Source organism: Cavia porcellus, unplaced genomic scaffold (genome assembly GCF_034190915.1).
Source record: "Cavia porcellus strain 051 isolate PalLab524CR breed Dunkin Hartley unplaced genomic scaffold, mCavPor4.1 scaffold_27, whole genome shotgun sequence".
In the NCBI taxonomy this organism is placed as follows: domain Eukaryota; kingdom Metazoa; phylum Chordata; class Mammalia; order Rodentia; family Caviidae; genus Cavia; species Cavia porcellus.
Window position 1 is genome coordinate 34,602,658 of NW_026947510.1, and position 144,179 is coordinate 34,746,836.

The following is a 144,179-nucleotide window of genomic DNA, read 5'->3' on the forward strand; positions in this document are numbered from 1 at the left end:
ACTGAGCCCAGATTGACCAGTTGCTAGTAGAAAGTAATTACGTTATGGATGGAATTCTGGTTCAGATGGAAAAATGTGCTATAAAAAAACAAAAGAATGGCAAGGTGGTAGAGACTGGTGTAATTACAGAGAAATGTTTATTTTAATCAGAGAGGTGTCTTCCTGTATGTGACAAAATGATACATATATGCCATCTTGACACGAGGGGTAAATTAGCTTTTGTTTTAAAATTATTGCCAGACATGGAGGTGGTTACCTGTAATCAGTCTTTGAGAGGCTGAGGAAACGAACATAGCTGTAAAAGCCAGGCTGGATTACATAGTGAGTTTAAGACAAAACTGAACTCATAGTGAGACTTTCTCAAAAAGACTATACTGATACATTTTAGATACACATAATAATAACATTCATTGTAGGGAATTTGTACCTGTACAGATAATATATCTTGCATCATTTTTTCCTGTTCCTCTCCTTGCCCTTCAACTCTTCTCCTTATTTAGAAAAGCTTTGTTTCCATTTTTCCTTATTTTTCTTTTACCTTCTTGGCCCTGTCCCTCCTCCCTGGTTCCCATTTGAACATTTCTTTATTTCACAATACTGATTGTACATTTTGGTCCTTATTTGCACTTCGGTTTCTCTTGCATGCTAGAGAAAGTGTAGCATTTACACATGTGTGTCTGTTTTATTTCATTTAAGAGAATGGCCTCAAAGTGCATCCATTTAGCTAGAAAGGTCTCAAGCTTATGCTCCTTTACGTCAGAGCAGCACTCCATTATATTGAAAAACATCGTTATGCATTCACCAGTTGGTGGGCATTTGAGCTGTTTCCAAGATTTAGTTATTACAAACTGCCTCTGAACACATGGTTCCCCACAGCCCTGCCAGCATTTGTTACTGGTTGACTTCTTGATAATATCTATTCTGGGTTGAGATGGGATCTCAGCCTTGTTTTTAATTTGCATCTTTTGACCTGTGACATTTATTCATACATTTATTTGCTGTTTGTACTTCTTGGTCTGAGGAATGTGTATTCATCTCAGGCCCATTTTTGGGTTGGGCCTTTAATTTTGGGAATCTGATTTTTTTCCAATTCTTTATTCTAAATATTAGTCCTTGTTTGCAGAACGGCTGGCATTTTTTTCCCCCCAGGTTGTTGCTTCACTTGATTTCTCTTGCTGTACAAAACCTTTTTAAGATGAAATCCCAGTTGTTGATTCTTTGCAATAGTTCTTTTGCGATCAGGATTTCATTCATAAAGCCCTTACCTACACCAGTATTGGTTTTCAAAAGTTGTGTCAAGTCTGTCTTCCAGCAGATACAGTATTTTTGTCAATATTTAGATCTTTGATCTGTTTCAACTTTAGCTTAGTGTATGGTAAAAGACAAGGGTCTAGTTTTAATCTTCTGTATCCCATCCAGCTTTTCCAGCACTGTCATTAGGTTATCTTTCTTCCAGTGAACATGTTTGGCTTCTTTGTCAAAGATGAGGTGACTGAGTATGTTTATAGTTTTTCTGAGTCTTCTAATCTGTTTCATTGATCCTCAGGTCTGTTTTTTGTTTGTTTTGCCAGTACCATGTTTTGTTTTTTGTATCACTGTAGTTTTATAGTATAATTTCAAATCATGGATTGAGATGCCTCTTGCCTTGCCTTTATTAGGAATTTTTTGCTATTTTAGATCTTTGTGGTTCCAAATGAATCTTACAAAAGTTTTCTCTAGTTTTGTGAGGTATGCTGTTGGTATTTTGATCAGGATTGCATTTAATCTATACAACAATTTTGGAATTATGTCAACATTAGGTTGTTTATTTATATTTGCTCTGTTCTTCAGTGCTACAAATTTCCCTCAGGAGTGCCTTCATTGCATCCCATAATTTCTGGTATGTTTTACTGGCTTTATCATTTAATTATAGAAATTGATTTCTTTAATTTCATCTGTGACCCATTGGTTGTTCAGGAGGATGTTACTTAATTTCCATGTGTTTATGAAATTCTTGTGGTTTCTTTTGCCATTGATTTTCAATTTCTTTGCACTATAGTCTGATAAGATGTATGGGATAACTTTAGTTCCTCTGCATTAAGCATGTTCTACGAGCTGATAATGTGGTTTATATTGGAGAATGTCCCATGTGCAGCTAAGGGGAATGTGTATTGATATGGAGGTGGAACAAGTAGATAATCTACTAAGTCCATTTGTTCGAAAGATCAGTTCAGTTCTGTTTCCTTTTTTTTTTTGTCTAGTTGATCTGTGATAGTGTTATTGAGGTTCCCCATTACTACTGTGTTAGTGCTTATTAGATTTTTCTGTATGCTGGTGTTTATATTTATGATGTATTCTCTTCCTCTTGGATTGTTCCCTTAACTAGGATGTAGTGACCCTTTTTGTCTCTTGGTCAGTCTAAGCTTGACTGAGCTTTATAAATGCAGTAGTTACTCTTTGTTCATAGATTGTCATATGGAGTATTCATTTCCGGCTTTTGACTTTTCAGTCCATGAGTTTCTTTTTGAGTTAAATGTTTCTTATATCCAGCATATTGTTGGATCTTTCTTGATCTACTCTGACATCTGTTTCTTTTGATTGATGAATCCAGACCATTTATACTGATGGTTAAAACTGACAGGGGATTCACCCATATCAGTATTGACGTATCCTTGTATTTCATTTTGTTGGTTTCCTTTCTTCCTCCATTTAATGGCTTGACTTACCTGGTAGAGTCATTCTGTTGGGATTCTTGGAGTTGTCCTTATCTCTTTCTAGTATGTCCTTCAGAATGTTTTAGAGTGCTTGGTTTGGTAATGATGAACTTCTTTAGGTGTTCTTTGTCACAGAAATACCTTTTTTTTGGGGGGGGGGCGAGGGAGTCTTTTTGAGACAGTTTCACTATAGTGGATGCTGGCCTGGAGTTCTCAACAATTCATCCTTCTGCTTCAGCCTCCTGAGTGCTTGGACTATAGACATGCATCACCATGACCAGTGTATCACAGAAGTGGTTATTTTTGTATCAGTTTTGAAACATTGTTTTGTGAGGTACATCAATTTGTGTTGTTTGTTTTCTTTTAGAGTTTGAAATATTTCAAAGTTCTTAACTTGAGGGCATGTGTTGAAAGTGTTGTGATTCTGATGGGCTTTCTTTTATAGCTGCTTTTTTTTTTTTTTTCTCTGCAGCTCTTGTATGGGGTTTTGTTTTGTTTCATTTTGATTTTTGAAACAGGATCTCACTATATCCAGACTGTCCCTTGAATTCACTAGTTTCAGCTGGCCCTTGAACTTGGAGTTGTCCTCCCATCTCAGCCTCATCGGTGCTGGGATTATAGGCATGCACCACCATGCCTGGTTCTAGCAGCTTTTAATATTCTTGTGTTGAGTTTGTTTTTGTTTGAGACAAGGTCTCACTATGTGAGTCAGACTACTCACTATGTAACTCTCCTGCTTTAGGCTCCCAAATACTGGGATTATAGGTGTGCACTACCATACCTGGCCTTCTATTGAATTTCTGGAAACTTATCATATGCCTTATCATGGCTAATCTGAATTCCATATGCTCTATTTATCCGTGTGTCATTCATTTTGCATGCTTGGGAAATTTTCTGCTATTACCTCTAAATAGGATCTTTACATCATTGGCACCATTTCCTGCTTTTTCAGTGATTGCAGTCCTGTGTTATCCTTTGCATCATGTAGAAGTTGCTGGATTGATTTCTCGTCGTCCTTTAGTGTTTTGAAATTTTTCTTTTTATGATCTCTAACCACAGTCTTCTAGATCTGATGTTCTCACATTTCATTTTACCATGTATATTTCCAATGGAATTTTTAATCTCTTTGAATGTATTTCATGGATTCCATTTGTTTCCTATGTTGAGTACTTCTGGTTTCCATCGTTTTCCTAAGTTCCCCTATTGTTTGTATCAAATCTAGCTAGGTTCACTAATCATGTCTTTTCATTATGGGCATCCTCTCTATTATTTGAGAGATAATTTATTTGATTTTCTTCTGGAGCTTGTTACTTATGCTGTTAGCACTTTAGAGTACAGGTGGGTGGCTTTTGAACTGTTCCATTTCATTGTCCCCAGTCTGCATCTTGTTGCAACTTGTTTTCCTGTCTTATTTTATTATATATGTATATATTTATATATATAAACTATATTTAATTCCTGTATTGATGTTTATGAATTGCTTATCATAGGTAACTTTAGTGCTAGTATTTAGACCCTATAGGAAATGACTACTCAGAGAGGTCTTCCAAGTGTAGCTGGCTTTGGGGTTTTGAGTCTGTTGCAAGATCCTGCCACTTCCATTTATTGGAGAGAAATTGCTGCCTATTTGGTCTAGTTCCTGTTTCTTTGCACTGGCCTGTGATGTTGTTTATGACCCCAAGGTAATCTCACTCTTGGTATACAAGGAAGAAAAACTCATTAGAACAATTACATCACCTTGGCTAAGGTGGTACAATCTATAGTAACAGCAGCATCAAACACAGCCTAGAAAGTGACAGAGTGGTGGTAGTTTGCCTCCTGTAAGTGAACAAAATCGGTAGTTTATAACAAAAAATGTGAAAACTTTGCAGTAAATAATCTTGATATGGCAATTTTACTTATGGGATAAAATTTAAAACAAGGGAAAAATAGAAATAGAAGAAAAAGAGAAGCAAGGCTGAAAGACAAAGGAAAACAATGCACACTTTGCAAAACTGAGGAGAGAGAAGGAAGAAACAACAAAAAAGTAGAACCATACACTCAAATACAAGGAAAAAAAGGAATAAAAGCAAAGAAAAGAGCAAAACAAAAATGTTTTAAGTGTCTACTCCAAGGTGTGTCTCTCCTGTCGCTGGTAGTCAGAGGAGGCAGATAGCCCAGATCCATGTTGACCGAAGCCAGCAGTAGAATTAAGGTGGGATGGTGAATAATCTCAGCAAGGTGCACCTTTAGCTCCACTTAACTTCCGACTGCTTCTGATTTCTGGCTCTGAGGGTGGGACCTGTGTGCATCCTATAGCGGTCCAGATGCTTCCTGGTGACGTGAACTGGGCTGACACTGGGAGGTGCTAGATGGAGCCAGCCTGCTTTTGAGTTCAGTTGCCCTTTTTCCAAAATGGTGGCTGGTCATTGCTCTTTGGAAATGTCTGAAGCAAGATAATTTATTGTCTACTGAAGTCCACAGCATCCACTGATCATTTCTTGGTGAAGGCCTCTTTGGTCAACATGCCTTTGCAGATTTGAGCCGTCCCTCCACTGCAGGCTGGAACTCAGAAAGTGCTGGGTCCCACCTCTCTCTTCTGTGTTGAAGTCCCTCTCTTTGCTCTCCCTTCTCTTTCCTTCTTGTCTTCCTCATGTTGCTATATTCTAACATCTAAACTCCAAACCTTGGAGAGGCCATTTCTCTGGTGCTTACCAAGCCACCATCTTCCCAGGAGTCCAAATTAGCTTTTAGTATATTTTAGGGAAGAACATTGCGGGCACAGCAAGCATGCTGCAGGCATGTAAACAAGTGAGATCACATGATTTAGGAGCGTGCATTATCTCGCATGTTAAATATATTTAAGTTTTAGAGGAATACATAATATGGTAATAAACATCAAAAATAATCAGGAGTATACAGATGTACAGAGAGAAAGTATCATTCCAATTTAGATTCCCTTGTGACCAGTTAACCCATTTCTTAAAATAAGTCTAGATTGTGTATGTGTGTGTGTGTGTATGTGTTTTAATAAGCTAATACAAATTCTAGGAGATAAGTTTAAATTGTGGTTGCCTTGATAAGAACAATCATTAGACAGGGGAAAACCACATTTAAAATGATACTAGTTCATTTTCTAAATTCCCCTTTTCTGTTTTTGCTCATTTTAAAACAATTTTAGTGTGGAGATTTTAAACACTGTTTAAAAATTTTTTATATTTTTTATACTTAAGTCCACCTAACATCTTTTAGTAGGTATACAATATTCATCATTTTCACTGGCTATATTCTATTTTATAGCTAGTCATAAATGGGTTAGTTGTGTAATGAATATTTCAGTTGCAAATATTTGTATTTATTAAATACTCTTTAGCTATTTCTAGCTCAGAGTCATAGTTATTTCTACAGAAAAACAATAATGAAGTGACGATCATATTGAGTTAGGGAAAAGAACATTTTGACAGTGAATACCAGTATAACCCCGCAACTCAGATTGTAGGTACAGAAAACAGAACCCACATTAGATGTCATGTGAAAAGGAGCCTGAAGTGAAACAGTGCCATGAAGTGCCCGTATTCCTGGCTGTTTCTGGCCATTACAACAGTCTTGGCTAGTCACGTTGGCTGCCATTTCAAAGTTGAGAGATTGAACTCTAGATAAAGGAGGGAAGATGGAGCACAACCTGGGACTCCAGAGTCTTAGCTTTGAGTCCAACGCTTTCACAAACTTTCACCTCAGGTGCTCGTTGAAGAGAAGATCTTGTTTTCAACATCTATGAAAAAGTGGCGTATAACACTGATCTTGAGGGGAAAGAATAAGATTCTAATATGCCATCCTCATTTTGTGTACAACTTTTGTGGTCACACAAAAAGGTAGCACTAAGCAATCATATAGTGCTGGCTCAGGTCTGTAGTGTACACCCTGTACATGATTGTACAGGAAGATTACCAGCAGCATCGGCCAGTGCAGAGTATTCCAGGTGTGTGGCAAGTATGCTGTAACTGTAACCAACTGAAATGGCCACAGGAGATGCTAAACAATGATCAGATGCCTTGATAGCTCAGCTCATTGTGTTGCTATTTAGAAAACCACATTTAAACTGATAGTAAATCATTTTTGGCAAGTACACTTTGAGATAACCCTGAAGTTGAAAGTAAAGCTCTATACCTGCAAGGTCAGTGAAACACCAAACACCACAAACGTCAAATTGCATTTCACCTCAATAGGTATCACTGCAGCCTGCGTTTCTCCAGATCAGCTGGTTGCTTATGGGGATGAGGGTGGGGACTGGCTTTCCTTGTTTCCCAGCCCCTGTGCCAGAGGGGCTTGGATGTGGTGGTTGCCACTCTGATGGTGACCTGCAAACATGGCTATTTTCTCTGCCTTGTTGCTTGAACTGGAACATAATCGCTCTACCTGGGAATAGTACTTCACACTTGGCTTCCTTAGTTTTCAGGCCTGCAGTTTATGACTGAAACATACCCCTTGGTTTTCAGGTCTGGCTAAAAATTGTGTATTCCAGGTTGGTTGGTTTTGTGTAGGTGGGCCTCAGACTCCTTCATGCTGTTGCTTTGTCATCTTTGGACAGTGGCTTGAGCTTCTACCATCATCCAGCCAATAGCTGGGGCTGTGAGGGAGCCCAGGGGCTTCATAGTAGAAGAGGCTGAGGCTTTCAGTAAGAGGCAAGAGCTAGGTGGGCACAGGGCTCTGGGTAGTGCTGGAAGAACAGTTCAGTTCACCTAGAGAAAAAAAGTAGATTAAGCCAGGTGCAGTGGTATATGCCTGAATTATAACACTCTGGGAGCCACTCAGATCAAGCCTGGGAAACCTGGTGATTTAGTCAGACATTGTTTCTAAACAAACAAATAAATAGGGATGAGAATGTGGCTCAAGGCAAAAGAAAATAGAAAAAGGAAAGGGAAGGAAAGAGGAGAAGGGGAAAGAAGAGAAAGGAACAGAGAAGATTAGATGTACACAAACTCCCACAGTCTTTGGAGCAGTTTTAAGGTACAAAGTGTTAAGAGGTAGACCTAATTTAAACTGTAAGCTTTGTCACTGTGATCTCTGTGCCTTTCTCTTTATGTTGCCTTTTGCAGGGTAAAAGGAAATACAGAAGGACTGGATAGTAGGTGGACAGTTGGGACAAAACTTTGTGCTGAGTCTTTTCCATTCATGAATTACCCTGCTTTTTAGTTCTTCAAAGATCATTTAATGCTGATTTTACAAAAACTGATTCATAAGAAGTGGTATTACAATAACAAACTTTAAAACTTCCTTGGGTTTATTGAAATTTTCTCTTTCCTATAAATTAAATCTATATGAACTATATGTTAAGTGAAAAATTGATCAGAGAATGAAATGAAGGTTAAATAGGTCAAAGCACAATATGTTAACTATGAAATTCTAAGACCAAGAATTGTTTCTGTGATAATGCACCAGATTTACTTTTGAGAAACACAAGTGACTATAAAGTGCACAACACCTACAAGTCCTTGAACTATTTGCTTCAAAAAGGTTTACATTTAAACCAGAAGGAAATAGAGCCCTTGAATCATTGGTGCGTTCATTTATTCATTTCACAAATATTTACTAAGTGGCTATTATTTGCCAGATGTTATTTTAGGCTCCAGGGATATGTCTGTGAATAAAACAAAATCCTGCTCTTATACAGTTAGGGAAGAGAGATGTTAAACTGTCACATAATATTTCCAGGCACAATAAGTCCTAAACAAAAAAATATATGGCAGCCATGACGAACAAGATGAAGCTGGCTAGGGCAGTCAGGAAATCTCCCCTGATGAGATAACATTTGCACAGAGACCTGAAGGAAGTGAAGGGACTCAGCTGTCCCAGGAATAGTCAGTCACAAGAGCAGTGCTCTAGGAGTGTGTTTAGGGTGTTTGAAAGACCCAGAAGGCCAGCAAAGATGCAGTCAGAAGGGTCCTGGGGATTTCAGACCTTGCATGATAGGATAAGAACAATTTTATATGATGCAGTGTCCATCACATCTGATAAAAGCATATTTCCCCTAGGTACTGATCAATACACATGATGAATTTTCCTTTGGTTTTTCTTTTCCTAAGTCAGCATTGTTGGTATCACATAAATTAAACCTTTGTGGGATTTGGGTTCCCTAGTCTCAACATGTTTCTTAGGCACTTCTTAGATATTTTAGTATATAGATATATTTTTATAGCTGATTTTTGCTGGTAATGTTTGCATATTTTGTGTATACATATGTATTTAATAAAGTATTTATTTATTTATTTAGGTACCAGAAATCAAACTCAGGACCTAATGCTTGCCAGGCAGGCATTGTGCCAGGAAGCTATATCCCTGGCCATTAATAAAGCATTTAAATTGAAAACAGAAAACCTTTTTGTCAAATCTTAAGCTTGTGACTTAACTTTCTGTGTGACAATGGTCAAGCCACAACCACTGAGTTTCCGTTAACCCACAGTACAATTCAAAACTCATGCTCCTGGCAGTATCTATTCTGGGACAGGATGATGAAGCGGAAACTATTTTGAGACTTAATTTTAAGATCGTAGCTTTCCCTGGTTTCGGATTTGACAAACACTTGCCGTCAGCTTGCTAGCGCCTATATATTCCAAGGACGTGTAATGATAAATTGTGATTTTAGCCAACAAGGAGAGTATACTCTATAGAAGAATCAGACGGGGAAAACACTGTTATAAAAGAGAAACACTCAGGGTGCTATAGGAGAAATGGCCTGCATTGAAGTGAAATTCAGAGATTTGTTTCTGAGAGTTGAGTGGAAACTCTGAAAAAGCAGGAAGAATCATTAGGCAATAAATCAGGGAAGGAGGGGCATCATGAGCATAGTGTGGACAGGGTGTGTGTTGTAGTCAGGGGTTGTGCACAGAACAATTAGAATCAGAACATGGGGTTTATAATATTTTATGATGGTCACCCAGAGTTAACACAAGAAACTGCAGGAAATCTATCCACAACACGGAAGACATAGAATATTTAGTCAAAGATTCTAAATCCCACAGCAATGTCTCAAATGAGTCCAGATGAAAATCCAGAGCTCATGACAATACCTCCCATGAGTCCAACTGGAGGACCAGAGCCCACAAGAAGGACTCCTGCCAGTCTCTTTTATGGATCTGTGCTGGGAAGGCCCAAAGGTCAGTGGTGGAAGCCAGGAAGTCTATGCCAGCAGGGTGAAGGAGCTGTGTTGGTAGGTTGAGTGTTCTGTGCTAGAGCCGAGAAGTCATACTCACAACAAAGACTAGGGCTGTCCTGAAAAGCACCACAGCCATCCTCAGCGACACAGAGGCCCAAGCTCCTCCAATGACAAGCACAGTTGAGTACATGCCTGGAAGCCAGCGTGATGAGTTCATCATAGAGACCAAGTGGCACACGTCTCTTCTTCTCTGGAGCCAGGGAGCAATGCTCGATGTGAGGACCAGAGCTTCTCTAGGAGAAGCGACAGCTCAAACAGCAACACATAGAAGAACCCACAATGTCTCAACGCCTCAATGCAATAGCTTCTCCTCCACGTCTCTGTTTATGCTGGCAACTTTCCTCAGGCGGAACATCTATGCTCAGCACCATGCTGATGTAATCCAGCTCGCATTAAATTGACCAGCAGTTTTTAATCCATAACAGTGTGCAAGTCCTCTAGGGTGTACACCACCCTAGGTGGTGAGATGATTAGTATTTCCAGGGATTTTGTTGCTGTTTTAGTGAATATGAATAGTTAGCTTGACTCAGGTTATTGGGAAGTAGTGACAAAGTAAGAGTTTATGGAGATTTCACTCTGTAAAGATTTGTAGATCTTAAATGGGGAATATTATGTGATAAACCTTTCTGGTTGGAAAAATACCATCCTAGTAGGAAACTAAAAGATTGGAGGGAAGATGATAGGCAGTGGAGGCCAGGTTGGAATACTCTTGCTTAGCCAGATGTGGTAGCTCTCATTCATAATTTCAGCACTCTAGAAGATTAAGGCAGGAGGAATAAAAATTTAAGGTTACCCTGGGCAAATTAGCAATTTAGAGACCTTGTCTCAAAATAAAACATAAAACGTGCTGAGGATGCAAAGGCACTGGGTTTAGTCCACAGTACCAAAAAACAAACAAACAAAAAAATTAAGGGATGTTATGGTTTGTGTCTACATGTCTCCCCAAAGCCTCATGCATTTTCAGATGGGTCTTTTTCAGAGGTAACTGCATCTAGAGTTTGTGATTGATTCATGGTTCAATGATAGGATTAATGGTGCTGGGATTAAGAGTGTAGGATTGCTAGGATCAGCCCACTGATTGGATTGGCACCTTCCTAATCCCAGCAGTCTGGATTAGATAAAAAGGGCAAAGAGAGGCTTAGCTCCCCCTCATTCTTTTTGTTACTTTTGCTGTCTTCCACTGCCACGAACTGTCAACTTCTGCTGTGTTCCACTCTGCCTTGGACCCAGCTGATTATGGCCTGAAACCCTACAAACTGTGTGCTAAATAAAACTTCCTCTTTAACTTTGGGTGTCAGGTATTTTGTTTCAGCAATGAGAAAAATAACTAAGACAGGGAAATGAGGAAGAAAGATTTTTACTGAAATTCAGGTTAAAGAAAGAAAAAGAGGAGACTAGGTATTATGGTGGTGTACATGTATGATCACAGCACTCAGGAGGCTGATGCAGGAAGATCACTACAAATTTGAGGCCAGCCTGAGCTACATAGTGAGTCGAGGGCCAACCTGAACCATACATCAAAAAATGTGTCAAAAAAAAAAAAAAAAAAGGAGGAGTACATTAGTACATTTAGGTAATGAAACACAGGAAAATGACAAGGTAAAGAGAGACTTCAAAGGTACAAGGACTGTACTTGGCATTTGATAGGATAAAAAGCAGATTTTTATAAAGTAAGTATTTAGATAGCATTTCCTAGCTTCCTGTTTGCAGTCAAGTGGACATGGTATTGTCAATCTGAAACATACAGTAACTTAGGGCAGGAAATAGCTATGTAAAAATTTGTATTTAAAAAGTATTTATCAAATAATCAGCATCAGCCTTTATAGAATTATGTAATGACATGTATTAATACCCTCTCCTTTTTATCATTTATTAATGAGATAGGTGGAATATAAAAGCTTTTCAAAATCAACTTCAGAAAAAAATCAACTTCAAACTGAACGTATCTCAATAATAGAGCAGAAAGGTATCTATCACAGTTTTGATTCAGGATAATTTTTAATGTTTTGCCTAAAGAAAACTGAAATGGACAAAATGGTATATTTAAAAGACAAATGTGTCAGGTATGGTGGCACATGCCTTTAATTCCAGTACTCAGGGAGGCTGAGGCAGGAGGATCAAAAGTTTGAGTTCAGTCTGGGAAATTTAGGGTCTTAGGTGAGGTCCTGTCTCAGAATAAAAAGGGGCCAGAGATGTAGCTCAGTGCAAAGACCCTGGGTTCAGTCTTTAGTATGACAAAATAAATAAAAAAAGAGAAAGAACGAAGGCACAACCTACTGTACTAGGTTGCTCAAGTATAGAGTAACAGAAAATTAGGTTATTACTAACTTTAGATAATAATATGACACTTATATAGCAACTTAAGTTTTTAAATACTTTCAAAAATTTTTTAAAAAAATATGAACTTCTCGGGGCTGGGGATTTAGCTCACTGGCAAAAGTGCTTGCCTTGCAAGCAGGCAGTCGTGAGTTCGATCCCCGGTACCGAAAAAAAAGACAAAAAAAAAAAAAAAGTCTTACAAAAAATATGAACTTCTCTGAGCCGGGCTTGGTGGCTTACTCTGTAATTCCAGCACTCGGAAGGCTGAGCCAGGGGGATCTTGCGAGTTTGAGACCAGCCTCGGCTATAAAGTGAGCTCAAGGCCAGCCTGAACTGCATAGGGAGACCCTGTCTCAAAAAGGACAAAAAAAAAAAAAAAAAAAAATGAACTTCTCAAGGCATCTAAAATTGATACATATTAAAAAAAACTGGGAGGCCAGGCACGGTGGCCCAGCCTATAGTCCCATCACTCGAGAGGCCGAGATCAGCCTGGGCTACATAGTTAAGATGCTTGTCTCAAAAAATACAGCCAACCCACCAAACAAATGAAGAATGGAGTTAGAGAGCTCAAGTCCCATTTTCTATTTGGTGTGAGGAAGATTATGCAGTAGGTCCAATCCAAAAACCACATAAATCTTTGAAAGTAGAGATGCTTTCCCAGCTGTGGTCAGAGAGACACAGCAATGGAGGAAGGATGAGAGAAATGTGTGTGAAAAGACTTAGCGGTTATCGCTGGCCTTCAAGAATGAACAAGCACTTTTAATGTAGTTTTTGAGTTTTGCATAACTTGAAGTTTTAACATTTCTCTAAAATATGTAACTTAAATCAACATATATGTGTATCATTTCTTCAGATTTCTGAGAGAAAAGCTGTAACTTAGCTGTGTTGGTAGTGGACCCTGGACAAAACCGGCTTGTTTACTGAGAAGAATACAATTCTGTATGAAAACTTAATGAATTCAAACCTGTGTCATGCCTCTGTGCACACCCAGGAAGTAAAAACTGCTGCGGTGAGAAAAAAGAAAAAACACAAGTGAACTGGCGGTGAGCAGGACCTCAGCATGAGAGTTTAGATAGAGCTGGGTGTCTCCTCACCAGAGATAGCTCCATGGTGGGCAAGGCGCCAGTAGATAGAAATTTGGACCAAACCGAAGAACATTCGAGCTGTTTTAGATGCTGGAAAAGGCAAGGGGACATTCTCTTCAAGACCTCCCAGAAAGCAATGGAGCCCAATCAATACCTTGATTTTAACTCAGGGAGACCTTTATTAGACTTCTGGTTTACAGATCTGTAAAATAATAAATTTTTATCACTTGAGCCCCCACATTTGTGTGATATGTTACATCAGCAAGAGAAGACTAATGTACAATATAAAACTAGTATATAGTGTACAAGGAACAACACATACATGGATGTCTCTGGGATACACCGACCTAGTGGAACCAGCAGGCCACAACAGTTACATCCCGCATTTCTGTGTCTTTGCCTTTCATTGGTTGTAGATGGTTCTCTTTTTATTTATTTATTTATTTATTTATTTATTTATTTATTTATTTTTATTGTGGTACCGGGGATTGAGCTCAGGACCTCAGAATTGCCAGGCAGGTGCTTATGTCACTGAGCTAAATCCCCTAAATCTGTTCTCTTAACGAACTTTCCTCAACTGTCCCTGGAAATCCTAAGGAACTAGGGGCCTCACCAATCCTCAACCATCTACCCCCCTACCTTCCACATGGAGCTGGCCACTTCCCCTGTGTGGTTTCAGTTCCCTGCGGTGTCTCTCAGTGCCTGGAAGTCTCATTCGGGCTCCGAGCATTGTTGCAGTGACTGCACTGCTGTTTACAGCTTCCAGGGCCGCTGTGATCCTCACTGCTGTGGGGTCCGAGAAGCCTGAGGACTGCGTGGAGCCCTCAGCTACCCACAGCATCGCTTGCCGTTATGTGAATCCTGCTGGGCTGTGTTTTCAGATGGAGTCGGAAGAACACATCTGCCTCGCTTTGCATTAAATTTCCCTGAAAAGTTTCAGAGCAGTGCTGCTCTGTATACCACATCTTTTCCTGCTTGTGAGTGAAATATCTTCACCAGCTATGCTCGGAATCCCTTTCCAAAGGATGTTGAGACACAGACAGTGCTGACCCTGAGGTATTCTTGTGAATGGAAGGTATTGTAGTGCTTTGACTTTCTCTTTTCTTATACTAAAGGATTTCCCAGGGATTCCTCCATTCTTATGTAAATAAATTCCAGGAGTGTCCACTCCATGGAATTAGACTTGGAGTTGGTATCTTTCCTGGCCACTGCAGAAGCACAACCGAGAGAAAGAGAGAGAGAGAGAAAGAGAGAGAGAGAGAGAGAGAGAGAGAGAGAGAGACACGCTTGAATGAGTGTCTGTGGGACTTCCTTGGAAAATGAAGAGATCGCCAATGTGCACTGCAAAGTGATTCCCTCCGGTCCTTAACGTGGGCACAGCAGACAGTGGGCACTCCACAGACACCCACTGAATTAGCGAGGAGATAGAAATAGCCGTCAGGCAGGGACTCAAGAACAGAATCATTGCTGGAAAGGACTCATGGTAAATTCCATGTGGACAGGCAACATACCTATCTTGTTCGTTACCGCACTTAATGCATTTGCGAGAATATATGCTGGATGTGCGATGAGATGCCTGCTCCTGGGCGTTTTATTTCCACTTATGCCTTACAGGTATCTTCCAGCCACGGTCATAGCAGCGGTACTTTGTAACCCTCCGCAAAGGCGAGGTCTGATCATTGCAAGCGTCCTGAAGCAGCTGCCGGGGGATGGACGACAGGTGGCGCTGTCGCCTTCCTGGTGGCTCCCGTTTCACCTGGCCTGGCGTCTCCTCCCTTCACAGGCTGTCCAGCAGTCGCCCCAGGTGTAGCCTTGAGTACTCAGCTTCGCGGCCTGTCCAGATTGACGGCCTCGGCAGAGCCTCCTGCTGGTTCCTGTGTGGCGAGTCCCGGAAACCTCAGCGCCCGCAGACTCGCCCTTGTGGGGAGCCCGCCCAAGCTCCATCCTGGCTGGTGGCCACGCCCCACAGTGGGCCGGAGGACCTTTGCCGAGGCTGGCACACCTGGCTCTGCCCACACCCGTCACTGTTCACCCCGCCAGTGCCACCGGCAGCCGGAGTAGCGGGAGGAGGAGGGAGACGCGGTGGAGGATGAGGGTGAACGGGACGCGTGAGGAGAGGCGGGCAGCAGTGATGCCCTAGGGGGTGGATTTTGAAGTTAGGGAAGGAAAGTGGTGGAAGCTGGGGGCGGGTCGACGTCGACGTTTTTCATGTGAGCAAACAACAATCTAGGTGAGTTAACTACGATTTTCTTGGAATAGGCATCTATGACTTTTGGCTTCAGTGTTTTTGTGAGGTTAAACCTGTCTCAGCAGGGGTCAAACACCCAGAAAACCGGGGATGTGGGGCTGCCCGGCTCCTGGGGTGGTGGAGGTGCAGGAATTGCTGGCAGAGCACTGTGCTCTCAACTTTGGCTTCCTCATCAGTGAAGCATAGTTGGGATCGCCTGGCTGGGCCGTGGTGATATTTAAGTGAGATGGTATCTGTAGCCCTGGTTAGAAATGGTAGAGTGCATATGCTGGCCTTGTTGACCAAATCTCTTTTCTTCTTAATCTGTGGTCTTTTCTCTCCCTCTGTTTCCTCTCTGCCAGTCTCTCACTGTCATCCCCACTTTGTCCACTGCACTCTTCCTTCATTCGAGTGGTCACTACTTCCTTTGTAAGGAATCCTTTCCCTAACCCAGACATGCACTGAGGCCAAGCTCTCTGCCTACTGCTCAGCGAGATCTGCCAGGCCTGGTGGAGATAAAGGGAGGTGAGCTGGTGTAGCCTGTGCCACAGGTGAAATGCATCTGGGGTCAGGGCCGTGTACCACTGCCTGCTTCATCCATGTCCCCCAGGGATTTCCTCCTGGAGCCAATGAGGGGTCATCTGAGTCTTTCCCTGCTGCATTAGGAAATGCTTGATTCAGTGAAAACTGTGCACTTTCCCATCAGCTCCTCCAGCACTGCAAGAGTGTTAGGGCTGAATTAATAAAACACTACAGAATGAGTGGCTTGCACATCTGCATTACTGTTTCACGCTGCATTAAGATATTGACAGGACTGGGTCCTCCTGAGGCTGAGCAGGAAGGCTTTATTGCCGGTCTCTGCTGTCTGCATGTTATGTGGTGTGTTCTGCTTATAGGTCTGTCTCTGAATTTCCCCTTTTTTAAAGAAAATCAGTCACATTAGACTAAGGTCCTCTCTACTTACCTCATTTTATCTTGACTGTCATTTTAAAGATTCTGTCTCCAGAACAGACCATGGTATAGGGTGTTGGGTTTTAGCATTTCAGTGTATGAATGTTGAGGGTCCCCATTCAATGCATGATTGCTGGGTCCCTAAAGTCAATCAGGTATCGCATCTATTTCAGTTGTCCTCTTCAGAAACTTTCCCCTCTGCTTCCCAGCCCCTGGCTATAGCCCTTACAAGAGTGTACTCCAGACCTCCACTGGTGCTGTGGGATTCTGCAGCTCTGCTTTGTTTTGAGTGTAGACGTTTCCTGGGGATACTATAATGAATTACCATGATCTTAGTGGCTTAAAACAAGCCATATTTTTATCTTTCAGTTCTAATGGTTGCCAGGCAGTGTGCATAGACAAGTGTGTGTTTCTTTTGAGGCTGCATGGTAGAATCAGTTTCCTTGCCTTGTCCTGTCTGTTTCTGGATGCTGGCGACGTTCCTGGCTTGTGGGTCCCCTCCTCCATCCCAAAGGCTGGAGTGACCAGTTCAGTGTTTTGGTGTCTCTTCGCACTGATATTTGCCTTCCTTGTCTTCATTTAGGAGTCCTGTGATCACACTGGACTCAATGAGCGATCCAGCATAATCCTCCTATTTAAATTTAGTTGATCAATTCCACCTGCAATCTTAATTGTCCTTTGCTATTTTAACACCACGAAAATATATTCATAGATTTCAGAAATTAGGACTTAGATATTTGAGGAGCCAGGCATTATTCTGTATGGAACACCTGCCCTTGCTCTGATGGGATGTTCTTTCTTGGGCAAATTACCCTCTTTTTATTCTGAGGGCTCAGCATTTTGCCTGTTGGTGCCAAAGAACTTTACATCTTCTTTATGGGGAAAACCAGCATCTTGTCTAAATACAGAACTAAAACTGTGTATTCACTGAACAGAAACTGGGTATTCCAACACTTTTGTGTAACGCTGTTAAAATCACTCTGAGTCTGGGATTGTAGTTTAATCTTTTATGCTTAATTAAATTTTATAGACTATGTTTCTATGCAAATTTCTCATAGGTCCAACAGTACTTTTATAGGTGAATTTAGGTATTTATTTAGCAAGCATATGAATCCTAGTGACAGACACTGTTCTAGATTCTAGAGATAAAGCAGTAAGAAACATTGCTAATGCTCCTAAATTGTTGTTCTCATGAAAAGTTTCGCACTTTTTTTTTCCTGCTCCTAGCTTTGTCACTTCATTTTTGTCCTCCTCAGAGCTGAGGTTGAGCTGGTCTCTGGTTCCTCCAACGTGTTTCTGGTGTAGACGCAGCCATTGCTCTGTTTCTGCTGGAGGGCTGTGCTCATAAGGGGCCTTGAAGAAGCTGAGGATGCCCTGCAGGATGTCACTGTCTGGTGGGGAAAAACAATAATAAGCAAATATAGAATTAAGTATTGAATAAGTAGGTTGGGCACTAAATGCTCTATCTGAATATATCATGTGCTGGACATAGTTTTTGTTTTTTATTTGTTAAGTTTATAGGTTCATTTTAGGTATATATAATAATCACATTTATCAAAGGGAATTTGTTCCTGGACATGATATAACTTGATTCTTTTTCTTCCATTCCCTTACCCTCCCTTCAACCTCTCTTCCTCTCCTTATTTACAAAAGATTTGTTTTCATTTTTCTTTTCCCTTTCTTCCTTTTCTCTTGCCCTTTCCCAAGTTCCCCTTCCCATTTGAATGTTTTCTTCTTGTTTCCACAATATGTATTTTATACACACACACACACACACACACACACACACACACACACACACAGTTTTTAACTGGAGAAAATTAAGTAAAAGGGAATAGAATTTTTACAAAGATAAGGTTGCTAATTATACTGACCCTAGTGTTGAATGGAGAGAATCCTACTCTGAATTCAAGGGCTTGAAATCCGTTTCAAGTTTGTCACTTGATTTGTGCCCAAAGAATGAGTTTGGCAGTTTTTGGTTGTTTTGTTGTTACCTTTCCTCTTAGAGGTAGATGTAGAAATCTTTGGGTGTATTTCCAGGTTATAGAAAAAGTCATTCATTTTATAGCTTCTCCAGAATCATAGTGAGGACACGGGTAGCATGGGGACAGTTACTATCTGGAAAAGGACAGGAAAATGGCGAAGGGGTAAGAGTTGCTGTCCCCGCCTTGACAAGCGGCCTCATTTCACAAAGCTGCCTTTCCCCACCTGCTCCAAGACGTCTCCAGCTGTTTCTCTCCTTCTGGGGTAGAGTCCTCTCTGTCACAACGGACACCGTTTCCCAAGGCCTCCACGGAGCAGGAAGAGTTCCTGGTGCACCCTCTTTCTTTAGCCACCATCTATTTTAGCTGTACCCTAACTCCTACACATGATCTGCCCCAACTCAATCTATTTCTCATTTATAGCAATGTAATAGCAAGGAATATTGACAGCTCTGTGTGTGTGTGTGTGTGTGTGTGTGTGCGCGTGCACGTGCGTGTGCATGCGTGTGTGATGCTAGGAAAGACTGAACCCAGAGCTTTCACACTGAGCTACATCTCCAGTCCTTTTTATTTTTATTTTGAGACAGTATCTTGCTAAGTCACTAAGTTGCCCAGGCTGGGCTTGCCCTTGTGGTCCTTCTGCCTTTGCCCACCACAGCGCTGGGATTGTTGACCTGTGCCACTGCACCCAGCTACAGCAGACTCTTAACAGTTGCCATAGTCAAAGAAAATTGAAGACAATGATTGTGTTTTTTTTTTTTTTTTTTTACTTACAATGTTATACTTATGCTTAAAATTATAGGCTAGAATCTTAAGAAAACCTGCTTTAATTTTTCCTTATAGCTATTAACATCCTATAGCCCCAAATAAATAAATGGTCTTGTCTTAATATATTTATATATTTAAGGATGCTTCTTAACATTGTCAGGTAATAGAATACATAGAAATATGGTACTATCTGTAGAACATTGATCAAATTCATATATATATATCCCTTACACATGTACAGAAGTCACACTGAAAGTCAGGTGCCTTTTAGCGAAAGCTTCAAAATGTTTATTTTAGTAATACAATCAGATCTTGTATGATTTAACCAGAGACTTTGTGTGGCGGGATCTGTTTGGAGTGTTGTGTTGGATAACTTCAAGAAATGGCACTCTTCTATTTGTATGGTGCCACCAACAAGATGGTGAAAAACATTCACCAGGCATGACAATCTGGAATTTAGACAAGTTGACCTCAAATACTTTTTTTTCTGACAGTAAACTATTAGGACTCTTAGTATGTCAGAGTCACTCTTAGTTTGTGTCAGGCCAATAAAGGGTCAAAGAAGCACTTCCCCAAAGTCTGTCCTCAGTTGGGTTGGATTGGTGGGGACCAGACAGGGGAAGCACCTGTTAAGCCTCAACTAAGTGCTCTAAGAGATCTCTTTGGTCAGGACACAAACTTTTGTAGCCTCTTGGCCAGTGAGAGGCTAAAGCAACTGAAAAGGATTTGTCTGAGTAGCAGAATGGCATGCCTGGCTTGTGCTTCAAGGATGGGATTAATGCTATCTTTTTTGATCTCTCTATTTTCCAAAACATTTGTGTCAAGAAGTCCCATAAACCCAGCCACCTGGTTTGAAATCAAATGACTTCCCCGTCCCCTGCCTCCAGGGTCTTTCCTGCCACTTCCCACATCTAACTACTTTATCTTGGGGCTGGTGCCTGGGTATGAGTCAGAATGATTTCTGGTTAAAGAAGACCAAAGGCATATTTTTAAAGCTGCTACACTGAAAACACCTTCACTATGAAAAGTCTATGTATGAGGCAGAGACTAGCAGAGGCTGGTTCAGATGCACACTCACCCAAAGTCCTTGCAGGCAGAAGACAAACTTCTATAGACAAACTATAACTAGCTTAAGTGTTAATTAGCTGATGGGCAGGATTTAATCTCTGTGTCCCAGTTTACCCATTGATAAATTATGGATTTTAGATTTTATCTGTTGTTTTGGAAGGGCTCTTATTTTTGCACACAGAATTTTATGGCATTGATGGAGCCTGTGCTGCATTTCCTAGTGTGTTCATAAGAGGTATTGAGAGACAGATGACAAGGCGGCTGTTTTTGTCTTCAGGTCAGAGGTGTGACTGCACAGGACAGGTGGGTGGCTGTCACCTTAGTGTGATATTGAGATGATCTAACGGAATGGCTGTGTCTGAATCACTTCCAGAAGCCCAGGCAGCTCCCATGACCTGGAGTGACCTGGATTTCACTGTTTTCCGCACCTGTTGTCCATACTGTAGGATGGTCTAACTGTAGGTTCATGACTGGGAAATTTCACGTCTGATTAGATCTCTATTTTCCAACTTCAAATAAGCTATCTCTCACTAAACTACAGTGTCCACATGCACTGTGAAATTGGTAAACCAGCCATGATTTATTCTGAAATGATTTTTTAATACAAAAATGAAGATAATTTATTTCCCAATATATATCCCAAGGCTGGAGGGGCTGCTGTTAAACAGATACACCTCAGCATGAGAAAGTTTCAAATGATGTCTCCAAACTGAAGCTGTACCTTTTACTGCTGGAACCAGGAAGCAGAGATCAAAGAAAAAGTAAGAGTGTCTGGGAAGGAACTTGTATAGGAGATAGGGAAGGTCAGGTGATCTGTTAAATGACTGACCTTGGGACCAATCTAGATGACAGATCAGAGTATAGGAAGGACAAAGACCAGAGCATTTATTCCTTAAGAATAAATGTATTTGACCCTACTTGGACTTGTGGCTCTTTTAACCTCTGACCAACATTCCTGGGGTTTTGAGTATGTGCTCCAAAAGTCCCTTATCTCTGCATCTCCATTTCATGCAGACCTCTGGCAACCCTATCCTCCACCCCACACCCCTTTTTTGGTTTTATACATGGGTTTGGGAAAAAGGGACAGAGTGAAGGGAGGAGGGATATTGAGCTTGTTGGAGATAGAGTCCTCCAAGGTTGAGGACCAGCTTTTGGGATTCAGCCAATAGATGATATTGAGATGATCTAATGTTGGGAGGACCCATTGGCAGCTTATAAAGTTGAGCCTAACCCTGGCCCTGAATATGAGCAATTTCTCTGTCTAGATTTGCATGAAAAGCACTGTGGAGAAGACCTTGAATCTCTCCTCAAGATTTAGAAGAATTAAGTACAATAGGAGTGACGCACACTGAATGATAATTGGCAGCACAGCTGAGCCTACTGTGTGTCCAAAGAGCTTGTTGATGTTTGCGCAGCCATCTGACAGCAGCCTCAAGAACATAGAGTTTTTGTAAAGTTTTCTCGTCAGCGTAGGTTTGAGTTAAGAGCTTAAAAGTGGCATTTTGAAGACATCCATACATGGTTTGGGCAGTTTGGATAAAATGAGGTCAGGCAATGGTTGCTGTGACTTTAGTAGCTGGCAGAATATCACTACTCTAATGCTCCTAAAATGCTTTTTCTTGAGATGCTTAAGTGTTGAGGTAATTTGTTCAAGAGCACAGTCTCCCTCTCAGTCATGTGTAAGATTGTTGGGGAACTAGGCTTTAGCTTTTCACATTATTATAATTTGACACATGGTGTGCACCATCTGGAGTTGGCAGGCCAATGGAGTATCCATAGTGGCCATAATCTTTATCATTATCCATGAAAGGGCCAGGAGAGGGCAGCCAGGCTCTGTTAGGAAGAGGTATCCATGTAAGGAGAGGAGAGAGGCTCAGGATCTCCCTGGTGATTATATCAAATATAGGAGATATAAGTGTATGTGCTAAATATATCATGTCACAATTGGTATACAATTAAACAGAAGCAGAATAAAAAGGAATCCTTTTATCTTTGCCATCTTAGTGCTATACATGATTTGTGCTACCATTGCAGGAATAGGTTTATTGGCTTGCAAGCGTCTGCTTGGCCTGTGCAGTGAGCTGTTTAATCTCTTCCCAGGTAGATCTGAGGATGGTTGTGCAGAGGGTAACAGATCTGTTTTCCTCCTCTTGTTGCCCATCGCTGGATGGGAAGCACCATCTCTTGCAGCTTGGGGATGGAGTTGCTTCTCATCTGGTGATAAAACAGATACCTACCTGCTTCCCCAAGTGAGCGATTCCACAAGGCCCAGTCCTTGTGGGTCACATAAGGTCATTGTAGGAATAAAATGCTTTTCCCCTGCTGTAAAGCCATTTGAGTCATAATATTAAAAATTTAAGAGTGTTTTACATAATCATTCCTGTGGGTAAAGTCTCTCTTGTTATGTTTCCCCTTTTTGTTTTAATAATTGAGTTTAAATAGTAAATCTTTGTCAAAAGGGTGACTGATAGATCAAGAACAGAGGACCACATGGTGGCCCTTTGACTCTCTGGGCTGACACAGGTTAAAGGGAATTTGTTTTGAATGGGGCCCTAAAGCCTCCAAGTCTTGCATATTGTTCATTTCAATAGAGACACGAATATATTTAAATTTGCTAAAAGATTTATAGTGAGTGCCCTCCGTTTGCCAAATTTCCTTGCCTTTTAAATCAAGGAATTGACTCCTGCCTGGGAAGTAAATTTTATCAATCATGGTTGTTTTAAATGTTGAATTTCTGTAGGATGTTAGCAGATAACAATTCTAAAGTTTTAGGGAGAAAACTTGAGACCAGGGCAGCATAGTTTTTTAGCATAACAATCAGGATGACAGTATGGTATTTGAAACACATTTAAATCTTCATTTTAGTATAAAATACATTTTTTTTCCGTATTATCCTGTTTTGAAATAAAATAACTTTTTACTCAGTTACCTTTGTCTACATTAAATGACACAAGGAAACATTTACTTAATTTGTTATCTTAAGTCATTTATTACCAAAGGAACGTTTAAGTAAAATGTACTGGTTTATAAATGTACTGTATAGATTATTAACCTCTGGCATTTTAAGTTTTAGAGTGACATTGCCTGGATTGCCTGGGTATTTTTAACTTTTATAACATAATTATTATAACAATCACAAAAACATAAGCACTGAAAAGTATTTATATTATCTGGCTGGCTATATTATGTTAGCTTGGTATACACGTTTCATCACAAATAGCTGAAACAAAATAAGAGAAAGCCAGATGCTTAGCCCAGAAAGTTTAACACCATAAAGAATTTTAACCTGGAAATTACCAGTGTGATGTTTTTCAGTTTGTATCTTTGAGGGCACTTGGGAAACAAAAATGCATCATTTAGTATACCACGAGGTTATCAGTAATTGGTATCACAGCTATATAGAAATCTTTATATTTAGTCTTTACTCTTAAGATAAATTTTAGACTCTAACAAGTTTTCTAAGGTATAGTTATATTGATAAAAATTAAAGACATCTCACACCTCTGATAACTTTTGGAAATAGTATTAGTGACCACAACAGTTTTACTACCCAATATACAAGTCTGTCTTAGTCACACAGTAACAAAAATTCTTCTTTAATCAAAGTCAATAGATGTAGATCAGCTTTAAATGTCAGGATCTAATGTAAAGAAATGTTAAATTTTGATCATTTTATGTGTATAATGTCTAAACATATATTGTATAAAAGAGAACACATTATTTTGTATATATTAAACTTACATGATCTTTTTAAAAATTAAGTTTATTGGTACATTTTAAATACACATAGTGATCATATTTAGCATAAGAAACTGATAGCTGTACACAGTATATTTAGAACAACTTCAAATATGTTTAGTTATAAATTCTTTGAGGAACAACAAGGCTAAAATTTATTCCAGAGTACAATCTTGGGTATATTGTTCAAGTTGAATTACAACAATCCTTTTGTAGTTTTTAGGTTTATAATTATAAGCAGGCTAGTCAGAACTTTGCCTATAGGTCATTAATTAGCAAGGATATCTTGTAATGAGTCAGAAGGAAAAAAGCATTTTATACCTGTGAAAGCAAACACTATGATTAGGAAGGGATCTAGGCTGATGGTTTATCATATTAGAATAGACCTGCTTCTGTTTAAAAAAGGTTCATAAATTCTACAGGATCCCTAGGAATATTTTTAGTTTACCCAGTGAACAAATGGATTGCCAGTGAGCCCACTTCTCAAAGGAAGTCTTAAAGAACAAAATCATGAGATGGGAACAATGTAGGTCAAAAGTATAATCAGTCAGTAAGATTTCAGTGGTTTAGGTGATATTGATTCAATGTCAGCAGGGCTTATGGGTAACATCATTAACCTTGGTCGATAATCTATAGTCTTGTTCTGAGTTTAGTTTCAGTAGTCTTAATCTTGGTGGCTTTAGTCTTAGTGTTGGGGGAGAATGGCCCACTCCTAATGAGATACTGGGAAATCTCAAAGCAGGTGATACCAATCATCTCAAATTTATCCTTTAGGGAGATAGGCAAATCTGACTTTTGTGACTTTAATCTTCAAATGCACCTCAAGCTGCAGTCTCCATGGTTCTTATCTTCTGCTGAATCCTTCTTGAGCTTAATCCTGACTGACTGCCTACAATAGTTCCACCTAATTTAGCTTTCCATAATAAAAGGAGTTAATTTCCAGATTTGCCAAGAGTAGAAAGTTTGATAAATTTAGACTAACACATTCACACTTATTTTCTGAGGGTCTGAAGGTCAAATCCAGACCATTTTTAAAAAGATTATTGTGTAGAGATCAGTGAAGGGCAACCAGGAGGGAGAAACCCACCATCCTGTAAAACAGTCCTGGAATGCAGTAGCCACAGAGAAAAGAAATTCCCTAGCACAACAGAAACAAATCTCAGCCATTTCAAAAGCAGAAGGACAATCACAACCAAAACCCTTTTCAGGATGATTCTCTCCTTCTTAGCAAAACATGTCTCCAAAGACTAAAGCTATGGATCAACTCCAACCTGACTGCTAAGCAGAAATTCAAATCACTGATCAAAGAACTTGGACAACTAACTTTCTGAGAACTAGAGAGAGAGAGAGAGAGAGAGAGAGAGAGAGAGAGAGAGAGTAAGAAAATCAAAGGACACACTAGAGATGCTCTTTTTAAGCTTCATAGATTTGGGCCCATTATGTGTGTTTGAGCATTTGTAAAAAATACTGATGGTATTATAGATAGCTAAGTTATTTAGAATAGGGATGGATCCTGGAAAGGTCAATACAGAAGACAACTGTGGCTAGAGGTATGTTCACTGAAGGCTAGGATTTAAGAAAAGAGGATTGACTACACCTGTATACTTCCCCAGGGAAGAACAGCAGTGTCTAATAGTCTAATGGCATCAATTACCTTGGGGTGGTGGACCAAACCTCCTTAACCCACTCTTTCTAGGAAAGTACTTGTTCATCTAATCTGTGCTTGCTACATGATTTGCTTTCAAATTTGATCCCCATTTAATCATTATTACTGAAACAACTATAGTTGTAATCTTATTGGTTGACCATAGTTTTGACCCACCTTTTACCTATCTTGTGACTTCCCATTGGATCAGTATTACTCAAGAAACTTACTTGTTGACTATAGTTTTGCCCCTCTTTGAATCTGCCTCACCTCATGGCTTTTTCTCAAAACACTCTTGAGAAGGCGGGTTGGTGTGCCATCCAGTTTCCAGGCCCCCTTCTGTCTCTCTGAGAGAAGCTTTTCTTTCTTTCAATAATTTTTTTCCTAGGTTTAACCTCCATCGTTCCTAGAATTCATTCCTTGATTTTAGAGAACATGAACTTGGCATTTTGGACATCTAGCACGTTGGGAGTTTCTTTCTCCTATAACAATGAAGGTTCTTTTTTCTTGATAAATTTGTTCCAGTTTAGCATAACTTGGGACCTTGACTTTTTTGGTTTAGTTTTCTCTCTCTTTTAATTTTTTTTTGAGACAGGATTTCACTGTGCAGTTCAGCTGGCCTTGAACACATGGCAGTCCTCCAGCCTCAGCCTTCCAAGTGCTGGGATTACCACCACACCCCGCTTCCTTTTTAATTTTTATTTCCCTTTTCTTTCCCTATTTTCTGTTTTTTTTCTTTCATTTTTACTCTATTTTATTTTTCTTGGTCCTATTTGTATTATTTTTTTAAACAAGTGTAATTGACGCACGGTATTATAATTTTAGAGCTCCCCCTCTGGGCACCTCTCTTGTTCCCTAGGGGGTCAGAAGTAGAAGGAGGCTTTCAGAGGGGGTTGAGGGAGGAGGAGGAAGTCATGTTAGGGAAGCTTTTTTCACTTGAGTAGATGAAACAGCAGCCTTGCAAAGAGCAACCAAGTTCTTATCAGGAAAACCTGCCACAGCAAGCTTCTCCGGGAAAATTAACAGCATACCATCTTTTATTCTCTTTTTGTCTTCTTGGCAGCAATCCGGGCTGACTCCATTCAGCAGGGCTTTCCAAACTGACCATTAGTTAATCCACCACCATTCTCCCTGGGTCAGCTCCATAACGGACACATTCCCTTAAATCACCGAATATAACACGTGATGTTAGATCTGCAGCAAGTTTATTTAATCGCTCTGTACTTTCTTTCTTCATCTGTGAATTAGATGATTAACCTCAAGTAAAATGCTTATAGCAGTACTAACATGTAGTGACAGAAATGTTTGCCATTAGAACTGAGTGCAGTGAACTGTACTCAGCAGTAGTGGGGAGAAAAACCAGGCTCAAAGACGCTTGGGCTGAACACATATATCAGTTGAGGAGGAGCACAGCAGGGCAAAGTCCAAAGCCAATTGCCTTAATTGGTGAAATGTATGAACTCTGCTCCACGCTGATATGAGGAGAGAGTGTGGGATTGGTGCAAAAGGGAGGGAGAGATGATATGGGTCAAAGATGACACCTCAGTTTGGCTTTCTCACCGCGGTCCAAAACTATGTTGGGGGCATGTGGAGGAGATGCAAGAGCTGGTGCAGAACACAAAATGAATCTTTGCTTTTAATGTAAATAAACATTAGACAAAACTTTTGAGGGTTTTCTTCTGAAATTTAGGCAGTACTCATGATCTTTGTCCTCTCGTTCTGATATGAAGCTATCTCTCTTACTGAGATGATATGAAGCTATCTCTCTTGCTGAACTTTCATTAGAGAAAGTAGAGGTCAACCAATTTTTAGAAATTAATACCAGTGTCGGATTCCGCCTCCACCTACCCACTCAGGGCAAATCAAGCCTTCTGTTACTAGACAGCAACTAGAGATACTCCTAGAAAAGTGAGGTTATTTATGTATTTGAGGAGTTGATATAAGATATTAAATTGCTTAAAAAGATAGAGGGTGGTGCATGCCTGTAATCCCAGAATTTGGGAGGCTGAGGCTGGAAGCTCTATACAAATTCAAGGTCAGCCTGAGGTATAAAGTGAATTCAAGAGCAATTTGAACTGCATAGCAAAACCCTGTGTCAAAAAGACAAAAGTTAAAATAAATAAGTAAATAAATATTTAAAAACTAAAAAAAGGATACAGAAGAGCTCTGTTGTCCACATTTTCTCTTGATTTATATTTCTGAATTTTTTATGTAAATATATACATAGTATTATGGAGATTGAGCCTAGGGCCTTCACATTGAGGTACATCCCTGGCATGTTAAAAAAGTTTATTTTTTACCCTGGCAGGCATGGTAGTGCAAGCCTGTAATCCTAGAACTTGGGAGGCTGAAGCAGCAGAATCACTGAGAGTTCAAGGCTAGCCTGAGCTACAGACTGAATTCAGCACAAGCCTGAGCTAGTGAATTCAAGGCCAGCCTGTACTGCATAGTGAGACCTGCCTAAAAAAGCCAAAAAATTATTTTTTTTATTTAAAGAAAAAAAAAAGACAAAACAGAAAGAAGGGTAGAAATAATACAGAATTTCAAAAACAACAACAAAAAAATAATACTAAGAAATCACTGGTTGATAAACTACATATTGTCCTCTTTTTAGAAATGGTTATTCAAGTTACAAAATCAAAATATAAAAGTGGATAGACACTCAAACATTGACAGTGTAAACCATTCTGTTCAATGATCCAATGTAAACTTAGCAATATGGTCATGTGTATATCTTCGTCTGAGAAATGTGTGTTCATCTCAGATCCATTCTTGGTGAGGGTCTTTGATTTTGGGAGGCTTGATGGTTTTTAATTCTTTATATAACCTAGATATAAGTCCTTTGTCTGAGGGGTTTCTGGCTAAAATTCTTTCCCATTCTGTGGGATTTCTTTTCACTTTGTTGGTGATTTCTTTTGAAGTGCAAAAACTTTTTAATAAGATGAAATCCCAGTTGTTGATTGTTTGAAGTATTTCTTGTGCGATTTGTGTTTTGTTCATGAATCCTCTGCCTACCCCTATATCTCCAAGATTTCTACTTACTTTTGTCTTCCAGTAGATTTAGTGTTTCTGTTTTAATATTTAGATCTTGATCCGTCAGCTTCATTTAAATTGTTTGGCAGTTTTCAGTAGAATTTTTTGTTTCTTGGGTATCTCTTTCAATTTGTTTCATGGATTCTGCTTGTTTTCTATATTGTTCATTCACTTTCCCATGTTCCTATATTTTTTTAGTCTATTTCTTCTCTGGCTATGCTGAGCAATTCTGTTACTAAGGTTGTTATTTCTGTCTTTGAATGGAAAACTATTTCTAATTTGATTTCCTGTATAGCCTCATGGATTTGTTTCTTTATTTCATTTGCTGTCTTTTCAGAGATTTCTTGTATGCGACTTTTAAAATCCTCTATTTCAGTGTCACCTATACCTGCTCCTGATGTTTGAGATTGCATTTTGTTTTTTCATTTTGTCATTTTCACCTTTTGGGCTAATATTTGGTCTTTGTTCAAAGTCGGTGGCCCACATGGAGTGGGGGTTGTGTGCAGGAAGCACGCCAGTTATAGGTGGGCTGGGCCAGAGGTCAGTCCACCCACAAAAAAATTATTTCTTGATTTTAATTTGTTTTGGCTTGAGATGGGATCTCTATGTAGTTCAGGCTGGCCTTAACTATGTAGGCAATTCTTGAAGTCATGGTGATCTTCCTGCCTCAGCCTCCAAGTGCCAGGATTACAGACATGTGTCACCTTTAAAATTTTGAGGTTGTGTTGCACTAAGTTGTTAAGATTCTCAGGCTGGGTTTGAACTTGGGATCCTCTTGCCTCAGTTTCCCAGTGTCGGGATTACAGGCAAGGCATGTACCACTATACCTGATTTATAAATATATTTTATATATTCATGATTTCATTAGAGTTCCAGTTTCTTGGATACCCCCATAATGTGACACTAAATAATGATAATTTCTTGTATTTTTATTTCTCATTATGTATTTTGTTATGCTTCATATATAACTGTCTGGCAAAGAAATATTCATAGACTTACTTAAGGTCATACAGGATATGGAACCTACGGCCATACCTGAAATCTCATTTTTCTTTGCCTGTTTCAGGAAAGGAGTCTATCTTCAACAATACGTTTCTCCTAGAACTTTCTATATTAATGTAGGGCAGAAAAATATGATGAATTTAGGACAAAAGGCACTTGAAGCCAAAGTGAAGATTAGTGTCAGGGTTCCCATCATGATAGGGAACAAACTGGTACAGATACAGCAATATTCAAGGTTCAAGCTGGCCTTAAACTCACTGTGGACCCCAGAATGGCCTTGAACTCATGCTTACCCTCCTGCCTCAGCCTCCTGAGAGCTGTGATGACAAGTGTGCACCACCATACGTGACAATCAAAGGGCGTCTTATATCATCTGTCTTTAGCATTATCTTTGGTTTCCTTAAGACTTGAGTAATGATATGAAAAGAAAAACCTGGCTAGGAAATGATAAAGCTATGAGTATCATTGGCTTGAAACTTCCTAAAACACCAAAGCTTCAGCAGTTGGAATCAGATCCACTGGTCATATACTACAGAAAAGCTTCAATGTTTAGAAGCAAGTACCTTGGAAGAAATGGCTCTGAGTGTGTGTGTTTGTGTGTGTGTGTGTGTGTGTGTGTGTAGGAGTAGGTTGGGTGGATAGGATAATTCTACCTTAAATATCCAAAATACTTTTTTCAAATCCATTTTATTGAAGGATAAAAAGAAAGAAAAAAAGAATAAAAATATTTCAAGGGGTAACAATGGTACATACATTGTGCAGTGTCATCCCCAAATTATTCACCTAGAGCACAAGACATCTACATTCAATTGTCCAAACAACACCAGCACAAATCTTTCTCTTTACTGAACTCAGAGAAATCAGTAGTGTAACTATTTTACTATTTTTATATACTTCTACATACACAAATACATGTTTTTCTTTCAGCTTGTCACACTAATGGAACTATGATGTTCACACATGTGTGTCTTATTTATTTTACTAATGAATATGCTCTCAAGTTGCATCAATTTACCTGTAAGTGTCCAGTTTATCTTTCTTTATGGCTGAGTAGTACTCCACTGTATAAAAATACCTCATCTTTTTTTATCCATTCCTCAGTAGATGGGCATTTATATTGTTTCTAAGATCTAGCTATGATAAACTGTGCTGCTATAAACATGGGTGCACGTATATCACTGTGGTATGATGTTTTTAATTCTCTTGGGAAGATACCCAAAAATGACCACCAATCCTAGATTTTGAGGAATCCCCACACTGATTTCCACAGTGGTTGCACTGGTTTGCATTCCCACCAACAGTGGAGAAGGGTTCCCTTTATAAACTTACTTTTGATTTGAAACTTTAAAGTATTCTCACATATTTTGTTATTTGTCCTTTTAGATCGTCTGATTTTGTTCTTTAGGATTATGAGTTATTTTATACATTAAGAATTTTTTTTTGTCTTTTTCCTTTTTATCGGTACTGGGGATCAAACTCATGACTGCCTGCTTGCAAGACAGGCACTTAATGCCGCTGAGCTAAATCCCCAGCCCCTATACATTAAGAATTAAAACCCAGGGAAGTAATGAAGCTTTCATGGAATTATATACAAAAATAAGGGAGAGAGGAAAACAGAGAGAGAAAGAGAGAGAGAGAGAGAGAGAGAGAGAGAGAGAGAGAGAGAAAGGCAGAGAGAGGCAGAGACAGAGACAGAGACAGAGACAGAGAGACAGAGAGAGAGATGATTGCCAATACAAAATCTTATTTATTACCTACGTATTAAATTCAAGCCTGAGTAATTTAGAAATAGAGACAAGAAGGCATAAGGCAGGGCTGTTAAACTTGGCTGCTCATGAATTTCCTTGGGGATTTACATCTTAGTCCTCTTTAGGAAGAGGAGCTGTGTGTCCATTCTCACCACTCCTATTCAATATAGATCTTGGAACTTTAGCTACTGCAACCTAGCAGAGAAAGAAATAAAAGGGATATGAATAGGAAAGGAAGGAGTCAAACTGTCCTTGTTTGCAGATGATATACTATTCTTAGAACAAGCTAAAGACTCTGCCAAATGATTCCACATGTAAGCGAGAAAATGTGATATTTAGTTTTCTATGTCTCACTTTTTTTCTCAATGTGATGATCTCTAGATCCATCCATTTTTCTGTAAATGATAAAATTTCATTCTCCTTCATGGATGCCACATTTTCTTTATTCATTCACTTGTTGATGGGCCACATTTTCTTTGCTCATTTGTTGATTGGCACCAAGGCTGGCTCCATATCTTGGCCATTGTGAATTATGTCACTGTAAACACAGGTATGCAGGTCTTCCTATGGTATACGCGCTTCCATTCCTTCAGGTCTGTGTCAAGGAGGTGCATACCTGGGTAATAGAGTAGTTTTATTTTTAGGGTTTTTAAGAGCCTCTATACTGATTTCCATAGTGGTTCCATACTTTACCGTTTTACCAGCTGTATAAAAAGGTTCCTCCTTTCTACCATCTAGCAAGCATTCATTGCTTTCTGTATTCTTGAAGATAGCCATTCTCACAGGGGCAACATGGAATCTCATTACAGTTGAGATTTGCTTTCCTCGATGGGTAAAAACTGAAATTTTTTAATGTACCTTTGTACTTTTCTTGAGAAAGGCCAGTTCTTTGCTCTTTTCCTGACTGGGCTGTTGGAATTTTTCTAAGACAGGGCCTCTTTACATAGTTAAGGCCAGTCTTGAGCTCACTATATAGACCATGATGGCCCCAAACTGATGACAATCCTCCTGTCTCAGTCTCCCAAGGGCTGGGATTATAGGGATGTGCCACTCTGCCTGGCTATTTGATTTTTTTGTATATGTTGAGTTTTTGACTTCTTTATACATTCTAGACATCAATCCTCTACTTGAAGAGTAACCAGCAATGATTTAATTCCATCCTGTAGGCCACCTCTTCACTCTGTTGGTTGTTTTCCTTGCTCTATAGAAACTTTTTATTTTTACTTATTCTCATTTGTTGATTCTTATTATTTTCTGTGCTACTGAAGTCATATCAGGAAGCCATTGTTTGTGCTTACAGCTTCAAGTGTGGCCCCTATGTTTTCTTTCAGCAGTTTCAAAGTTTGAGGTCTTTATTTTTTTAAATTGTGTGTCACTAGGGATTTACCACACATCCTTCACACTGAGTTATATCTCCAGTTGCTCAGGTTAGACTTGAACTTGCTATCTTTCTGCCTCAGCCTCCACAGTGCTGGCTAGGTTTACAGGTATGTACCACCACACTTGGTTAAAGAATCAGGCTTTATACTTAGGTTTTTGGTCTATTTAGAATTGATTTTGTACAGGGTGAGAGATAAAGATCTATTTTAAATCTTCTACAAGTTGATAACCATTTTCCTAGCATCATTGTTTAAAAGACTGTCTTTTCTTTAGCATATATTTTGGCTCCTTTTTCAAGAACCAAATGATTGTCATTGCATAGATTTGTTTCTGTGGTCTGTGTTCTGTTCCGTTGGTCTCTCTGATTCTGTGCTCGTATCATGCTGTTTTTGTTACCATAGCTTTGTAGTATAATTTAAAATTGGTGATACCTTTAGCTTTCTTTTTTTGCCTAGGATTACTTTGGATACTTTGCATTTTTTTTTGTATTTTCTCATGAATTTTGAGGGCTTTTTCCCCCCTACTTCTGTTCATTCATATTTTGATGAGGATAGACTGGATCTTTTGATAACTTGATAATATGGTTATTTTAACAGCGTTAATTCTGCCAATACACGAACCTGGGAGGGTTTTCCAACTTCTAGTTTCTTATTCAAGATTTTTTTTCAGTGTTCTGAAATTTTCATTGCACAGGTCTTCCACTTCCCTGATAGGTTGATTTCTAAGTTTTAAAATTTTTTATTTTGCTTTGTTTTGAAGCAATTGTGAATTGAATTATTTTCCTTTCTTTTCCAACTAATCTATCAATGTATAAAAAAGCTACTGAGTTTTTCCAATTTTGATTTTGCATCCTGCTATTTGTTTGAATCTGTTTTTCAGCTCTAGTAAGATGACAAGATAGTAGAAGGGAGGCTATCATTACACAAAGTAGAGATAAGGGAGTGTAAATAAGAGGGAAATTGGGAGAATTCCATGATGAGACTATTTACATTGAACCCTAACCTAAAAGTGAAATTGGTGGGGATGGGGTAAGGAGAGTCGTAGGAGGTATAAAATGAGCATGGTGTGTTGTACGCTTGTACAATCCTATCAGAACGAAATCCGTGAACCTGCACAATCAATATGTACCCACAGAAAGGTGTGGAACAAATCTTAGTACTCAGTTCCCATTCCCAGAGTCTGATTCTGACATAAATGATTTGATCTGTAATGTAAGCAGTGGAATTAATAACATACTAACACAGAGGAACAACACATTTCCTCAGGTGTAACTGCTATAATATTTTGGGATTATAATCTAGAGAAGGAAATTCAAAATGTGTACCATCTACCTAAATGAGTATGTAATATTTCAAGTTCAAAAAGCATGAAGCAACTCAGAGAAAATAACAACAATTAATAAATTAAGATCTAAAAACATATACTTTGCAGAAGGAAAATGAGAAAATCATACTGGAATCATAGGTAAGATAAGTTTAAGGTTACATTAAACTTACATGTCAGAAAATAATTCTCTTAAACCTGTCATACTTATGAATATGAATGTTATAGCACTGGTTATGTTATAATACTGACATTACATAGAATAAAAGTCATGTCTAACAGAAGAGGTCATTTTAAAATGTCATAACTTCAGGAATAATATTAATAGTAATAATAATTATTATAGGGATATTTTATTCCTATAATCATTATAATAATCATTTGTTACAGCTAGTATTAACTATGTGCTAGGTATTATTCTATGAACTTTATAAGTATACTATTCTTTTGTTTTGGTTTTGAGAGAGGTTCTTACTTTGTAGTTCAGGCTGGCCTGGAATTTTTACAATGAATTTTGTTTTGTTTTGTTTTTTGATAGTATTTAGAACTCATAGGAAATGACCACTTTTCAGAGGTATTTTCCAGAGTTTTGAGTCTGTAGCAAGATCCTACCTGTTCAATTTGTTGGCAATGAGAAGTTGCTGCTTGCTTGACCCAGTTCCTGGTTCTCTGGCACTGGCCCACTGTATTTTCTACGATCCTTAGGCAATCTCAGTCTTGGAATACCAGGAGCAACAGCTGGTTAGAACCATTATATCACTTTGGTTGAAGTGGTATAATCTGTAATAACAATAGCATCAAACACAGCCTAGAAAATGACAAACTGAAGTAGACATTAATTTGCCATCTTTAATCTTAAGGACTAGATTTGTGATTACAAAACAGAATCTAAAACAAACTAGAAAATTATATGCAGCAAATAAATCTTCAATATGTCAATTTTACCTTCAGGGGAGAAAAAATAGAGAAATAGGAGAAGAGGAAGAGATTAGAAGCAAGGCTAGAAGACAAAGGGGATCATGAAAACTTTGGGAAACTGGTGCAGAAGACAGGAGGGAAAGAGAGGAGGAAGAAATGAGAGAACAGAACAGAACAGCAACTACAAAGGAGCTAGAAATCACATTCATACTCATATGAAAACAAGATTTTAAAAATGAAGGAGAAAAAAATAAAAACAAAACAACATAAAACAAGAAGAAAGAGAGACAGAGAGAGATTTTCTTCTTGCTTTTTTTTTTTTTTTCCTGCTGTCACTGGTAGACAATGTGTGGAGAAGTGGAGTCCAGATCCATGTTAATTTATCCCGGCCATCCAACAGTACCTTTATGGCAAGATAGTGGATAATCTCAGTGAGCCTGCACCTTTATTTTCCCTGAAGTTCAGGCTGATTTCTGGTTGTAAGGCTGGAACCAGCCCCATTCAGCCTGTAGCCATCAGTGTACCTTCTGCAGCTCGAGCTTAGCTTGGAGCCGATACACAGATCCATCAGTTGTTCTGAGTTCTGAGCTCAGCCAGCCCCTCTCCAAGATGGCTCCTGGTCAGTTGCTGTGTCCCACAGGACAACTGAGCCCTCAGCACTCACTCCCAACTAGCACAGTCTTTCATATGTACTGTTCCTTTCACTGCCGTGCCTCTCTGTGGAGGCCTCTAGTGATGCCAGCAGTCACTGTGTCCGCAGGTTTGAACTCATTCTCTCAGGCAGAGTCCCAACTCAGAGAGAAGGCTCCACAGGCTATCTGCTTCTTGATTGAAGTTTTTCTCTTCATACTCCCCTTGGGCTTCAATTCTCACTTTAGAACTTTCCTGAGTCCAGGTGACCCACTTTCCTCCTTGTCTGTCTCGTGTTGCTATATTCCACTGTCTGGATGGCAGCTCCCAGCTCCCAGAGGCTATTTCTCAGCCTCTAACTACTCCACCATCTTCCTGGAAGTCCTTGTTTTGTTTTGTTTTTTTTTTTTTTTTTTTTTGAGACAGAGCCTCACTATGTAGTTCAGGCTGGCCCTGGACTTACTGTGTGGCCCAGGATGGCCTTGAACATGTGGCAATCCTCTTGCCTCATTCTCCTGAGTGCTGGGATTACAGGCATGCACCATTACGTGTCTAACAAATACTCTGAGTTGAACAATATATCACATACCCAGTTTGAAAGATGAGCAAGCCGGGCAGACTGTGGTGACACATGTCTGTAATGTCAGCACTCTGTGAGGCTGAGACAGGGGTTCCACAAGCTCTAGACCAGTGTGGACAACTCAGTGAGACCTTGACTTAAAAAATAAAATGTCTGAGGATATAGCTCAGTGCAAAGGCCCTGGTTCCATTTCTAGAACCCCTCCTCCCCCAAAAAAGACAAAGACAAAGGCAGAGATTAGGCACTGCTGGGTCACTGTGTGGATATATCACGATAATAAGTCAGATATAGCAGAACAGCAAGTGCTTACTACTTAGGAAAATATACACATCCACACCTGCTCTTGGATCTGTACTTTTTGTTCATTAAATTTATTCTCCAATGCTTCTCTCTTATCATTTAATAAGTCTTTTTACATTTTAGTTTTTTATATGCTTGTGTTAGGAAGAAGAGGATTTTATCCACCTTTAGGCCACGTGTGCTCTTGAGACTGTTTTGGGGGGCCAGCAGTAAGCAAAGTGGAAGAATGAAGGGACCCTGCTGTCTGGGACCGTAAAGGAACTCTACCATGTTGTTCCTCTATAGTTGTTGCTCCTTCCCTGTTTCTTCTGGCAATCACTGGTCTAGTATTTTCTGTCGCTCTAATTTTATCATGTTTGAAAATATTGCATAAATGTAATCCTATAGAGATAGATAGGCTTTCCTCACTCAGCATAGCTCCACCTACCTGTTGCATTTAGCAATACTTTGTTCCTTCTTCTTGCTGAGTACTATTCCTAACAATAACCTTTCAAATATGAAACACTTCACATCACTCTCTGCCTGTGGCACTTCAGCGGTGCCTAGGATGAAACAAGCAATACTGAGCGTGGCCCGAAAGTCTCATCAGGACCGCCACTGGCCTGCGTGGGAGGCGCCGTTTCTTCCTGGTTTCCTTTTCCTTGCTACTGTCCAAATACGCTGACCCTCCAGTTTGAGAACTGCTTATTGTTTGTCTTACTTTACTACTCAGGGAAATTTTCATGATTTCTTTCTCCTTTTAAAATTTAACATTTATTTAATTTTACTTTTCGTTAGTACACCTTTGCACTACCTAATCATTACATTTAATGTGGGAAGTTGGTACGTGGATATTCATAACACATTTTATAGCATCCTGTATTTCTCCTTCATCGCAAAACGTTTGTTTCAAATTTTTGATTATTTAACCTCTAAATGAGTGACTTGGGCTGAGGTTAGTTTCCCGAGAGCGAATTGTTTAAGATAAACTGGTTATTCAGGTATACTCAGGCATAAGAGACTAATTCAGTTACAGAGTAAAATTTAGGCAAGAATTAGCTGAGTTTCGGGTGTGGCTGGCAGGTCAAGGGTCAGTGGGTGATTTGCAGGAGGGATGAAGGTGAGAGGGGACAAGATGATTGTCATTAAACCAGGCACTGGGCCAGCAGGGTTGGGTTTGTCTGCGAGATCTTTCCATTCCTAGCAGGGGTTCAACAACAGAAATGTAGAACAATGTTTCAGTGTTATTTAAGAGGATTGTCTAGGCAAATAGAAGACAAGGTCCCATTACCAGTATGGCATTCAGGACAAAATTCCATTTTTAAGGAGGTTTGAATCCTAAGCATGGGCAGACTTGTAAAAGTGGGTCAAGGTTACATCTTCCCAAGTGGAGAAGTATTGCCACCACCAGGACTGGCCCGGGATCTGAGTGGAAATTATCCAGTATATACACGTTATCAAGGGAACCAGCTGCAAAGTGAAGAAACTTACATGCAGAAGAAATGGAGCAGGTACTAATAGCTGTTCCCTAAGTACTTAATAGATCCCTGTCCAGCATTCTTTCCATTTTTAACCTTATTTTACAGCATTATACCCTTTGGTTTATCCTGTTGAAATCTCTCTTCCTTAACTTGGTTGTCAAATTCTGAAATTGACCAGCAGCTATAATACTTACGTTGTCAAGTAAAACCTAGGTGAAGTGTGAAGAATTAATGAAAAAAATACATTAATTTTTATGACTTTAACTTCCTCTCCCCAAGCAATAATGCAGGAATGCATATACTTAGATTTTATATTATATATAATATATATTATATATTAGATTTATATATTATATATTAAAATACTATATATATATATTTTTATTTTATGTTTGGTGAGACAAGGTCTCACTTTGTAGTCTAAGCTGGTCTTAAACTCATTATGTGGCCCAGGGTGGCCTTGAACTTGTGATGGTCCTTCTGCTTCACCCTCTTGAGTTCTGGGATTACAGGTGTGTGCCACACTTGGCTATGTATCTTTATTTGATTAATGTAGTTATGTGACTACCTCCCACCCTGTGAGCCAGATGAAGAAAGAAGGGAGGAAGAGAAGAACTAAGATTTATGGGCTGCAGTGCTAATATACTAGTAGGCAATTTACATGAATTGTGTCATATAACTCTCTACCATCCTGGAAGATAAGATTTTTTTTTTTGATATCAGGGATCAAACTCAGGACCTTGCGCTTGCCAGGCAGGCGCTTAAACCTCTGAGCTAACTCCCTGGCCCTGGAAGATAGATTTCATCATCACCACTTTCCAGATGGGAAAAATGAACATCAGAAAACGGAAATACTTTATGTAAAGTGAGAATGAGAGTTAGAAGGGAGATTTGAATAAAGCCAATCTTGAAAGCTCCCTCTCTTACCAATGCACATAGGAAATTGTGGGCAGGGGAGGGTAGGTGCTGTCCTGACACGGTTAGGGAGATGCAGGAGAAGAAAGTCTCTGGAATGGGACAGCCTGTGTCAGAACAGAGTCAGGTGAGGTAAGTGATTGTGGGGCAAGACCTTGGTCTGTCCCTTTTGTGGCTGTGAGTGACTTCCTGATGCTCTTTGTGCTTTTTTACTGCCTTTGGGATGGATGCAAGTTTCCTGATCCCTGTAGTAGGAAGAAAAGGAATGCCAAGGTCAGGTGTCATGACTGGGTGCTCTGGGAATCTCCCACCAAACCACAAGTAGAACTTCACAACCCTGACTGTTATCATAGCACCAAATCTGGGTGACCCCTCCGTCAGCAGCCCCTACACTGCACAGAATCCGCTGACCTGCTCCGGATGGAGGGAAGCGCCTCTTGACTCCTGGCTACGTAGCATGAGGTGGTGAGCTGCTCCCGCAGGGCAGCCTATCCACTGTCCCAGGCCTTTGTTATCATTTACCTGAGTGCCTTCTGTGCACAGGACCTTTTCTGGGGCACACCCTGTATGACACAGCAGTGAGGTGAGGGCAGCTGAGTAGATTTCCTTATTGTGCAATCTCCTGTCCATCTGTGTCTCTGCCTGCCTGGGCTGTGGCTCCCTTATCAGACTGAGCAAGCGTGAGTGTGTGTGCGTGTGTGTGCACGTGTGTGTGTGTTCTTACAGTCTTGTGTAGACCATCCACCTGTTTTTCTCAGCTTGGGCCCTCCTCTCTGCCAGTGTGCCAGAACAGGCTGGAAGACTGGTCAGCGAACAAAACAGATCTCCTCACTTACAGAAAAAACCACCAGGGGAACTTTAAAGTGCCGGAAGTGCCTCTAGAAGGAAAAGCTTAGAATGAATCCCCAGGAAGGAGACCAATCCATGGAAATCTTTGGAAACGCAATGTGGCTGACAGCAGCGGGAACAAAGCGCTTGAAAGAGGGGGCAGGCAGCTCCTAGAGGTCTCCTCTGCTGTGCCGATCAGGTAGGGAAAGAAGACCGAAGGGTAAGAGTGGGGGCTAGAGACACTTGTGTGTACATTGGGGGCTGGGTGTATATTTTTAACTTTTCCCCTCTTTTTTTGTGGCCCGTCTCCTGGGCTAAGGAAGCTAGAGATTATAAAGAAATTGTTTTTATTTAGTGATCCAGGAAGGCAATGTAATCTCCAGAAGAAAATCTAATGTAGGATATATTATTTCCAGGCTTCTGAGATGGGAAGGTTATAGAATTGGGAATGTAGGGCTAGGGATTTAGCTCAGTGGCATAAGTGCCTGCCTGGCAAGTTTGAGGTTGAGAGTTCAATCCCTGGTACAAAAAAAAAAAAAAAGAATAGAATTGAGAATGTAAAAAAAAGAATGACAATTGTAATACAAATAAAACATTTTGAATTTGTATAATGCCTCTGAGGAAATAAGAGATGTCTACCTGTGTCATCATATTTAAAGTCTGACGCAGTTTTGGTGTCTGTGAGCGCTGGTGTTGTCTCACCTAGAAGTTATGTAGCCTTTCTATCTTGCAATCACTTGTTGCTCTACAAAGTAAATTTTCACGAGGTGCCAGGATACAGATTAGGCTTTCTTGCCTAGACTGTGTATCGCATGGGCTTCAGGAATTCCCAGATAGGTGAAAACAAGAAGCTAGAAAAGCCGATAACACTCAGTCTTATTATCAAAAGACGTCTTAAAAATCCTGGGCAGTGCAACAGAGCCTCTTTCTTTCCCCAAGGTTTCAAAGTTCATTTCAAGCCCTGGGTCTCCCAGAAGGTGGGAGAGGGGAAAATGGGAACAAATCAGTCTGTCAGTGGCAGAGCAGAGCAGAACAGGAGGGCAGAGGACTTCCTCCGTGCCCAGTCTCATCCCTGCTGGGAGACTCCTTGAGCATAAGGCAAGTTGCTTATACAAATTTGCTGAGGTGGATTAGGAGGGCTCTTTGGCACTGTGCCCTCCTGTGCCCTCTGTGTCCCCTCACAGATTTGTTTCCACAGCAAGGCAGAGTTGGATCACTGACAGAGCTCTGTCCCATGGTATTTTAGGACCTTTCCTGGCTCTTAGGATTGCAGTGAAGGATTGCTATTCTTAGGACCTAGGATTTTTCACTCAAAAAGCAGGAGAGAGAAATAGAATTTAGGTCAGAAAAAGAAAATAAACTCAAGATTCCATATTCTGAAAAGTACTGAAAATAATTCTGGTTTTACCTTCATTTTTGAAATGTTCTTTGAAGAAGGAGATGGGAACATAATTTATGTCTGTAATAAGAACATTAGCACACAAAGAACATTTTATGTTCTTTCCAAATTGTAGTGTATTTGTTGGTAACTTTTGGTTTCAGTGACTTTTGATGCTTTTCTTGTCTGCATTTGCAAAGCTAGAGATTGAACCGAGGGCCTTGTGCATGCTCTGTAAGCCCTTTACAACTTAGGTGCATATATCTTTAGCCCATGACTCTTGGAGTCTGACATAGTTCCTTCTGTTGGTGTTGTCCATTTGAATGATAAATACGTATGTCTAATAGTTTCAGGGACATTTGGTTTGTAGGTTAAAGACCTGACCTGGGTGTGAAACCTTGCCCATTTAGGCACCCTCTCTTATTTTTTTTTTTTTCACATGGTTACTTCATAACTTAATCCCCCATTACTAATTCCTCAGTTTCTGCCTTTCCTCTTTTGTCTGAAAGGATCTAGTACAATCTCTGGCACAGTGTGGCTGTTGAAAAGAGTTTTATGGGACCTGAAAAGGACAGCTTGTTTTATAGGATATTGGAGATAAATAAATCTGGAGTCCCCTACATCTGAGTGGCTCTTCTCAATATTACTACTGATTTAATATTTTCACCCCAATAGCGAGGTTTATTTCTAGACAGACTGAGAGTAAGGAAGAAAGAGAAAGGAAGTAAGGGAGGAGAAGAGAAGGCTGAGTGTGCAGCAAGACAGACTTTCTCCTTCTGGGGGCTACTGCTTCCGTCTGTCTTACCCTCCTGACTAAGTCTTTGAGATCTGTACCCCAGAGCCCAGGACCCCTGGTGACTCCCTTGACCCAGGGTGGCATACAGCTGCCAGGCTGAGGCTCTTCTCTGTGTCTATGAGGAACACTGCTGGGAGGCCCACACGTACTGAGAAGCAGAGCGTCAGGCTGAGGGTGAGGCTGGTGAATCCTACTTACCCGGAACAAGGCCAGATGTTGTTCTCAGGTCAGTTGGGAAATTTTTAACACTACCAAAGCGGGCAAGAAGACTCCATGAAAAGGAACCAAAATTTAAAAGTCTATTTTAAAAAATTTTATGGAAAAAATAAAGCAAAATTTCATAACAAAATAATAGGAGACTAGCAATATTAATAAAACCCAACTATTTCCCTTCTGGGTATCTTCTTGGAAGAATTAAAGAATCATACCACAGTGATATATGCACCCCATGTTCATAACAGCATAATTTGTAATAGTTAAATCTTAAAAATCTTATAAGTCGATCTTTATGTTGAGATGAGTTTCTTCTGGAAACTCATGCATAAGTTGCTGATTGTGTCTGGGAAATGATATTGTGCTAACTAAACAGAAATGTCACTGATAAGAGTCGTATTCTTGCAAGTAGAACTCTCACTGTGTGAGTTAAAACAGACACAGAAATAGAGCACTATACTTGTGAGTGTGGGTGAACATTCAGAGAGTTAATATGACTCTTCAGTTTAATGATAGTTATAACCACTAACTTTTATGGTCTCCAGCTATCCAAATACCTCGGGGCATCCTTCACTTTCCAGTTCACTCTCATTCTCTTCCTATTTGTGTCTCCTTCTTCACTGTGTTATTTCCCTCTCTGAATTCTCAATTCAACAGAGGAAATAAATGTGCATGCAGGGCTTCAGATTACTTTGTGCAATATGCATTTCCTTAAAAATGCTAAGAAAAAACCTGAAGTAACTGAAAGGAGAAAAATCAAGGATGAACAGCCACAAATGAGACAGTTCTGTTGTTTCCAGTAGAGTCCTGGTTGAAGAGATTTGATGCACTGTCCATGCATGTTTGTGCGAACTTTTGGGAAGCTGTATACGAACATCTTTTGGAGATGCCAAACAAGTTATCAGAATAACAATTTCATAACTGCATTAGATCCTTTATTCCAGTGTCCTAAATTTTATTTACAAAACACTAGCCATGGCTCATGCTTTATATAGATGAGTATTTTACAGGCTAGCAAAGAGATGAAACAGTAGCTGATATACAGTTTTTAAAGTTGCTATCAAATATTACTGCAGAAATGTTGTCCAGAGCCATTTCTTCTAATAACTGAAATCAAGACAGTCCTTTTTTGCAGCTTGATACAGAGTGGGCAGGGAAAGCCATGTGGTAACTGAGTATGCATCACAGGGAGAAAAGTGGAACAGGAGCCACAAGCAAACGCGAGCGTCTTCTGATATATGAAAATGTGGTGAGGTTTCCTGTGTAGGCTCTCATGGATATGTGGTATCGCCGGTGTGTCTACCTTATGCTGGATGTACTGCTGGAGGATACATGGTTCTAGCCAAACTGTAATGACTAGAAAAATTATATTGTACAAATATCTGGAATGCCCTTTCGTTGAGTGCACCTCATGGCCTCTTATATTTACCTCCATGGTCTGGATTCATTAGGCTGCTTGATGTTAAATTACCCAAGTCTTTACCCACAACAGATAAAGAACCTGGTAAGAACCTGATTCCAGAACCTGTACAATAGAAAGTCATGTTGCAGCCAAAGGCAGGTGTTCTTTGTTAAGTGGGACATCCAGGTAGCAGAGTGTCCACTTGGGAACGTCATGTGCCTGTAACTGTGTGACTGGTGAAGAGCAGTTGAGTGTGGGTTGCTGTGCACACAGGGTTTCAGATTACTTCCCACAGTATGCATTTGTGGGTGTGTAGTTTGGTTTCTGGGCAGAGCTCACGAGTCTGAGCTGGCTGCCGACCGAGCCTTTTCCCCACTTGTTCTTGGTACAGATGTTATGCTCACGGTACCTACTCCCCAGAGAACCAAACTTGTTGAACTGGCTGGTCCCAGAATAAAAATAATTACATCTGATAGTGCCCTGAGCAGGAAGCAAGAGGAAAGAAAATAATGATAATGGCAATAAGAAGTTTTCAAGTAGCCTCCGAGTTCTCCAAAGCAGCCAAGCTAATGTTTAATTTTAAGACATCTTTCGCTCCGCCTTTCCCAGTGCTGTTTATTGTGCTCTTGCTATTATTTTTCCTTCCATACTGTCTCGTGTGTTGTGGAAATTTTCTCAGCTACTTTTGTTTTGACTTCCTTGTCTTTTGAATTACGAACTAATTGAGGTGGACTTTGCTTCCTAATTCTCCTTGATTTCATAGATCCCGTGCAGTGTAAAACTCTACAGATGAGAACTTCTTTCTCCTTTGAGAAATTTTCCCTCATTCAGCTTCCTGTTTACTTAGGCTTTTATCAAAGAATCACACATTGATCTCTCTTTTCATTTGTCGGGAAATTGTTTAGCTATGATTCCTCCATGAAGCTCCAGGAAGACCCTTCTTAAATATGAAGCGGTGGGATGGGAGCTGGGGGGTTTCTTTGCACAGATCTTGCAGGCACAGATATTACATGGTGCTAATTAGCAGCAGTAATAAAACACAAAATGTAATGGAAGGCTCCTAAAATATGGCTGTAATACGTGTACAATATACCCTCATGTATAAGTGATACTTTTGACTTTTTATCTATTTATCAAGTCATTATAAAATTAGATCATCTAGGATCATTTATGTTGGAGAACAGATAGCCTCTTTCATAAATGGTGCTGATAAAACTGGTTATATACTTGTAGGTCCTTACCTCTCACACTGTACAAAAATCAATTCAAAGTGGATTGAAGACTTTAGCCTGAGACCTGAAACTTTGAGCCTGTTGAATGAAAGCATAGAGGAAACACTTGAGGCCATCAACATAGGCAAAGGCTTCCTGAATAGGACTCCAAGAGCACAGTGAATAAGCAAGAATCAACAAATGGGACTGCATCAAAGTAAAAAGTTTCCATGTATCAAAGTAAACAACCAACAGAATGAAGAGACAGGTTACAGAATGGGAGCACATCTTTGCTAGCTACTTTTCTGACAGAGGAGTAACATCTAGAGTACATAAATAATGCAAAAAAAGAAACATCAAAGAATCAAATAGCCTAGTCAGTAGGTAGTCAAATGAACAGACCCTTCTTAAGTATGTAGGAACAATAAGTATATGAATTACACTTATTGCTTAGCATTTTTTTAGACAGGGTATTTCTGTGTAATTCAGGGTGGCCTTAAACTCACTATATAGCTCTGGATGGCCCTGAACTCAGTGACCCTCCTGTCTCAATCTTCCATGTGCTGGATTACAGGCATATGCCACCATACATAGTAGCATTTTTAGCTGTAAGGGAAATGCAAATCAAAACTACATTAAATTTCCATCTCACCCCAGTCAAAATGGCTATCATGGAGAGCAATGATGAACAAACCCCATTAAACTAGGTGGCACATGCCTATCATCCCAGCATTTGGGAGGCTGAGGCAGGAGGACCAAAAATTTGAGCTCAGTTTGGACAACTTAGCAAGACCCTCCCTCTAAATTAAAAAAAGTAACAAAAACTTAAAAATGGCTGGAGATAGAGCTCAGTGTGAAGGCCTTATATTTTACCTCTATTACTGAAAAACAGAAACAACAACCAAAACAAAAAAGTCAATGCTGTTTGTAGGGAAATTGTAGGGAAAAAAGAATCCTTCTATATGGGGACATAAATTAGTGCAGGCACTATGGAAATCAGTAAGGGAATTCCTCAAGAAACAAAACATAGAGTTATCATTTGATCTATTTATACCACTTCCTGGTATATGCATGAAGAAATTAAAGTCAGCACACAATAGGGACTCTTGGACACCCATCTTTGCTGTAGCTCACTTCATAGTAGCTAAGATATGGAACCAGCCTAAGTGCCCATCAACAGATGAGTGGAAATAAAAATGTGACACAGACACACCATGGAATATTATTCAACTGTAAAGAAGAATGGGGTTATGCCATTTTCAGGAAAATAAAACCAGAGATCATCATGTTAAATGAAATAAACTATATTCAGAAAGAAAAGTATCAGGTTTTCCCTAATATGTGGAATCTAATAATGATGACTAGAAAGTAGAAGGGAAACTTTATTAGACAAGAAGAAAGGAGGAGGAGCTGTAAGGAATGATAGTAAGTGGCTATAAGGAACAATAAGAGGATAAACATGATCAACATAGATGCATTATGAAACCCAATATTTTGTAAAATTAATAGACACTAATAAGAACATATTTAAATTTTTTTCCTTAAAAATTTAAAAAATGTACAGCTTATAATGGTTTCAAAAAAATTTTCCAATACAGTTTTAATCAAGGTTTAATTGGAATGTGTAAGGCTTTACAATTTTCATTGTCTATGGTGTTAAAATTTTTCTGAACCATTGTCTTTTTCCCCTCACATCATTATATTTCAAAGAGAAAAAAAAAAGAGAATAAAATTTCAAAGCACATCAATCAGGGGGCAACAACAGTACATATCCTGGGCATTGTTATCCCCACATCATTTACCCAGAGCACAGGACTTCTGCATTCAGTTGTTTAAACAACACCAGCACAAATCTTTCTCTCCAATGAACTCAAGAGAAATCAGTAGTATAACTATCTTAACTATTTTTTTATGTTCATATAAGATGTTGTTTCAGCTTCTCATACTAGTGAGACTATAATGTTTACACGTGTCTGATTTATTTCACTTAAGAGTGTGGTCCCAAATTGCGTCTACTTACCTATAAAAGTCTGTAGTTAATCCTTCTTTATGGCCAAGTAGTACTCCATTGTATAAAAATAACCACATCTTTTTTATCCATTCCTCAATCAATGGGTATTTAGGTTATTTTCACAATCTATTTATTATAAACTGTGCTGCTATGAACATGGATGCAGACACATCACTATGGTATGATTTTTTAATTCTTTTATCACAGTAGCTTTATAGTATAATTTCAATTCAGGGATTCTGTTGCCTCCCGTTTTGTCTTTGTGATCCAGGATCACTTTTGTTATTTTAGGTCTCTTCTGTGAGCCATTGTCTTTATTGCATTATTTGGTTATATGTTGTTTTATTAAAATGATGAGTTATCTTTTTTCAGTTTTTTCCTGTCTAAAATATTAGTAGCTGGGAATGATGGTACACACCTATAATTTCAGCACTCTGGAAGACTGAAGCAGTAGCCCAACCTGGTCAATTTAGTGACCTAGTTAGACTCTGTCTCAAAAACTAAAAACGGGATGGGGATGTAGCTGAGCACAAAGGTCCTGGTCACTAATAATAATGGTGACTACAACAATGTGATCAAACACAAGCGCCTTCCTTTTCCATGCTGTCTTCAGTGTGAATACCCCGAAGCAACCCCAATACACATGGCCTCCGCCCTGAGCCTTGGATCTATATCCTCTCAAGAGCGCTTGCCAAGGGAGTGGGAAGCCAACAAATAAGACAGTCTAACAGGCTCAAAAGACTGTAGGTGATGTAGAGCTTATCATGATTAGGAATCCATGATTAGCAATTATTCAAACAGGTCCTGTGTATCTATCTATTCTTGAACTAGCAGAACGTTGGGGCAGAAGAAAATCTAAAATAAATTCAGCAGCAGTGGAATGAGAGAACAAGACCAGGTGACAGCTATAAAGCTATAAAGCTATATTATAGAGAAAAGAGAATACCAGATGGGGCAATAAAGATTTTTTTTTCACTCTGATAAATAGGTGACTGAGAGAGATGGCTATATATTAACTAGTGATGTTTTATTTTATTTTTTATTAATTGCTTTTTTTTTGATACAGGGTCCTGCTTTGTAGTTCTGGCTGGCCTTGAACTCACTGTGTAGCCCAGGCTGGCCTCAAAGTCACAGCAATACTGTGACTTATAGGCATGTGCCACCATGCTCAGCTGTATAGTGATCCATTTTTTAAAAATTCCATTTATTCTCCATTTCCCCCCCAGCACTCCTCAGGCACTAGGAATCACTCACAGTGGTGCTCATGGTCTGTGCTGTTTGTGTGAGCTGAGGAGAGAAGCCAGAAGCCCTACGGCAATGGAAAAGAAGAGAGGCACGGCTCGGGTGCTCCTGGAATGTAGTCTCAGTGACAAGTTGTGTCGTAAGTACAGATATCACAAATGCATAGCCTGTGGTTTCATGGCTAGAGAGACTAGGTTCTGAATAAGTTCTAGAAGGCAGATGATTTGATTTCTATTGGCGACAAAGACCATGGTGGTAAGAGAATGGGACAAAGGGCAATTGTCTCTGGAGCCTACCGGGTAAGTGCCAGTCAGAGATCTCAATGCTGCATCCTTTGTCTCAGGAGAAAAAGTGATAGAAGAGGCACAGCACATGCTTGATGGGCTAAGAAGCAGGGACATTGGGATTTCTAGTAGCCAGAAAGACAGAGAAGATGACATTCTACATATGATGGGATGGAAGGTGGTGAGCAAGGGGTTTGTACAGCATCAGGTCAGACTTCTTACATTCTTCCCTTCCTGTCTGATTGCCTACTCAGTTGTTCAGGGAGAGCAGTATGCGGTGATCATTGTCCCCACTCTGCTGGTTGGTGTGTTCCTCATCCTTCTTGCTGTCATCCTGTGGCTATTTATAAGAGGACAAAGATCCCAACAGCAGCGCCCTGGACGCCGAGGTAAAGCTCAAACATTGGGTTAGGCAGGGGCTCAGAGGAGATGCAAGGAGAAAAATGTGGGCCAAATTTCAGTGGGCCCTGGTCCAGGAATTTTTGAAATGGGAAAAATGGGCTTTTTCCTGTAGAGCTGGGAAGGGTAACCCTTCTCCGGAAGTCCTGAGCTGGATCACCACACAGGCTTGTTGACTGAAAGAGGACACAAGGCAAGAGAGACCACGTATGAACACTTCTGTCCTCCTTGTCCTACTGGACCTTCAAGCCTTTGACTCTAGTAGGGTCTAAGAATCAAGAAGAAAATCTGGAAGGGAAAACCCAAAGGTTTGTTGACATCTTTGTAGGATAAGATTTTACTCCAGCATAATTCCCATCCCTGCCTTCTCCAAAATATATGATGAGAAGAAGTGACCTTCGTGCTCATTTTTGAAGTGTTAGGTAGGAGATACTAATGGGACTCTTCAGGAGTACCAATAATGGTACTTTCACAGAATGAAAGAGAAGCAGCTCATACGTGAAACTAACTGAAACTAAGAAGAAGCAGTTGTGACAGTTATGTAAAACTGTGTACTGTTTGATCCTTAGTCCTCTTCTAAATTTTATGTCAATTCCTTTGCACTTTACTTTTATGGAAAGCTTCTCAAAGAAGCTGTTTACACTCATTCTTGTTATTGCTCATCACAGTCTCTTCTAAACTCACTGAAATAAGGCTCGTATCCCTACCACTCCTCCAAAACAACACTTTCCAAGCTCAACAGCTGATGATCACTTCTTAGTTATTATCTTACTAGGCCTAGAAAAAGCATCAGAAACAATTTTGCACTTCTGCTTTTTTGGAACTTTTTTTTGTGACAGGGTCTTGCTATGTAGTTTTTAGGCTGGCCTGGACTCATTATGCAGCTCAGGTTGGTCTCAAACCCACGATGGTCATCCTGTCTCAGCCTATTGAGTTCTGGGATTACAGGTGTGTCCCACCATGCCCAGCCCTCGAAAATCTTTTTAAAAAAGATTTAAAGTCACCTTATAAATGATATGGTTTTCATCTCTTTGGATTGAAACACTATTTCTATTTTGATTTTGGTTGCTGGCACTCCAGATTCTTATATTAAATCCCCTGTTTTGTAGTTTCAGTATAATACACATCTCATATGCAGCATGTCCAAAATGAAGCTCTGTCTCAGTAAATGGTTTGCAGTTGAAACCCTTGAAGATATCCTTGACTCACTTCTTCTCTCTCACAGTCCATGTCCAGCCCATTAGCAAAACCATAAATAATAAACTGACTCACTTTCGATTCTCACAGATCATTGTAATGCACTCCTAAATTTTTTGCCTACTTGGTCCCTACCCTACCTCTTTATGCTTTGTTTTCCCCTGGGCATTCATTCACCTCCCAAGTTCCTGCTGCATCCTTTACCTCCAGTAGTTTCCTGTCTTGCTCAGAATGAAATGAAACAAAATTCTCTCCAGTGTCTTATGTGATTCAGGACTCCTGGGCCTTATCGTCTGCAATTCTCCCATGATTCACTTGGCTCCATCTGTACTGCTTCTTTATGTTTTCTCAACTGTGTCTTTTCCTAATGCTTGTGTACATCTTGTTCCCTCTCTCTAGGATATTCTCCCTGACACTAGCATGATTTTTTCCCTAATTTTTTCCAAGTCTTCTTCAAATGTCATTTTATCAGAAAGGCCTTTGTTGACCTTTTGATGCTATCAGAAAATAACTTCCCTGAAGCTGCTTCTTTTGTCATTTTTCTCTGTAAACTCATTGCCTCAAATACTATTATTCACACTATCACTAGGAAGTTACCTCCCTAGGAATCTAGACTTTGCCTATTCCAAAAACCCAGAACAGTACCTGTGATACTTGTTGAAGGCATGGATGAATTAATGTTATTATAGATTTAACAATCAGAGTTAATCGTTCTTTTCCAACTGGAGAAAAATTCATTTTGGCTAAAGAAAGTGGAAAGTATTGGGAGCCTGGTTTATTTTTTTAAAACCAAGATTTGAGGAAGTAATTTAACTCTTAGGAAAACTCAAGGAAGAAATAACTACTGCTGCCGGTTGAGGAGATATTCATACTTTTCTTTCAATTTTAGAAGCCGTGTGACTGATTTAAGTGATAGTCCCCATTGGTAGTCAGACCATCTTTAGTGGTTTGGGAGCCATTTGGGAACTTCCTTGTCTCTGTACAACACACTCATGGGGAGCCCTAACTTGTAGTCCTGAGCAAGACAGAGAGGAGATGTCATGATTACTTTCTAGGGGTGCATCTTGAGTTGACCAAGAAATAATAGGGAATATTAAAGAGGCTCTACAAGCTTGGCATTGATATTCATACATGGAGAACTATTGGAAGACATCCTTACACTGGCCAGGGGAAAATTGCTGAAGGACTTTCCTGGATGGTTCTATAGGCTCTCTTCTTTTTATAGGAGCCCCAGGTCAGGAAGAGTCTGGCTCACATCACCTCTTTGTTTCAGGCATTGCTCCCATGCCTTCATCTAGGGGGCTAACCCAGGAAGCACCAGGACATGAAGGAAAAATTGTCATGCCACTTACGGAGACAGCAGTGGGAAGTTTCCTACGGGCTACTGCACCCTCCCTCGCTAAGCTACAGGTACCCCGGGATCAACTCTCTGAAGTTCTGGAGCAGATCCATAAGGGCAGTTGTGGGAACCTTTATCGAGCTACCATGATCACTGGGGACCCGCCTAGGCCCAAGAGGGTTGTGCTCAAGGCTTTGAAAGGTAAAATGAGAAGACTTCCTGCTCCTTTTTACTTCTCCTCAGTAAATGCTAATAAGCTTTGCAAATTTGGAATAAGATTCTGAGATTGATTTTTCATTTTTCTTCACTGTTTAATAATTCTCTTTCTTAATTTCTCTCTTTTTCTTCCTCTGTAAAATAGAACAAAGATAAGATGGGCAAGAATATTAACCAAAAGGTCTAGACAGTGATAAGGTTTCAGTGTGAACAGAACATTCATCTATTTAGGGAGATGAAAGCTTATTCAGTTTAAGATCTATGATTCTATGTGACTTTTGATAAAGGCCAGTGATTTGAACACCATTTTCTTCCAACTAGTCTCCTTTACATTCCTTTTTGTTTATACTTCCTTTCCTGTGAGGCCTGGGGAATTATTGTCTAAAGCTCTTACTACTCCAGCTCTTCTGTCTTCTGCAGAACCAGCCGGGCTCCAGGAGGTGCAGTATTTCGTGGGGCGAATCCAGTTCTATCAGTACCTGGGGAAACATCAGAACCTGGTCCACTTAGAAGGCTGCTGCACAGAAAGGCTGCCACTCTATATGGTGTTGGAAGATGTGGCCCAAGGGAACCTGCTCAGCTTTCTCTGGACCTGTCGCCGGGTGAGCAGTAGAGTAGAGGTGTTAGGAGGGAAAGGCGTAACTGGCTGATTGCCTTTTCACTGTCAATTAGCATGACAAATGACAAAATCTAAGAGAGAATATAATAGTATAGCAGAATACTTTGAGTACCATTGTTTAGTAGAGTGATTGCAATGATAGGAAAGTTCTACTGGGTCTACTGGTACCGCTAGTTATATGTGGCTGTTTCACACCGTAAGTGGCGTATGTGATTGAGAAACTTAATTTTTAATTTTTTTAATTTTAAATACTGTAAGTTTAAACAGACACGAGGCAATTAACAACTCAGGCAGTGCAAACTTAAGAGTGTGGGCTCTTGCCTCTACTAGGTCTTTCACTTTTGATGTTACCTCTTCGCTTTTGAATGTTTTAAATTTGCAAAATGGGAGTCATAACACAATATTTCAAAAAAAATCAAAGACATTATATGTGTAAAAATGTAGCAGTGATTGGCATTTACGATGGCCTCAAAATGATAAGTTACAATAATTATGTAGTATAACTATGATTAATAATGCTTGCAATTCTTTTATTATTACTGTTAAGTATATCATCCATTGTGTAACATCACCCTAGTATGCCAAGCCTGATGAGGGACAAATTTAGCTTGTGAATTTTTGTACCCCAGACTCACATTTCTGATGTTTAGAAATTTCCATCTCAAGTGGAAGTCCTGTCCCTTACAACTCACTTCTGTTCCTTGCTCTGGAGAACTACTTTTGCTCAAGTTTCTTATTTGCACATGAGCAAGTTCAATATTAATCAAATTCCCACAATATGCTAATTATTGTACAACTAGATATGTAGAAGGGACCATGTTGATGTATTTCACCCAGTGATATAAATAGGACAATGTATAGAATGATAAATTAAGCATTTTAAATCTTTTAGGAGGTTATCTATGACTTGATCTATATTCTACTTTTGTTTCTTTTCATTTCAGAACTAACATGCTTCTGTATTTCGGATCATCTGCATATACTTTTCTTAATACATCAGACTTCTCCTTTCTCTTCTTCTCAGCTATGTCCACTCATCCTGAAGACATCATTGAACATTTCTTATTTCCTTCAACTGTATCTGCTCTCGTCAACCACCAGCAAATGCTCTCTTTACTTTGTATACTTCCTTCATAGCAACCATTTGCTTATTTATGATTATTTGATTCTATCTTTGATGCATAGATTCTAGATTTGATGCATATCTGCCACACAATAATCATAGCAGCAGCTATGTTAATTTTACTCACTCTTGTGAAAATGGCACAGTATGAGCCTTCAATAAAGATGTATGTGTTATTGTATTAAATTAACCATGTGTGGATACACACACACACACACACACAAACACACACAGACGCGCGCACGTGCGTGCACAAATATCTCAGAGAAACTGCCCCTATAGTCAATAGATAGTCTTGTAGATAGTCCTGTAGATATTCACTTACCTGTTATTTATCTTCATTCTTCATTATTCTAGTCCAATGACATATTCCTCCGTATTTCAAAAATCTTTTTTATTTGTTTCTTGTAGTGGACTGGTAACTGGTGGTCAGCTTAAATCCAGCTGAACTGCATCGGTGTGCTGCTGAGTGTAGATGGTCCACCTGAGGAAAGTTGCCAGCATAAGAGCATGTGGAAAGGAATACTGTTAGAGTTATGAGTTCTCCTAAGTGTTGTCATTTGGAGTTGCTGGTTCTCTTGGAGGAGCTTGTCATGGCTGGCTTCCTTGATATGAACTCAGCCATTAACACTGGAGGAACTAGGGACCTTGTTGCTGAGAATGGTTGTGGTTCACTTTGGGGGAGCTTCTTATGTTGAGCATCACTTCCTGGCTCCAGAGGGGAAGATGTGTACTGTTTAATCTCCAGGAAAAGTTTGTCACACTGGCTTCCTGACATGTACTCGATTGTTCTCATTGTCAAGGAGCTTAGAACCTCATTATTGCTGAGAATGACTATAATATTTTTCAGGGGAGCCCTGATCTTTATTCTGAGCATTACTTCTTGGCTGTAGTATAGAACCCTCAAGCTATTGGCACAGGTCCTTCATCCCACTGGCATAGACTTTCTAGCTTCTACTGCTGACCTGTGGGCCTTCCCAGCACAGATCCATGAAGCAGACTTGCATGAGTCATTGTCATGGTTTCTGGATTTCCAGTTGGACTCATGGACGGTATAGTCATAGTTGGACTCAGGCAGGATGTTGCTGTGGGATCCAGGTCCTTGGCTGGATTTCCTTGGGTCTTCAGTGTTGTGGATAGATTTCATGCACTTATTTGTGTTTAACTCTTGGGTGCCTATTACCAAATAATAATATAAATGATGTATCCTATATGTGATTGTTCTCCTTGCAACCCCTGACTGTAACATCTCTCTTTGACTCTTAAATTCTTATGTGTTTGTATATAAATATAATTTTTGGCTTTGATGTCTGTATTTCAGAGTATCTCTCATACTTTTTTTTGTTTTTATGAGACAGGATCTCACTATACAGTTCAGGCTGGCCTTGAGCTCACATTGTAGCCCAGGCTGGCCTTGAACTCACAATGAGCCTCCTGCCTCAGCCTCCCAAGTGCTTTGATTACAGGCATGTACCACCATGCCTGGCTTTCTCTCCCATACTTTTTAAAATCACTTATGTTAGTACTACTTTGATAAAATGCTTTTTTCTCTGTTTAGGATGTGATGACCACGGATGGTCTTCTGTATGATCTCACAGAAAAACAAATCTATCACATTGGAAAGCAAGTCCTTCTAGCTCTGGTAAGTTCAGGCAACAGATGGTAGGAATTTTTCTTATTTAGCATTTGATGCACGAGTTTTCATATTCATAGTACCAAACAGATTACATGTTTTTTTTTTTTTTTTTGTCTTTTTTGTTTTTATCGGTACCAGGGATCGAACTCACAACTGCCTGCTTGCAAGGCAGGCGCTTATGCCGCTGAGCTAAATCCCCAGCCCCCAGATTACATGTTTTAAATACATGTTTAATAAGTTAGGGAACAGATACTATTTTAGATTCTTCTTTATACAAATCGTTTAGATAATATAGGATTGTATTTCCAGGCAGAAGGTAGTCCCTGAAAAACAAGGCACATGAGTTTAGAACATGTTTGTTTGGAGACTTGCTTTGATAATAAGTGTGATACGGTGTATAAAAAAATAAGATATGAACGAAAGAGGAAAAATAAGTCACAACAGTGCAATCACTTTATTTTAAACCAACTTGAACAGGTAATAGAACTGTAGGACTAAGAAAAATAATTTAGCTTTATCAGAATTACTAAGGAAATTTAGATGACTATTTCTATAAGTTATAGCATGACACCTTAGAAAGATGTAACCATTTACGTATTTATGATGACTCTAAGTCATATCTGCCACACAATAACCATAGCAGCAGCCATGTTTATTTTGCTCAGTCTCGTGAAAATAGCACAGTATGAGCCAGGCTAGCTCAAACTTGGTGTGATCCTCTTGTCTCAGCCTCCTGAGTGCTGGGATTACAGGTTGTGTGCCACCATGTCTGGCTGTCTTCTCAACCATAATCATAGAGGTGCTCTGTAGGGATGACCTGATCCATGCATGCATCAGTGCTCTGCATTGCTTGTAACAAGGCAATACCATACTATTTATTCCTACTTTTAACAACTTCCAAGTCAATGTATTCTTTAAGTCTTCTAATTACAGTACAATGTAGTGATTCAAAAACCTCAAAAGGGACAGCAAATTGCTGGTCACTGTCTCCTTCATCAATGACTGGAAATGACCACCTTCACCTTTTATTTTCTTTCACCATTCCTGTTTAGTCATCAAACCCTCAATGTCTAGCTTTTCAGTGATGCATAGAACCTCAGCTTCTTTGTATATCTTGAATAAGTTCATGTTTTAGGAAATGACTCTAGCAAACCTTTGTCACAGCTGCAGTGGTTCTTCAATTATTTTTGGTTGTATTAGAATTGTTTTGATTCTGCTTTAAAATATAGGTTACCCATTCTTAGTGGTTTAGTGAACTGGAGTGAAAATCTTGCATTTTTAAAAAAGCTCTCAGGCAATTCTGATTTAGATCATGGCTTGCGAATTGTTACTAGTTTTTGTAGTACTTCCTATTAAGTGCAAGACCTGATTTTGTTCACTGTTACTTAATAATTGTGTGGCCTTGTGTACTCATTTAATCTGAAAGATACCTTAAAGTGCCTCTTTCAAAATGAGATGATGTAAAACTTTGTATATTAATTTTTTTATTTTGTTTGTTTGAGGCAGGGCCTCACTATGTAATTCAGCCTGGCCTTGAACTCATAGTAATCCACCTGCCTCAGCCTCCCAAGTGCTGGGATTAGAGGCATGTGCACTGCATCTGGCTATATAAATTGATTACTATGGCACTCAATTTTGTTATGAGATCTATTTTCTTTTTGAATATCAAACTGGGTTCCGCTTGAGGAGAAAGGGAAATCAAGTGGCCATCAGAGTTCGATACAGGGTGGGTGATTACACTATCAAAATCTAGTATCCGGGCTGGGGATGTAACTCAATGGTACAGTGCTTGCCTATTATGCAAGAGGCCTTGGCTTCAATCCTTAGCACTGCAAAAATAAATATGTAAACAAATAAGTTCACATTTAATATTAGTGTCATTTGGATTATTTGCTCAGCTTGCTAATACTAAACATATGGCAAAAATGTCTTATCCATGACCATGTTTTGAAAGTGATATCTTTATTAATGAGACTTGTTGAGAGTAGAAAATTCCCTTATGTTTTTGATGTTTCCTAGGACTATTTCTCTTATTTGCGAGCTGGGTTTGACTTTCAGGCAGCTGATTAATTGTGATCCTACGCTGACAGGAATTCCTGCAAGATAAGCATCTGTTCCATGGAGATGTGGCGGCCAGAAATATCTTGATCCAAAGTGATCTGACTGCTAAGCTCTGTGGCCTGGGCTTGGCTTATGAAGTCCATGCTCAAGGGGCCATCTCTGCTGCTCGAACTGTTCCGCTCAAGTGGCTCGCTCCTGAGCGGCTTCTCCTGAGAACGGCTGGCATCAAAGGAGACATGTATGGTTTGTCCCTGGCCTCTATGTTTTTGCCTTTCATGACCTGGGTGTCCCCTCTGAATATGATTTTGTGTGTATTGACAAACATGTCTGCAAATGAGATTTCTCTCCTTGGGAGTCATACCTACTCTCAAGCAGAAATGTTATGTGATATATGTGATTCATGTTCAACAATCCTCTTATAGTGTCTTTCCTTCTATATTAAATTAGCAGTATTCACTGAGAATAATGAAGGAAAATGAAAATATTATTCACTGCAATATGTGACAATGTAATCTAGTTGTCTTCAAGGGTGTGTGTTCATGTAAGACCAATTAAGGAATTTCTAAAGTGAATAGAAAACACATATCTCAGATAATGTATTTTAAGTTCAAATATAAATATATATTTATAAACTTAAAGAGCAAAGTTGCATTAAAATTTATTTTTATTAGTACATGTTTGCAGTACATAATGATTGCATACATCATAGGACATTGGTACATATACATTACACATATGAATTCTTGTTAGTTCCCCTTTCCTTTTTTTCCCCAAATCCATTTTATTTGGAGGAGAAAAAGAAGAAAAAACAAACTAAAACAAAATTTCAAAATACATCACTCAGGTGCAACAATGGTGTGTACATTGAGCATTGTCATCCCCAGATCGTTCACTGAGAGCTCAAGATACCTGCATTCAATTGTCCAAACAATACCTGCACAGATCTTTTTCCTCAGTGAACTCAGAAAAATCAGCAGTATAACTATTTTCACTGTTGTATATATTATATATCATATAATATATCATATATCATGTCATTATATGTTATATTATATATGTCATATATAACACACAATTATATATAATATATAATAAATCATATATCATGTATGTCATTATATATTATATAATATAAATGATATATCACATATATGATAATATATGATATATATTATATAATATATAATATATATCATATAATATGATATATAATATATCATATATCATATGTAATGTCATTTTATATTATATATGATATATAATATATCATATATAATATATAATGTCATTTTATATATATATTGTATATTGTGTGTGTATATATATATATACACACACATAATACATCTGACCTCTCTTTAGTTCCTCTTTCTTGCCCTCCCTCTTCTGTTCCTCCATCACTTGGTCCCCTTCCCATTTGTAAAAGATATCAAGCTGCAATATGTGAAGATGTATCTTCTACATGAAGTTATTATGTTGTGTTTATTTAAATAGTATCCACAATAACTAATCTTTCAGTTCCAGTTTGGGATGATTCTAGGCTTAGTGAGAAACGTGAAAACAACTGTGAAACAATTTGATTGGAGATGTTTAAATTTTTCCTGTTTTCTATAGTTGTCTCAACCACACAATTTTACAATTTTATAGCACATTTTTATGGACTATTTTCAAAGAATTCAACTTATTTTTCAGGAACATAACTTTTTTGCACTTTCTATTAAACCAACTTCTGTAATATTTGATTATATAATGGCACACAATTACAGTTAGATGTACAATTGGTGTAAACAGGATTAGTAACCGCATCACTTAACTTCTTAAAGAACCAGGTGGATGTAGAATTTTCTAGTAGCTATTTGTGACAGGGGAAATTTTAAGCGCTAACATGGCAAGTCTGTGAAGAAACTTCTAATTCTACTTCACTCATAGCTGCTTTTCAGTAGACATCTGTAGGTAATAAAGTTAATTATAAACTGGTACTTATTTAATGGTATTATAGGATAGTGTTACTTAGGCAAATACTGATCCTAAGTCTATGTAAAATCTGGTTTGTTGCTAGAAGTGGTGGTGCACGCCTACAACCCCAGCACTGGGCAGGCTAAGGCAGAAAGATCCTTATGAGTTTGATGCCAGCCTGGACTATAAAGTGAGCTCAAGGCTAGTCTGAACTACAGAGAGACCTTGTCTCAAAAAGACAGAAACAAACAAAAACTTGATGTGTTAACATTTTTCTTAGACTTGAGCAATTAGATCAACTGAGAAAATGATGGATAAATGATAAACTTCACTTGGCCTTGTGCTGAGAATAAAGGTTGACATTTCAGCATAAACATGGGAAAGAATACAAGAAGATATGGAGGGAAATTTTTCTTGTGTGTTAGCATTTACACATTAACAGATAATAATAAACATCTATTAATGTGAAATAAAGAATAACACTTAGATCCCGTCTCCAAAGAGATTATAATCTAAAGGAGTTGGAAAAAAATACTTTTAAGTACTTTATCATATCTCTCTCTCTTTTTTTTTTTTTTCTTTTTCCTTTTTATCGGTACGGGGGATCGAACTCACGACTGCCTACTTGTAAAGCAGGCGCTTATGCCGCCGAGCTAAATCCCCAGCCTCGAGTACTTTATCATATCTCTTTGATTCTCTTTCATTACCTTCTTTTTGGTGGTTCTTCTTGGTGGCTTCTGATCTCTCTTTAGGAGAAGAAAAACAGAAATTAAGTGGATGGTTTTGTTTCTTTTACAGCTGGTCATTTGGGATTCTGCTCTATGAGATGGTGACTCTAGGTAAGGGTGATCCCCAAAATAGTGTGACTGTAATATAGATATATACTTTGTGCATGCGTGAACGTGTGTGTGTGTGTCTATTAAATGATGTTTTCTGTGAAAAAGTATTTCAGTACAGCTCTAAATACTGAATTAGGCTGACATGAATTGCAAACCTCATTTCCAAGAAGTCTTATAAAGTGATGATTCCCTCTTTGTCTCTTCTCCCTGTCTTTCTTTTAACTTTGTTTTTGCTGTCTTCCTCTTCCTTTCTTTCCCCCCAAACAATTTCTAAAGGGTGTCTTCAAATATAAAGGATAATTTCCAGAGTGATTTTTATGTAACAAAAGTTTTTTAGACTTATTAATACATTCAGTTAAGAAACTGCAGCCCCTCCCTGAGATATGAAAAGTAGACTGCAAATCTTCATCTTATTTTGTTCTTTCCTAAAGATTCAAGATTCTTCTAACATCAGTTTGAAGCTTTCTCTGAGTTCACCAAGCTTTATCCTTACTTGATCAACAAGGAGTAGCTACGTTATACCTAGCATTCTTCTATGGTCCAAGTTAATGGAGAGCTATGTTATTTGCAGTCTATAGTTTAGAGGGCTGTAACGTTCTCTTGCTATTTTCTCTTTCCATACTGACAGGGGCACCACCATATCCTGAAGTCCCTCCTACCAGCATTCTACAGTATCTTCAGAGAAAGAAAATCATGAAGAGACCTAGTAGTTGCACACACATCATGTAAGTGACTTTTAAAGTTTTTTTTTGATACCAAATGTGTTTTTGTATCCTATCAATTTATACTTGTCAAAATGGCTCAGATGATCCTTAGTTGTTCTTATTTCCTAATGCACAGCCTCAGACCAAACCCATAAGGTGAAACATACTGTACATATATTATATATGCACATATTACATATGTGCAATTTACCTACATAAATAAACATATATATTGTCACACCATGTTGAGGTAACTATATATTACATATATTACAAATCTAATTTTGCTAAAGTTTAGTTCCATAGGAAACTTCCAAAATAGGTAGGAAATAGAACAGATGCAAGGCAACTATAGCATTACTTTATTTGTTTAAACGCCAGTCTTCTGCTGGCTTCAGTTCAAAGATGGATTTCCCTAAAATCCATCACACTACACCTACTTATTCAGAGTATATGGTTCCTTATTTATTACCTAACTTTTGGAATCTGCTCACTCTGTTTTCCCAGCACTCAAAATGATAGAGACCAACCAGAAGAAAGGGTTAGGAAGGAACTAGAAAGCTAGAGAAGGAAGACCTGACACTGTCAGAAGAAAAGGTTAACCAACTTATAAACAGAAAATGAAAAAAACCTACAAATTATACACAGAATCATCATTAATGAAATTAAAAAAGACATAGAACAAAAAAAATTATGAATAAGGAGGCAGAGAATATGTTAATGAACATTTCAATCAGAACTCCTGTTATTTTGTAAAATTTTCAGCACAGAATGGGCAGATTTCTAGAGCTTGTTGTTCCCTGCACTATAATGACTGTATCAAGCAGATGATAAGGTTTAGCTGTCTTAGCTATGTACATGCATATACACAGAGTATAGCAATTTCTGGCAACATAATGAAACTTGGACAAGTATTTCTTGCAGGCTTTCTATGTCTATTTGGCCTTCATACTGGAGGAGACACTTCAGTGACAAAGTATCTAATTTTAAAGAATTTAAGATTTTGATAAGGAGATAACTGAAACCACATGAAAACTGGCAATAGCAGAATTACTAAGAGTTCCATAACAGAGGGGAAAAGATACATGTTTAGTCCTAACCCTGCAACTTCAGGGTAGTCTATTTATAGTGAACAATATGCAGTGAAAAAATCTATCATTCTAGTATAAAAGAGGTCACACCAGGAAGAGGTTATTAAAACCCTATTATATAAAGAGGATGAAAAAGCATGTCAGTCTCTGGGAAGAACATGAGAGAGCGCAAAGAGATTTAAAAATCGCAGGATTTTGTTGGTGTTAAGGTTTGTTGGAAGGAGAGACATGTTTCCCACGTGTCTGCCTGTCTTCCTTGTCCCCTGCACAGGTACAACATCATGAAATCCTGTTGGCACTGGAGTGAGGACTCGCGGCCCTTACCCAAAGAGCTGCGCTCGCGCATAGAAGCTGCCGCTAGAACTGCAGACGACAAGGCTGTGTTACAGGTGCCAGAGCTAGTGGTGCCGGAGCTGTACGCGGCCGTGGCTGGCATCAGCGTAGAGAGCCTCCCCTTCTGCTACAGCATCCTTTGAAGACTGTCAGTAGAGACACATTTTGACAGGTGATCACTTATGGAATCAATTTCTCCAAGAATAGAAAATGGACTTTCTGGTGGGACACCAAGGGGAAAAAGGACACGGATCCTGGATCTTCCTAGAAATCCGCAGTGATGCTGATGAGGTACCACACACCTTGACTTCACAAGCCAGAAACACTGTCAGCCTTGGAGCATTGTCCATTCCTGAAGAACCTGGGCAGAAGTGATATGGATGTCCTTACAAAGGCGGTTTTAAAAATCTGCAATGTTGTGGCTGGGGATTTTAGCTCAGTGGCATACATGCCTTCCTGCCAAGCCTGAGGTTGGGAGCTCGATCCCCAGTACCCCCCCCCCCCAAATCTGCAATGTTTGTTGGTGTAGGCTCCTTCCTCCTACCCCACACTAGTTTATTGCTGAAAAATGTCTTTGACCATATTATTACAAGGTTCAAATGCATTACAATGAAGTAAAGAAACACAAACCCAAATAAAGGAATTGATGAAGAAGAAATTCAAGGTCCTGCTTGCTCAAGAGTATAGGTATGGAGCAAGATCTCCTTTAAGGGGAAATCTGGTTCCCTTTATGCTGAAAGAACATCAAGTCCCTTAATCATGGTCCTTTTGTTCAGAGCTGGAGAACTGTAAGACTTTGTTCAGAGCTGGAGACAGGTGAACCTTGTTTGGTACTATTTTTACAATATTTGTGGAACTTGGAATTGAACTCAGAGCTTTGGCATTGGGCACATCCTTAGCTGTTTTCGAGACACAGTCTCATAACTTGCCCAGAATGGGCTTGATTTGTGATCCTCCTGTCTCCACACACCAGTACTGTGGAACAGGCATGTTCTCTTGCCTGGCTTATACTACTTCTAATTAGATATTGAAGGAATCTTTTAATGATTAGTAACAGTCAACATGTATTTCTCATCAACTTTGCTTCCTAATCCTTGTTAAAACTTGACTCTTGTGAGTAACCAATCATTGATGAAAATACTGTTATTAAAAAAAGAAAGAAAATGCTGTGTGTTAAACAAGAAATGTGGAAACCAAGTGAAAAGTCTTAGCTAAAATGGTCATTAACAAGAGCTAGACAAGAATATAATCTGATACGGACCAACAGCTTCTAATTTCCAATCACTCCTTGATGTGAGGGGTGATTTAATTAAAGAGACACTTCATTAAATTAATATTTATTGAGTGTAAGGAGGCTTTTCTGATATTGAACTGCCAAAATCTCTATAATAGGGAGGTTAAAAATAAATAAATGGAAATTCATGTTAATAGAGATTTCAGGCATGCCTTGAGGTGTAAACTATGTTAGGGAAAAGGAATTCTTTATGCATAAAATGGGGTCGATGACCTGCACACAGGGTTGTTGTGGATTTGTTGAGGATTTGTGAGAATACATATTTGTACAGTATCTGGTGTATAATAATGCATCTGCTCAATGAATTTTTTCTTTTGATCTGCCTATCCCAGGACCATTGATATCTATTTTATTTAAAATATACTGTTGTTAAGAAGACAACTTCAGTCTGACATTGTAAATACACCTAAGGATGGTGGTATGGTACAAGTAGTATGTGGCTAAAATCATGAAGTCAGCTTTTATTTTATTTTTTTGTACTAGAGACTGGTCTCTGCATTGAGCTACACACCTTGCTTTTTTTAAAAAAATAGGGTCTTGCTAAATTGACCAGGCAGCACTCGATTTTTGATCCTCCTGCCTCAGCCCCTCCAAGTGCCAGAATTATAGAAATGTATCACCATGCCTAGCCTGAGGTGAAAACTTTTTGTATGAGCTTGTAAGAGATGAAAATAGTCTCCTACTACTTCAAAATATTTAAAATATCACAGTGAGGAGAATTTGTTGGATAGAGTAATATGTGATTTTAAAGGCCTTTGTAATTATACTAGAAGGGACACCTAAGGCTACTATAGAAGAGATGACTGGCAGCTACAACAGTTGCAGAAGCTGGAATCCTGAGGGAGTCACGATGAGTCAGTTACATGCAGAATGGTTCTTGCCCCTGTGGGAATACCACAGTGAGTAGTCACGGTTTAAATAGGTCATGAGTGACAAGCAGGGAAAAAGCGAGTAAAGTAGCCTCATACAAAATAACATGATACAGAATTTTATTGTTGCCTCTTAGCTATTCATGTAAATTAAAATTTCAAAGCATTTACTTGACTATTTTTAAGAAATTGAATGTTAAAGCTCTTTGTGCCAGCACCGGGCTAAGTGTTGGAAAGAATGAAATAGAGGACTGCTCCTTTTGTATGTTGGTATTTGATTTAGTCTGAGGGAGAAATGTAATAATTGGTTATTTTAAATGTTTACTTCCAGTTTTATTGGCTTTCTGTATATAATTTGGAAACCTGGATCAAGTAATTTTTACTCTAAGAAAATTGGATGTTTGCCTGTTTTCCAGACTTTTTCCAAAAGAATGATTATATTTCTGAGATTCTATTTCTGAAATTTTTGACTTGTCTGCAATATTATATTATTTTTATAATAATGAATAGAAAACAAAATTAAATCTTTACTATTTAAACAAGTTTAATTTGCATAGATTTTGTTTGACTGCCCCTTTATTTTTTCCAATTTATGTTGTATGGCTAAAATAATTCAAGTTAGGAAGTGAGTAAACCTCAGACTATAGTGTCTAATGGGAACTTGAAGTAGTTTAACATAGAATGATCTGAACTAGCAGTTCTCAAATCATGTTCACACAGCACACTAGTAGTTTTTGTGCCACATTTAGGTATGCTGCTTTCAAAATTGAGCAACAGTAATATTTTTTGCTATTTTAAAATAAAAAGGTAGGTTCACAAAATTTTCTTAATCTTAGTTTCGGCTTAAAAATATTTCATGAAAAAGCTTATGTACAAGACTCAAAGTAGATAGAAAGGACTCAAAGTAGAGAAAAAAGCAGCTTTCAATCACAAATGAGACAGTGGTCCTCAGACTCTACTGTCGAAGCATACTGGATACAATCTTCAATATTGTACATCCATTTTAACTGAGCAATCCAAGTTCTGGGATCCAGATATTAGATCTATATATACACAACACTTGTGGTCAGACTTTAAAATTAGTCATGCCAATTTCAAACTGCTTATGATTACAAGTATATGATGTTAACAAGGTGGCAGTACTCAAAGATCTTTTTGTCCAATTTCCATGTATTTTTCTTTTGCTGATTTTCTTTCTGTGGTTCACCCTAAAATTACAGAAGTTATTCATTGAGCATAACAACAGTTACACATTTATGCAAAGTACCTCTACCCATCCCCTTTATCTTAGCCTTTCCATAATAGCCTTTGCTATTTTCTTCCTTCTGGAAATAAGCAGCACAACAATTCCAGCAGCAATTGCTATTGTCACAATCGCAGTAACAGAAATACCAGCTGTTAGGCCCTGCAACGAAAATTCAGATGCTTCTTCATCAACGTAGTAAAGTTTAACCAGGATTCAGATCCAGTTGTTCTCCATTTACCCCAAGGTCTATTTTCTAAGAAAGGAACAAGGGTTCATCTTTAACATCTTTTTCAAATGATAATACACATCAGTTATGTATATATCATGAGTCTTCTGAGAATTTTGCATCAGATCAATAGTGATAGCACTGTTCCCACACAGAATCCTTGTGATAAATTTTGGATTTAGCCGATAACCATTTGTGATACCTCCTGAAGCATAGTCTGTAAACTTTGATGATTGTAAAGCTGCTGTTTTTGTGTTTTGGTTCAATGATAATTCATTAGCTGGTCCTCACCAGCTTGGGGCACTGTATCTGTGTCCTTGTTGGTTCTGTGGATGCTGGCAGTGTTCACACACCAGCACGTGGCAGCACCACTGTGCTGCTTGGCTTTAAAGAGCCTGTTTTCATCACAGTCAGGTCATACAGCCCATGATTGTTCTGGAGTGCTTCTTCAGTTTTTAGGCTTTTCCTAGACTTTAAGTGAATCGTTTGTTGCCTTCAGCATCAGACATTTGGAAGTCAGTGTTGTACAAATGATAGTATTCTGTATACCATAGGAGGGACATTGACACTGATAATTTCTGTTCACAAAGCAATTTATGGTCAACTTGTAGTTTTCACAGTCATGCCCTTACTGTGCTGTGCCCACTGCCATCAGCAGGAAGCCAAATGTGAGGACCTAGGAGGGTGCCGTGCTGTGCTGAGGGGCCAGGGAAGGCAGGACATGCAGGAGCCATGAGATGAGTGAGCTCAGGTGTACAATTGCTGGCTGGCTGCATGATAGAATTTTCTTAATTTTGTTGTACTAATTTAAGAAAATTTTGCTTTGCTTTATTCATTTAAGTAAGAAAAAATCAAGTAGATAAAACAGAAGACCTCAGGATAGCTTTTTTTTTGCATCAAGAATTATCATGACTTTGGGCTTGCAAGGCAGGTACTTATGCCACTGAGCTAAATCCCCAGTCCAACTTCTTTTTTAAATTTAGCTTATTATTCTTAATTATCAGGCACTGTGTTTATCTCTTTTGGGTATAAATTAAATGTAACATTATGTGTTTAAAGTACTTTTTAAAGAGAATCACCATCATACAGAAACACCAAACTTTCTTCACTAGACAGTGTTAAAAAGATAGATATGCCCAATATTAACAGGAAAGTTGTTGAAAAAAGAGAAGGTAAAGGTGGGTGAATGAATTATGGACTGAACTAGACTTCCTTATTCTGGCTTTTCTTTTTAAAACTTTATACCATTTTGGCATGGGTTTTATTTATTTATTTATTTATTTATTTTAAAATTTTATTTAAAGAGAAAAAAGCAAAACAGAAAAAGGCTAGAAATAATACAGAATCTCAAAAAAAATAAACAGTGAGACTGCAAATAGTTCTGTTCAATGATCCAACAGAAACTTAGTAATATGGTTATTAATCCTATATACTTAAATACACATGCAGTTATATCCTTTAGAGCACTTTTTGGCATGGTTTTTAGATCATATTCTACTCTTATTCTTGACTTACTACTTTGATTCATTTCTCTGAATGAGCTACCCTGATAAACTTTACTTTGTAAATAGAAAATCAAAACTAATCAAAGGTGCTGATAAAAATAAAACTATCATCTCTAGTGTTTACCACAACACAGAACATGTTTCTGAAAATCAAAAGTTGGCATGATTTGATCAATTTAAATAGAGTCAAAAGGTAAAAAGGTAAGTGGGTACAGGGGACAAAAAAGGTAGATCAAGATAAAATTTTAGAAAGAAAAAAATTAAGATTACACTAACAATTTTAATAAGAATAATCTCTGATGACAGTTCCCTAAGTTAATTCATCATGATTATGAAATAAACCAAAAACCCCAGTGGGAAACCATTTTATTCATGATTAATGTGCATTTAAGTAAATCATTAACATTCAATTTCAGTTGGAGTTGGAAATAAAATGTTTACTTCTTGCCTACATCAAAACTACACAATGTTTTTTGACATTAACTATTGTGTTAGCAGAGGCAGAGCAGTATTTTGGTTTCACATAAGCAACTCAAACATTTATTTTCATAAGTAAACTATGGTTATATAAGTAATAATGTCCTAATTTAGAGTCAATAGCATATAAAATTGAAAAACATTCACAAAATATTGTCACTATTTCCAACACGATACATGAAAAACTTAGGTAACTGCTCATTGACCCTGTAGCCACTTGTCATCTGAAGCTATTTAAATGCTAATGTATATTAATCAAAATTAAGAATTCAGTACTTCAGTTATACAAGCCACATTTTAAGTGTTCAGCAGTCATACATAACATTTTCATATTGCTTTAATATACCTGAGAAGACCACCAAAACTTATGTTTTATTACTTTGAAATACTTGTTAACACAAAAGTTATCTTTTTTGGCTTAAAATATGAAGAGTTAACAATAGTTTCATATTTCACCTTAAAGACAAACAGGGTTATAGAAGAATAAATGAAGTCAAGTCTTTTTAGAGGAACAAGATAGTAAGGGCTTCACTTAGAAAGATCTTCATTATTTTGTGCATTCTACAACCTTTAGTCTTAATGTCTGTTACCTATAGTCTATTTAAGTGGACATTAAGATGAACATGAGTGTACACACACCAAAACCCTGAGGGAAATATATTAGATAATTTGAAGAGATTATATGAAACTTTATTTTATAGAGTTCAGCCAGTGGATCATAACTGACATTTAAAAAAATTATTCTTGTGGTAAATACTGTCCAATTCATCCTAGGTTTTCTGTGAGTTTCCAAGTTTTAAAAGAAAATGTCACATTTTAAGAAATTCTAGGACCCTGGGAAAACTGGAAAGACTAGTCATCTTAGAGATAGAGATAGGGTTTTGTTTTTTACGTATTTTCCAAAACAGCAGTCTTTGTTGAGGTTGAATAATTATATTAATAATTAAATAACTACATAATATCCTGTATGTATATAACTATGTATTCATTTGGACTCAAGATGACCTGCTCCAGCTTGCCTCTCTAGTAGGTTAACGTCCATGAATTTTATATTCTAGTTATATTCGTTTTCCCCCAGATATACTTTCACTTTCAGTTATCTTCTGCTTTCCATCCCACAGAACTTATTCATCTTCAGTTAAGTAACGCCTGTCACAAGCCGCCTTTGATGGCTTCCTATTTTCCAATTTTTAAAACCCCGTCTGCTATAAAATGACTTACTTCCTTTGATGTACGGTGCCAGCATGTTACAGTTCTTACGCTTATGTTTGCCTTACATGTTTGCTTTGCATTCAAAGTCCAACTGGCTCTCTTTATTCCTAGTTTTCAATTGTCTTCCGGAACAAAGGAAATGCTTGTTAAAATTCATGTTGTATAAATTTCAAGATCATTTTATATACATTGTCTCATCTGTTCTTACCAATTCTGTGCGCTTTGCAAGCCTAATTGCTTTATTATCTATTTGGCTTAGAGATACTCACTTGTTCAAGGTTAAGTAGTGATAGTGTTGGGATTGTCTCATACGATTCTCTATTACATTCACTTAAGACTATCATTCACCAGGCAGAATTACTCTGCAGTGGTAAAAGGAAGGTAATTTATAATATTTCCAAAGCATGCTGTATAAAAGTTCTTTATTCTCCGTCACGCCGAAACATTTTTTTCTCCTCCCCAATTTAATTAAGTCTGTATGACAAGAAACGCGGGTCAAACCATTACTTGATGTTAAGTCAAACTGTTAAAAGTTCACAAGCCATTAAAAGTTATAAATTACATTAAAGGTCTTCAATACCATGACTGTTAGGATTTTTATTTTCCTTTTTTTTTTTGACCATAGTTTTGGGTGTGGAAGGATTTTTCAGTTCAGTGTCATTTTCGAAACTTCAACTCTCCCCTGTTGGATTCCTTCTACTTTCTCTTACAGGTTTTTGGCAGCGTGATAACTAGCAATCACTATCTAGTGCCCCACTAGGAATCAATCAGAGAGAAACATATATTGTAGGTCCGCCAGTGTTTCTGGCTTTTATCTTTAGTCATCTCAAGATTAGAGGAAAACAAAACCACACCCACGTCACAGCAAACCGACAATTGAAAGCGGGTGTAAAATAACTCACAAAACCTTTGTTGTAAACCCACAGAAATGCCACTACATTTGTACGCTTCTTTCCTAAAATAACGTAACCCACTTAATTTTGCTATCGTTCTTATGTTGGCACAACGAAGCCAATCGGCCAAGGCCCCTTCTGGCCACCAAGGCACTCACGCGAGACGTCGCATGCAAATATTGGCCTTGAGGTCCCGGAAGCGGAAGAGACGCGCCTGCACCGACGCACTGACTCTGCGCGACTGACGTCACTTCCAAGCGTCTGGCGGCACGTTGACGGTGCTTTCGGCGCCTTTCCCAGGAACAATGTCTATGGGTAGCGATTTCTACTTGCGCTACTATGTAGGACACAAGGGAAAGTTCGGACACGAGTTTCTGGAGTTCGAGTTTCGGCCAGATGGTGAGCAGTAGAGGGATCTCTGTCCCCGCGGCGGAGTGCGGGGCTGGGAAGAAAGAATCGGGCGGGGAGGCCGCGGGGCTACGCGGAGCGCTGAGTGCGCAGCCTCGCTAGATTGGAGTGGGATCGCGGGCCCTGCGTAGGTCGCGTAAAGAGTTTAAGAATGTTGGAGGCCAAAGCTGTTTGTGAATAATAAAAAAATTTTTGCGGTAAATTAATTCAGCAAAACTGATGCTGCCACAAAGTACAAAGTTGAACCTATACTGTAATAATGGGAACCCTACAATCAGCACACTGAGAAAGGAAGACTTAGTGTCTAAATATTTTAAGGTTCATCCTCTCCGAGCCGTGGTCCAGTGCATACTTAATCTTTTTACCACTTTCATTCATTCATTTTAGTCGATCAGGTTGTAGGTGTTGAGGCTGCTGTAATTTTTTATTATTGTAGGGGAAGAGGCCGACATATAAGTAAAATGAGTATAATGTGTTACAGTTGTTTTCCAAAGGGATGTATTGTCAACAGTACAAAGAGAGAAGGGACTCTGCAGCAGGGAGTCAAGAAAAGCTTTCTAGAGGAGGAGAAACCTGAGATTGAGTCTAGAAATGAGAGAGTGTATTTTCTTGGCTTCTCAGGGAAAAATAAAACCAGACTCTGAGCCGCAGGAGCAGAGGGTTAATAGAACCACTACCCATGTAGTGTGTGGCAGATTTTCGTTTTTTTTTCTTCTTGAGACAGGGTCTCGCTATGTAGTTCAGATTGGCCTTGAACTCATTGTGTCACCCAGACTTGCCTCGAATTTACCGTGATCCTCCTGCCTCGCCCTTTCTGTGTTGGGATTATAGACCTGTGCTACCACCCTGACTAGCTTCAGCTTTGTCTTTTGACAGCTGTGATTATTTACAAAATACATTGTATACTGAACTTCTTTCACCCGCAACAAGAAGAGTTTAAGCTAAGCAGATTTTTTAAAAGTCTATCAGGTCCTGGGCAACATGTAAATTCAAAAATTTAAGGTATGGAAATGAGTATGACTTAATTTCCCTCAAGGAGTCATATCTTGATGGAAACATAAACATGCAGCTAACTATAAAACAGTATGGATAGTAAGTGCTCTATATATTTTGGACAAGATTCTGAGAGCATGAGAGAAAAATTAAGAGAAGATCACGTATAAGGAAGCAGAAGAGTATTAAGCATTTCAGGCAGGACTCAAGGTAACTACAACCCTGCAATTATGTAGAAACCCTAATCACCTTACTGATCCTTGTCCTTCCCATGTCTTTTTAAAATTTAGTTGAGGTGCTAAACTTACCAGAATTTATCTGTTGTTTTATTTCTTTTTCTTTTTTTCCTCTTGTACTATTGTTTTCAGTTCCCTTGTCTTTAAACATACAGTTTATCTATATGACTCTTTGCCATACATATAAATGAAGTGCCCCAATGGTATCAAGGAAATTTCCTGCTGGAACAGGACATTCACCACATCATTCCACTGAATTATAATGGTATATTGGTAATACTGCATCACAAAACTGCAGTTCCTAAGGGGTAGGCCCCACTAAGGTAACCTAGGATCAGGAGCACATATGCCTGTATTTGGGCATCAGATTAGCCATGTGAGCAAGTGTGTAACAAAGTACAATTCATGATGGGTTGAAATTAAATATAAATCAACTAACAGGTCATTTTTACCCAAGAGTAGCACATAGTTTGTGTGCTTCTTAATCACAGTTATAAAAAGTTAGCATTACTATACTTATATACACATTAATTTGAAAATAATTAAAAGATAATTTTGAAGAAAGCCAGCATTGGAAAGAATTAGATCTAGATCTATGTGATGTTTACTTTGTTTTCTCAGCTCTGAATAGGTGAGAGAATAGAACCTGCTTTTTAGAATTATATTCCAAATTAGTGAAATGTTTTAACTAAATATACCAACACGTATATCAGACTTTAAGAGAAATAGTAATTTGTTTTTCAGATTTCCTTTTTAGGTCATGAAATAGTTTCAGAAAATAAGCCTAAGAAATGACCTATCATATATCGAAAGCATGGAATATTTTAAAATTTGGCTAGCTTATTATCAGTCAGGTTTCCAGACAGTATGGAGTGTAACATGTCTAGCATTGATCTTAAGAGCAGGTAGGAGGAAAGATTAATTAAAGTGGTAGTGCATCTGGGCATGGTATATCATGTCCTTAATCTTAACACCGGGAGAGGAGTGTCACAAGTTTGAGCCCAACCTGAGAACTTAGTGACTTAGACCCTGCTCCCTGCAAAAAAACACCCCAAAACAAACAAAAACTTTTTAAAAGGCCTGCAGTATAGTGCAGTGCAGAGTCCAGAGTTCAATACTCACTGTTAAAAAAAGCAAAAGTAATCTTTACCTTCAAAACTGTTTATAATGTCATTTCTTTATTTTTTAATTTTTAGCAGTTTCTGCTGTTGTAGACTGAATTTTTTTTCCACTCTTCACAGGAAAGCTTAGATATGCCAACAATAGCAATTACAAAAATGATGTCATGATCAGAAAAGAGGTAAGTTCTTTTCAAGTAGGGACTTTTCCCTACTTTTTTTTTTTAGGTTTAGTCCATTTTCTTCATGTCTGTGTTAAATTTGCAAAAATTCATCCTAAGACTATATTTTTAAAATACCAGTTTATAGATTGAAAAGTTTTCATTTCATTTACATGTGGTTGTTGCATTGATAATAACACGAGAAGCAATTTGAATGTAGTAACTTGCAGTCCGATATTTGAAAGTAATTGTTTTGTTCACTTTATAGTTATCTTTCTATTCACTTCACAATTTAAAAGTAATGGATTATCATGATACAAGCAGTATGATTTTCAAGTGAGAGATTCAGAAATTAGGGATAAGAAAGTTCAGAGTATTGTGACGTGTACTTAGATTTTTCTCTTCACCTTGCAGACCTCGTATTATCACTGTTAGCCGTTTAAGTCCCCATGTGACAATTTGAAAGGATTTTAAATACTAGAAGAGTGTATAGGAAGTGGAGATAAATGGTATCTTTACTTCTGCAATCAGGATTAAATTTATTTGTAGTACTCTATTGAATTTTAGGGATTGGTGACTCATTGTTTCCTTGTAAGTTGTGGAAAAACATAGGTGCACGTTATGAAGTTTTATCATCATTGATTTTCAGGCATATGTCCACAAAAGTGTAATGGAAGAACTGAAGAGAATTATTGATGATAGCGAAATTACAAAAGAAGATGATGCTTTGTGGCCACCTCCTGACAGGGTTGGCCGGCAGGTTTGTTTTTGTGATTATTTATCTAAAAATATTATAAATTTTTAATATAATAATATTTTCCAGTGTTAGAGTAATTCCTTATGAATTCTTCATCACTTAACCTCTTTTTTTGAATGTGGTGCCAAGAGATGAACCCAGAATTTTGCAAAGCAGAACATGTGTTCTCCCACTAAACCACACCTCCAGTTCCTACTTAACTTCATTTTCTGCCCTGAAGGAATCAGTGCATAGTGCTAAATGTAGACATTTTTCTGAAGAGTTTTCTCTGTAGCTACCCTGCCAGAGTTAGGATGTTTTCACAATGTTAATGAATAATTTCTGCTCTATGTTAGTTTATTATGAGTGTTTACAATGTAGTTGTTAAGTTGATATAGGATCCTCAGTAAGTATATATAATTTACTTCTTTGAAATGTATAACTTCCAGAATAACTATTTGTATCCATATGCCCCAATTACCTGTTCAATTTGGGTTTTTTGTTCAAACTGACCATTGCACTTGATTCTCATATTCACGGTAGAAAAGCTCTGTTTCTCAAAGGGCTTTTGAAAAACTTTGAATGCCTAATTTCACTCTGTGGAAATAGTTTGATTTCTGAATTAAGTCTTTGCAACTTTTGGAGAAATAAGATACAATCCTTGGAAGAAAGAAATATTTAATTTCACTTTGTTATATTCTTGAAAATTATACTTTATATCATATTCTTTGATTAGAGAAAAATGGAGAAATCTAACAGATGCTGACAGTAATAGTAATTTAACTCTGCTATTTAAAGAAACGTTGTTTAGGAAAACAGGCAATAGTTGTATTTATTTTATGCATTATATTGCTTATAGAAAATAGCTATAGATCCCAATTTGTTTTATGCATTTATATATGCTAATATTTTATGTTTTTTAGACTTAGAGAAAGCTCGGTGTTTTACCGCCAACTTGATGTGTCCATGGGTTTTGGTTAGTGGACAGCAGCAGGTGTGCTCTGGAAATTATCTGTTGGATCATTATGCCAGAATTTTGCAGTTGTTAGAGAATTTTACTTAACTCTCCATTTAATATATGCCATAAACTATATGATTAGGTCACCTATTAAGAATATAGCTAGGACTGTCTTTAGTGATGTTTGTTAATTTAATTTGAAAACTCATTGCACAATAACTCCTTAAATACTAATTTTAGATTTGTAGGTATAAACAGTATAGAGAAAATTTATACAATAATATGGCTGCTAGGAAAAACTATATGTTGTATTTGTTTTACAGGTTTTTAATTGTAATTGATGAATTAAAAAAGGATTAGTCCTCAAGTCTTAACAGTCTTGAAAACAAATATTGCTAGTATCACTTATTAGTGATTGTAAATATCATCAAGTATTTTCCTATGCTTTATGAGTTTGGTACATTTGTAAAGTAAACCTAAAAACGGTTATCTTGCTAGGTTATTTTAGGCATTACAGAAATGTGAAGTCTCAGAAACAGGGACTGATACATACTAGGTGCTAAGGTGGCAGCTTTTATTAATATACATTTTATTTGCAGAATCTTGTAGCAAGGAAAATGTATTTATGTTTGATGTACTAAAAATAAGTTTATACTTTTGTAATTGTAACACATGGTTTGAAGTGATGCCTTGAGTTGACACTATAAGAAACTTGTGTCATGTTTTAATGTCTGCTTAATGACAATTCTGGAAAGCAATTCTTGGTTGGCTCTGTCATTTGGGGAGTAATTATGAACAATGACGTTTTCTATTTTAAGGATTCAGTATATTCCTTAACATGTTCCATCCCCTCCCCTTTATTTCTGTTGACTGCTCGAAAATTTACAGCTGAAAATGAAACTTCTCTCTGGCAAGAATGCAGATTATCTCTGTGATAGACTTTTATGTTAACTATTTCTTTGATTTTTTTATTTTAGGAACTTGAAATTGTAATTGGAGATGAACACATTTCTTTTACCACATCAAAGATAGGTTCTCTTATTGATGTAAATCAGTCAAAGTAAGTATATTAAAACATTTTGGCTAAATTACCTAATTTATTACTGACTTATTTTAGAACTATAGACTGTTTGTGAGTCAATAATGGTGTCCATTGCAGATCTGATTCTGGGTTTTATGTCCTTAAAGATTCATTATCTTGTTTATCAGAGACGATAGCAGGGTCTTTTACCACCTAAAGATCATTTCACCCAAAATTAGGCTTATTGTAATCTGGTCCATAATTAGTATAATTCATATATTATCCATAGTGATTCCTGGTATGTGTTATCTATTTTGAGTAGAAGTCTGGGTACATTGTCTCATTAGCTCTATATTGTTTCATTCTTTTCTGTGTTTTAATACTTTAAAAAGTGGCAAAAATCCAGTTTGGTACTATTTTAATTTAGTCTCTGTCCATTCGTCTTTGCCATAGTAATTTCATGCAAGCATCTATTTGAAAGAAATATCCTCAAATATTAGTAAAGCTTTATTATGCATAAAGATGATCACTGAAGCATTATTCATAACTGGAAATAATTCATATGTTTAACAAGGAGACAATAGTTAAAATTTATCAGTGAAGTCTTTTTTTTTTAATGCTGTGAAAAAAGTAGTATAAAAATACAGAAAATGGTTTTAGTTACGGAGAAAAAAAAGAATACCCAAATGTTTATTGTCAGTTTGTAGGGTAGAAGCACTGCAGAACTATTATGAGTAGTTTATTTTTCATTATGTATTTTTGTGATGCATAGCTATTACTTTCTATAAGGAGATAAACACTTTAAATGTGAAAATAAATACTGATGAAAAAACTTTTTTTCTTTACAAAACAGATAGAGGTAAATTAACAGTTGGTTCAGTTTGTTAGCAAAATTTCTCCTAAATTCCATGAACTTAATTGTTACAGGCTTTTGATTTTCAGGAATTTGTAAAATTATGTTTCATTAGGATCAACAAACTAACTTCTACCTTTTTAAATTTTAGGGATCCTGAAGGCCTTCGAGTATTTTACTATTTGGTACAAGACTTGAAATGTTTAGTTTTTAGTCTCATTGGATTACACTTCAAGATTAAGCCAATTTAAGTTGTGTATATGTGAAGATCTTTGTATATTTGAGGGGTGGGGAAGGGAGGACTTGTCATTTATAATACTAAGATTTTTATGAATGTGAAAACAAATTTTTTGTATGTAAACTGAACATAGGAAAATATATAAACAGGCTTAATGGTTTTTCTTCCTTGGGTCTAAGTAAGTAAGACTATCCACATACACATGAAATTTTGTAAATAAAAGCCACTTTTTGTTGAAATTTTGCTTTAATAAAACATACCGAAGCCTGAATGGAAAGTTTTTGTTTTCTTTTTGGGAAGTTGTGTCTGTGGTTCACTTTAGACATAAGAAATTGTTGTAGTAGATACATCCTACGGCAGGAATTCTTGCAGGTAGACTTAGGTAGCCAAATTGCTGTTTATTAAAGACGGTTGCTGTCTTCCCTTATTTATCCCATACTGATAGGATTTACTTACTATTTACTGAAGTTGTTTACAGAAGGTTCTGGATTTTTTTTATATATTAATTACAAACCCTTCAGAGATACATGACCTTTAAGTATTTTTGGTTATAAGCAGTAACTGTCTAAAGTGTTAAAAGAGTGTAGACAATACCCCAAGTTAGGCATGTCTTTGATCATACCTTTCTTCCTTATTTGTATGTGAACTGAATGACTTCAGTTTAAAATGTAATTTATTCCCTGCCCCCCCCCCCTTTTTTTTTAAATTTTGAGACGGTCTTGCTATGTAGTTTAGGCAGGCCTTGAACTCTCACTATGTAGTCCAGGATGGCTTTGGACTTACAGTGATCTTACTGCCTCAGTCTCCCAAGTGCTGAAGTTATAGGTATATGCCATCACACCTGGCCTAAATTGTGTTGAACAGTTTTGCATGATTGAGGATTGTGTATTTTTTTTAACTTTTAATGAATATAGGTCTCACTCATTTCCTAGTTCCTTTCAAAGTCTTTCTGATAGAATTCATTTTCATTATTTCCACTAGTAATTACAATGGTATTTCTCCTGCCTCTAAACTCCTACTCTGAAGGTCTATCCTGGAAGTTATAATCTGCCTGCCCCAGGGACCAGTCAGTACTGTTGTTAGGACAGGAGGGCTTCTGAGGTTCTCTGTGACTCCTCAGCTGCTAGAAGCAGAATGACCATGTCCAGTACTATTTTTTTTTTTTGCAAAAATGGAAGTGTTCTGTATTGATGTAGCCCAAGCCACACACGTCTGTTGACTGTACCTGTTGGGAAGAGTAGCTCTAGAATGTGTGTGTTTAACATCTTGCCACATTGAATAAAGATGAATTATCTCCAGTCCTATAAAAATACATAGAATAGTTAATGTGTATAAGTAATGAAACTTTAAGGTATTTTTTATTGTAGCATTTAAAAAGACAATATAAATGAAATGAGTGGAATTTTCTTTGGTGCCAGGGATCAAACTCATACTTGCTAGGCAACAAGTGGGATTTTAACCTTTCTTTTGTGACTAATGTTTTAGCATCAGTTTTGTGGAAGCTGCAATTCTTAGTTCTTAAGGTGCTTATCAGAAATGTTAAATTTTACTTTTCACAGTAGGATGAAGTAGCAGTCACAGCATTTTATTGGGCAGGTCAAGTGAATGCAGTCCAATACATGCAGGTTCTGATTGGACTGGATGTGTTGGGCATAGGAGTTGGTACTGCACTGAGCTCTGTTCAGAGCACCATAGTAACCAGTGTAGTCTTTGCTTGGGCACCTTGCAATTCAGGCATGAAAGAGTTCTGAAAATCACACCATGGTGTTCAAAGTTTATGAGCCTCTGGGGTGCATTAGTAGCTGGGCAGGCCTATGGGTTGGATGCACCTACTTTGAAGTCTGACCACGCAGCCTGTCTGCCTTTGAGCACAGCTGGGTTCCTGGTGCTCTCTGAAAATGCATGCCCATTCTCTTTAAGTCAGCTGCTCTCCACATCATTGTGCAGGACAGTCCTCTTTAGCCTGAGATTTCTTGTGTGATTATTTTTGTTCAAGTTGCAGGTCTTGGTGAACGTACAGTGTAAAAGACTTTATAATTCTCCTTGTCACCTAAATGTCAGCCAGAAGAAAGGGGAGCAGTTGCTTTTGAACCCTTCATGTGGTCAGTTAGGGTGTTCCTCAAGACAGGCATTTGGTTCCTGTTGAATAAGATTATCCTCTCAAAGACTGAACAAGGTTGGGAAGAAATAGTCCTTAGATTTAAAAACCTTTAATTTACTAAGTGCTGTGCTCTCTTTCTTCTACTATTTATTTATTTATTTTGTTCTTTCCCACTACACTGATTCTCCTCATATTGATTATGTACTTTTACATTTTAATGTTTTTAGACACTGTGGTTCAGGCTGGCCTTGAACTCATAGTGATCCTTCTGGTGTCGGTATTATTACACCAAACCTATTTAGATCAAGACTAGAGATCAGGTCCTTAGGATGCATTTTTTTTCATATTTTTGTGTTTGATTTTCTATGTTGTTTGAGCTGTCTCTTGACTGATAGGCAGTGGTCACTGGGAACTGAATTTTATGTAGTACTAATTTGAGGTGAAACTAGTTTTTTATTGCACTCAGATCAGTCAATCTATGTTCCTTGTTGGCTCCTCCCTTAATGAGACCTCATGCACTAGTCAGTGCTTTTGTAGGTGCATCAGCATCCACCTTTTCCCTTCGTGGGGTGGTAAACCACGTACCTAACACCTAGAAGTTTCTCTTTCTTGCCTTTTAAAATTTTTAATATTTAAAAACTTGGAGATGAGGCCTTGGTAAATTGCTAACCTGTCTTGACTGGGCGCAAACTTTTGTTTTTTGTCCTGTCAACTTCCTAGAGTCAGATTGCAGGCATGTGTCACTCTGCCCTGCTAACAGTTGTTTTTGTGTAGTAAGTGATTTGTAGAAGTTTCCTTGGTTACTTTGCTTTGTCCTCACTGCCTTCAGATTATTATTAAACTCATAATTTAGTCTGTAGTGGTCATTTGGTTGCTATGGGAACCTATATTTACCACAAATCTTTCCACATGTGAATACACCAGAGAACTGTAAAGTTAAACATAGATGAGGGTGTGTCTCTTGCATGTGGTGTAGCTGTGGTTCTATTTTCCGATGTATAGCCTGATACACTTTAACTTTGATTGACCAAAGCTGCACACACAGCACAATGATTGACTGAACTCCCATTCTGCTTAAGTGTACAGTCTCCGCCCCCCAAATTTATACACATGACAAGAAAAGAAAGCTTGTATAAACATTTTAATACTAAATTCATTGAGACATTGTGAGTTTAATACTAGTTACCTTTGGCTTCTACAGTTTGGTCTCTAAGGGCCAACAGTGTGGTGGGTTTTCTGTGATATACAACATCCTCTAGGGTCACCATTATGAGGGTAACACCATCTGTTGAACAAACATCAGATTTCCTGAAGTGTGTGTACATTTTCTTTTTGTGGCAGACTATATTTTATTTTGACTTTCCAGGTTTTGTGCCTCTGCTTCTTATAGCTAAGTGAATAGGCAAGTATTTTGTTGATGTAGAGCTGGGTCTGTTCACATACACCAGCTTACTGTTCAACTGTTTTGTCTTGATTGAAGATGTGAGTATGAATATGGATTATGCTATACGTTCTACCACTGATCCCTAGTATTAATTGATTGTAACATTAATAGCTAATAAACTAGAATTTTGCACCCCATGTAACTAAAATATTAATGTAAGGTAAAAGAATAATTTGACTGATGGTGACCTCAGAGCCTGCCTGGGCAGACACCCCAAATGAGAGCTGCTCGAAGGATATCTACATTGTCCCACTTCTCTGAACTGGGTTATACGGTAGGGGGAGCCCTGATTTAAGGACCAAAAATCTTAATTATAGATGAATACTTTCAATGTTTAATGTACTTTATTCCTTAGTGGCACAGAATTCAAACAGCCATCTGATACCCTTTTTTGTTATTCTTTTATTATTTTTATTTAATTCTGAGGTGTCCCCATTTGGTTACTTTTATTGTTGGAGCCTCATCTGGGACAAGAGTGTTGTAAATCCAGAGCATTAGAATGTCTTTTAAAAAGGACAGTTGTTGGGTGTGCTGGTGCACACTTATAATCCCAGTATTTAGGAGGCTGAGGCAGGAGGCTCACTGAATTAGAGGCCAGCTTGCCAGCCTGAGCTGCATAGTAAAACCCTGTTTAAAAGAAAAGACAAATGGAGTGGTTAGAGGAACCGGAAATGTGAGAATAGAGGTGTCTTCATTTTTTACTATTAGAGCCTGAAATTTAGTGTCTTAAATTTGCACAGTGGTATAAAAGGTATTAGGAAAAATAAGGAAATGGGAACCTGACCAGGAGTGATTACTCTCCTAATGAAGTGATTTTTGCCCTCCAAACTCCCCTCCACCTAGTTATTATTCCAGATGTCTTCACTTCAGTTGGGGACAGGAAGAGCAGCATGCAGCTGTGACATGATCAAGCCACTGAGGTTTGAAGTGTGACCGGAAGGTTAGAGGGTGTGGCCAGCTGTGTGCGAAGTCTCTAGCTAACTGTATCAGTAGGAAAGAATAGGTAGAATGTGGTTTCTGAAGGCTGCAGAAAAATAAATGAAAACTTTATATATTCATGTTTATGTGCATATATGTGTTTTGCACAAAAATGAACTTTGGAAAACAATTCAAAAAATTCTTTAGATTTCTCATCTTTCTGTTTCCTTACCTGCTTGTGTTAACGTTTAGTACTTTGATGTTGTGCTGTTTTAATCAGAGTCAAGTTAGGAGTTTCAATCCATCCCATCTGAAGTTAGTTATCCTCTAATATTATCTTCTCACCGAAAAAAAGAAGTTTGCCTTTGCTAGAAATGCAATGATTAGTAATAAAAAGAAAATAGAACTTAGAGGTAGCAGCTACACACTCTGGTGTTCCAATTGGTATCATTCTGCCTCTTTCTAAAACTATGAGATCTCAGATTTTATAATGAAGTTCTCTTAACTTTGTCCTCTTTGTCCATTAAGTATGTTGGTAGGTATCATACCTCTTGGGTTACTTTTATAATAATCAACAAGATAGATATGGTATTCACCCTTCTGGACTTTATGTTAGTGCTGCTGAACAACATGTAAAACATCTTTAAAAAAGAAATGTGCTCTGTATTTGTTCAGCCTGCACCCTGAGGATTGTCCTTCCTCTCACCAACTAAAGGATTGTAAATCAAAACAGAAAATAACATTACTAGAATCACCAGGGGCAAGTAAAAAAAGAATCTTTAGATTCGAGGCTATGGAATGGTTTTTCTAGAGCAGAGGTGCATATGTGTTCCAGCTCCTAAATTATGTTAATGTATCATCCCCACCTTTCAACCTCTGCACTCCAAGTTTGATATGGTAGAATAGAAAACCTAGCTCACTGTGCCTTAATTCTTTGTTGCTGTAATATCTGGGACTGGTCATTTACAAGAGGTTTATTCTATACAGATCATGATTTTGGAGGCTGGAAAGTTCAAGATCAGAGAGTCACTTCTGATGAAAGCCTCATTTTGCTTTAACTTATGGCAGAACGTGGAAGGGTAACTAGGTATGTATGTAAGAGACAGCATAAAAGGACTGTTCTGTGAGGTGGTGAATTCTCTCAGGAGAACAGCATTAATTCATTCATGGGGCTTTGTCTCCTGTGACTCAAACATTTCCCTTTTGGGCCCACATGCCAATATGGTTACTTTGGGATCTAAGTTTCAACACAAGTTTTGATGGGACAAACCATATTCAAGACATAGAAGTTTTTCAGGATGTCTGGATAGCAGTCCTGTGGCTTCTTTGTAGAAATTTAGGAAAGGAAAATAAAAGCAGAAAGAAAAAAATTAAAATGTAAGGCATCCTATCTGTAGTCCTATCTGTACTGCTAATTGCATTGGATTTCCCCAAGCCAATGAAATGGGTGACACTCTTACTGAACATGTGAAGATACTCTTATTGAACATGAGAAGAAACTGAGCCTTGAAGATTCACAAAGATTTGTTCAAATTTTATGGTTAGGAAGTATTTGAATCTTGGACTTCAAATCATAGTATTTTACTTTCAGTAAGAGTTTACTGTATGTATGCCATGTTATAGTCAAGCCCGTTACTTAGCAAATGCTCATAGCAGCCTTGGTAGGCTATCATCACTATGGTGAATCCAGGACATAGAGAATTACAAAGCCACACAAAGGAGCTACAGCTGGTATTTCAACTATATCTGCCTGGTTCCAGAATCCACACTTCGCAGCAAGAGCTTTATTGAATATCAAAGCCTTTCTGAGTCTAAGGCTCTTCGTATTCAACTAGATCTTACTTTACTTAATATTTTATTTTTTGAAGTACGAGGCTCAAACACAGGGCCTTCTGTGTTCATTCTAGGCAAGTGTCCTAACACTGGGAAATACCAGCAGTCAGGTCATGTTTTGAACTTGGTTGAAGAAGTAACATTAATGTGAATTTAATCAAGTTAGTTATCAAATTAAAGTTATTTTTTCAGAGAACCAAGTGGCTGTTTAGCTCAGAATGAGGAATGTATAGCCTATGACCATCTTTCCTTTCCGTCAGCATCAGCTTTAAATCATACAATTTCCTCTTTTCATTTCGTTCAACAGGAGGGGGAGAAAATTTGAGCTGGAGCATCATTCAAAGGCATTTCCTTTCCGCCTTTTATCTTATAACCTCTAAGAGGTCTAGGACAGTGAAAGCCAGTATATGTCTCCTTTTAGGGTCAGTTCCTTTTACTGGCATCACTACATAGCTCATATACAGGTAAGATCTGTTTTTATTCCTTTGGGTGTTTGAGCACGTTATTCTTTTGTTCTGGAGATGTAGAATTTCATTACAAATGGCATGAGAAGGAGGTTGATAGAAAAACATTCTTTACTAATTGCATACTGAGAAGTACATTAATTATAAAAGATGTAAACTTTTTAGTTTGCAGTCATAGAAGGTTTATGATCTTTTTGTGTTGTCAAAATGGAGAGGAATTGGGGGAAGAAGGAGAAATTATTTTTTACTTGGTCCTAATGGTTTACATGTTATCTTATCCATCTTGAAGGATTCTATAAAAGTCTTCCTTTTCTTAGGAAACTAGGGAAAATGAGAATAATTAAGTTTGAGCAATTTTATAAATTAAAATAATTAGAAAAGAATAAGGTTATATGTGCAGTTTGTTTTTCACAGTTTCTGTTTGCTGGAGATCGTCTTTCCTACTGATTAATGTCAAAAAAAAATTTAAATATTTACTATTTAATATTTATTTCTATATTGATACCTGTTTAGATTCTATCCTTTATGGATGCTAAATAGTGAGTGCTTATTGACAAATTTTATTTTCACATAGATTCTTCTAGCAACAGCATACTAGAAAATTATAAAATTTTCAAATACATGGGATCATTGGGAATTAAAAATAGAGGTGTTCAGTCTCCAAAGAAGAGATTTTTATTTACCAATTTTGTACAGAGTATTGAATCTGAAACATTAATCCTCAGATAATTCTGTTTCAGTGAGTATTGAGAGCACACTTTGGGAAATACCGTTGGAGTCACGTACAGTTGTTAAGAATGTAAGAATATTTTTATATTTCATGCATATTGAAATGTGTATGTTTCTAAAGACCAAACATACTTACATTTTTTCAGAATGCTTTGAATTCTTCTTATTTGAATTGATAGTATTTAGTGATTTGAGTTGGTACCCATTTTGCCTAATATTTTAAAGCATATATTTGCCATTTTGAGCAAAACTGGTTGGGTCAATAGGACAGTAATGTATTGGTAGAAGTTTTTGTTCCCTTCATATTTTCTAATAACCATGGCTGTGACCATTGGAAGTATAAATGATTTGAACAGAAACGTTGAAAGCTGCATAAATCTGGCTTAGTTTACAAGCCTTAGGCACTTAAAGGTATTAATAAACACGTGTCCACAGACACATGTACATATCCCTGTCTTCTCATGGGCTGACGTTTTAATTTTTTTTCTAGACAGTAATTGTCTCACAGCAAAATTTTACTGCAAAGCATAGTTCTCTTCTAGTGTAAAGATGAGCAATGAAGAGGTGACTTATTCAACCTTGAGATTTCTTCAGTCTCCTTCAGAGGCACAAAATAGACCAAGACCTGATGTTGCTGAAAGGCCTAGAAAAGCTGAGGCCAAAGGTATACGTTCTAAGCATCTAACATAACCTGTTTCTTATGACTTTCTAAGTTTTTGACATTTGGAGAAAAAGTCTTACCTTCTCCTTCTCATCGTCAGCTAGCAGTACAAAACCATAATGGGACAGTGTAGCAGAATAGGAGTCTCCTGTGAGAACAGAGGGATAAATACATTCTTTTAAATTTGAGAAAGTAGGAGATGATTATTATTCAAATATGGTCAAGAATTTGTGAGTCCTTTGAAAATAAAGTCTGAAGAAACGCTGCATAACAGATTTAGAAAAATGAAAAATGTATGTTTAACAATATTTGCACCTAGATAAAAGTGTTTTAGATGTTTTAAAATTTACCAGATGTTAGCCGGGCTTGGTAGTGCATGCCTGTAATCCCACCACTCAGGAGGCTGAGACAAGAGGGTCGTTGTGAGTTCGGGACTAGCCTGGGCTGCAAAGTGAGCTCAAGGCCAGCCTGAACTACATAGCAAGACCTTGTCTCAAAAAGACGAAAAAAAAATTTTTTTTTTTTTGCCAAATCTTAATAGCAGTGAAATGAGAAAAATGTTTAGATCAGAAGATAAATTCTAATTTTTCTATTCCCTCTTTATTTCTATTCTCCCACATCAAATATTGTCATAATTAAACTCTAAATTGAAAGCTTCTATTTCTTTGATTTAGCGATAGATAGAGGTACAACTTTTTTTTTTTTGTTGATACAGGGTATCGAACTCACGACCACATGCTTACAAGGCAGGCGCTTATGCCGTTGAGCTAAATCCCCAGGCCCAGGGTACAACCTTCTGATGATAAAGATCTCATGAGCACAAGGATAAGTAGAGTATTGTCTAGAGAAAAGTAGAGCTGATGACAAAGAAAAGAAGCAGATTTCTAGAAACTCCTTTAAGGATGGACCCCCTATCATATTTCCAGCTTCAGAGTATCCATGATTTATTACCAGTTTCTCAAGACTATTGGTTGAGTTTTCTTCTCTCTTTATGATTGATTTTGTGGTCACATGGAGGAGCATATATGCCAATTTGGATACTCTAATTTTTACTATGTCTATTGCCTTTGGTGCTTTTGAAATCATATAGAAATGGTTCCATATGTAGAATTTTGACAATGGTTGTATGTCTTCCAGAAGTCTAAAACTTTAAAACTATAGTTCTGTTTGTTAAACTATAATTATTTTCTTTCTTTGTTCTTCTTCTTCTTTCTTTTCTTTCTTTTTTTTTTTTTTTTTTGGTACCGGGGATTAAACTCATAACCTTGCACTTACCAAGCAAGTGCTTGAACCACTGAGCTAAATCTCCAGCCCTTTAAACTGACGTTCTTATATTAGAAATTTAAATCAGTTTGTATAGCATCATTTTATAAAATATTGTCCCCTGGTTTCAGTGGTGTCCTTGGATAATGTTAGTAGTAGACCGCGTTCTTTCCCTGATGATTAATTTTCTTCTTCTTTTTTTTTTTATCTAAAGGATTTACAGTGCCCTGGCATCTCATTGCAGCAGCTCTTGGGATCCTTTGCTTACTTTTGTTGCTGGCAGTTGTCCTGTTGGTGACAAAGAGTGAGTAATTGAGATACATCTTTCGCACATCTACCAGCATTAGACATGAATCATGCAGATATTAGCCATGTTCCATCCATTGTCTCCTGTCTGTCATCAGTGAATTCCCAGAGGCCTCTGGGCTTTGTTAGTTTTTTTTTTTTTTTCTCTCCAGGATCCGTCACAGTGTCACAGTGTTATTTGAAACTTTTTGTTTCTCTATTTCATTGACTCTAAGGCTGTGGTGAGCTGTCTTGTTCCATCTTATCCATGCCATGTTCCTTCCGATAGAGAACTTAGTGACGTTCTGCCATCTGAGTTTAGGTCACCGTGACTCTGAGATGAGCATTCATGGGGAAACAGCTCTTTGAAAGGAGTGATGGCCTTCTCATGATTTTCTCCTAAGCGTATAATGAGGAAATGGTTTACAATGAATCTGTATCTGAATGTAAAATGATTTTGTATTTAAGCTTTCTCTTTTGTTTAAATTCCTACACAGTTTTAGAGAAAATCACTAATATGCTACCCTCTGATCAAATTAGATATCTGGTTATTACTCTCTTTTATCCTGTGGATATTCCATCTGTTCTAATCATAATGATGCCATCTCTTCATGATTCTGAATTCAGACTTTTTCCTCAGAAGCTTTTAGTGAGCTGACTTTTACTTTGTTTTTTTTTTTTTGTAAATGATACATTGTTAAATAAGATCTAAGACATAAGGTATTATCATCATAATTTTACTCAGATATTTTATTTTATTTATTTTGTTTAACTTGTTAACAGTGAGAAATTTGATGTTTCCATTTCTTTGGTCAGTTCACAGAGGTGTTACTTTCTAAATGTCAAATTACTAATTAAAGTAGCAATGTAAGTTGGTTGTCACGGTGAGACTTTTTCTAATTTTAATATTACTCATTATGAGTATTTTTTGTATCATATCTATGTTATTAACTTTAGTTTTTCAAGAAAATGAAAAGGAGAAAGTTCTGGAAGACCTCAGCCAAGCTCACATTACACAAAATGTAAGCTCTTTACAAAAACTTTTGAAAAATGTGACTTCAGAATGCAACATTCTTAAAAACAAAATGGATAAAGAAAAAACGGATCTAAAGTTTTGTTTTTGGAGCAGAGGTCACGGGAAAGATAAAATCTTTGCAAAACCTTTGGAAAATATAGGTATGTTGGAAATCTTTATCTCTACTTCTATGAATTTTACTATTTTAGATACTCCATTTAAGTGAAATCATAAATATTTTTTTTCTTTCTATGGCTGATTTATTTTACTGAGCACAACATCTTCAAGGTTCATTCATCTTGTTACATGGCAGAATTTACTTCTTTTTAGAGGATACTTTCCTCATATGTAAACAAATTTTACTTCCCCTTTCATCTAGCAGTAGATACTTAGGTTGTTTCCTGTCCATTGTGAATCATGCTACATTGAAGATGGGAATGTATATACCTCTTGGCAATCCAGAATCTTGATGAACTGTGTATTATCATTTTACTGAGAGCTATGGCATTTTTATTTAGTTACACAAGTCTGATAAATATATTGCTCTGATTTACAAAATATTCGGTAACAAGAAATTTAATGATTCTTCTATGTTGTAGGGAAAACTTGTGAAGTGTGCTTGACCTGCTATCGAGTAAAGTGTTATTATTTTATTATTGATAATAAAACCTGGGAGAAATGTAAGCAGATTTGTCAAAATCAAGGATTATCCCTTTTGAAGATAGACGATAAAGATGAACAGGTAATATAGACTGTTACATTCACTTCTATTCTCTTGGACTTTGTCTCCCAGCCTGGGGCCTAAGACAATGAGGACCTCCAACTAGTCTTTGGCCACTGTTGTAAGTTAGGAGTCTCTCATGAGACATCTGCCTGCTGAGAAGCATAGGGTCCTGCTAATTACTAACTGCTCAGTACATACCATCTATTATGATGGTCCTTGCCATCTTTCTAAGGCTCTCTTTCTAAGGTGTCTGCAGAAGAGCCTCATGGAGAAGTATGTCTTTTTCTGGATAAAACTGAGCTCACTGGTAAAGTGGATCTAATAATTGTTTATTCCTATTGAGTGGCAACCAGAAAGCAAGAAGCAGCATAACCTAGGTGTTACCATTAGGAACCCAAGCAACTGACTGGGGATAACACCCATCTTTACCACATACTAGCCAGATGAGCTTAGGTAAACTAGTTAATCTCTCTGGGTCTGTCTGAAAAAAAAATAGAGGTGATAATGTCAAGTATGAATGTATTAACCAATGTTGCCATTTAGGTTTGGGGTGATTTTCATTGCATCTGCCATTAGATAATAATTATTTGATCAGTGTTCTGATAAATAAAGATGTGTCTTTAAAGACAATTATAAAAAGTAAAAATATATTAGCAATGCTACCATATTGAAAATTTAATTTTTATTGATTACTAAGGAAAATCATCTGCATTCTCAATATGTGTTTTCATAGAGAAATAAAATTTAGCCTGAAACTACTATTTATCATTTAGGAAAAGAACACAAAATTTGTATATAAATTTGATAAAAAACAATAATATCAAGTCATGATATAATTTTCTGTTTGATAGAGTAAAATACAAAGATAAGCCTATAATTTAAAACATATTCACTCATTTAATCAAACATTATGTGCTGTGTCACTATGAAGAACTATATTTTAACTCTAGTCAATACTTTTAAATATCGCCTCTTTTCTCCTAACTACTAAACTACAGAAAGTCTTTCTCTTAGAAGAAGCTTTAATGCACATTTTCACGTACCCTTTTTATTTTGATCAATTTGTTTGAAGATTATTTCTTTCACTTTATATTATGAGATCATCATTTTTCAGAATCCCTCAGCATGCTGGCACATGGGTTTGAGTAGTGTCATAAAGTGTACAAAATTATTTAATGAATATCCAATTGCACAACACTTAGGTTTTATATTTTTCTGAATGTTTAATAATTTGTGTCACTGATATTCATTTTTAAGATAAAGAATGTATTAGTGGAAAATCACTTCAGAAAAGGCAAACACAGGGGCTGAGGGGAGAGAGGGTGAGGAAGTAGGAGAGCTCTGGCCTCAGGAACAGCTGACTCCTCTGCCTGGCTTTCTTCTTGTTCACCTAAAAGATGAGACTTTGTTCCATGATAAATTTTGTTTCATTTACAGGACTTCCTTTCACGCCAGGTTCGTCCAAAGCAGTACTGGACTGGGCTATTTTTTGACACAAGTGAAAACAGATGGAAGTGGATGGATGCTGGCCGCTCTTCTGGAATGTGAGTTTCTGGAGTGTATTTGGAGTCTACCATAAATGCGGGTGTTGGGTGGATTGTATTTAAAAGCATGTTCTCTAACTTCTGACAGCCAATCCCATTTCCAAATGGAGGTTATCAGAACAGGGACAATGAGTGAAAGGTGTTTGAGAAAGCCCAGTTCAAAAAGGAAGAGAAGTGTCAGACAGTTACTAATCGTAACAAAGGCACAGTGCTCTAGAGTATGTGTTGCAGGTGCACAGAATAAAACAAAACAAATTTTAAGCTGATAGGAAGTGATTGGCTATCTTGATTTCTAAGAAATCTTTGGACCTCGGTGGTGGTGTGGTTACTGGGGTCAGGTGTGAGGTCTCAGTAAGAAGGCCAAGGTCTCAAGAGGTTCTCGTGGTGAGGAACACATTTTCTTTAATGGAGAGAAGCAGAATCTTGTGAGCCTGGTCACAACTTCAGCTTTCCATTTAACTACTTAGCAGCTATGTGTTTACTCTGTGTTTTTGGGCAGAGGTCAGACAGGTATCACCAGTTTGGCGGTGAATTTAACACCTCAGAATGCTGACTCTATGCTCTATGTGTTTCTGTGTATAGTGAGCATCTACTTGGTCATTTCTTCCTTTTCAGCCCATGTTGATCACACATTTACTTTATTGCTGAACCTTATCCATAACCAATTTTAGTGATTATCAGTTTACCTTCCCTTTATTAACATGTCTTATGTGTTCTGTCTATGCCTCACGGGCTACTTTGTTTTATTTTTCTTCTTTATTTCTTTGTTTTTCTTCCGGTAGTAAATTACATGAAAAATGCTTTGGTTTGAATTCTTAGGAGAGAGCTTCTCTTCTGTTTAAACCCAAGGTTCAAGACAGTTCTAGTGTTATTTCTGCTGAAAATTTATCCCTTTGAAGGCTCAGCCTTATGCAGTTTGGGTGGATTCATTATTTAGAATCTAAGTCTTGGGTGGATTTAGAATTCATCCTATGATTTCCCCCTGGGAAAACTGGTAGCAGTGTTTCACTTACCCTCAAACTCCTCACCTTTCCTTAAACTCCAGCCGGGTTAGGAATTGCTTCTCACCAGGGTATGAACTGACTGAACAAGAGTCCAATCTTTTCTTTTTAAACTGTCTTTATTAGGAAGAGTTCTGGCACTTGGTACACCATTTGGCTGAAACAGAAGTCTTGCTTGGAAGGGGTATTCAGTGGATTCACATCTTTTAACAAATACGTAACTGTTATCTGCGGGGTGGGGAGAATGAAACAAAACATCAAATAAACTTTATGTGGGTTTATATTCTAATTCTCTTTTTGTTCTTAAAATATAGGCATATGAGACCTGATTGTCTATGTGGCAAAAATATGCTTCTTCTTTTAATATCTTATTTTTGTTGAAAGCAATTGGCAAAGCAGGCCTGGTGTCTCATAATTGCATGATAATATTGCAAATTACTTTTGTCTGATGATTAAAGACCTGCCATTTTGGAACAGAATGGGGCATATAGGCCATTATTCTATTAATGGGCTAAAAATGAAAGCAGATCTTTAATGATGAATTTATGGTTAATACTTCCATGCTCTACGTAGTGTAATTAAAAAAATCATTATTTGTGTCATGGTAAACTTCAGAATTATACAGTTGCCTACGTTTTCTGTTCTACAGTAATGTTACCATAATGAATAAACTTCCTACGGATGGAAAATGTGCATTTTTAACTTCAGCAAGAATATCAAGTATTCCCTGTGATAACGCCTACTCCTGTATCTGTGAAAAGAGAATGGATGCTACTTTCCCTGCCTCGGTGTGCAGGAAGGAAGAAAGGTAAATATGGAGTGCTGTCGTTTTTGTGTTTCCTGTAATAGTTTGTAATTACTTACAAATCAATACTTCGACTGCAGGCCTTAGTCTGTTATGGAGATGAGCCCGAGAGGGAAGAAAACGTTCTTTTGGAACGTGACTTCAGAGGTCAGAAGCCACTGTTCTTCCTGCAGAAGAGGTGGAGACTGTGTCTTTGGGAGCCGCTTCCCTTTTCTTTGATCACCTTGAAAAATTAGTATTTCTGTACCTGAACTACTTACAGGACAAATTAAAGAACCTTGATAAACAGTTTGTGTCTTTTCCTTATTCATAGGGGAAATCATTTCGAAATCTTGTCATCCTGATATCATAAAAGAGAAGCAGAACAGCAGGCACATTGGTGAATTCTTGTAATCCCAACACTCTGGGAGGCTGAGGCAGGAGGATCTCAAGTCTGAGCCCTTGCTGGACAACTTAGTGAGATCAAAATACTAGGCAACAATTACATTATAGTTATATATGTTTCTTCTTTGATCTAGATTACCCTATTTTTAAAAAAATTATATTTCTATAAATGATTTGCAAACTTACTGAATAGTTGAAAGTATATTATAAGACACTCCCATGTATCCCTTGTATAGTTATCAGTTGCTTATATTTTGCTGCCGTGATCAGAATCCAGAAATTTAGCATTGGCGCAGTACTCTGACCCAAACTGTCATCTAGGTTCTATTGGCCCCATAGTATCACTTGCAGGTCTCTCTCCTCCATGCCCATCCATTCAGTCGTGACGCCTTTTAGCGCTCTTCAGTCTGAAAAAGTTCTTCCCTCCTTGTTTTTCTTGACTTTGAGAATCTAAAAATAATCTTGAGTTATATTTTGCATATAATAAAGCATAACATCTTGGAGTCGTGAGGAATAAAGGTTTTAACAAATACACACACTTCTTTTACACTATCGAAATGACACATAGCGCATTTCCATCACCTCTGAGGGTTCCTTCTAGCCTCTCACAGATACAGGGCCGTTCGCAGTTAGTGACATGCTTTCTTCCACTGCAAACACACCCTGCCTGTTGCTCAATTTCATGCTTCATGTGTTCTGTATGTGGTTTCTTTTTGCTGAACACGTTTTTCAAATTAATCCCTGGTTTTTCATGTATCAATATTTCATTCTTTTGTTACAAAATAGTATCCTATTTATAAGTGTACCACCATGTAAAAAATTTATTTACCTATGGATATTTCATGTGTTTCCAATTTTTGGTTATTATAAATAAAGTTGCCATGTATATTTGTACACAAGTATCTGTGTAGATTTTTAATTGCATTTATCTAAAGATGATACTGAGTACCATTTCATGTATTGATTGGTTATTTGTAAACTTCCTTTTGGAAACTATCTATCTTTGTTTCACTTTTAAAAATTGACTTTGTTTTCTAATTAAAATGCTGTGAGAATTCCTTATATAATTTGGATATAAACTTTTTAGTAAATGTATGTACTATACTTTTCCCTAGTCTGTGTCTTGCCTCTTCATTTTTTAATGTTTGTTTCTCATCTAAAAATCTTTGATGTATCAAGATTGCAGAGATTTTGTGCTGTGATTGCTTTTTGAAGGCTTAAAGTTTTAATTTACATGCTTAAGTTATGTTAATTTCAAGTGAATATGTGTGAGAAGAGGGTTGAGGTTCACAATGATTCCATCTGGATATCTGTTGTTTTTACACTATTTTTTGAAAATCCTTTCTGTTTTACCAATTACTTTAGTGTCTTTACAGAAATTAATTGATTAAGGGGCTGGGAATTTAGCTCAGCAGCATAAATGCCTTGCTTGCAAGCTCCTAGTCGTGAGTTCCATCCCCAGTACCGATAAAAAAAAAAAAAAGAAATTAATTGATTATATCAGTGTGCTCAGTTTCTAGATTCTGTATTCAGTCTCAGTAACCTGTGTAATCTAAATTCTTGCAGTAACACGATAATGTCTCAATTATTATTACCGAATTCCTTGTGATGAAATATGTTAATTCTTCAAATTCATTTATCTGCAAAAATATATTGGCTATTTCATGTTATTACACTTACTCAAAATTTCTTAAATAATGATGTTGAGATTCTAACTGGAACTGCATTGACTCTGTGGATTAAGTTGGAAGAACTGATATTTTAAGAATATTAAGTGCTAGAATTTATGACTATAATTTATCTTTCCATTCAGTTCCTTTTTAAGTTCTCTCAGCAATGTGTTACATTTTGTTATATAAATCCTATATACATTGTGTTAAATTTATGGGATCTTTGGTGTTACTTTAAAAGATACTTAAACTTTTTTCCAAATTGTTTATTATTGGATTGTAGAAATAAAATTCCTTTTCACAAATTTACCTTGTTCTCTGACCTTGCTAATTTTATTTTTTTTCAGTAGTTTTTTTTTGTGGCATTTTAAGATTTTTTCTGCTCTATGTTCACAACCATGTATTTATTCTAAGAATATAGAAAGCTTTCTTTTTCTTTCCTTTGGTTAATTGCAGTAACTAGGAACTTCAGTACAATGTTAAAGAGAATTGACAATAGTACATTTCCTTTCCTTTTTCCTAGCATTACACAAGCAAGTATTAGCCTTTCAAAATTATGTTTGTGGTCAGCTGTAATTTTTTTCTTTCATTTCTTTGACCACGTTGAGGAAATGCCCTTCCACTGTTACTTTATTAAGTTTCCTTGTGTGTGGGATTTCATTTTTATTGTATGCCTTCATCTGCACTAAGAGAAATGACTCTATAGATTCTCTCTTTTAGTCACAGATACAGTTTTGGTGTAGTTTGTCCCCCAAGGTTTGTGTGCCAGATCTCTGTCACTGGTGTCAGTTTAAGTGGGGGAGAGGTGTAGTGCTCAGTCACTGGGTCATTGGGGTGCTGCTGGGGAAGGGACTAACGCTCTTCCTGAGAGTGCACTGTCATGCATAGAGCAAGATAGCGCCCCTCTACTCTCCGGCTCCTGTCTCCCCATGTGAGTGCTCCCTTTGCTCTGCTTCCGCCATGATAATAGCTGCCATGTGGCACAGACCCTCACTAGAGAGCCTGGACAGAAGAAACCACCGACCCTGGATGTCCAGCCTCCAACATGAGAAGCTGAATAAATCTCTTATATACAAGTGACTCAGTCTGGGGTGTGTTATTATAGCAGCAAGAAACTGATTAATGCAGCCATTATGTTGAAAAAAGTCCTCTTTAACAAATGGTCCTGGGAAAGCTGAAAATCAACCCGTAGAAAGCTGAGACTGAATCTTTGTCTCTCACTCTGTAAAATCTCAATTCAAAATAGATCAAAGATCTTGGTATAAGACCTGGAACTCTGAAACTGTTAGGAGAAAACAGAAAGACAACACTTGAACATATAGATACAGGCAAAGGCTTCCTTAATAGGACTCCAATAGCTAAAAGAAACAGTAGCAGGATCAACAACTCACATTACACAAAATTTAAAGGTTTTGGCACAGTAAGGGAAGCAAAGTAAAAAGACAACCTGCAGAATGGAAGAAAATGTTTACCTTTTACCCTTCCAATACAAGACTAATCCCTAGAACATATAAAAACTAAAAAGTTTTAATACCAAAAAATAAAATAGTGAATGAACAAATGGACAAATAAGTTTACAAACACTTTCCAAAAAGAGAAGTGAAATGATCAATAAGTATATGAAAAATGTTCAACATCATTAGCCATTAGGGATATGCAAACCCAAATGACACTGTCATTCTGTCTCCTGCCACTCTGAATAGATGTCGTGGGAATACAAAAATGGTAACTACTGGCAAGCTTGTGATGAAGAAGTAACTTTTATATACCATAGGTGGGAAGGTAAATAAGGATAGCCACTATGGAAATTGGTATGATAATTCCTCAACTCCCCCCCAAAACAAAACTAAAAACAGAGCTGTTATTTGATCCAACTGTACCACTCCATTAAAACCAGTATATGTTGTAGTCAGGGGTTGTGAAGAGAACAATTACATGCAGGACACAGAATTTATAATACTATTCTATGATGGTCACCCGGAGTTACATATAAGAAAGTGCAGGAAATCCGTCCACCACACTAAAGACTGAATATTCAGCCTACAGCTTGGATCCTAAAGCAATGTCCTGTATGAGTCAGATGGAGGCCTAGAGCCCATGACAAGGACTCATGCCAGTCTGTTTTATGTGTCTGCACTGGGAAGGCCCAAAGGTCAAAGGTGAAGGGTAGAAAGTCTATGGCAGTTGAGTGAAGGAGCTGTGCCAGTAGATTGAGGGTTCCACACTGGAGATGAGAAGTCACATTCAAAATAAGGACCAGGGCTGCCCTAAAAAGTCCCAGAGCCATCCTCAGTGACATGGAGGTCCCCAGCTCCTCCAGTGATAAGAACAGTGGAGTACATACCAGGAGGCCAGTGTAACAGCTCATCCTGGAGGTTAAACAGCACGCATCGCATCTTCCCCTCCAGAGCCAGGAAACGATGCTCAGCGTAAGGACCTGGGCTCCCCCAAAGTGAACCACTGCACTCTCAGTGACAAGATCCCAAGCTTTTCCAATGATAGTTGCTGAATTCATAATGGGAAAGCTAGCCATGACAAGCTCTTATAGAAGAACCAATGGCTCAAAACAGCAACACTTAGGAGAACGCACAATGCCCAGCTCTTCTATTCTATGTCTCTATGCTGGAACTTTCCTCAGGTGAGCCATCTATACTCAGCACAATGCTGATTTAATTCTTCTGGTATTAAACTGACCATCAGTTTTTAATCCGTAACAGTATACTATATTCATTGCCACACAATTCACAACAGCCACAACATGGAACCAGTCAAGGTACCCACCAACAGATGAATAGATACAGACAATGTGATTTTTATATATCAGAGGATTATTCACCACAGAGAACAAAATTTTGCCGTTTGTAAGCAAATGGACATATCTGAATTTCATGTTGAAAAAAATAAGCCAGATTCAGAAAGGCAACTATTGTATGTTCTATATGGAATCTAGAAAAAGGCATGACAAGCATGTAAAAAAGGAGACTATTAGAAAAGAGGAAGAGAGAAAGGGGGTGGAGGGGTAAGGGTGGGTAACAGGTGGGATGGACATGATCAAAACCTATGTACTGATCCCCTCAAAGCAAAGTGGAGTGTGGCGGGGAAAAGGGAATCATGGGAGTGAAGATGGTTAAAGTGTGTTATGTACATCAATAAATCTGCCAAAATGAAACCCATTTATCTCTGTAACCAATATGCACTAATAAGAAAGACTTTGCAGAGAAGAAAAATGCCAAAAAAGTTATATAGAAAATGGAAAAGGAACAATGGAAAAAGTCATTGTACTAGGTAAAGAACACTCATTCTTAGTACTACCTGAAAAAGTTAATAGCTTAGTGAGAACATGAAGTGATAAGTATCAACAATAACCCGATGATCTGTTACAAAAATGAGGATATTAGTAGCTAAGAATATTTTGTAGCATCTATAAGAAAGTGTAGGGTCGGGGATTTAGCTCAGTGGCGTAAGAGCTTGCCTGGAAAGTATGAGGTCATGAGTTTGATCCCCAGTACAAAAAAAATGAGTGCATAGTATTGGGAGGCCTTATGTTTGAGGTAGATTCTGTGACTAACAGGACTTTGTGTCTTTTCTTGTAGGGGAAAGAGTGAAGTTCTCTTGCTTGGGGCAGCCAAAAGGGCAAGTAACAATGGGATAGATATGATCTAAATATATTCATTCAACCCTCTCACACAGGAAACCTAGGAGTCTGTGGAGGGTAATTGTAAGGTGGAAACATGAGATTGTGATATAAGATTAAGCACAGACACAAGGAAGGGAGTGGATACTGAGATGGAATGTGTGGCCTGGGATGTTTGTGATCAGATCTACTCCTAGCTGTTCCCTTGTTAGTTATCCACTGTAGGGTGACTAATCCTTCCACGCTGCATGTCCTAGTGTTTTGAGCCAATAAATCTTGAAGTGAAACTCAACTGTCATTGACACCTGTGGTAAGGCACAGTTCCAGACCTGTGGAAAGTCCCTACCAGTTTGGAAGTAATGTGCAGAGTTGGAAATATTAGTTCAAGACTCCAAATATGTAGACAAATCACCCAGGCTTATCTTCAGGTGACTGTTACATGTTCAACAATGTCTAAGTAAGTGTTACCAAGCTGAGAGACACACAAAGCTGAGAAAGTACCTAAGATGTGCTCTTGAGAATTTTTTTTTTTTGAGACAGAGTCTTGCTATGAAGTTCTGGCTGGCCTTGAACTTACTGTCTAGCCCAGGCTGGCCTCAAAGAAGCAGTGATCCTCCTGTCTCAGCCTCTTAGTACTGAAAATATAGGCATATATCATCATACTCAGCCTGAGGTTTTTTGAAGGGGGGAGGGATTCTTGAAAGATACATAAAATATGTTTTTTTTAAAACCAACTTTGTCAGTAAGAGGTGCTAACTAGAAGGTGGGAGAATGTAGGCTTTTTCTTTTTTGCCTCTGCTTTGGCTGCATCTCTAGCAGAAGACTCTCATTTGGATAGATTTGTGATTCTAGTTCTGGAAAAACCACCTCCTTACTTTATCACTGCTAGTTTAGGGGTTGGTAAGTCTTCCTGGTATTGTTTCTTACTCCTGCACCATTTTCTTGGTAGAGTGGTACCTCAGTTCACAAACTTAATTCATTCAATGATTCTGGTAGTGAATCCAAGTTGATTACAAACCAAATGAATTGTTCTGTAAGTTCAATGTAAATAAAGCTAGTCTACTCTGAGCCATGTTTTTTAACCACAAAAATTTGAAACAAATTACAGCACAGGACAGCATGAAGAGAGAGAACACCAGCCTTACCTCGCTCAGTATTGCCCTGCATGTTGTCTCCCTCGTTACTGCTCTGCACTGTTTTCTGTTAACCACTGTGCTTGCTTTGCACTGTCTTTGGAGCCGTGCTAGACTGGATTACACCATACAGTTGTGCATGTGCTAAAAAGCACTCAAAAAAGCTTCACAGCACGTAAGCACAGTTTTGTCTGCCACCGCTATCCCAACCAGCAGAAGCCACCAGCACATGTCAGAGAGGGGATGGCTACGGCTGTGTTTGACACCTGACACGGAGTTCATGGATGGAAGCAAAATTTTGCTGAAAACTTCTGTTTGTAAACTGGATCGTTCACAAGCAGAAGCATTTGTGAACCCAGGCATCACTAAATCTTTGCCACCTGCTTCATCAGCTCCCTGAAATAAAGTCTGTCTGCTTGGAAAGATTTGTTTTCCTTTTTGACTTGGACTGATGATTATAATTTCCCATTTTATCATGGTAACAATCCTATTGCATAATATCATTACCCTTTCTCAGGGAAGGAAACTGAAGCCTACCAAGACCATTCGATTAGAAACCAGGGGTGGAGTTGAACCTTTGCTGCCTGACTGTGTTCTGACAGTGACACATGTATGATCTTTATCCACAGTTCATGTAGCTTTCCCACTCTGTTAGGGGCCTGGGAATAGTGAATATTTTCTTGGGTATGAAGGCAAATAGAGCTGTACTTTATGACAGTCACTTGGAAATGGCTTTTATGCAAGTTATTGTGCTAGTTATTTAAACAATTGGTCTTCCAGTCTAATACATTATAAATTAAACCTGGTAAAAGAAAAAAGATTGAGGGTGATAAGCAATAGGTTCTAAATTATAGTTAACAGTAATTAGTGTGCTATTGTGCACATGGACGATTATATTTAATAGTAATGTCCTGTATTCTTCAAAAAGATAGAAAAAAGCTAGAAAAAAAGATTTTGAATGCCCTCATCCAAAAAATGTCAAATGCTTAAGCTGATAGATATGCTAAACCTGATTTACATTACACGATGTATACATGTATCTAAACATCACATGGCCTGTACAAACATGCACAATTTTATGTGCCAATTTAAATAATTTAAAATTTAAAAAATATACCATGGCACTTATACACAATAGAGTATTAATTATGCTTCATGGAACTTTCAAATGAGGACAAAGATATTCTTAGATTTAGGGAGCATTCTTAATTCTGTCTGATGGGTTTTGTTTGAAATTCAGACGCAGTGAACTCAGACCTTTAGAGAAAAAGAATGAGCCCCTTGGATTAGATTATTATCACATAGAAGTAAGTCACATTCAAAGCAGGTCATTGAATAGAAAGAATTTCTATTTCAATCATGGAATGATCTGGGCCTCCCCAATATTTTTTCTTTTGAACCAAGTGAAGGGAATTAGACTGAAGCAAGTGAAATAGATATACATTGATATACAAGTGAAATGGATATCTTTCTTTAGAAACAATATCATTTTTTGGAGTCTTTCATGTTATACTTTATAGTTGGATTTTAATTTATAAGCTTTAACAATCTAGATAGAGATTTTTAAAAATTTTTCTGGAGATATAGGGACTGACTAGCATCCATAATTTTTTCTTTGAGTATTGCAAATGGTAGGAACTTTCTGGTTTATATTTTCTCAAAGGCAATTATTTGGATCCCTTTTATTTATTTATTTTTACTGACTATTGTTGCAGATAAACCAGCAGCATATAAGAATACCATATTTGTATATGGTATAGTGTTTTCCTATATCCATTCTATACTGAGGAATATACAGTACATTTATTCTTGGGAGGTACCAAGACAGTAGATGAATATATGTGGGGACAAGTGTAGAGTAAAACTGATAAATTCATTGGGTTGTTGGGCATGTAAGATACTGTTTAAAACTTATGATTATATAAGAACAGATGCTATAGGCATATTCTATCAGAAACCCTGGATTGTATCTTCGTCTTTTAGTACTGAGGTTGCACTAATCTATAAATATCCCTTTTAGTATTCTCTGGGAATAAAGAAACATAGCTTGACATCTATTTGGGAGGGGAACTTCCTTCATTGTAATAGAAAAGTCATGATAATTCACACACCTCATGTAACACACCACATGTAGTTTTTAATGAAAATTGTATTTGAGTGGACTTTCTTCTTCACTAACAGGGGCCTTCCAAGTAAAGTTTATGTTGAAATTTTCCACTTGTTTAATGCCACTGTTGCAGAGATAGAAGGCAAACCAAATTAATTTCATGGGAGACAATGCTATAAAGTGTTAAAATTCCAAGATGTGCTATCTTATTATGATAAAAATTAATTGAAACAACACGGCAGAGCACACACAAGTGAGGCGTCAGGAAATGAGCACATGGGAAAGCTGCAGAGTTAAGTGTCTGAAGAATGAAAGTTTGTTAATTTTTACGCCACAAATCACAAAGGGTTTCCTGTTTTGTTATGTGTGTTGTTTTTAGTTCAAACTCTGTTGTTTTGTAGCAAATTATTCTTTCCATTCTGTGATGCTGGACTAAAAGAACAAAATTGACAGCTACAATGATAATAAATCCAGATTTATTCTGATGTCCATATTCTCCTTTTCATATGATTCTCTTGTTCTTTTCCTGACAATGTGAATATACAGAATCTGCCAAAAAATGTGTACAAACTTCAGGAAAAGAAAAATAGTACGATGTTTTTTCAACAGATGGTGTCACTTTCTTATTGGGGACCCAAGAGGATGTGGTATGTCTCAGAAAACCCACCACACTGCCGGTCCTTGAGAAGAAACTGAAAATGCGTGTGTGGCAATCTCAATGACCAATGTTACCCAAGCAGCAGTTTACCATGGCAGTAAATCTCTGGATGTTAATGGCCACCACTTTGAGGACTTCTTGTAATTGTAGAGGCTGAAGGTAACCTGTGTTAATCTTATGATGTCTTAATAAATTTAGTATTGAAATATTTATGCTACTTTTTCTTTTCCTGAATTGTGTATAAACTTTGGATGGACTCTGTATATTATATATATACATTATATATATATATATATATATATATATATATATATATATATATTATATGTAATATATAACTGATTTTCCCCAATGCAATTAAACATGAACTTTAATTGCTCCTAGAATATTTTCCTTTATTGCGAATAAAAAAGTTTCTTTTTGGATCTGGTGTACACAAATTCTATCTATAGGCCTTGAAGTGGTGAAGAAGCAAACACACGTAATGACTTCCAAGGCTGTGCCCAGCATCACAGGGCAGCAGGTCCTCGCCTCCTCCTGGATCTGCAAAGTACCACACTGCAGGGAAGTTCATCTTACCTTTCTTGAATCCGGTGAAATCAGATGAGACTTTTGCAATGTAGAGAAGCAGTATTAATGTTGGACAGCCATGCAGATGCATTATATGCTGATGTTCCATTCTTCACCTCTCTTCAGTATTCTTGGTAAACCAAGTGGACACCTCATGCTGGGTCTTGTTTCCTCTGTTAACAAATGGCCATTCCTTCAAAAAAGCTGAAACTATCATGACTTTCATAGCTTTGGAAAACATGAAGAAACACCTTGCATGTAAAAAGTCTGATTTGTAAATTTCTTTTTGCCCTTGCATTTATAACAGTTGTAAAAATAAAATTGAAGATAATGGGCATAGCAACCCCCAGGCTCCATCTCTTAGGCTCTTGAGGCCCGTGTTGCCCTGCTGCATTCTCTGTAGCCCTGTGGAGGGAGACTCACAGGGAGAAAGCTGGAAACTCTGGAAGCCCAAAGTGAACCCTGCAATCTCCACGAGAGTAAGCGCACAGTAGTCTCCTGGCAGGTGAGATATCACAGGGTGGAGGATCAAAATACCCCAGGTTACAACCATCTCACTCTCTGAACTTAGCACCAGTCAACACTTAGGTGTTGGGAGACACCGAGGAAGGACAACAAACAGTTCAGAAGCCAGAAACAGCAGAGTCAACCCCAGGAGCTTGGTGAGTTCGCTTAATACGGAAATAGAAAGTAATGTAAAATAGTACACCAGGGAAGATCACGCTTTGTAGGATAAGTTAATTTATTTCAAGTTTTCAATAATACATAAATGTGTTCAAAGAAAAAAAAAGAAAATGAAAACATGCTGTAATTTGGTAGTGAGTGACATTAGGGAGTCAGGTTTAGGAAAAATTCAAATTTTATCATTTCATTTTTTGTGTGCTTTTCTGAAACAGGGTCTTACTAGGAAGTTCAGGCCAGCCTTGAGCTCACCTGGTAGCCCAGACTGGTCTCAACTTTGCAATAATCCACCTGCTTCAAGTGCTGGGAATACAGATGTGTACCACCACACCTGGCTATCAATTCATTTTAATGGTTCATTAATTATTAAAATTCTGTATATTAGTCACATTCTCAGATAATATAGGAAGTTATTTTTATGTATAAATGTATGTTAAGACACATCCACTAAGCAATTTGATAGTGTTTCAATATTCTTTCTTCTTTCTTTCTTATTTTTTTTGACAGGGTCTTGCTATGTAGTTCAGGTTGTCCCTGAACTTACTATGTAGCCCAAGCTGGCCTTCAACTCACAGTGATCCTCCTGCCTCAGCCTCCCAAGTGGTGGGTTTACAGTGTCACTATGCCCAGCTCAGTGAACATTTTCTTAAACTCATATTTTTCGTGTCTTTTATTGGTGGTGTTATACTGCTTGCATCTGCAACAATTTTTTGTAATTTTGTATGTTTTGTGTGAAATGCTGTTGTATTACTACTTTTAATTCACACACAATTTCTTTCATCTAGTTTATTATTCCAAAATGCTCTTGCTTTAATGTAATCACAAATCATTTTCTTACATGTCAACTCTATCCTAGGCTGTGCTTGGTTTCAGGGATTCTAAGAAGATATTGTTTTCATATTGATGTTTGCTGCGATGCTTTCTTTAACTAGACTGAAAAGCCCAAAGGGCAGAAATTACTAGCAAACACTGCAGTGTATTTGATATCTAAAGGAGGCTAACGTAGGATCAGACTGGGAGCTGAAAGGGTCACAGAAGAGGGAGAGAAAGAAGTAGCCAGATAATGAGATCATTTTTGATGTTGATTTTAAATTCAAAGAGTTACTGAAGGGTTTTAACGGAGGAGAAAAGATGTAAGTTAGAATTTTTAGGATAATCTGACCACTTGTGGGGGGCTACATTCGGTAGGAGTGAGTAGGCACAATCTGAAATTTCAATTTTGTAGAAAGTCTTTGTGTTTTATGACTTATACTACGGAAAAATAGACAATGCCAGCCTGGTATGTTAAATAAAAATAAAATGAAATAATAGAATAAATCCATGAGTACAAAATGACATCGCATAAAGTCGTGAATATCCTAACCAATGTAAGTAGTAGGAATCTAAAATGCCTTATTTGCATAAGAAATGATATTTAAAACAAGAGGTACCTTAAGGGCCTACAGGTTTACTTAAATCACTTTAGGAAAAACAGACAAATTCTAGCTAAAATCAGTGTTTGAACAAGCATTTCCTGAAATATTTTGCTTTTTTGTTCTAAAGAAATTAATGTAAGCCCAGTAAGATACAAAAAGACATATTAATGCAACTAATGAAAGGTTGAAAGACAGCCTTAAGGACTGTAGCTCAGTGGTGCAGAGCCTGCCTGGCAAGTGGCAGATCCTGAGTTTGATTCCCTGTACCCTCCCCCAAACAAGCTCCCTCAACCCCAAATAAGTAAATGAATGAATAAAACAAGGAGACAGTCTTAGAATCTGAGAATAACAGAAACGAAGTCTAAAGCTATGGTTGCATTTTAGGATGGATTTAAATATGTGTAAGACTGCCAAAAGTTATCGCAGTAATTTAAAGTTGATTTAAACAGTGAATAGCCGCCGCTGCGTGGGAGGCGCTCCAGAAATTCAGGTTAATAGATGAATTAAAGACTATTATGTGAGACTGTCTGTAAACTTTATTCGTAATACTTATAAGCTTATAAGTATTACGAAGTAATTACGAAATAAGTATAAGTATTATGAAGTATTACGAAGTATTAAGAAGCTTTTTTAAGTTCTAGGAGAAAGAATGCTTTTTATAAATTTATAAGACGCGTTATTTGCTGTCAGTTCCTCTTGTTTCTGATTTTATTTCTGACTTTGTAATTTTCTATCATAGCCACCAGATGGCAGCACCACATAAACAAGTTCTAAAACCAGGCCTCAAATTTGAAAAACTGCAAGTCAGGAAAAATAAATAAATGTAATCTATTTGCATAAACTGGTATTCTAGATACTGATAGACTATTGCTGCTCTCAATTTATCAAAATATCAGTAGTTTTAAAAATGGCAGCACTTTTCGAGCCAAAGATTCTTATAGAAATCTATATTCAGAAAATAATAGATGTGGACAAAGCAATCATAGCTTTGTCAGATTTTTTTTAACCTTAAAATTAGATAACCTATTGGTAAGACTTTGCACTGTGGGTTTGGAGGGGATTTGGGGGAAATGTGGATTCTGTCAAACATCAAAGATACGATTCCGACCTGCAGAACACTGAGCCATCTGGCGTGTGGAAAGCTGATGTGTAGAAAGATACGCTTCCATCGGGCATGCACGGGAGCACCTTCCTTAGTTAGGCTGCACAATGGTCCGGAGTTTAGTGGCTCTCTTCTCATTACCCACGGTTTGTTCCCTCCAGGAAACTCCGAGTCTGTGCACTTTTCCACCATTTTAGACCAACTTCTTCACTCCTCATTTAAATCTTGATAGCCTAGTGAACCTATCAGTTGTCTGGAGGCAAAAACATAACTTATTCCAACTTTGTCCTCATGCCTTAACAATTAAATTTTGTGCATGATTAGAATGCACAAATCTTGTAAACATTAAAGTGGATTTATTCTTATAATTATGAACGTAAAGAATGAAGTGATTTTGTGGAAAGGACATTTTTATATGGAAGATTTAACAAAACATTTCTTATTGTTGACTATAGATAAGCCAAATGAGAATAAATACATAATTTACCTTTTATTCTTTGCCTGTAAAAGTGTAAGTACCAAAATATACTGCATAAATGCATTGATGTACACTTACCGTTGTCTTTTTGTGAGTCACTAAATTGCAGATTTTTAATCTAAACAATTAGGGTAACTATTTTACTATCCAATTTTTTGAGGGTTAAAGTAATTTGTGTAAAACAGCTACAAAACCCAAACAAAACAAATAATCCATCTAAAATCAAGTCCCACAATTTGGGACATGAATTCTCTAACATATTCGTTAGATTCAGCCAGTAAACAATGAAAGTGCAATATGTGTCCTCTCCAAACAAAAAACAAAAGCTGAAAGATTATTTCATGCTCCTTTCTGAAGACAACCCATAATGAATAAATAATTTTCTCAGTTTCAGTTAAAAAAAACCCAACAAAACCCAATGAAGTAAGTACCTCACAAAGTTATAGAATCTAAAGTTAAGTTTCTGTCACAGTAAGAAATTGTTGAAAATCTAAAAAGCACCCCTCACAATTAAAAAAATAAATCTGGACACTAGCACATTTTAATAATCAGTAACATTAATGTCATATTCTCATGTAGACAACTATTAGAGTAAAAATACTGGGAGAATCCACATAAAGAAGGCCTAATTTAAAGACAGCCAAGGATGTCAATGTAAATCTTGCATCAGTGTTATCTTTAAAATCAGATGTTGCCTGTTTCTGATGCTTGCATGAAAGGGGCGAGGAGCGAGGCCGTTGTCAAGGTTACCCTGCTCACCTGTGAAATGTTCTCTGTGCTGGCCCTGGAGGATAGTAACTGAGCTGAGGCTGGGGCTTCCTGTGTGGTTTCAGCTGTTACCCAGCCACTTCAGCCACCTCTGCTGGGCAACATATGTTGTTAATCTCTCAGGAAGTATGTGGATCTATTTTTATATCTTATTTTTATAGGACCTCTAGGATGTTTTATAATTGACTTTCGATTCTTAGGATAGTATATGTTTGAGTTGGCATGGACAAATACCAAATAATCTAGAGCTCACTTTTGCTATTGAACTATATTTTACTACTAGTTTAAATACGCTTTAATAAAACAATATCAAATGGGGAATCTTTTAGAGACCAAGTGCCCAAACTTCAACCCAAAACCAATTTACTTATTGCAAAGGGCCAACAATGCAATTAAAAATGCGGAGATTTCAGTCTAGAAAAAACAGCTCATACCTTAATATCTTTTGTCGTAAGAGAACCAGACAGTAGTACAGCTTTCAATAATGCTAATTACTTTTATTGAAAGGTAAAAGTCTGCATTTGGTGTGCTTTGCATAGTGCGATCTTTGCTATTGTATGCATGCTGATAATTTGTCAAAACTTGGCTCTTTTGTTAGTTTGAGAGCAACACATGTAGCACTCATATCATCTGTTAGTCTTTCCTGTATCATGCTTGATATAATTAAAAGCTGACCACAGCTGCTCACAGGAATAAGATGATCCAAACAAAGTAAGAAAAGCAATCCCAAGTGCCTTCATTGATTTAAAATTATTTGAATGTCATTACCTGGCACTCCTTCCTGTCTGAGCATGGACGTGGCCCCTTTATACAATGTTATCCAAATTGTGACTGGCTAGATCCCAAGTCTGCAGATTTTGGAAAGTCACTCATTCAAAAATACAGGGATTTTTCTTTGATTTAATATATTTTTTATTTTTCTATTATACTGTTTTTATTGTTCCTTCATCAGGACTTTGGGGACTTGGGTATTCTTTCTTTTAGCTTATTTTTTCCCTTTTTCCTCTTTGAGTTTTTTCTTTTCCTTCACATTTTTCTTTTATTTCCCATTTTTGCATTCTGCTTATCTTTTTTCTTTTTCTTATTCATTCTTCCTTGTGACTATTGTCTATTGCATTAATGTCCTTTTATTCCTGATATCTCACTTTACTTTCCTCCTCATCTTTGATTGGTTAATTTAAATTTTACTTTTTTATTCTTTGGTTCCCAACCTTTTATCTTTCCTAGCATAACTATTAAATTTTTTTTGTCTTTTTTGTTTTAAATTTAAGAATCTCAAGATAGCTAATTAAATTTATACTATTGTTATTGAATACTGTACTATTGTTAGCAAAGGTATATTTGCTCCATTTAGTAGATATGTACTGTAGGTCAATATTTAGTTTGTCATAGTACTCACACTATAATTAAAGAAATCTTTTCTTTGGTTAAGGGTGCACACTACTAGTCCCTAGGGTTTGGCAACACTTAGTTTATATTTGATGCTATAATTGCTGTTGATTTTACTATCACCTAGGTGACATAGTTGTTGTTATTAATTGGTTTTCATGGAATGCCAATATGTGGATTGCTTTTGGGTTATTAACAATACTGTGGCCCATTCCTAGAAAACTGGGTGCTGGGTTAAGTATTCTCATCTGAAGTACATGGAGGTGTTGGATCCTGGGACAGAGTCAAAGGCCAATAATTAGCCATGCCCAGGGGATATCACCAGAAAAAGGCACTAATTAGAGAGGATTTTATACCAGAAGCAAAGCTTCTCACTAAAGTGAACTCACAAGCATCAGTACACACACACATGCACACACAGAGACGTCAACAAAATGCTTCCAAAATCCCCCAACTCTCCCAAAGTTGATCTTCAGTGCATCAGAGTAAAAACTACACATCCAAATTATTTTAAATAATGTCAGGGGAGATAACAAAACAGATAAATGGGGCATTTGCTAAGATCACAGAAGATATAGATAAAAAAATTGGACCAAATAAAAAAATGATCAGTGAGTCTATGAAAGACACTAAAAAAACAAAAATAGAAGAGCTAAACAAAGTGATAGAAGATGAACTACCAGCATGGAAAAAGAATTAGAGTCCATAAAATGGCCCCAAATAGAAATTCAAAATTTTCTCAAAAGTGTGGGCAGCAGAAGTGACTAATGTGAGGAAAAGTTTCAGAAGTGAAAGTCAGGGCTGTTGGCAGTGATTCAATTACGAAAGAATGCTAAAAAACAATGTTACAACTTGGAAATTCCATGCAAAGCTCTGAGATAACCTGAAATTAGTGGAAGTTCAGAAGACAGTATAAATGGCACAAAAGTCTGTTTACTGAAATAACAGCAAAAACTTTCCAAATAAGGGAAAATAATTTAACAAACATATAAGTCAAGCATATAGAACTCCAAATAGGCACAATCAGAAAAGAACCATAATAAAGTGCTTCACTATCAAAATTCTGAAAGCTCAATACAAGAACTGACTCTTACCTGCACCATGTTGGAACTTAGGGTGCTGGGAAATCAAGCAAAATCCCCCCCCCCCCAGGTAAGAGGCTGTGGCTCAGCAAATGCAGCCACCCCAGGGTGAGAACCACCAGTGTCTCCTGAGATCCATGCCATATTGGAACTTAGGGTGCTGGGAAACCAAGCAACCAACTTGCCTTCCTGGTAAGCGGCTGTGGTGTGGCAGGCTGTGGCCACTCCAGAGTGAGAACCATCAGTGTCTCCTGAGATCCACGCCATGTTGGAACCTAGGGTGCTGGGAAACCAAGCAACCAGCTTGCCTCCCTGCTAAGCGGTACTGAGCCTACTGGTATAGGGGCTGAGAACCAAACATCCAACCTCTCCCTCCCCCACCATTAGCAAATGGGAGCCAGAGATCTGAGCATCTCTTGGGAGGCTGACCACATGCAATACAGCAAATAAGAAGGATTTCCATCTACCATCTCTTTGAAGGCAAATATTTTTACCATTGTTTTGCTTTATTCTGATTAATTGCTTTATTGCTCTATTAAATATTCTGCTTTGATAAACTCTATAATGTTCTATATTTCATTTTATTTTGCTATTCCTGATTGAAAGAACAACTATTGTAAAAATAATGAGATATACTGTGGTACCTGTTACTGTTATCCTGGTAATGTACTGTGAAGTTCTGTACCAATTTCACTACACTGTCTAAATTGACTTTATTCCATCTTTTTTTGTTGTATTTTACTACCTTCACAATAATAAAATATTAAAAAAAGAGCTGACTCTTATATTTTTAAAATTTTATTTAAGGAGAAAAAGGAAAAAACAGAAAAAAAGCAGAAAAAGGGTACAAGTTATACAGAATTTCAGAAAAAATAAACAGTAGGAAATCACTAGTTAATAGATTATACACTGTCATCTTATAAATAGTTGTTCAATTACAAAATTAAAGCTTATAAAGTGGACATTCAAACAGTGAGACTGCAAACAGTTCTGTTCAGTGATCCAACAAAACTCAGTAATATGGTTAATATGGTTATAAATATACACGCAATTATTTAATTTAGAGCACTTTCCTTTGCTCTCTTTTGTACAATGACAATTATACATTTTGGGTTTTATTACTCCCATAGTTCTTATTACCTTTTTTTGAAGAGAGTAAAATCAAATGTGACATAACAGAACAGAATCAGTCATATCAAAAGGGTGGACATAATACATAATGTAAAAACAAAATACAAGGTGATCAACAGTGGTTACCATAATGCCTCTTGCTATCTTAAAAAGAATTGCCTATATCATCAGTGATAATAAAATTGAGCAAAACAATAAAGAACAAAACCAATAAAACCAAAACACTGGAGACTTACAGGACTTCAGAAGAAGATAATAGTAAACCAGAATGGGCATCATAATGAATCTTATTGTCTTCACAGTTGTTGCCTATACTTTTGAACTTGGTACTATCAAGCAAAACGGAATAGAGGAACTTCAGTCAAAACAACATGGTAAGAGCAATACAGGGTTTCAAATCAAGTTAACAGGAAATCAAAGTTGGTTACTATAATATGTCCTGCTATTTTAATTTATTTTTCCCTTAATTAAAAGGATAAAAATAAAAAAGTAAATAATACAAAAGGAGATTGAGATAAAAGAGGGCATAACAACGAAACAGTGCAGGTCAAAATATAACCATTTAAGCAACATAGTGTTTCACCACAAGATATCCCGACATAAAAGTAGTTACCACAGTGTCTCTTTCCTTGAAATCTTTGAGTATTACTTCGTATACTGTAGCATCAAACATATCAGCACAATGTAAAACCATTCAAGAGAATGACAGTATTACAAAGTATTTAGAATCAATTAACAGAAAATGAACAATGGTTTCTGTATAATTTCCTTGTCTATAAAAGTTTTTGTTTATATTATCACATATAATAAAATCCAATAAGATACAACATGTTAAGACCGATGGAGACAGAAGAACAAAAGCTTGATGGGACTTCAAAACATGATGATATTAAATCAGCACTAGCTATTATGATGTCTTGTTTTCTCCAAAATAGCTGTTTCTACCATCCAACCTTCTCTGCCTCATTTCTGTTGAGCTCTTTTTCTGTCATTAGTTGTCAGTTTGTCTTCTTCATTTTGCTTTCTGCTCCATTCATTGTGGCCGCTCTGCCACTGTTTCTGGAATCTTGGTATGTTTCTTTTTTAGAATATCCTGCAGTATTCTCTGTAGAGTTGAATTGGTGGTTGCAAATTCCCCTAGTTCCTCTTTATCCTGGAGGCACTTTGTTTTTCCATCAATTTCTAGGGACAGTTGTGCAGGATATATCAATCTTGGCTGGAGGTTATTATCTCTTAAAGCTTGAATTATTTCCCCCACATTCTTTGTGGTTTGATGGTTTGTGCCGAGAAGTCTGCTGTAATTCTGATGGGTGTTCCCTTGTAAGTGATCTGTTTCTTGTCTCTGATGGCTTTTAATATTCTGTTCTTATATTGGATTTCTGGAATTTTGATTATTCTATGCCAGGGTGTAGCTCTGTTTGGGTTGTAGGTGGCTGGGGTCCTGTATGCCTCATAAATCTGAGTTGCTTTACCTTTTGCTATATTAGGGAAATTTTCCTGGATTATTTCTGTCTATAGCTTTTGCAGTTCATTTGTTTGTGTCCCTACTTCTTCTTTTATATTCTTAATTCTTAAGTTATAGGTCCTCTTATCATCTTCTAGCCTTTGTATTATTGCTGTTTGTTTTCTTGTTATTTTTAAGAAGTTTTTCATTTCTTGCTCCCACATTACAAATCTGTCCTCCAGCTCAGATAATCTATCCTTAGTTTCTTTCAAGCTGTTATGCTAGCTTTCAATAGAGTTTTTAGTTTCCTGATAATATCTTTGAACCTGCTTCACATATTCTATGTTTTCTCTATTTTCTCCATCAAAAAATTCTCTCCTTTTTTTCTGTTCTTCTATTCCACCATCTTTTTTTTGGGGGGGGTGGTGCTTAGCATTTCTCTAACTATTCTATTTGTATCTTGGTTTACTTCATTAAATACTTCACTTTTGAACTTGTCTATGAGGCTCTGGACATATCACTTTATGTCTATTGGTGCCATGTCAGATATTGCATGTTTTCTGTCCTCATTCTCCTTTGTATTTACCTTTCCTGGATCAGTGTTCTCAGGATTAAAGACTGAAGACCCTTTCTTGTTACTCCCTCTTCCCATACTTTTTGTTCCTTCTAAGCATGTATAGGAGGTCCACTTTCTTTCTTTGTTGGTTACAGTTTGTTTGAATCCGCTGGTTAGGTGTTCCCACCCACTGCAGTGTAATAGGGAGACATAGACCTGGGCAGGTCTCTGCTGGGCCCGCGCCTCCAGGTCAATATAGTGAAGGCTTCACTGCATTAGGGTGCACTACCAGGTGCATGGACCTGGTTTGGGCTAGCCTACTGGGTCGTAGTCGGTGGCATCACCCAGGCCAAGTGCTCCCCACCAATCCCACTTGAGAGAGGAATATGCAACTAAAGTCACTGCAGTATCCTCTTCCGGCTAGTCTTCCCAGTCCCAGAATGTCCTCTGTTGGAGCCTCCTAGTCTATGGAAGGGTCTCCATTCTCACTCACCACAGGTCGATGCAGGGCTCCCCGCCAGTCCCACTCTCAACTCCGTTTGCTGATTCCCACTCTCAAAGGTTTTGTGCGTCTCTCTCCCTGCTGTGCTGATTCAGACGCAGCAGCGGCGGTAGGAAATTCAAATCACGCTTTCCAGTGGTGTGGGTTCCAGCTTCCATGCTCAGATTTTATCTGTTCCTGTTATAGCACTGGGATTGCATTTCCAGTTGGTTTTTTCTCAGCTTAGTTTGTTCCTGAGTTGGCAGAGTATATCTCCCCTTGCTTAGGACTCCTCACACTGCACCATTCCTGGATTCTAACCTGGGTATCTCAGAGAGCCTCCATAGCTGCTGTTATCTGTCCACCATGTTCTCCCAGACAAAGAACTGACTCTTAAAAGCAGTTAGAAAAATAATTAATTATTTATGAAGGGAAACCCATTATAATTACAGAAGGCTTCTCAAAACGAACCTTAAAAGTTGGAAGAGCTTTGAGTGAAATGTTTAAAGCCCTTACGTTGAATAATTTCCAATCTAGGCTGGTATAAAAAACTATCTTTTCATAATTGATTGGGAAACCTGGTATGATAAAGAGCACCTCAATAAATTATGACCACCAAACAAGTACTCCAAAATATTATCAAAATACTGTAAAAAAGAGAATAAATCTAACAATGACAAAACTTCTAGCAGAATGAATGCATCAGGTAGGGAGAACAGTTAAGGAGAAGGGAAAGAAGGTTTAACAGCAGGAAAATAAGAAAATGGTAGGAATAAATCAATATTTACTAATAATAGTTCTCACTGTGAATGGTCTCAATTCCCCAATCAAAAGACATAGATTGGCAGATTGGATCAAGAAACATAATCCAACAGTATTCTGTATATAAGAAATATATATAATTCAAAACCAAAGAATGGAAAGTATTTCATGCAACAGAAAGCTTTGACAACCAGGTATAGATAGCCTATATTCAGACAAAGTGAATTTTAATCCAAAAATGATCAAAAAGGCAAAGATGATCAGTTCATGTTTGTTAAAGTAATAATCCACCAGGAAAGGATGACAATTACTAACATATATGCCCACCAAACAATAAAAATAATACACCCATCTTTATGAAACAAGTACTATCAGATAGACCAGATAAATGTAAACACAATTGTAGTAGGGACTTCTATACTCCACCATCCAAATAGACATATCAACTAGGCCAAAAAAGTCAACAAAGACATACCAGAGTTGGACAAATCTTTGAACAATTGGACTTATTAGCTAAGTATAGATTATACCACCAACAATAGCAGAATACTAATTTTTTCAGCAGTACATAAAACTTTTTCTGAAAGAGAGCACATAGTAGCAAAGAAAGTAACCATAAGTAAATGTAAAAGAATTGAAATTATACCATGCTGATTGTCTTCTCCTAGTTTGAGATCAGGACTAGCATCATTCTCACAAATAAAACCTACTTGTTGCAGAAGGTGGCAGTCACTTTTGTTACTGTGGCATACATACAATTGCCATCTATATATTTGACCATTTTTGATTTTTGGCTGCAAATAGGATTTCATTTAAAATTAATTTATTAAAAATCTGGATTTTAAACACAGTCTTGAATGTTGGTTCATATCCATCAGCTTTAGCTCTATTCTCAACCTCAATAGCTTTTCCAGAGTTATTGCCTTCACCATGAAGTTCCATGAGTTTTCCCAGTTCAAACTTGGGCTTCTTCAGCATTTTTACTCTTCTGACAAAGACAAGATGGAGGGGATAAATAGACTGGCAATCCTTTTCTATGTCTTTCCCAGTGCTGTCTGGATTCAGTTTGTTGATCACTTCCTTCAAACCATTTGTCTGAACCTCTCAGGTCATGATTTTTATCACCTTTTCCAGATTTGGTGGAGCTGTTGGTGTTGAGTGTAAGAGCTCTTCCATATCTGATTGTTGAGTTTTTTTTTAAAAGTAAATCCAGTACAGAAAAAAATGAAGCAAACAATCATCGCTAGTCTTGGCATCAGCATGAACTTCAATTATTGTCTGCCATTTTTAAAATATGGAACACATTTTGTTATGGGATCTCTCCATGCTGTGGAAATTAGTCAGGCAGCTTTTGCCCTGAACATTTTCAGTTAATTAGCTTGAGGTTTCTAAAGGCAGCTTCATCATTCTTCAGATCAACAAGGCTCACTTCAAACACATGATCTTTGAGCCATCAGATGCAATTTTGGTTCCTTGAAGTCCAGTGACTAGTGTTTTTCCAAATATTTCTTATGTCAAACATGGCCAGTTCCTTCATATCATACCAGTCATTTTTAGAAAATGGGTCAACTACTTTCTTGTTGGTTTCATTTTTGCAGGCTTTTGTAAGGTGCTTGTTCTTGCCTATTGCCCTGGTGCTGCTCAGAGAGCCAAAGATGAACCCTTTAGATTTTTGTTAATAAGGGAAAATATGAGCTTATATTATTTTTTTTATAGAAGAAGAGATCCTAAAGTGATTTTTCTATGAATTAAGACAGATTATTTTCTATAGTCATAGATAAAAGAAAACCAAAAAATGAATAATCTGTCTTCCTTAAAAATGTATGACAGAGATATTTTATCTGATAATACTAAAAATACTAAATAAAACAACAAAAAATACTTTGCCTGTTAAAATAGTAATATCAAATATCAGTAAAGTTCAAAAATATACCTCAGTTCATGAATTTAATTAATTTCATGATTGTATGTCTAGAGGTCCTCCCAAAGCTTCATGAAGTTATAGGTGTTTTTTCAGAGGTGGCTGAATCTAAAGTGTGTGACTGATTCATGGTGCAATGCCAGGATTAAGGGTGGTTGATTATTAAATCAGTACACTGATATGTTCAGCACTGTCCTAATCCCAGTAGTATGATTCCAGCATCCTGGGACAGAAAAAGTTTGTCTTTTCCCTCCCTTGTTGCTTTTGCTGCCTTCTGCCTGACATGAGCCATTCTTTCATGAGAAGCCATCCTACCTTGCAGCCAGCTGATTATGGACTGAAACCTTTACAAAATGTGAGCTAAATAAACCAGTCATCTCTTAACTTGTGTGTGTGAGATATTTTGTCTCAGCAATGAGAGAAAAGTCACTAGGACATGAAACAAATTGGTCAAGAACTGAGTTGAATTTCCCCATAAGTTCTAATACAGTTTGTGAATAGAATCAAAATTTTTCAAATACTTCTATTATACATGAGAAGAGTTTGTGAACCAAGGCATTACTGTATGTGATTATAAGTGCAAGTGCTGTTTTACAGCATTTGTACAAAGTATATATTCACATCACTGAAGATTTCAAAGTACATACTATTGGACAAACAAGTATCCCTTCTAATATCTACCATATAGACATATTCAAATATATCCATATATATGTATATATATTGAAAGAGTAACATAGCATTATTTAGAGCAAATGCAAGGAAAAATGTATAGAAAGATAACAAATAAATAGTTCATGCTGTAAAATACAGGAGAATTAGGTGATGGGGTTGTGGATTCAGTTTTTATCCAAAATACTTCTAAAGTCTTTTTCTTCTTAAAACTACTTATCTGTATATATATATATTATGTAAACATATACATATATATCAGCTGATTTAATATTAAACAAAAGTAAGGTTATTTTGTTCCAGTCTGTCTACTCATATTAGATTTGAGGACACAGAGATCTAACCCCAAAATAGCAGGTTATACCATGGTAACTATCCTTAATTTCCTATTAACTTAAACTGAAACCCTGTATTTCTTACATTGTCTTACTATGACTGATCTTATTAGAAGCTGGTTTGTTAGACTGTGGTCTTGCCTTGGCTGATTTTATTCAAATTTGGTATGCTTGATAGTATCAAGTCTAAGCGTAGAGGCAACTACTCTGAAGATGACAAGATGTAAAAGATATCCATTCCAGTTTTGATTGTTAACTGCTTTCAAGTCCTACAATGTCTTCAAAGTTGTGTTTTTATAAAAATAGCTATATAAAACTATGCTTAGCTGTAGTAAGCCTGATGATGTGGACAAGTCTATTGAAAATAACAAGATAGGGGGCTGGGGATTTAGCTCAGCAGCATAAGTGCCTGCTTTGCAAGCAGGCAGTCATGAGTTCGATCCCCAATACCGATAAAAAAGGAAAAAGACCAAAAAAAAAAAAAAAAAAAAAAAAAAAAAGAAAGAGAAAGCATAGTAACTACGGTAAATGACCTAGTATTGTGGTCTTATGTGTCTTTTTCATTGCATGTTTTTCTAGGAATTTGTTTTGTTCTCTTGTTATGATCTGTTTTTCTCTATGATACAGAGAGGTTAGATACACATATAGAAATTCACACCTGGGAAGAACTTTCTAAGCTATTTACAGGAACAGATTATATAATGCATGATATCATGAACAGACACTCTGAAGAAGAGACAATAAGAAACCCAATGCTAATTCTGTAGCATTATGATATAAAATCTAGCAATACTATTATTCACTGTTCAGAATGATATTAGTCCAGTCTCTTCACTTCAATTTCAGCATACATAAAGATAAGGACAGCTACTACAAAGAGAATGGAGACATTATGGTAGTCATTATTGACTTCCCTAATGTCAGGTCTTGAAGACCTAAAAAGCCTTTATCATCCTGTAATGATTTGATTAGTTCTATAATATGCAATATGTATTCGATGTGTGTGAAGATGGGGACAACTAATTGGAAGAAAACTAGAGACAATAAGATAGACAGTGAAGATCTCCAGTGGACTTGCTTTGAAATCTGTATTTCTTTAAATTGTTTCTTTATAAATTGTTTTATTCTGTTTTGATACATTTAATCTTACTCTCTTTAAGAGAAAAAACAAGTGTGTAGGACTGATAAACATATTACTAAATTTTTGTTGGATCATTGAGCAGAACTGTTGGCAGTGTCACTATTTGAATGTCACTTTGTATGCTTTAATTGTGTAAGCTGAACAACTATTTCTAAGATGACAATATGTAACTTATCAACTAGTGATTTCTTACTGTTTATTTTTCTGTAATTCTGTATTATTTCTACCCTTTTTTCTTTTCTCTGATAAAAAATAAATAAACCAAATGTTTGAGTTTTGGAGAAGGCACTACTGCCTGAAGAATTTTTAGAACATTTTATTATTGTCTTTATGTTAAAAACCTACTCTTTGAAAGTAGTCAGTTCTTAGCAAAGAAACAGAGTAAGCCAAAAGCAAACTATTGCTTTCCCATCAGTATTTAGAAGGGGATAAAACAGCTTTGCTTTATAGGTGATGGAAAAAGGAATGTGACATCCTGGAAAACTGCTTTTGAAAATCATACAAATAATGTTGATAACATTGGGGTTGATTTTTAATTATTCTTGCCACATATTTATGGTGTATTAATTGTTGGTAAACTTGGAACACCCATTCAAAATAAGTCAGAGTGATTTTGGGTGTGGAAGGCCCAGCTGAGGATTGTTACCAACAGTACAAAAGGAGAATTAGAGGGGAAGATGGCAAGTTGTCCCTGGAGAAGCTTGTGATGCTGGTTTTCCTGTGTATTAGGAACTCAGCTGCTCTCATCCACAGAGGAACTCTAGTGCTTGCTGTTGCTGAAGATGGCTGTTTTCTTCAGGGGAGCTCTGGTCCTTACCTTGCCTGTGACTTCCTGGCTCCAGTGCAGATCCCTCAGCCTGGTGGCACAGATCCTTTTGCTCTGGTACAGACTTTCTAGCTTTCACTCCTGACCTTTAGACCTTCCCAGTTCAGATCCTTGATCTGGTACAGAACTGTATGAGATATTGTTGTGGGCTTTAGGCCTCCAGCTGGACTCATGGAGGACACTGTCATGGGCTCTAAATCTTCAGCTGGACTTGTGCTGAACATTGCTGTGGGATGCATGCCCTCAGCTGAATTCTTTGGGTCTGTAGTGTGTGGACAGCTTCCCTGTACTCTTTTGCATTTGACTCTTTGAGAGACTTGTAAAGTAATCCTGTAAGTTATGTGTCCTGTATTAAATTGTTTCAGGCAGTGACTACAACACTGAAAGTGATCTTAGCACTGGTTCCCATAGGTATTCTGGCCAGGTGTGATAATCCTAGTACTTGGAGGCTGTGGCAGGAGGATGGCTGTGAGTTTGAGGCCAGCCTGGGTTACATTTCAAGGTATTCTGAAAATCAGTGTACAGTGGACCCAGCAGCCTCAGATTCTGCATTAGTAGATGGCAGACCTGTCTTCAACTCTGGGTGGGCCGCTGAATAAACCTGTCATAACTGCCTTCCACCACACTTCTAAGCACAGACAGTTCGAGCGCTTGTTTTCCCCTTTGACTCCAGCAGACCTGTCCTGCTTTACCGTGCTTTGCAGCTACTGAAGATTCTGCAGGTTGAAAGTTTAACAGGCAGCATTTGCTCACTTTATGTCTCTGAGTCCTATTTTGATAACTTTTGCACACCCAACCTTTTTCACTATTGTACCTACTGTGATGATTGGTGATGTTTCTTTTGTAATGGTTTTGGGTGGCAGGTGGGGAAGCTAACATGCTTTCTATGAGCATGAAGCCAGATAAATACTGCGAGGCTCACTGCAAGTTCAACGCCAGCCTGGGGGCCTTAGTGAATTCAAGGTGAGCCTGAAGGCCTTGGGCTCTAGGTCTTCAGGTGTAATCATACAGGACATGGCCATAGAATCCAGGCCCTCAGCTGGACTTTGTGGGTCTCTAGTGCATGGACAGATCTCTTGCACTCATGCATTTGACTTTTCGGCTGAATATCATAAAATAACCCTATAAATTATGCATCATATGTTAAATCTATTCCCTTGTAAACCTTGACTAAACAAAATTTGAAAGAATTTAAACAATTAAAAAAATTTAAACTATCAGCACATTGGAAGCTCTTTACTTTGTGCAGATCAATGTGGTTGGTATGGAAAAAATGCTTTTGTTTCTTACAAGCACTTTTTTGTGGGTTAATTGAGCATGTGTTTCTTACTGACTTAAATAAGTTTTAAACACTGGTTTGACAAGTTGTGGTTTCAACTAATGGAAAAAGTGATGTTGACTTCAATGCTTTAAAAATCCTATATTCAGACTCATTAAACATTTTAAGCTGTTCTATATCTGCTTCTGTCTAAATTATCATTATCTAAAGAAAAAGTCTGTTTGCTCAGACAATTGAAACAGAAGACAAGAAAGAAGTGGAAATTGCTAATTTTGAATCACTCAACCAATATTGTATGTATTTATATTTGTTATAATCTATCAAATATTCTGAATCTCTTGTTATCACCATTATACTGTATTGTTAAAAAGACAGTGCTTGGATACAGTTTGGCATTCCTCTGCTTTTATTTTTTTATCACAATAAAAACACCTGCAGATTCATCTTTATTCTACTAAACATTGTAAATCATGCCACTCAGAATATAGGTATGTGTTTAACTTTTACAATTTTTTACAGTTCTTAAAATTTTGTTTTCAACTGTTTCCTACTTTAATGAGACCCTAAGACGATCATTCTTCCCATCCTTCAAGCTTTATGTTAGCTATTAAAACTAAAGTGTTGATCGCTCCATTAAGCACCCCAAAACTTATGATTTTAGTCTCTATGGGTTTGGTGGGATACACAGTGTAATAGAAAATGCGACAACTGACTCCAGTGGAAACTGTGGGAATATTGAATATCATATTATCATTGATGGCTTTCTTCTGAAAAATTCTCTGCTGGTTAGTTGTACCATCAACAAGCAGATGTGAAAAGCAAGCAGACATAGCACAACCTTGCTGGGTTCCAGACTAAGCTTATTCTCCAGATAGTGAAAACCGGTAGCATGGACAAGATGATAATATAGGGCACTGTGGTTGTGGGACCTAGGCCTTCCCTCTCACAATGTCCACAGAATTTGGCAAGCAGAGTAGAAAGTTAAGAGGGTTTTGAATTATTTCAGGATACAACTGAATTTATCATTCAGAGTAGAACCTCAAATTAACCTTATTTTAGAGGCAAAGAGAATAATGGAACCAAATAAGAGTGTGCAAAAATATTTACTATGTAGGTGATGATTTTTGAATTATCAGATATTTGAGGACTACTTATTTCTTTTTTAAGACAACTATACTGAGTGCTATCTAACTGAATTATCCAAATAATTATTTCTTTATCTTGAAGTTAAATGTAATGGGACACGTTAAATGGTTTTCTAATAGGATTATACTATGTCAAAAGTAATCCATTTTTATATTTACAAATTTATTTTCTGGGTATTCATATGTATTGATAATCAGGAAGAAAAAAGTAATTAAATAAAACCCAGTTAAGTGGGAAAAATACATGAAGTAACTAAGATTCACCTTATAATTTAACATTGTATTACAGAAAATATTTATTGGAAAAAATGGTGTATAATTATATATTTTATTGTTATTTGATAGTTGTTCAAGTCAAGTGGCTTCAAATTACAAGGTAATTAAATGGCAAACTACTAAGATATTTTAAGGCAGGGGATCAATTCTATGGACAGCATGCTAGCTCTTTCTACAGGGTTGCCAAAAATATGATTTTGGGCAAAATGCTTAGTCTTTCTAAATCATAAATATCTTAAATTTCCTTAGTAATTTATTTTGTATTGGCCATTTGGATATTTTAAAATTGCTTGTTTTTTGCCTATATAATTCATTAATGGAATGCTCAGGATAACATTCAGTAAGTGAAGGGATGTCATTCACTCCAGAATCTTCCTTAAACATTTACTGTGTACCATGCGCTATGCTAAATGATGAAGAGTTGAGAGGAAAATAGCCCTAATTTAATGAATAAGTTTATTTGGAAATAATCTTCTTACTTATGAACAAAATAAAACAAGTGATCTATGTTTCTATTTGAGCAAAATGGGTGGAAATAAAGTACAAAAGAAGACTATAGAAATTTTCCATAATTATACAGTTCATAAATATCTTACTCTATTTTAAGCCTTTTCCTACTTTCTTCTATAAATCTATAATCCCATTTTAATAAAAATGATATGTATACTATACTAAAATCCTCTCAGCTTTATATTTTATTTACTTTTTGTGAGCTTATTTTTTTGCTATTGAATTAAGCATCTCATGCATGCTAGGTAAGTGCTGCATTCACAACCTCAGTTTTACATTTTAGATATTTTTCTTTAAAGAAGACTATATCTTCATTATAAGCAGTATTGTAACTATGGATTTTATAAGGTACATAGTATGTAATTTTATTAGTATTACTTAAAAACATTTCTTATTGGATTAAGACTGTTTTTCATACCACTATTGCTTTGTAAAAAAGGTGTAATCTCTTTAGCACACAGATTTTCTTTTCACTTATTGCTTTAATATAAAGTACATTTAAAGGAGTTATTGCTCAAAGGGTAAATCTTCAAGTCTCTTGACCCATATTATTTTTCCAGAAACATTGCTACTAATTACCCACAGCAATTAAAATCAAAATGAAATATTTATGTCATGTAAGTTATCATTGTCATCATCAATATTTTGAAATAATAAAGGAAACTTATTTTGAATCTTAGAAGTTATTTGTATTATTTTTATTTTTTTTTTGTCTTTTTCCTTTTTATTGGTACCAGGGATTGAACTCATGACTACCTGCTTGCAAGGCAGGTGCTTATGCCGCTGAGCTAAATCCCCAGCCTGGTATTTGTATTATAAAGCAAATAAAATTACATAGGTAATTACATTTTTATTTCCTCCCTACATTTTGTTAATTCACCTTAATTGATTTCTTTTAGGATTTCTGTTTTTATTTTTACTTTCAAAGAATATTGAAAGATTTGACACTATATTTGCAATAATATAAACATCCCATGTTATATGTGTATAAATCAATATACCCACTAAATAGTATATATAGGAAGAAATGTTTTGAAATATTAAAATTTATGTTTCATGTGTTATACAGTTACACAATATCTATACTACAAAATTTTAAAAATTTTGTGATATGTAAAATATTTTTATAATCTGAGAAGATTCAGTGGTATCATACACATTTTTATTGATTATATTTTGAAATTATCTTTCATTTCACAAAATTTTTCTTTGGCAAGATGCTGTCCAACAACATCATCAACATTTTATTTCACTGGGATTATTTTCCTACTGTTTATTTTCTGTTATGTTTACAATTGCAGAAGAATTATTAACTGCTTTTCTTTTTTTATTTAAAGAAAAGGAAACAAAAGAATACATGGAGATAAAAAAAGGGTAGAAATAATACAAACTTACAGAAAAACAAACGGTAAGAAATTGCTGGTTGATAAGTTACACATTGTCATCTTAGAAATAGCTGTTCATGTTATAGAATTAAAGTATTTAGAATGACATTCATAAAGTGACACTACAAACCCTTCTGCTCTGTGATCGAACAAAAGCTCAGTAATATGGTTATCAGTCCTACACATTTTTAACTGCTTTTCTTTGGTAAAGGAAATTGAACTCATGACCTCGCACTTGCCAGGCAGGTGCACTGCTACTGATTGTTTTGTTTTTGAAGAGAATAAAACCAAATGAGACAAAACAAAATGGGATTAGTCAAAACAAAAGGATGGACATAGTACATGACTTAAAACCAAAATAAAAGGTGATCAACAATGGTTACTATAATGCCTCTTATTATCTTCAAGAGAATTGCCCATATCATCAGGCATAGTAAAACTGAACAAAACAGTACAGAACAAAATCAATAAAAATGAATCACTGGAGACATTTAGGACTTCAAAAGAAGATAATAGTCAAAACAGAATGGGTAGCATAGTGAATCTTATTGTCTTCAAAGTAGTTGCTTATACCCTCACACTTGATAGTATCAAACAAAGCAGATTTGAATAAAATGAATCAAAACAAGACAATGATCAGACAAAACATATTCAAATAAAATCAGCCAAAACAAGACAGGCAAAGCAATACAGGGATTCAAATTAAGTTAGGAGGAAATAAAAAATCGTTACCATAGTATATCTTGTTACCTTTGGAATAGCTGTCCATGCCATCAAATCGAGTACAAGTAGACAAACTGGAATAGAATATAACCAAAGTAAACAGAGTGATGAAAACAATATGGTTTTCAAATGATGACAGAGGATTTTAACAATGGCTACTGCCTTCCTTTTTAGATAATTACTCTACTTTCATTTTCACAGGGTGCATTGTACATTTTGTATCCCACTAACTCCTTTAGTTTTTAGATTAGGGAAGCCATCCGCTATTCACGTAAGTGATTCTAAACCTTTTTACCCCTGAGCAGAATCTCAAGTTGTATCCATTTACCTACAAGAGTCTCAAAGTTTTCCTCCTTTATAGCTGAGTAGTTCTTTGTATAAAAGTGTCATGTCTTTCCAACCAATCTGCAGGTGATGGCCAAGCTGCTACTATTTTTTTCTGGTTCTCTGTCACACAAAGCATTGTTTTTTCATCTTTGATTTTCAGTCCATAAACCCTCTTTCAGTTAAATTATATATATATTTTTAAAAATTTTATTTAAAAGGAAAAATAGAAAAAACAGAACAAAACAAAACAGTGTAAGGGTACAAGTAATACAGAACTACAAAAAAACAAAACAAAACAAAACAAAACACACACACAGACACACACACAGGAAGAGATGACCAGTTAATAGATTACACATTATCGTCTTAGAGATAGAGGTTCAAGTCACAGGATCAACACATACAAAGTGGACATTCAGTGAGACTGCAAACAGTTGTGTTCAATGATCCAATCAAAAACAATAATATGGTCATCTATTTAACACCCCTAAACACACTTGCTGTTGTATCCTTTAGAGCACTTTTTTTCCCCTTGCTTTATTACAACAAAATTTACACATTTTGGGTTTTATTACTCCCATAGTTCTTATTACTTTTCTTTGGAAGAGAATAAAATCAAATATGACAAAACAAAGCTGTCAGTCAAAACCAAGGATAGACATAGCACATGATGTAAAACAGAGTACAAGGTTATCAACAATGGTTACCATAATGCCTCTTGCATCCTTAAGAAGAATTGTCTATCTCATTAGGTATTATAAAGTTGAACAAAACAGTAGAGAACAAGACCAATAAGGCCTACACATTGTAAACATTACAGGACTTCAAAAGAGGATAATAGTCAAACCAGAATGGACATCTGAGTGAATCTTATTGCCTTCAAAGTAGTTGCCTATACCCTCAAACTTGATCCTATCATACAGAACGGAACAGAGTCTAATCAGTCAAAACAAGATAGTGGGAGTATTACAATATTTCAAATCAAGATAATAGGAAATCAAAAAAGTTACTAGAATATGTTCTGCTAATTTTTTTGATTTTTTCCCCTTAGTTAAAAAAGTAATAAAAATAATTAAATAATTTTTTTAATGAATAAGAGAGAGATTGAGATAAAAGAGGATATAACGGAGCTGTGGATTTAGGTCAGTCACATAAGCACCTGCCTTGCAAGCAGGCAGTCGTGAGTTTGATCCCCAGTACCAATAAAAAGGAAAAAGGCAAAAAAAAAAAAAAAAAAAAAAAAAAAGAAAAAGAAAAAAAAAAAAGAGGACACAACAACATAACAATACAGGTCAAAGCATGACAGTTTCAACAGCCTAGTGCTTCACCACCAAATAACCCGACTTAATAGTATTTACCATAGTGTCTTTTTCCTTGAAATATTTGAATATAACTTTATATACTATCGCATCAAACATATCAAGACATTGTAAAGCCCTTCAAGTGGATGAAAGCATTGTAGACTATTTAGAACCAGCTAACAGAAAACGAACAATGGTTTCTATATTGTCTCTTTGCCTATAACAATTTTTGTTTATACTATCACATATAATAAAATCCAGCAAGACAAAACATGATAAAACCAGTGGAGACAGAAGAGGCATAGTTTGGTGGGGCTTCAAAACAAGATGGTATTAAATCAACACTAGCTATTATGATGTCTTGTTTTCTTCAAAATAGCTGTTCATTTCATCGTAGGCAATAATATCAAGCAGCCCAGAATAAAGCCATTCCAATTAAGTGAAAATTTTATAAGGCTTCAAGGCCACATAATGGGGAATCACGATTACCACATACTTTTATATATTTGAATCATTTCCTACACTAGGGAAACTATTCGGTATTCATACATGTGAGTTTGATTTATTTCACTTATGAGTATGGTTTCAAGCTGTGCCCATTTATTGATAAATATCTCAATGTGATTCCTTCTTTATAGCTGAGTAGTACTCCATTGTATAGAAATGCCATACCTTTTTTTCCATTCCTCAGTTGATGGACACTTGGGTTGTTTCCAAGATCTGGCGATTACAAATTGTGCTGCTATAAACATAGGTGAATATATATCACTGTGGTATGATGCTTTCAGTTCTTCTGGGAATATGCCTAGAGGTAGAATAGCTGGAACAATTGGGACTTCCAATCCCAGCGTTTTGAGAAAACTCCAGACTGACCTCCACAAAGGTTGTACCAGTCTACACTCCCACCAACAGCGTAGGAGAGTTCCTTTTTCCCCACAGCCTCTCCAGCATTAGTTGTTGTTGGTTTTCTTGATCCTGGCCATTCTTTGAGGAGTGAGATGGTATCTCAGTGTGGTTTTAATTTGCATTTCTCTAATGACCAATGATGATGAACATTTTTTCATGTATTTATTTGCCATTTGTATTTCTTTATCTGAGAAGCATGTATTCATCTCAGATGCCCATTTTTGATTTGGATCTTTGAATTTTGGGGGTCTGAGTTTTTTTAATTCTTTATATGTTTTAGACAAAAGTCCCTTGTCTGAAGGGGAGTTCACCAAGATCTTTTCTCAGTTTGTGGGTTTTCTTTTCACTATGCTGGAGATTTCTTTTGACATGCAGAAACTTTTTAATAAGAGATGGTCCCAGTTATTGATTCTGGGAAGTATTTCCTGTGTGGTTTGAGTCCTGTTCATGAATTCTCTAACTACCCCTATGTCTTCAAGGTATCTACCCAATTTGTCTTCTGATAGATTTAGTGTTTCTGTTTTAATATTCAGATCTTTGATCCATTTAGATTTTAATTTAGTACATGTTGATACGCATGGGTCTAGTTTTAGTTTTTCGGCAAATAGAGAGCCAGTTTTTCCAACACCATTTACTAAAGAGACTGTCATTCTTCCAGTGAACCTGCTTGGCTCCTTTATCAAAGATAAGGTGGTTGAGTGTGTTTGTAGTTGTGGTTGTATCTTCTAATCTATTCCATTGATCCTCGGCTCTGTTTTGATTCCAGTACCATGTTGATTTTACTACTGTTGCTTTGTAGTATATCTTCAAGTCATGGATTGTGATGTCTCCTGCCTTGCCTTTGCTGCTTAGAATTGCCTTTGCTATTCTAGGTCTCTTCCTTTTTCCAGATGAATTTTAGGAGTGATTTCTCTAGATCTATAATGTATGTTGTAGGTATTTTTATTGGGATTGCATTGAATCTGTATAACAGTTTTGGGAGAATGGCCATTTTCACAATGTTTGTTCTTTCTATCCGTGAGCATGGGATGTCTTTCCATTTTCTGAGATCACCTTCAATTTCTTTTTTCAGTGTATTATAATTTTCCCTGTATAGGTCTTTCACTTGTTTTGTAAGAATAATTCCTAAATATTTCATTTTTTTTGCTTACTAGTGTGAAGAGTGTGATTTCTCTTATTTATCTCTCTGTGTTGTTGTGTTAGTGTATAGGAATGCTATTGATTTCTGAGTATTGATTTTGTATCCAGCTACATTACTGAATTTATTTATTATATCTAAGAGTCTTTCAATGGAGTTTAGGGGGTCTTCTATGTAGAGCATCATGTCATCTGCAAACAATAATAATTTAACTTCTTCTTTTCCTATCTTTACCCCTTTTATTTCTCTCTCTTGTCTAATTGCTCTGGCTAGTACTTCGAGTACTATATTAAATAGGAGTGGTTATAAAGGACATCCTTGTCTTGTGCCTGATGTTAAAGTAAATGCTTTCAATTTTTCGCCATTTACTATGATACTGGCTGTTGGTTTGTCGTAGATGGCCTTTATTATATTGAGGTAAAGACCATCTATTCCAATTTTTTGTAAAGTTCTTAGCATGAATGAGTGTTGGATCTTATTGAAGGCTTTTTCTGCATCTATAGAAATGATCATGTGATTCTTACTTTTGGTTTTATTGATATGGTGGATTACATCTATTGATTTACGTATGTTGAACCATTCCTCCATTCCTGGGATGAATTGCACTTGGTCGTGGTGTATAATCTTCTTGATGATTTGCTGCATCCTATTTGCCATATTTTATTGAGGATTTTTGCATCTGTGTTCATTAGGGAGATCGGTCTATAGTTCTCTTTTTTAGTTGTGTCTTTCTCAGCTTTTGATACTATAGTAATATTTGCTTCCAGGAAAGACTTAGGAAGGATTGCTTCCCTTTCAATTTCATTGAATAGTTTGAGGAGTGTTGGCATTCAGTCTTCTTTGTATTTCTTATAGAATTATGCAGTGAATCCATCTGGGCCTGGGCTCTTCTTTGTAGGTAAGGACTTAATTACATTTTCAATTTCATTGGTAGAGATTGGATTATTCAGCAGTTTTACATCCTCTTGATCTAGCTTTGGTACTTCATATGTTTCTAAGAATCTGTCTATTTCTTCTGTGTTATCAAACCTTTGAAAGTAGAGGTTTTTGAAATAGGTGTTGATGATCTTCTGTATTTCTATAGAGTCTCTATTGATTTCACCTTTTTCATTTCTTATTGCATGAATTTGAGCTTTTTTCCCCCTTTTTTAATAAGGTTGGCTAGGGGCTTATCGATTTTATTTATTCTTTCAAAGAACCAACTCTTTGATTCGTTGATTCTTTGGATTGTTTTCTTAGTCTCTATTGCACTAATTTCTGCTCTGATTTTTATAATTTACTTCCTTGTTTTGGCTTTGGGCTTGACTTGCTCTTCTTTTTCTAGCTGTTTGAGCTGTATCTTCAGGTTATTTATTTATATTCTTTCTGTTTTCCTGATGTGGGAACTCAGTGCAATAAATTTTCCTCTGAGGAGGGCTTTCATTGCATCCCACAGATTCTGGTGAGTTGTATCTGTATTTTCATTTTCTTGTAGGTATTGTTTAATTTCTTCTTTAATTTCCTCTGTGACCCACTGATTGCTCAAGAGTGTGTTATTCAGTTGTCACGTGTTTGTGGAAATTTTGCAGTGTGTTTTATCATTAATTTCTAATTTCATAGCGCTATGATCCGATAGCATGCAAGGGATAATTTCAACTCTTTTGCATTTATTTAAATATGTTCTGTGAGTGAATATATGGTCTATTTTAGTGAATGTCCCATGTACTGCTGAGAAGAATATGTATTCTGTTGTTGTTGGGTGGAATACTCTGTATATGTCTATTAAGTCCATTTGTTCACAGGTGTGATTCAGTTCTTTTATTTCTTTGCTGATTTTCTGTCTGGTTGATCTGTCCATTGGTGTCAATGGTGTATTAAGATCTCCCGTTAGAATTGTGTTACTGCTAATTTGGTTTTCATTTCTGTTAGTACTTGTTTTATATAACTTGGTGCTCTGGAGTTTGGTGCATATATATTTAAGATAGTTAGCTCTTCCTCTTTGAGTTTTCCCCTAACCAGCATGTAGTGACCTTCTTTATCCCTTCTGATCATTATTGGCTTTAAGTTCACTTTGTTTGCAAACAAAATAGCTACCCTCGCTTTTTTTTGGGTTCCTGTTGCATGAAGTATTGTTTTGCATCCATTGACTTTCAGTCTGTGAGTATCCTTTTGGGTTAGATGGGTTTCTTGCAGACAACATATGGTTGGATTTTGTTTCTTGATCCATTCTGCCAGTCTGTTTCTTTTAATTGGTGTATTGAGACCATTTACATTAATGGTTAGAACTGTTGTATATTGGTTTATTGTTGACATGTTATCTTTCTGCTGTTGCATCTTTATCTTTCTGCTTTGTTTAATTGTCTGCTCTGTTTAGTGTTTTTTTCCTAAATGTATCTAGGCTGTCTTTCAGTATTCTTTGCAGGGTTGGCTTGGTGATCATGAAGTTTTTCAGCTAATCTTTGTCATGGAAGTATCTTATTTCTCCATCAATTTTGAAGGACAGTTTTGCAGGGTACATTAGTCTAAGTTGGAAATCATTTTCTTTAGGATCTGAAATACTTCACTCCATGATCTTCTTGACTTTATTGTTTGTGCCAAGAAGTCTCTGTGATTCTTTATAGGTGATCTGTCTTTTCTCTCTGACAGCTTTTAATATTCTATTCTTCTGTTTGATTTCTGGGATGGTGATTATTATATGTCTGGGTGTAGATTTATTTTGGTTATGGCTATTTAGAGTTCTATATGCTTCATTGATCTTGATATCAGTTTACAATCCATGTTTGGGAAATTTTCAGGTATTAGTTCTCTCCTTTTTTTTTTTTCATTTTTTATTGGTACCAGGGATCGAACTTACGACTGTCTGCTTGCACGGCAGGCACTTATGCCGCTGAGCTAAATCCCCAGCCCCTTTTTTCTTTTCTTTACTTTTTTTTTTGGTTTTTTTTCATTTTTTATTGGTACCAGGGCAGCTATTTGTTCTCTAAATATCTCTTGACATCCTTTATGTTGTCCCCTTCTTTTTCATTTATCCCTATCAACTTTATATTGTTACTCTTTGTGTTCAACATCTTGCAGGTGTTGAATTGTTATTTCCTGATTTCTTGTGATTTTTATAATATCTTTCCTTTCCTGTTCACTGGCTGCAATCTTGTCTTCGAGGTCTGAGATTCTGTCTTCACATTCATTGAGGCAGTTTTTACAGCTTTTAATGGAGTTTTTGATTTCCTGTATATCTCTTTGCATCTGCTTTATGTATTCTGTTTGTTTCTTATATTGTTCATCCAGGGATTCCATCCTTTTGCTTAGTTCCTCCAATTTTTTTACTGTGTCTTCTTTAGCTATGTTCAGCATCTCCTTCTTTTCTTTTATCATTTCTTCTTTTACCTGAGAGATTATTTCTAGTTTGAATTCCTTTAAGGCTTCCCAGAGTTGCTTCTTTATTTCAGTTCCTATTATTTCAGGTATTTCAGTTATGTGGCATGTGTTTTCTTCTATGCACATGGCTCCTAGGTTTTCTTGGGATGGGCTGGATGTTTGAGATCCCATTTTGGTCTTTCGTTTTGTCATTTTCCTATATTTTCGAGCTTCAAGTGTTGTTCCAAGTGTGGGAGAGAGTTCTGCCAGCCTGGGATGGGGTTCTGGCCCCCAGGCAAGAAAGAGAGTTCCCCCAGGCTGGGGCAGGATTCTGTGCTACTGCTCCACTCACTGTCCTGGCAGGGAACCATGGCCTGGTCCCCAGGCCAGGAAGAGAGTTCCCCCAGACTGGGGTGGGATTCCGTGTCGCTGCTCGACTCCAAATTATATTTCTTATATAGAGCATAATGATGGACCCTATCTCCTGATCCACTCTGCCTGTGTTTCTTTTCATTAGTGTAATGAGACCATCTAGATTAGTGATTATGGCCAACCTTCTCTGCCTCATCTCTGCCATGCTATTTTTCTGTCATTGGTTGTCTCCTTTCCCCTTCATTCCACTGCAATTCACTGTTCATTGAGCCCCTCTGCAAGTGTTCCTGAAACCATGTTTTTTTTTTTCTCTCTGTCTAGAATGTCCTGCAGTATTTTTTTGTAGGCTTGGTTTGGTGGTCATGAACTCCCCCAGTTCCTCTTTGTTATGGAAGCATCTTGTTTCTCTGTTAATTTTGAGAGACAGTTTTGCAGGGTACATCAATCTGGGTTGGAGTTTCTTTTCCTGTTTTTTAAATTATTTTTTCATTGAAGATTTTCCTCCTTTTGCTATGCTCCTCTATTCTTCCATCTGTGTCTCCTTTAGAGGTGCTTAGCATTTACTTTATTTTTTTCTTATATCTTCCTTTACTTGTAATAGTATTTCTGTTTTAAGTTCTTTTACAGTTTCACGAAGTTGTTACTTTTTGTCAATTTTGTCAGAAACTGCAGGTATGTGACTCCCGATCTCTTCTGTGTTTACCTCTCCTGGACCAGTTCTGCTTGGGTTGGAGGCTGGAGGCTGCCTTTTGTTTCTTCCTCTTGTCATGTTCCTGGTTTCTCCCAGACAAGTAGGTAGTGGGGTCCCTGGCACTCCCTGTATTGGTTATAATTACTCTGAAGTGTGCTGTCTAGAGATTTCTGCTGTTTGCTGCTTTGTCCAACCTGCTGGTGTCTATTGGAGTGTAATCAGGGGCAGGGCAGGTTGACTGAGCTCGTTATCCACAGGGAGTCTTCATCATGTTAATGTGTGCTGCAGGGGTGAGGTTGGTTAGAGATAGCTTTAGGGAAACCTTGGCCTTGGGTATTGGGCCACACAGGGGATGGGACTCAGTCCAAGCTATTTTCAGCAATCTGCTCTGTACTAGGAGTGGCTGAATGAAGCCAGCTGCAGTTCTGGTTCCTGACTTATCCTGCCCATCTCCAAAATGGTACCCAGCCAACTGCCCACTCACTCCTGTGAGAGGTCTGAGTCCCTCACACTCACTGCTGGCTAGTGCAGTTCTCTGGTCCGCTGCTCCCCTTTGCCACTGTGTCTCCCCATCAAGGCCTTCAGGCTTTCCAGCAAACAGTTTCACTGTGACCATGTGTCTCTAGATTCTGGTGGTGCTTCTTGTAAAGTGAGACTGACTCTGGTGAAAGTGCCTCCAGCTACTGCCTTCTGTTTAAGTTTTTCTTTTCTTTTTTTTAATACTCTCTGCAGGCTTTGATTCTCACTTTAGTTTCTTCCTGGATCCAGGGAACCCATTTCTTTCCTTCTGGTCTTCTCCAAAAATGCTATATTCCAGCATCTGGGCTGTTTCTCTCAGAGAGGCTGTTTACTCTGCTGTTTACTGTTCTGCTGTCCTCCCAGAATTCCCAGGCTAGTGATTTTTAAAAAAGAATCACATTAGCATTGTGTTTTAGAATTAAGTTGAGGCATCTTTTCAATATAAACTATAGTCAGAAGTCATGATAGTATGCTTCCTTCAGGTATCAAATAATTATGTACTGGGTAACAGACAATTTATAGAAAAAATTTTTATCTTTATTTTTATTAGTATAGTAGAAGTAAGATGTTTTCTTATAAGACACTGAAAATGAGGTAAGAGTCATTAAGTTTGTATATAATAATAATAATAATAATAATAATGATAAAACTCTACTTTTTGTTTTAAACTTCACAATTTTATACCATTAAACTGAAGGGCCATGTGAGCTAAAAGCCAAGTTTAGCTCACGTTTAGCTATTTTTAAAAAATACTAGGTTTCGAAATTCTATAGCTATCCATATATTTATGTATGTGAATAAGTTTATATACATGTATATAATTTTTATTCATTAGAATATTTTGGATAAAAGTAACACTATTTAATGTCAGCTTGAACTGAAATAAACAATAAAGGCAAAATCCAGAGGTAGGGATGATCATAAACTTGGTACAATAATATCATTGTGAAGTTAAATTACTTTGCATGTTTTTGTTCTGCCATACTCAATAACTGTTCCAACCTAAGGCTGGTTGTATTCATAATTATGCTATGGATGTGATGGTTTCCAGCATCACAGCACATATAACAATATCCAGAGGAGAGGAAGGATCATATGTGCTTGAGTTTTTATTTTTAATACGAGATTCTTTGCTGGAAGCCCGCTGTAGACCTCCCTATTTCTCACTGGTAAGAACATGGGTCTCATTCTCATAGCCTAATCAAATCACTATTGAGATACTACACAATCACAGTTATCTCAGAATATGTATGTTGAAGAGAATGGATATTTGGAATCAATAATTATGGAAGCTACAATAACTCAAACTTATTTAGATAAAATAATTGATTAATTTTAAAGTTCAAGCTTTATTGAGTGATTTATTCTTTCAAGCCCCTTAATGATAAAATAATGTGCACATTTTAAAGAATACTTGTACATTGTTTAGTTAATCAGAATACAGATATAACATATTATATATTACATAATACATACTAATTACAAAGTTAAAAGGTTGAAAAATTTAGACCAGGGACTTCTGAGAAGATGATGGATTTATAACAGCAAGCAACACAGGCTCTCTGAGATAGTTAACTTAGATTCAAAAAATAATACAGCGTGGGGAGGCCCAAACAGAGGGAGTTACACCTCCCAATCCAGGAACAAATTAAAAATACAGTGCCAGTGATACGAATAGAACAATTACAGTCTCAGCGCTGCTGCTTGAACTCCTTGCTTGGACTCGCTGCTGCTGCTGTGCTTGAACTAGCGCCTCCGGGATAGCCCGCCAACTTCAACTCACTCAAGAGGCATTCACATTGAGATATTTATCAATAAATGGGCACAGCTTGAGACCATACTCATAAGTGAAATAAATCAATCTTGCATGTATGAATACCGAATAGTTTCCCTAATGTAAGTAATGATTCAAATATATAAAAATATGTGGTAATTGTGATTCCCCATTATGTGGCCTTGAAGCCTTATAAAGTTTTCATTTATTAATTGGAAAGGCTTTATTCTGGGCTTCTTAATATGGAAATATTTGAAGCTATAGTATGTGAAGTTTTATTCAAATATTTCAAGGAAAAAGACAGACACTATGGTAACTACTATTAAGTCGGGTTATTTGGTGGTGAAGCACTAGGTTGCTGAAAGAGTCATGCTTTGACCTGTATTGTTATATTGTTATATTGTTATGTCCTGTTTTATCTCAATCTCTCCCTTATTCTTTAAAAAATTATTTAGTTATTTCTTCTGTTTGTTTTAATTAAGGGGAAAAATGAAAAAAATTAGCAGGATATATAATAGTAACTTTTTTTGATTTCCTACTAACTTGTTTTGAAGTCCTGTAATACTCCCACAATCTTGTTTTGACTGATTAGACTCTGTTCCATTCTGTATGATAGTATCAAGTTTGAGGGTATAGGCAACTACTTTGAAGGCAATAAGATTCACTAAGATGCCCATTCTGGTTTGACTATTGTCTCCTTTGGAAGTCCTGTAATGTTTACAATGCCTAAGTTTTATTGGTCTTGTTCTCTACTGTTTTGTTCAACTTTATAATATATAATGAGATAGACAATTCTTTTTAAGGAAACAAGAGACATCGTTGATAACCATTGTTGAGAACCTTGTACTCTGTTTTACATCATGTGCTTTGTCTATCCTTGGTTTTGACTGACAGCTTTGTTTTGCCATATTTGACTTTATTCTCTCCCCCCCAAAAAGTAATAAGAACTAAGGAGTAATAAAACCCAAAAATGTGTAAATTTTGTTGTAAAAAAGAGAGGGGAAAAAAAAGAGCTCTAAAGGATACAACAGCAAGTGTGTTTAGGGGTGTTAAATAGCTGACCATATTAATGTTTTTGGTTGGATCATTGAACACAACTGTTTGCAGTTTCACTGTTTGAATGTCCACTTTGTATTCTTTGATACTGTGGTTTGAAGAACTATTTCTAAGATGATACTATGCAATCTATTAACCAGTGATTTCTTACTTTTTTTTTTTTGTAGTTCTGTATTACTTGTACCCTTACATTGATTTGTTTTGTTTTGTGCTTTTCTTTTTTTCTTTTTAAATAAAATTAAAAAAAAAGTGGTGTTCACACTGAGGGTGGGAGTTGGCGAGCCAAATTGAGAGTAGAGCTAGCAGGCAACCCTGCATCGACCTGCGGTGAGTGAGAGGAATAAAAACTCTTCCATAGATAAGGGGGAGCTCCAACAGATGCTTGAACTGATGCAGCTGGGATAGCCTGCCAGATTCAACTAACTGGAGAGGTGTTCTCACCAAGGATGGGATTTGGTGAATCCAATTGAGAGCAGAGCTGGCAGGGAACCCTGCACTGACCTGCAGTGAGTGAGTGGAATAAAATCTCTTCCATAGAGAAGGGGGAGCTCCAACAGAGGACATTCTGGGACTGGGCAGATAGGCTAGAACAATGAGCAGTGGTGATTTCAACCAGCTACTCCCTTCTCAAATGGGATTGGTGGGGTGCACTCGACCTGGGTAACATCACAGACTAGGACCCAATAGGCTAGCCCTAATCAAGTCCCTACGCCTGGCAGTGCACCCTAATGCAGTGAAGCCTTCAGCAGGTTGACTGACCTGGAGGGGCGGACCCATGATAGGCTGCCCTGATATGTCTCCCTAGTACACTGCAGTGGGTGGGAACACCTAGGCAGCGTGATTCAAATAAACTGTAACCAACAAAGAAAGAAACTGGGTCTCCTGTATATGCTTGTATGGAAGGAACAAAGAGTATGGGAAGAGGGAGCAACAAGAAAGGGTCCTCAGTCCCCAATCCTGAGAATATTGATCCAGGAAAGGTAAATGCAGGGGATAATGAGGACAGCAAACATGCAGTATCAGACAAGGCACCAATAAACATAAAACAGTATCATCGGGACCTCATAGATGAGCTCAAAAGTATTTAACCAAGTAAAGCAAGATATAGTAATGCTAAGCATCTCCAAAGAAAAAACAGATGGAACAATGGAAGAAGAAAAAACAAAGGGGAGAATTGTTTGATGGAGAAAATAGAGAAAACAAAATACATGAAGCAGGTTCAAAGAGATTACCAGGAAATTAAAAACTCCATTGAAAGCTAGCAAAACTGCTTGAAAAAAACTAAAGATAGACTATCCGAACTGGAGGGCAGGTTTGCAATGTGGGAACATGAAAGGAAAAATTTCTTAAAAATAACAAAGAAACAAGCAGTGAAAATACAAAGGGTACAAGATGACAAGAGGATCTATAACTTAAGAATAAAGAATGTGAATGAAGAAGCACGGGTGCAAACAAAGGAACTGCAAAGGCTATTTGCATAAATAATTAAGGAAAACTTCCCAAACATAGGAAAAGGAAAAGATGCTCAGATGTATGAGGCATATAGAACTCCAGCCACCTACAACCAAAACAGAGCTACACCCAGGCATATAATAATCAATATTCCAGAAATCCAATATAAGAACAGAATATTAAAAGCTGTCAGAGACAAGAAACAGATTACTTACAAAGGAAAGCCCATCAGATTACATCAGACTTCTTGGAACAAACCATCAAATTGAGAAGAGCGTGGGACAAAATAATCCAAGCCTTGAAAGAAAATAACTTCCAGCTAAGGTTAATCTATCCTGCACAATTGTGCCTAGAAATTAATGGAGAAATAAGATGATTCCAAGATAAAGAGGAACTGGAGGAATTCGCAACCACAAACCCAACTCTATAGAGAATATTACAAGACATTCTAAAGAGAGAGAAAAGCACCAAGATTTCAGGAACAGTGGCAGAGAGGCCCCAATGAATGGAACAAAAAGCAAAATCAAGAAGACAAATGGACAACTAATGATGGAAAAAGAGCACAACAGAAATGAGGCAGAGAAGCTTGGGTATAATTTCTGATATAAATGGCCTAGGTATACTAACTTAAGGGAAAAAAGAGAGAATGGCAGGCAAAGTGGATCAAGAGGTAGGGTCCACCGAGAGGCTTTGTATAGGGAATATAATTAACCTGAAGAAGAATATATGGATCAAAATCAAATATGAGAAAACAGAACTCAATGTGATAGGGAACCAGAGAGTAATAAGGCCACATAGTCCAGTACTTTTGGATAGGTTGAAAAGACAGGCTTTAATAAATGAAGAAATACAGCTAGAGATTAAGTCCAGGAGTGAGAAAGTTCCAAAACACTTAGCAGTTTCCCCCCTTATATAAAACCAAGAGTGTTGAATAGACCCAAAAATACAAGTACATCCTGGGGGAGAGAAAGGGGAGGATTAGTCTTTAAAAAAAAGACAGCAGAAGATATTGCTAATAGTGTATCAGGAATTAGAACCCATATTACTCACACCACTCTTCTTGGATGGAACTTGTTCTGTCCCGGTTTGTATATAAGCACTGGATCTGAGGGCACAGACAGCTGTCCCGAAGATATCAGGACATAGCACAGTGGTCATCTTTGATTTCCTGTTAACTTAATCTGAATCCCTGTATGACTTATACTGTTGTATCTTGAGTGATCTTAGTTAAATCTGATTTGTTTGATTGCTGCTTATTATTGACAGATTTTACTCAAAACTGATCAGTTGATGGTATCAAGTCAGAGAGTATAGACAACTATACTGAAATGACAATAATTCACTATGATACCCATTCTTATTTGATAAGTACCTGTTTATCTAACTCTACACTATCTACAAAGATGTATTTCTATTAATTCTGTAATGAACTGATATATTCAATTATATTTTATCTGATAATATAGCCAATTCTGGTGATGATAACAAGAGATGGCACAGTAACCATGATAGAACTCCTTGTACAGCAGTTTTACATGTCTTTTTATTTTTATGTGTCTATAGGAATATGTTTTGTTCTGCGTTGTTCTGTTCTGTTTCTCACTCTAATATAGAAAGGATAGAAATACATGTTAAGACTCATGCTTGCGTAAAACCTATGAACAGTTTATGAGAACTGATTGTATGACACATGATGAAATGAACAAATACTTCGAAGGAAAAAAAGGGGCACTGCAGGACCTAGTGCTGATTCTGGAATGTCATGATGTGAAATCCAGCAATACTATTAAGCTTTGTTCAGAATGATTGTAATCTGATATGTTTTGTTTAGTCTCAACATAAATGAAGGTATGGATAAATGCATACATGTCTAAGTGTATAGGATTGATAGCCATATTATTCAGTTTTTGTTGGATAGTTGAACATAACTGTTTGCAGTCTCCCTGGTTGAATTCCCATTTATATGCTCTACTTTTGTATCTTGAAAAGTTATTTGTGGTGGGACAATATGTAAACATTAAGTAGTGATTTATTACTGTTTTTTTTCTTAGAAAGTATGTACTATTTCTGTCCATTTTCTGTTTTGTTTTGTCTTTCTTTAAGTAAAAAAGAAAACGTTAGACCAGAAAACAAAAGTACATTTGCTTTAGTATAGTGTGATGTTTTATTCATGTTATCAACTTTAAAACATATGTGATATACACCATATATATGGTAATATACACTAATATGTGTATGTTAGTATTGAATTAATCCACAATTTTACATTAAAATTATATTTGAAATTGTTTAGTTTAATCTCTCATTATATGAGGAAAACAGAGAAATTATTTTCTTAAGGCTACACTCTTAATCGTAACACAGTAAGGATTAGACCTGTCTCCTTGATTCAAGTTCAAGTTTCTTTTGGAAAATGTGGCACTCATTTTGTTCAGTGTGGTATTAAATATAAAAAGATATAAAAAGTGTATTTCTGTATAAAACTCGATGAGATTGGGTCAGGATAAACAATGATTTTTTTAATATTAAACTCCAGAACAAATATTCATGTTGTCCTAATTCTGAGGTCTTTGTCATGTTAATTATATAGTTTGCCTTTTGATTATGCACAGAATTCCATGGAATATTATTGCAGCAATCCTGGGAATAATATGTTTTTTCTGCTGCTAGCAATTGTAGGTTTAGGACATATGTGTGAGTATTAGGTATATCATTTCTTATGAAAATAATGATTAAAAAATGAGATACTGCAATTGCTGAATTTCTGGTGAGTCTTATAATAGTGGTCATTTTAGCAGTTATGATAGAGTTGGTGGTGATGTGAATAATGATGATGATTTTATTATTTTACTATCATTCAGTATTTGTGCCACATAAAATGGTGTAGAGCTATTATTACACAAAAATGTCATGTATAAGTGCAATGCCATACATATATAAAATAGCTTTTGTACCCAAAGTGATATTTTGTATCAATTTTTAAAAAATGGATAAATATAGTTGCTTTCAGTATCTTTTTCCTGATGTTAATGATTTTGTTCATTCATTCAGCAATGAATGTTGATTATCTTCTGTGTGTCAGAAAGTATTTATGGCACTAAAGATACAGAAATTTCAAAAAATCTACTCTCAATGAGCTCAGTTAAAAGGGGAAGAGATTTTTGGTGTAGCACTTTTTAAAACGTAATATCAGTGCTAAGGTAGTAGCATAAAAATACCAGCCATATTTGATTGAATGGGTGAGAGAAAAATTAGTGATTTTATTTTGGGTCAGATTTACACACCTTTGTGTAGGTATGGTTTGCTTTTATGTGTTGATAATGGTAAAGATTCAGATACTGTGGCCTATCAGTAGAGACGTGCAGAGTAGTTTGGAAATGTTTATGTCTCTATAGTGAACTTTTGGTAATACACACAGAGCATCAACAGATATATGGTATGGCTTAGTATCTGGAGATCCAGAGAGATACCTACAGGCAGAGATGAATTGTGGATTTGTCAGTTAATATAGGAAGTACTGAAAGATTTGGCTGAAGAAGGCAGAAATTAGATCATGAACCAGTGTTGCAAAACCACGTAGTAGAATGTTATGTTAGAAGGGGAAGACTGATGATCCTCAGAATAAATAAACATTGCATGATAGCTGGAATATGAGAAAACAGTGAAAAATGGTATTTGGATTAGATAGGAGGGAATAAAAAATAGTGTGACATTGTGAAGAATAAGCTAAAGATAGCCAATAGTTAAGCTAATATAATGGCCAAAAATATGATTATTGAATTGAGCATAGGAGAAATCACTAACATGATTTGCTAGTGTAGATTCAAAGGAATTGTGATAATGTCAAAACCAGATCATAATGCCTAAAAATAGTTGGAAGACTAGGAATTAGGTAGTGCATATAAAAATTATTTTTGAAAATTATCCTTGAGCAAAAATTTTTCCTAGGTTTTCAAAGTCTGTGGATCTACATCATCCCTTACATGTTTCTTCTTTTTGTGTGTGTGGTAAGTGACTCTTTTTTATTTTAAAAAAACTAAAAGCAGGCAAATAAAACAGAACAAAGCCCATGAAAAACAAAACAATGAAAGTGATATAGATTTTCAAACAAGACTATAGGAATCAACAATGGCTACCATAATACCTCTTGGTATCTCCAAAATAATTGTCCAGGTCATCAAACATAGGCATGTAAAATTAACCAATCAATACAAGTTCTAACTTGCTTCTTTATTTCAGTTGTTATCTTTTCAGAAGTTTCAGCTGTGTGACTTCTAATTTCTACTAGAAGAGCAGAGATACTGTCTGTGTCTCCTGAGTCTATTTTGTGTGGGCTGGAGGTCTGAGATTGTATTTTGCTCCTTTGTCTTGACATTTTCCTGTGTTCTTCTGAATCAGCTGGTTGGATCCTGGGGGCTTCCTACATGCTGCTAGTACCTTGGTGGAGGTGACTGGACTAGGCACCCAGGTTTCTCCAATCTGGTGTACCTGGATTGGTGGAGGTGCACAGGGTGGTGGTTCACTGATGCTCCCTTACGATGGTAGTGGGTATAGCTTCTTCTCTGGGCCCACAGTAGGCTTGCTGGATCACTCCAGGCCACTGGCATGGGGCTTTGGGAAATGGTTTTTTCCTATTAAATCCATTTGGTCCTATTAAGCCTAGATTTGATTCAGCTCTGATAATTCTTTGCTGATTTTCTATCTCTCAGTGACAATGGGGTATGAAGGTCTCTTGTTACAATTGTGTAATTGCTTATCTGATTTTCCACATCTACCAATACCTGCCTTATGTAGTTGGGTGCTCCCATACTAGGCACACATATATTTATGATTATTATGGCATTTTTGCCATCTCCATCTGTCTCATTGCTCACTGACCACAATCAATTTTCTTTTACTCTTCTTTGCTTTGTTTTGTAGTTTTGGGTTGATTTCTCATGGTCTCTTGCTATTTTTAGGATACCTTTCTTTTCGTGATTACTAGCTACAATTCTGTTTAAGATCTGAAATTCTATCCTTTCCTTCTTTCAGTCTGTTGCATATAGATTTAATGGAGGTTTTAATCTCCTAGATCTCTTTTTGAAATCTCTTTTATGAAATCTATTTTTCTTCTATATTGGGTATTTTTTGTTTCCATCTTTTTCTAAACTTATCTGTTGTTTCATTTGTGTCTTCTCTAATATCTTTGATTTTAAGCATAATTTCTTTTTGTTTCTGAAAGATCATTTTCTCTATATCCTTTTCTATTTGTTTTTTCACTTCTATTATTATCAGTTCATAAAGTTCCAGCGTTTGACTTCTACCTTCATCCATCTTGTTGACTTCCAGGTCTCTCCTCGGTAAGCTGCGTGTCTGGGGCCACACCCTCCCTCTGCATTTTGCCATTCTCCACCTTCTCTTTTTCTCATTTGTCTTCTATGTTGATGACACGTAGCTCTATCACTAGCATTGAGGCCTCGCTCAATGAGGAAAAGAGATGTTCTTTCCTCAGCGATGTCCACCACATGTAGTCTCTATAGCTATTCCAAGAACCTATCTCTGGAATTTGCCATTCTGTGATAATGTCCATGTTGTATTCCAGACATGTGCTTGGTGTGAAGCCAATCTTGTCCTCTGGATGTGGGGACTGGGACTGGTCTTCTGTTGGTAGAATTCTCCAGAGTCCAACTGCTATTTCCTCACTGCTGCTTCAAATACTTCCATGTTACTGGCCATGCTGGTCTGTTATTCTTGGTCTTGTGGTTCCCATTGGTCTTACACTCTTCCAACCAGCCTGCTTTCCAGAATACAGTGGAGGAGTCCTGGATTGCAAACTCACTGTCTTCCAGCAGCCCTCCCTCCAAGATGTAATCAAAATGATCCTTTTTAATACATCCTCAAACAGGATTTTTACACCTCTATTTATGAGATGTATTCATGTGTAGTTTTCTTTCTGTTTTTCCTTCTTTTCCTTTGGTGCTTGGTTTTGTCTAATTTGGATATCAGAATACTACTAACTTCATAGAATAAATTGGGATGTGTTTCTACTCTTCTATTTTTTTATTCTTCTGTTGTCTTACTTAAGCACCATGTTTTGTTTTGTTTTCCCATAACTTAAACTTTTTGCAGTTCCTTGATCAGTTTGTTGCACTGGTGTTGTCCCTGAAGGACTCAAAAGCCAAGAGGACTTCTTTCTAGGTGCTTCCCTTAAAGTGTTGGATGAAGGTGGAAAGGAATGGACCCCAGAAATGAGAACCTCAGTTTAGGTGTTTTCAGTGTGTACTTGCATTCAAGCACTTTTAACATCAGGGCACCAAGCTGGAAGGAGAGGCAGAGCTGGAAGCTGCAATGTTTAACTCTTACATGTTTCTAAAAGAAATATAATAGGTACAACTCTTCGGAAGATGATGTGGTATTATTATTAAAGCTAAACACAACTCAGTAATTCTGATAATAAATACAAGAGAAATAAATGTAGATACACCATGATGTACATCTATAGAAGTGTTCACTGCAATGCTTTGCACAATACTATACATCTCAAAAATACCTAAATAACCACCAGTGCAAAATTATGATGTTTTCACAAAAAGGAATTTTTTGCAGCGGTCAGTAAGATGAATTACAGTAGTATATAACAATGTGGGTGAATGTTAGCATGACAATATAAAGTGAAAAAAAATAGGAGCCAAGTCCTTTGTGTACATTTTTACAAGTATATTTTTAGAATATTAAAATCTTAAAGACAAAAATAAGAATAATTTTAAGGTACAAAAGACAATAAAAGTAGGTATAAAATGAATCAAGGGAATAATCACCATAGGACTTTGATAGTTACATTTTTGTGAAATGCTAAGTAATGGGCTGGAGTGAATTATATAAATATATAAATAGATACATGTAAAGGTAAGGAATTAGCTACAGTTTTGCAAAAACAAGTAACTAAATAGGCATCTAAATAACTAAATGCAAATTCTCTAAATCATGTTGAGAATATCTTCTAAATTAAGGATTGTAAATAAACCTATTCTGTGCATCTGGAGCCTGTAGTTTTAAAGGTGGCAAGTCTGTTATTAAAGGTAGGGAGAAGAAGTAACAGGAATTTGGGGAAAAGAATGATGCAAGATTATCATACACAAGAGAATGAAAGGTTAGAGGGAAAATGCTGAGAATAGAGGAGAGAAAGAAAATATTCCTAAGGCTACCACAGAAGATGAAATCCACACAAGAAGTGGGAACTTCACACTTCTTCAGTGAACAGCAAATTTCTTGAGACAAATGTGTATATGTATGTTTCAGGGGAAAAGCAAAGAAGTTATGATTTATGTTTGATGGCCACTATTTCTATGTGAAGTAGTAAACAAGGCCCTCTTCTGAGAGTGAGACTCAAGGGGGATGGAGTATAATTTAGGAAAAGATTAACTCTTGAAATAATAGTTGAATTGAGGAAAGAATGAGTCAGTAAGCCTTATGTTTTATATCTATGTCCCTGCACACAGCATCATGACTTCATTACTGCAGCATTTGGGTGGTGACTGGATCATGGGGGAGTGACTTCACTGATGAGTTGATAGCTATCTGTGATGTTGAAAGGTGGAGTCTCCCAGTCTGAAGAGGCAGGTCACTGTGGCATGGCCTGGGATAGTCTGTCTTCCTTTCATATCCCTCCTTGATCCTCACTGCTTCCTGTCCTGCCTTTGAGCCCTCCAATAATGACATGTACAGTGAACAAAAATAAACCTTTCCTTCTTTGAACTGTGGGTGTCCATATTGTGGTAACATGTCTCAGCAATGAGGAAAGTGGCTAAGACAGTCAGCATGCTATGTTGAAGGGCTAAACTGTAATGAAAACTTTAAATTCTGAGCAACATTAACCTACATCTTTGCAGTTTTGTGACTTTTATCATGGCAGTTTTAAACATTTGTGGGAAGAAGATGAGATGATCAGTGGAGAATGTTCCAGAGCTAGTGTTTTACATGACAAGGATGCATAACCAGCATGATACAAGATTGTCAGATTTACTGCAAAATTGGGCTAATATAATACATTATTTGAATTGGGGAAGGCAATAAGGAGAGGAGAAGAGATTTGATCACCAGAAAATGATACTATTTAAGCCAAGCATGGTGGCACATGCCTATAGTCACAGCATTCTGGAAGGTTGAGGATGGAGGATAGTTAGTTCCCGTCCATTCTGGGCAATTTAGTAAGACCCCGTCTTAAAGTTTGGGATGTAGTAGACTTCTGGGAGGACATGGCAGATAGATAACAGCAGCTATGGAGGCTCTCAGAGATAGCCAGATTAGATTCCAGGAATGGTGCAGTGTGGGGAGTCCTAAGCATGGGGAGACATACCCTGCCAACCCAGGAATGAACTAAGCTGAGAGAAACCAACTGGAAAGCAATCCCGGTGCTACAACTGGAACAGCTAAAGTCTCAGTGCCAAAGCTGGAACCCAGGCTTCTGGAAACAATGGCTTGAATTTCCTGCCACCGCTGCTGCATCTGAATCCACACAGCAGGGATAGAGACACCAAAGCTCTGAGACTGGGAATCGGTGAACTGAATTGAGAGCAGAGCTGGTGGGGAGCCCTGCCTCGACCTGCA

The 144,179-nt window shown here is 37.2% G+C and overlaps 3 protein-coding genes, 1 long non-coding RNA gene and 2 pseudogenes across 8 annotated transcripts; 3 read left to right on the forward strand and 3 right to left on the reverse strand.

The window, feature by feature from the left end:
• Nucleotides 1-15,371: 15,371 nt before the first annotated feature.
• Nucleotides 15,372-64,540, forward strand: Styk1 (serine/threonine/tyrosine kinase 1). Of its 2 annotated transcripts, none has more exons than XM_013153220.3 (10): nt 15,372-15,519; nt 48,023-48,177; nt 48,577-48,711; nt 51,192-51,458; nt 51,894-52,075; nt 54,774-54,857; nt 56,942-57,150; nt 59,667-59,707; nt 60,336-60,432; nt 61,774-64,540. In XM_013153220.3, the coding sequence occupies exons 2-10, from the start codon at nt 48,114-48,116 to the stop codon at nt 61,976-61,978; spliced, it is 1,284 nt and encodes a 427-aa protein (XP_013008674.1). In that variant the 5' UTR covers nt 15,372-15,519; nt 48,023-48,113; the 3' UTR covers nt 61,979-64,540. The 2 variants fall into 2 exon arrangements, with proteins under 2 accessions (XP_013008674.1, XP_003470362.1); XM_003470314.5 differs by lacking the exon at nt 15,372-15,519 and adding an exon at nt 39,610-39,984.
• LOC134473547 (uncharacterized) lies at nt 30,375-53,902 on the reverse strand. Its single transcript, XR_010043857.1, has 3 exons — nt 53,541-53,902; nt 34,767-34,934; nt 30,375-32,067 (listed from the first exon to the last, which is right to left on the reverse strand). It is a non-coding gene; the product is annotated as an uncharacterized LOC134473547 (long non-coding RNA).
• Nucleotides 64,541-65,080: 540 nt separating the features above from the next.
• LOC100721707 (epithelial cell adhesion molecule-like) lies at nt 65,081-68,698 on the reverse strand (annotated as a pseudogene).
• Nucleotides 68,699-69,766: 1,068 nt separating this feature from the next.
• Magohb (mago homolog B, exon junction complex subunit) lies at nt 69,767-76,550 on the forward strand. Its single transcript, XM_063238192.1, has 5 exons — nt 69,767-69,956; nt 72,436-72,494; nt 73,123-73,233; nt 75,145-75,227; nt 76,193-76,550. Exons 1-5 carry the CDS (start codon nt 69,863-69,865, stop codon nt 76,290-76,292), a joined length of 447 nt encoding a protein of 148 aa, XP_063094262.1. The 5' UTR covers nt 69,767-69,862; the 3' UTR covers nt 76,293-76,550.
• Nucleotides 76,551-81,691: 5,141 nt separating this feature from the next.
• On the forward strand, nt 81,692-91,354 carry LOC101787140 (T-cell surface glycoprotein YE1/48-like). 4 transcript variants are annotated; one of them, XM_013152936.3, is made up of 10 exons: nt 81,692-81,829; nt 82,883-83,039; nt 83,780-83,838; nt 84,259-84,432; nt 85,907-85,996; nt 86,935-87,153; nt 87,592-87,734; nt 89,154-89,260; nt 90,911-91,069; nt 91,147-91,354. In XM_013152936.3, the coding sequence occupies exons 4-10, from the start codon at nt 84,318-84,320 to the stop codon at nt 91,151-91,153; spliced, it is 840 nt and encodes a 279-aa protein (XP_013008390.1). In that variant the 5' UTR covers nt 81,692-81,829; nt 82,883-83,039; nt 83,780-83,838; nt 84,259-84,317; the 3' UTR covers nt 91,154-91,354. The 4 variants fall into 4 exon arrangements, with proteins under 4 accessions (XP_013008390.1, XP_063094261.1, XP_063094260.1 ...); XM_063238191.1 differs by having other exon boundaries at nt 84,300-84,432; XM_063238190.1 differs by having other exon boundaries at nt 84,311-84,432.
• Nucleotides 91,355-113,276: 21,922 nt separating this feature from the next.
• On the reverse strand, nt 113,277-114,135 carry LOC100722261 (small ribosomal subunit protein eS1-like; annotated as a pseudogene).
• Between the last annotated feature and the right edge of the window lie 30,044 nt (nt 114,136-144,179).

Bases quoted from the DNA above. Each gene is read 5' to 3' on its own strand.
- Styk1 (XM_013153220.3), top strand. From the start codon at position 48,114: ATGGAAAAGAAGAGAGGCACGGCTCGGGTGCTCCTGGAATGTAGTCTC. The intron at 54,858-56,941 runs GTAAGTTCAGGC...CTACGCTGACAG, and splicing joins AGCAAGTCCTTCTAGCTCTG to GAATTCCTGCAAGATAAGCA. The intron at 59,708-60,335 runs GTAAGGGTGATC...CCATACTGACAG, and splicing joins CTATGAGATGGTGACTCTAG to GGGCACCACCATATCCTGAA.
- Magohb (XM_063238192.1), top strand. From the start codon at position 69,863: ATGTCTATGGGTAGCGATTTCTACTTGCGCTACTATGTAGGACACAAG. The intron at 72,495-73,122 runs GTAAGTTCTTTT...ATTGATTTTCAG, and splicing joins ATGTCATGATCAGAAAAGAG to GCATATGTCCACAAAAGTGT. The intron at 73,234-75,144 runs GTTTGTTTTTGT...TTTTTATTTTAG, and splicing joins CTGACAGGGTTGGCCGGCAG to GAACTTGAAATTGTAATTGG.
- LOC101787140 (XM_013152936.3), top strand. From the start codon at position 84,318: ATGAGCAATGAAGAGGTGACTTATTCAACCTTGAGATTTCTTCAGTCT. The intron at 84,433-85,906 runs GTATACGTTCTA...TTTTATCTAAAG, and splicing joins TAGAAAAGCTGAGGCCAAAG to GATTTACAGTGCCCTGGCAT. The intron at 89,261-90,910 runs GTGAGTTTCTGG...TCTGTTCTACAG, and splicing joins GCTGGCCGCTCTTCTGGAAT to TAATGTTACCATAATGAATA.